Source organism: Equus przewalskii, chromosome 9, assembly GCF_037783145.1.
Source record: "Equus przewalskii isolate Varuska chromosome 9, EquPr2, whole genome shotgun sequence".
In the NCBI taxonomy this organism is placed as follows: domain Eukaryota; kingdom Metazoa; phylum Chordata; class Mammalia; order Perissodactyla; family Equidae; genus Equus; species Equus przewalskii.
Genome location: NC_091839.1, coordinates 64,840,216 through 64,977,577, shown reverse-complemented (window position 1 = coordinate 64,977,577; position 137,362 = coordinate 64,840,216). Strand labels below are relative to the sequence as shown.

Sequence of the window (137,362 nt, the reverse complement as noted above, 5' to 3'; positions counted from 1 at the left end):
TTTATAACCATGTACAAAGAGTTTTGGTGGGAAAACCAGAGTCCAGAGAAGGATTGGCCGCAGACCAGTCTTCTCCTCATAGTAAACATCCTTAGGAATGTTGGAAGAAGAAAGGCCGTACACACACCATATTCCCTGAAGCTCCTTGCCAGGAACACTTATGTATTTCCTCGTCCTTGGTATTACCTTTGTACAGTAACTTTAACTTATCAAAGAAACACTTCTTAGCATTGTTGCCAAATTTTAACTGTGCCTTAGTTTTCTTATGTGAAAAAATGATGATAAAAATGTTTGCCCTGTCTACTATACAAAGTTATTATAAAGATCAAAAGAGATAATGCACATTAAAGTGCTTTGCAAGCTATAAATCATTATTCAAAATATTATTACTAACCTCATCACTGTTATTATTTGTTTTCACAACAATCTTGTGAGATTGGTAACTATTGCTAAGGAGGAAATTAAAGAACAGTAAGATTAAGTGTCTTGCCTAAAGTTGCATATTAATTCGGTGGCCAGTTGATATGAATTCAGACACCCTAAATTGCTACTAGACCATACAAATGCACGTACACTGAAAATCAGGAAGAGAAAAGATTTCCAGAGTTGTATATGAACACTTTTTCTCATGCCTCTGACCTAAAATGTTTTAACTTCAAAAGAGATATATTAAATAATCTTACAGACATCCAAGTCAAAATATGAGGTTAGATTCATAAACCTGTTTCTCCAGTTAATCAACCAAAAACGGATATGGAACAAGAGGAAAGGGTGTGTTCCACAGAGTATTTATCCAATCAGAAAGAGATGGATATTCTCCGACCTTCAAAATATGTTACATTTACTAGTTTAGAACAGCAATTATTATATATTGTAAATGGAAGGATAATTCAGAACAACTTTTTGCAGGTCAATTTGTCAATATCTATCACAATTAAAGGAACAGTCTCTGACTTAGCAATTCCCCTCCTAGGAATTTAAATAAATTTAGAAATAAATTTTCAAGTACTCAGAGATATATTTATTTACAGGACTTTCTTTGCAATCAACCTTATAATAATGAAAAATTTTAAAACTTCAAACAACTTAAACGTACATAAAGAATCTGCTAAATAAATGATGGTACATTTATTCAAAAGAAGACTTTTCAGCCATTTGAAAAAGTGAAGTTAGTTTATAGGAAAAGAAATGAAAAGACCCTGCCATCCATTGTGAATAAGGGAAACCAGCTGCAGAATAGTGTAACTTTTGCCTGTAAAATATATGTAAAGATTGGAAAGACAAGTATCTAACTGATAATACTAGTCTGCCCCAAAGAGCGCATGACTGAGCAGACTTTCACTTTCTAGGTTTCATTACTGTTTGAATTTTCATTACAATGTGCATGTTTTATTTCAGAATAAAATTTAAATAAAAATAATGTCTTAACCAACCTATTTGCTGATTTGGGTGTTATCCCAATGAAAATCATCAGAAGATGTTTTATACAATAAAAATAGAAAAATAAATAGTAAAGAATATTCTAAAAGAGAAAAATAATGATAAAGGTGGGAGAAGCGCCAAGAATCATTGGTCCTTCCAGATAAAGTAACAATAATTAAATGATGCAATACTGACACAAAAACAAACCTAAATAAAGTGGAATTTTAAAACCCATTTATATATTATATTTAAACATTCAATGAAATAAGAACTACACAATTCCAGGAAAGCGAACATTAATAAATAAAGAGGGCTAATTGTAGTGCAATACAGTGGTAATTAGTTTAGATCTAAAACTTACTCCCAAAGAACTCCATGTCAATTATTTGGTTACAAAAATGTGAAGAGAAAAGCATCAGTCACAAAAAATAAAGTTGTGTTAACATTCCCAGAATTTAAATAGTGTATGAAAAAATACGGTAACCTTGTGTACTAAGACATTTGTTTTTTGTTTGAGCTAGTTCCTTAAGTCAATTTCTCAGAGTGAAACTGTTGGTAAACACACAAACACACACATGGTTCTTGACAGGTGTTGGGAATCAAATTCAGAACACGTTTTGATAAATATGGCAGTATTTACAAACAGAATTAAACAAAATATCTGAACAAGCCCCTCTAGAACACCATACATTCTGTAATTAATTACAACAGATAACATTAGAAATAACCTGAGTCCACCATAGAAATAAAATAAATTATGACATGTCTTTAAATATGAAAATGCCACATAAAAAGATAAATACAAAGATTAAGATGCAACACGGAAATGGTTTATGAACTAATAAGTGAAAAATTTTAAATGTTATGGGTACTTTAATTAGAATTCTGTATAAATGTGGATTCTAAGGAAGCATAAAGAAATAGAAAATATTTGTGTTCAGGATGTGAGAATATGGGATCATTTTATATTACCTTTCACCTTATTTTAACAATCCATATTTCAATGACCTAATGGAGGATATTGAAATGTACAGATGATAAGAGTAAGATTGTTGCCACCAACTTGCGACTCTATTGCCACTAGGGAAAAATCAGGCTATAAAGTAAATGTAATAAATGTGGACTGGATGCCCTGGACGCACAATTTTTTTTCTAATAAATAAATACCAGTTTCAATAGTCTGGAGGCCGAGAAAAATCGTGGAAAAGTGCAATGCCTGAAACCACACATATTTTTAGTGGAAAGACTATCACAGAATGTCTATTAGATTTACGTGGGGGGGAGGGGGGAGTGACACTAAGCTCATAATTTGATTCCAGGCACGTCACACATACCCGCTGGGGAGCTCAGGCTCCACACGGGCAAAACGGCTGTAGTAGCCTCACTTTTTTTTCTGACGCTTGAGAATAGTCTCTACTTAGAAGTTTTAACGCCCAAAAGAAAAAGAAAAAAGACAGAAAGTATATCTATTTGAGCTGCAGAATACAGACTGTGAGTTAGCTGAGGCCAGCGACAGAACTCATCCTCTTCATGCTGCCAGTTTAGCGAAGTGCCCCTACTTCGTAGGTGCGCGTTTGTGGAACAATTTGAAATACTGCTGCCACCTGGTGGGCAATTATATATTTTCACTTTTTATTTATGGACAGCAGTATAACTGGAACCAAGACCCTCATGGAACACTTTTAGGACAATTTCATGATAAACAGTAAAATTGATGTTTCCATTTAGTCCAATACTGATGAATACAGGCATTAAACTGAAATATATATTTTGTTAGTTTACTGAACCTAAGTAATTAAGAAATGGTTAAGATATATTCTTAGAAGCAGAGAATCTGCTTTTAAATTGACTCAAAAAAAACACAACTTTTAATTTTGACAGGGCAATAATCCCTCATTTTCAACTTTCAGACATTTCGCTTCTTTGGGGAAAAGCGGTTGTAAAAATTGTCTTTTCTTCCCAAATAGTCTAATCATAATGCATATGAAAAAATTCTTCACTGAAAAATTTTAAACTTTTTCACATTTATTCATTCATTCAACATTTTCCAATGCTTACAATATTCACCCTCAGTGAAAACAATACAAAAAATTATTTCAAAATTTCTAATATGTTCCGTAATTCATGTCCTGGCTCACTGATTGTTACAGTAAACGTTAAATACCATCTGTATTCCCTGCTTAACTCTTTGTGCTAACTCACTTTTCTTTGCTGGTTCTTCCTTTAATCCTTGATCTCTTAATGTTGAAATGTCCCAGGACTCAGTCCTTGGTGCTCCTCTCTATCTCTACTCACTCTCTTGGTGATCTCATCCAACACCTGATTTTTAATACGATGCATATGCTAAAAGCTCTCCCATTCATCTCCCAAACTCTAGACTTGTATATTTATACGTCTATTTCACATCTCTACTTGGTTGTCTAACAGATATCCGTGAGGGTTAATTTTATTTGTCAACTTGGCTCGGCCATGATACCCAGATATTTGGTCAAACACCAGTCTAGATCTCACTATAAAGACATTTTTTAAAAATGAGAATAACTTTTTAATCAGTTGACTTTCAGTAAAGCAGATTACTCTCCATAATTCAGATGAGTCTCATTCAATCAGTTGAAGGTCTTAAGAGAAAAACACTGAGGACCCCCAAAGAAGAGGGAATTCTGCCTCCAGGCTGTCTTTGGACTCAAGGTGCAATATTAACTCTTTCCTGGGTGTCCAGTCTGCTGACTTTACTGCAGATTTTGGACTTGTCAGTTCCCACAATCACATGAGCCATGAGCAATTTCCTTAAAATCAATCATTCTCTCTCTCTTTCATTCTTTCTCTGTCTTTTCTCTTTGTCTCTCTCTCTCTCTCTCTCTGTGTATATATATATATATATATATATATATATATATATTCATACACACACATATACACATACATACACATACATACATACATACATACATACATACATATTCTGTTTCTCTGGAGAACTCTGACTAGTACAACATTTCAAATTCAAAATATCCAAAACTGAACTACAGATCTTGCCCCTCCCCTAAACCCTTTCAACCTACGGTGCTACAGTCTTCCCATTTAATGGCAACTACATCTTTCAGTTTTCTTAATTCCTGAATCCTCCCTTTACCTCATACTCCACCACCATTCCATCCAGAAACCTCGCTGACTGAACATTCAAAATATATCTATCCTATGTAAATCCCAACCTATCCACCCTGTAATCTATCTCCTGTCCTGGCATTCTGAATTCTCCTTAACCTTACATTAAATTTTTTTTTCAGGGCCTGCCTGGTGACGCAGCGGTTAAGTTTGCATGTTCTACTTCTCGGCTGCCCAGGGTTCACCATTTCGGATCCTGGGTGCAGACATGGCACCACTTGGAAAGCCATGCTGTGGTAGGTGTCCCACGTATAAAGTAGAGGAAGATGGGCATGGATGTTAGCTCAGGGCCAGGCTTCCTCAGCAAAAAAGAAGAGGACTGGCAGTAGTTAGCTCAGGGCTAATCTTCCTCAAAATAAAATTTTTTTCATAGTACTTTTAACGTACTAATTTTCCTATTTACAATGTTTATTTTTTTACTGTGTGTCTCCTCCAAATAGACTATGAACTTGAAAAGAGCAGAAATCTTTGTTTTATTCACTGATATTATCACAGTGTTTAGAATTGTTTTGTCGTATAGTAGGAAATCAGTAAATATTTTAAAATAAATAGTAGAGTTGAAAAATAAAGTTGTAAAAATCTCCACAAGGTAAGTTAAACGACAAAGTGATGAAAAATAGTAGAAAGAAAATTAGAAGACTTCTCTAAGAAATCCACATCCAAATAAAATTTCAAGAAATAGGGTACAGAGAAAATAATGAATGGGATTTATCAGATAAATATTTCAAGAAATTACCTATTATTCTCATTACTAAATGATACGATTTGTAGAAAATAGAGTCCAGAAAATGCCAAGTGCTTCGGATGAAAAGAGATCCATGCCGAAGCACCACATTTTGAAATTTCAAATCACTAGAGCTAAAGAGAAGAATCCAAAAGGTTTTTTTTGGAGGAAAAAAAGGGTTCACTGTTCACTTTTAAAGGTTAAGAATGGCATCAGACTTCTCAACAGCAACACTGGATATTAGAGTTTGAGAGGACAATCTTCAAAATTCTGAATTTTTTTTCTATCTTAGAATTCTATGTCCAGCCAAGCTTTTGATTAAGGATGAGGGTCCTTTTAAGAAATCTATTGGCTAAATAAAATTCATCAGTATGTCAAAAACAATATAACATGAAAAGCAGCTTTTAGTCCAAGTATCCAAAGTCTGTTTAATGTAATATCCCCATTTTCTCTCAAAAAATGCAGAATCTCTTTTAATAAGGCAATACTCTTCTGTTATTTAAAAAAGATCCTTGCAAATTAAGAATAGGAGAAACTTTCTTAACCTGATCAAGTCTATCTACTTGTACTAGGTTGAACAGTACCCCTTCCTCCAAATTCGAGTTCACTTGAAACCTATGACTGGGACTTTCTTTGGACATGGGATCCTTGCAGGTTTAATCTAGTTAAGATAGAATCATACTGGGTTAAGGTGGACCCTGAATTCAATATGGCTGGTGTACTTATAAGAAGAAGGAAATTTGGACACAGAGACAAACACACAGGGGAGAAGGCCACGTGAAGATAGAGGCAGAGATTGGAGTGAGGCATCTATAAGCCAAGAATTGCTGGCAACCACCCCAAGCTAGAAGAGGCAAGGAAGGATTCTTACCTGGAAACTTTGGAGAGAGCATGACCCTGCCAAACCCTTGATTTTTAACTTCTCTCCTCCAGAACTGAGAGAGAATAAATTCTTGTTGCTTTAAGGCATTAAGTTGCGGTAATTTGTTATGGTAGCCCTAGGAAGCCAATACATCACCCAAAATTTCAAGCCAATTGTCTTAGCTATTTGGGGTGCTACAGCAATAATACCATAACCTGGGTGGCTCATAAGCAGCAAACATTTGTTTCTCATAGTCCTAAAAGCTGGGAAGTCCAAGATCAAGGTGCTGGCAGATTCCATATTTGGTAAGGGCCCACTTTCTAGACGGCCATCTTTTCACTGTAACTTCACACAGTGGAAGGGACAAGGGAGCTTTCTTGGGCCTCTTTAACAAAGGTAGTAATCCCATTCATGAGGGCTTCACCCTCTTGACCTAGTGACCTCCCAAAGGCCCCACCTCATAATACCACCATGTTGGTAGTTAGGACTTCAACATACGAATTTGCAGGGGACATGAACGTTCAGACCATAGCATCAATGTTAAACTTCATGGTGAAACTTTGAAAGTATTCCCATTAAATTCAGGGACAAAATCCACTATCATGTCTTTTCATAAACATTGTTCTAGAGGTCATAGCCAATGATTACAAAGAGGTATAAAAGTGGGAAAGAAACAAACTTAAATGCCGTAGTTTTTGACAATATAATTATATAAATAGAAAATTCAAGGGTATGTACAAATCAATTAACAGAAAGATAATAAAGTTCATTGGGATTGATGGATACAAGATCAGCACAGAAAATTCAGTAGCATTCCCATACATTGATAATAACCCATCAGAAACTATCATTGAAAAAATATTTATTTCTCAAAATAACAAGAACTATAAGATACCTAGGAATAAGTCAAGTGAAGTGCAGTATTACCTTTATGGGAAAATAACCAAATGTTCCTGAAGGTTATAAAAGAAAGCCTGGATAAATGGAGACTTCTAATCATGGATTAGAAGACTTGCTATCATAGGGATGGTAGGTCTCCACAAAATAATTTCAACACATTTCCAACAAAAATCTCAACGGGACTGACAAACAGATTCTAAGATGCATAGGGAAGAACAAAGAGTTAAGAAACTCTTGAAGAACAAGGTAAGAGGACTTAAGGCGGCGTAACAGTGGTGAAGAGACAGGAAACCTGACCAATGAAACAGAAGCGAAACAGATATATGTGTTGGCCACATTACAAATCAATGCAGAAGTATGAATGGTTCATTGAATGATGGCAGGAAAAATGAGTCTCCTTATTGGAAAAAATAAATTAGGTCCCTAACTCACAACATACACAAAACAATAGATGCTAAATATCCCCATGCCTCAAAGCAAGGCACTGGGCTATCTATGACTACATGAAAAAGAAGTCAGCAAAAAGAACCTTTTGGCTTATAGTGGACATGTGGACATACTCATGGATACCCATTATAAATGCTGCCTTTCCAAGATAAAATAAAAAATAACAACAACATATATTTCACATTCTCCTTGCTGCTGCTGTGTCCCCATATGAGATTTTGGTTTAGCAGTGGCAAATGTGAAGAAACAGCCAGAGGCATTGTGCTCTGGGTCAACAGGCTGCATCAACTGCCCAACAGAACAGAGGCAGGGTGGCTCTAGGGTTGGAGGAGGTAGAGTTCCTGCCAGGCCAATTTGCTGGATGGTTCCAGGAGCAGTTACTGAAAGCTCGGCTGAGAGCCCACTCCTCCAGCCTTCCCATGATACTGGGAGCTTTATAATATGCGTAATAATCCCTTCAATTTAGGCAAATTAGAAAGAATCCTGTCATATGCAAAAGGCATAGGATCATTATCACTTACCTAATATTTAAGATGTTGGAGAAGCCAGGAGAGATGGATGGTTTAAGAGAGAAATTTTTGGAGAAAGGCGTTGAAGTGCTTTGGAATTTCCTTCGCTCCTATTCTGGGGTTGGCAGGAGGTGGGTGGCAGAGGGATTCTTTTCTCTCACCTCAAACCAAGAAACAGAAGTTTTGAAAGAACCACATGGAGAACTTGACACGTGTACCCTGGGGTTTAACGCATGACTGAGAAATTTAAAGGCAAAATATCGTGACTAAAGTCATCTGTCCAGCAGCAGAGAATAGATGTGGCTGCACCAGGAGCAAGCTCTAGTTCCACCAACATGGTGGGAGGTGGGGGAGGATTTTCCTAGAAACCTACAAAAAGCACCCCTCAACCCAAGAACAAGAGTCATCTTCTAACACCCATCAAAGAGAGTGTCAACATCAGATCACAGAAGAATCTGTCTAGTGAGTCCTTTCTTGTCCCTTTCCTCTCCTCCCAGCCCTTCTCCTTTCCAGATTTGAGGGAGCCGAGAGGACCTAGTGAACGGGGTGAGGAGCTAGGGCCAATCAGAGGTTGAAGAGGAGCACAAAGCTTGGAAGTGATACAAAAGAAAGTGACACACTCTCGTCTCCCCATGGCAAGCTTTCATCTTGAAATAGACTTGAGTTTAGTTTAATTTTAAATAAAGGCAGAATATTTATCATTACACTAAACTAGACATTTAATTTCTAAAGTGAGACTCTTCTTAGGACTAAAATGACTAGTGGACTCCAAAAATAATTTACAAAGTTTAGAACCTGCCCAAGATTTCATCCAAGGGGCAAAGAACAAACATTCCCAGGATGGATTTAGAGGGATAGCATGGGGGAGTTCAGAGAATAAAGTTACTTTATTATCGTGCCCTATCAGGTTCAACTTTTTAACCTATAATGGATACAATAAAGATTTTACTTCATGTTGATTCAGAAATTTCACATCTAGGTGAATACCCCAAGATAAACTACTGCGCATGTACCCAATGAGATATGTCAAGAATGTTCATTGCAGCATAGTTTATAATAATGAAACTTGGAAAACAAGAAATTAGGCAAACAATGGATAAAAAACAAACAACTACATAGCAGGTAAAATGAATGAATGACCGATACAGGTAGTAATATAGGTACATTTCCAAGCCTTTAGTTGAGTAATAATAACATTTGTTAGAAGGTTAAGTACTCTATGATCTCACCCCAGGCAAGTTTCCTCAATGATTGGAGAGATTGAGGGTAAAATACTGAATCTGCCTGGCCCAGCTCCTTCTGCTATGAATCTTGCAGGCTGCAGAAGGCACACATTCTGTTCTGTTCCCCTTGTCATACATCTTACAAGGAGGACTCTGGTCAGTAGGGAGGTCTGCAGGTCCAGGTGACCTGGAATTTGATGAGTCCACTTAATTCTAGGATTCAGTATTAGGAAGTCCACGTGGCTACAGATCAATGCCATATCCTCCAATCAATTTAAGAAGAATACAGGTAAAACTTTGGTCTCCTGTCAGCAGGCTCTTTTATTTTTCAACTGGTTTAAAATTGGCAGGAAATCAAGATGTCATTTATTGGGGCTCTCAAATACCCCAATATTCTATAGTTAGAATAGAAGCCATAAGTCTGTGTTTAGGGAGCTCCTACTGATTTTAACTTTTTTAACTTTTTTTTTTTTTTTTTTGCTGAGGAAGATTTAACCTGACCTAACATCTGTGCCAATCTTCCTCTATTTTGTATGTGGATCACCATAACAGCATGACTAGTGAGTGGAGTAGGTCTGTGCCCAGGATCCAAACCCATGAACCCAAGCTGTCAAAGTGGCGTGTACAGAACTTTAACCACTCAGCCACAGGGCCAGGGCCAACTTTTTTCTTTTTGTATTTTATTATATGATTCACATTTTATTCTTTCTCTAAAATTTCATGTTTTTCTCCTTTGTGCATTTTTTGTACATTTTTTGAGCATTTTGTATATTGTGACAGAGATTCATCTTGTGCTTAATTGAAGCCTATTACTATAGGAGGCAGGATATTTTTCATTTATATGTTACTAAATTTATTTTATAAAGCCAATGGAGATAGTATATATAAAAGTGACGTTATGATTCAATTTTTTAATGAAACATTTACATGACTAGCAAATGCTGCAAGCACTTCTTTAATTGCCTGTTGGAGCAGTCTAGCTTTTTACAAACTACCTTTCAAGATTTTAGATGACTACTAGAGGAAGCTAGGAAACATTTCAAACTCAAAATATAATGCTTGTTTCAGAGTGAAGACTATTTAACACTTCCGTACAAGCCTCTCCATCCCCTTTAATCTTTCTTGCATGATCTAAACAGAACTTTCTTATGGAATCAATACACCTCATCCTGTCAGAGTTATAAATTTTTTTGTTTTAGAGTTAGCATTTAGTCAAAGTACACACAAATAGTCCACTAATAATTAAGCATATTTTCAAGGAGACAGTTGGTTTTTATATTTTTAATGTTTGATTTTTGGATAGCCCAGTATGGATATGTAGGGGAGGAGGACATTTCCTCTCCCCAAATGGGGGTTCCTCTGGCGTGGAGAACGAATTGAATTCACATGAGACAGAATAGCAAGAGAAAATTAAACAAAGCTTTATGAGGAACCATGGCCCGGGGCCTTTCTTCCCGAAGGAAGAAAGGGCACCGAAGAAGTGGGGTGCACATAGTGGTTATATACCCCCAAACAGGGTGTTTCACATGTGATTGAAATGTCCCTCCCACAATAGTCACAAGATTGCCCTGTTGGCACAGTGCTTGATGGACACAGCAGGTAGTGGTCTGTTATCTCGGTGGGCGTAGCAGGAGGCAAGTCGCTTGTCTGGAGCTGGGCGGTCACAGGTGAGTGCAGCAATCAGTTCCTAGCCTAAGGAAAGATGCTCAATCCTTAAAGAAATGCCAGCGTTGGGAGGGGGAGGGAAGTCAGTTACAGGAGGTTACCAGACTAGCACAATAAAATGCAGATTTAAGTCCTTGCCTTTGGTATTGATTAAGAGTTTCTAGAGAGAAGGTCATCTCCTTTCTTCTTCCTGGTACAGAGAGGGAGGCACCTTTTACAGATAGAGATTTACCTTACAAATGTAAGTGTATCCTAACAAAGGGCAAGTTCCATTCCTCAGAGCCTCCTTCCCTGTCCCAGTTTATCAAAAGCAATCAGCCTCAAATAATCCTGATGCCAAAGAGACATATCTTGGGGTGGCCAATTCCAGGTCCCCACAGATAACTCTTGGATATTTAGTAAAACTAAGCTTCTGAGAATAGATGTTGAAATCCACACTCTCTGGTTGAATGAAAGTTTGAAGGAATTAATGAACAAATAAAATAGCTGATTTTTAACCTCTATAACATTCTGTCTCTTAGGTTATCCAGTTTCATTCTTAAAAAAATTTCCTTAGATTTTGGTTCTTTAACTCAACCCAGACCTCTTGATAATTTAAATGATTTGTGGTGACAGTGCCCTCCCAATTATCTTTAACAAATTCTGTCGTAAATCTTCATTACCATGATCATAAATAATGATTGTTTCCATTTGTGGGTGGTGGTGTAATCAGATATATGCAACACAAAACAAAACAAAGAAACTCCTTAGTTTTGGTCCTTTTAATTAGCTATGCCTAGATATTTTATATTTCACATTGGAAATTAGAAATCAGCATGAGTAGCCTCAAGTAAAAAGGTTTGAAAGAGAAAATTCTTTTGATAAGTTGACTTTTTATCCCAGAATGGACAAAACATTCAAATAGAGCAATTCCTAATTTCTGAGAAAACTCAACCATATAAGCCAAGAAAGAGACGAGCAGCTGGGAGAAGCTGAAGAATTGTACAAGTGCATGTAGGACAAGAGGTAACATCTTAAGCGAATGTGGGGTGGCATCATTCACATCATGATTATGAAAGAGCAAACTTCTTTAACTGTAACTATATGGGTAAGGTATTATATTGTACATTTATCATGCATATGATTAATTTTGCAAGACCACTTCCCTATATGTGTATGGCGGGGGGGGGGGGGGGAGGGGGAGGGTGCAAGACAGGGAGCTGGAGAAGCATTAGTATGTCATCATAAAATTCTACTGAAGCATTCAGATTTAAACCATGTAAAGTCACCAGCGGGCTTCAAGGGTGAAAAGTCTGTAGCAGATTTAGTTCTTGGGACTGTAAAATGCTAACTTTGTCACACAAGACTGTTACTAGGAACTTTGGAGTTTGAAATTGATCACTGGGGCCTGAGGCTGCTCCACCATAAAGTGATTAGGCAATTGCATACAATCTGACATATATGCCTTAATAGATGTTGAACTAGATTACAAAAATAAGCTTTCAGGCAATGAATGTGAGAGATATGGCTGTTACAGATGCCCCTTCACTGTCCTGGGGGCAGTTTGCATAAATAGTACTTCATAAATATTGCATGCTTTTCAGATGTGCTATTTCTAGGACAAACAAAAGCTACGTATTATTGAAAATATAAAAGGCTTTGAACAGTGCAGGAGCAGTTAATCCAACTTGCTTTCTTCTGAATGTAATTCTAAGACTAACGTTAAGAACAATGGGACAAGAAGCATCTCAACCAGTCAGAACTCAGCCGTGCCCTGATGAGCACTGGTCACACACACAATGATACCCAGCCGTCCAAGCCAGAAATAAACTGTGATGTTAGTTGACAGTTGTTGTGCATCCTCTCAGCACAGAGTAATTTGATATGACCTACCTACCTGTGGTTAGTGACACTTTAAATGTCTAGGAACGTGTCAAGGGCAAAGAATTTGAGTCAGACTATGCAAACCATCAAGCAGGAGACTGAAAGAGTCTTCCCTGCCTCATTATGATTTGTTTTCGGGGTCATTTTTGTAGTCTGTTGATAAGGATGTGGGGTACAGGGTTATGGAGGGAACAGGGAAGAGATTGGCACCATGAAAGTTCTACATGATTACATCTATGTTTTAGGAAACTATCTCTGGAGGCTAGGCAGAGAAAGGATTGGAGAAAGAATTGACCAGAGATGAGGACAATATTTTGAAAGTCATTGTAACAGGATGGTTGAGAGAGAATGAGAGACTGAGTTACAGCAATGAAAATGGGAATTAAGAGGAGTAACGTGAAGATCGGTATGTAGGAGCTCATTAACGGCTTTGAGATCTCATTTAGAGCCTTTGCTGGTATCCTAAGTTCATGCTTGCTACCTAGTGGGTAATCAGGCCCTCGCCTGGACTGCCCACTTGATAAGACTGCCCCATAGCACTGGAGACCACTGTGAGCTGGGTCTGTCACTTTAGAACTTTCCTTACAGAGAGACTACTAGGGGATTGGAAACCAAGTTAGTTAAGGTCCTCCAGCCCCTCCTTTGGGAGTGAGGCATTTCCTTACGAGGGACTATCATCCCAGGCAGACAGGCATCTTCTCAGGGACAGCTCTGCAGCAATCTTTGCATCTCTTCTCTTAGGGCAGTGCTAAGCACACAGCAGGTTTCAATAACAAAAAAATAACTTCACAGTTACCCACACTTTATACTCAGTCTACATTTATTCAAACTGTATTTCTAGTTATAACGGTATATCTTAAGAAGTAACTAAATTAACGGAAGGAAATGGAAACGTAAACCATGCTAATCAAAAACAAGCCTTGAAGGAACAAAACTAAAAACAGTACGTACATAAAATTAGATGAACCATTGAATTGAAAAACAATATAGAACTGAATGGGTAAGCTGAAACCACCATGGGTTCCTAATAAGCTCTGTGGAGGGACAAAGATTTTTGTTTGCTTGCCTGCTGGAACCTCACTGCCTAGCACAGCCCCCGCACATAGGAGGCACTCAATTAATACTTTGAATGTATAAATGAGCTGTCCTGGTTAAAAAAAAAAAAAAGAAAGAAAGGAATGCAATTAGCTTTTTCTTCTATTAGAAGTTGATTTGAGTCTTTTTTTATTTGCTCCACTTTTAGAACTAAAGAAAACATCTCTCATGCAGCTGTAAGTAATCTTTTTAAGTAGACGACTGCCAAACAGTAAGAGCTTAATTCCATCAGGAATAGAGAATAGAATGCAAATTGTTCTTTCTCTCATGACACAAGCCCACATTCTCGTGCCCTGTTGTTCCGGGTTACTAGAGAAGCTTGAGGCAGAAAATCACGTGTGGATGCCTGACATTTGGATCTCTCCAAGGAAATAAACTTATTTAGCTAGTTTAATATTCCTTAGTGAACTATTAATGATGGGTTGTTTCGCAGAGATGTTTTTCTCTAGCTCTACGGATATTTCTTCTCAGTCACGGATATTTCTTCTCAGTCACGTGAAGAAAAAGAAACTTTTAAAAGAAAAAATAACACATTTGAATAATGGGAGAACTTTTCACTCACTTCACCAAGTAATATGTTCTGTAGTTTTTCAGTGTTCTCTTAAACTATCTCAGATAGAGTCTATTTTGTTATTAGAAATTTGCATTTATTTAGTTAACAAATACTTACTAAGTATCTACTAGGTGCCAATTTTTCAGCTACAGCCTGGGGATATGGTGGTGAATAAGACATAATCTTACCCTCAGGGAGTCTATAGCCTCCTACAATTCCCTACAGGAGATTAAATGAATTAAAATACCCTTGTGTTTTGGGACAAAACAAAGAGTGTGAGGAGAAAGAAACAATAACATCTTTTGAAGTGTTACTATGTGCCAGGCACATTTAGAAGGTGTCCCTAACCATCTTTTCTAAATAGCTTCCACTCCACCCTTGCTCACTTTTTTTTTCACCTTGCTTTTTTTATCTTCATCTCCTAATCCCAGCTTGACATTGTTCACTGCTCTATCCCCAGCTCTGAGAAGTGGTTGGCATATAGTAGTTTTTCCTGAAGTCATTGCACGAATGAACTTGAAAGGTAGGCATTCCTGTTTCATAAATGAGACCGAGACTGAAGACTTACATGATTTGCTCATGATTGTGCAACTCTTACATCACAAACCGGGGCTTTACCCCTTGATATGAAAGCAAAGCCCATGTTCTTTCCAAAATCACTCCTCTAAATGCATATTTCTCTAGACATGTTAATCTGACTTCTTTTGGTACACCCATTATATGAAAGACACTCGCAGTTACAGAGAAGTTCTTGCCTTCAAGAACCTGACAGTCTAGTTAGGAAGAAAAGAAATATCTGGAAATCCAACTAAAAATGGCAGTGTCTGGGTATGGAAGAAACCTCAGAGATGGTAGACAGGAGGGGAGGGTGAGCTGGGCCTGTGCTGGGTTCTGAAGAGCACTCTCACTGGCTGAGGTCTCTTGTCCCTGGGATATGAGTACATAGAATAAATGAATTCCTTCAGAGTAGACAGCTTTCCAGAAGCCCTTTCTCAGACACCCTGTTTCCATTTGGATGCCAGAAAATAGCCTATTCTCCCTCCTTTTAGCAGAAAGGAGTTGGTGCAAGGTAGAAGAAGAAAGGCTCATTTTGATAGGAGTGTGGAGAGTGTGTGATATTACTAAGAAACGAAAGAAGTGGAAAAAACCAATTGTAACGGCTAAGGTGGTTTTGCCTAGAAAAGAGAAAAAGCATGGGAGCGGACTGTGGAGTGAGGAGCTAACTTCAAAAACTCGCTGCATGGGAAAATCAGGAGTGTGTTGAATGTCCTTACACTAACTTGGTAAACATTTGAAGTGTCCTGCACTTGAAGGACTGTTGGCTCTTCCTGGAGGAGAGTTTAGATTTATTCCCTTGGGCACCAAACAGGGGAAGCAAAGAGTGAAAGCCTGATGCAAACACGTTTCTAACTCGATACAAAGAAATGCGTTGAAAACGAGCTGCAGAGAAGCTGTCTCAAGAGGTGGTGAGTCTCTGAGTCCGGAGTTTTCAAGCAGAGGCAGTCGCTCCCCGGGCCCCTCAGTCCCTAAGGTCGTGACTCCCTGGTGCGGGGTCGCAGGCCGGGGGCGGGGACCAGGAGCCGAGTCTGCACGCGTCAGAGGCTCCAGCTGCGCCGCCGGGGCTCCCCCGGGAGCGCCGCGGGGCGGAGCTGGGGGAAGGAGCTCGGCTCCGGCTCTGCCCGCCGGCGGTGTGGGCACAGGGCGCAGCATGCTCGTGGCTGTCGGGAGCCTCCTGCGCTTCCGCCCGGGGCGCATCCTCCATTGCGCCCCGGGGACGCCTGGAGATGCGGTGCGGTGGCCGTTCGCGGCTCTTCGGTCCCGGGGTCTCCCCCGCTACTCCAGCGACGGGGCCCCCTGCGGCTCAGGGCCCCAAGGTCCCGGTGAGCCGGGACGGGAATGGCCTGGGAGGGACCGACGGGCGGGCGAGGAGCCGCGGTCTGGGGTCGAGGCGTGAGCGCGCACTGATCCACTGCTGTCGGTCTGTCTGTTCGTCCGTCCATCCTTGTCGCTTTCGCAGCAGGGAAGGTTCACAGAGTCCCCGCCGAGCACAAGCCTTCGCAATTCGACAAGAAAATCCTGCTGTGGACCGGGCGTTTCAAAGCGATGGAGGAGATCCCGCCTCGGGTGCCGTAAGTGTGGCCTGGGCCGCGGCCCGGGTATCGCGCTCTGGGGCGGGTCGGGCCGGGCCCGGAGGGGAGCGGAGTCCATGAACCTCTCCACCTTGGCGCACTCTGGAGCGAAGGCGGCCGCCGTGCCACCAGTTCTTCACAGTGACACACCGCCCCTCCAACCTGAGGAATTTACCTGAGCCCCCCTAGTGCGGTCAAATGTCAGGTTCCTTGTCTGGATAGTGGGAAGCTGAGCCACAGGGAGATTGTTGAAGTGGAGTGGAAACCCAGTTCAGTGGGCACTCCCACCAGCGCCCAGATTCCGGGCCCCAGCGAGCTCGGAGCGGCGACGCAGTGGAGCACTGAGGCCAAACAGGAGGCACGGTCCTCGCGTGCACTCCGGGTGGCTGCGGGGGCGTCAAAGAGGGAGAGGGGCTCTGGCTGGAGGCGGCTCGCTGCTCCACCCAAGGAAGGGGGCCTCTGATGGAGGGTCTCTGGTAAGAAGCCGCATCCATGTGGCCTCCTCTTCTGGGGCTGGATCCGCCTGGTGGACGCGGTTTTGCAGCCCTCTGAGCACCGGGTTTCCTCGGGCTAGGTCCCGCGGGAGCGTCAGCGTCGCAGACCTCTTAACTATCCCAAACCCAAGATGGAGATTCGCTAAGGGGTAAAACCGAAGCTGCGAACTTCATCTCCAGGGTGAAGATACCCTGAAAAAAAAAAAAAAAAAGGAACTGAAACCTGTGAAAACCCATCTTTCTATAGTTTCCATTTATGCCAAGCCCGAAAACCTTCCCAGCACTTTTTTCTTTTAAAGGAAGATTAGCGCTGAGCTAACATCTGCCGCCAATCCTCCTCTTTTTGCTGAGGAAGACTGGCCCTGAGCTAACATCCGTGCCCATCTTCCTCTACTTTATGTGTGGGACGCCTGCCACAGCATGGTTTGCCAAGCGGTGCCATGTCCGCACCCGGGATCTGGGCCAGCGAACCCGGGCCACCGAAGCAGACATGCGAGCTTAACCTCTGGGCCACCAGCCAGGCCCCCTTCTCAGAACTTTTACAAGGGCGTGGGTAAAAAGAGAAGGAAGGAAACTAAGAACAAAATCAATCTACTACTTTTTAAACTGACCTTTTATTTTTTAAAGGGATATTAGAACTATAATATCAAATAAAGATTTCAAATGTTACATATATTATATTTGTACAATGTAATCAATGTCTATTAGAATGGAAACTGGGCCCACATCTTGTTCTGCACTTATTGCCAACACTTTTATTACTTACTAGTTTACTAGTTACCAAAAACCTCTCAAATAAATGGAAAAAAGCACGTGGTGGGAAATGGTCACTCAGTGGCTTCTCAAACATTTTTATTTCTTTCTTAGACCAAATTATTTAATGAGGAATGCACAGGGAATTTGAAATAACATGGAATTTGGAATCTGTTTTTAACATTAATGAGCCACAGAGACATTTTTAAATATTTTAAAAATTATATTATTTTTAATATTATTATTAAATATTAAGACAAATTCTGTTTTCCTTGAGATCTGTAGACTCCGAGCTACAGACTTAGCCCAAAGCAGAAATTAGCCTCAGAAAAGCCTGTATCATCACAAGCTCTGGTTATCAAATTTTAATTGATGCCTGAGGATTTTATACTTTAAATGCAAAATGAAGGAGGAAAGAGAACATAAACAAATGAAAAATAAAACACCACCCTCAGTGTTGGGGGATTTTGAGTTCTAGTGCTGTAACAGAGTAATCAAGAATGCAAGGAACCAGCATTATGATAAATTAATGCTTGTCAAGAGACACTATGCCCAGTATGGCATTAACATAGCTGTCTGTGTGAAGAGACCCATTTTTTTTTTTTTAAAGATTTTATTTTTTCCTTTTTCTCCCCAAAGCCCCCCCCCCCCGTACATAGTTGTATATTCTTCGTTGTGGGTCCTTCTAGTTGTGGCATGTGGGACGCTGCCTCAGTGTGGTTTGATGAGGGGTGCCATGTCCGCTCCCAGGATTCGAACCAACGAAACACTGGGCCGCCTGCAGCGGAGCGCACGAACTTAACCACTCGGCCACGGGGCCAGCCCCTGAAGAGACCCATTTTACAGAAATGATTTCATTTTCCCAGGATCACAGTCAAAAGAAGTAGTATAAACAGGAAAATTTAACTTTGAACAATATGCCTATTGTAGTTTGGGGTTGGAAAGATAAAAGTATTTGAATATGTATCGTTTTATTTTCTTCTTTAATTTTTTTAAAAAATTGCTATTTAAGAGAGCTATGCCTCCTAAGCTGAGTGTTAGACTTACAATGTAAACAGCTTTCATGTTTTTTGTTCTTAATGGACATGTAATTAATAAGTGGCCTATAATTTTTGTACCATACACTAATGATATTTAATAATTACGGTACTTTTTCTTGTTTTTATCAGTGCTAAACTAATTTGGTATAGCAGATCAAAGCCAGATGGATGGGTAAAAAAAAATCAGATCTTTTAAGTTCCATCTGGAACCAAAGTCAACAACAAATATAATCTAATAATGTCTTTATATTCACTTGTTTGCAAGTAACAGTTTAAAACTGACATTAATCTGCCTAAAATCTAGGGAAAACAGACTAGATATTTGGTTTTCTGTGCTCTTTCAACTAGTGAAAAAGTTAAAGGAAAAGTTTTTCACTTGTAAGAGAAATTGCAACTTGTCTTTCTGGAATTTTTTTAGTGTAACTATGTTCTATTTAAACTTCACTTTAGGTAAGAAAGAATGCTGCTGAATACATTTTCGAGAATCAAGTGCTTTAAATGTGTGTATTTATAAACTGCCGCTTCATATTATTGCAAATTGTTTTTGTTTTTTGTTTCTTTTTAAAGATTGACATCTGAGCTAACATCTGTTGCCAATCTTCGTTGTTTTCTTCTTCTTCTCCTCCCCAAAGCCCCCCAGTACACAGTTGTATATTCTAGTTGTAGGTCCTTCTGGTTGTGCTATGTGAGATGCCACCTCAGCATGGCCTGATGAACGGTGCCATGTCTGTGCCCAGGATCTGAACCGGCGAAACCTCGGGCCACCAAAGCCAAGCCCACAAACTTAACCACTGGGCCTCGGGCTGGCCCCCTGTTGCAAATTGTTCAAGTTTATTTCAATGTAAAAGGCCCACAGGCATGATTACTTTTGTAACACTACTTTGTAAGTAGTATTGCTAAAATCATGGACAACTTACAGATAACTTTATTAATAAATAAGATTACCCAGTGTTCAAATAAGCATATAATATTTCAGAATACTAATACCAAGAAAATGAAGATGTCTTTTTCTTTGACGAATTATCATGATTTTGGTCACTTGTTTTGAAAACTTTATGCCAAAACCATGAAGGAAACACTCTTTCTCTAACAGTCATTCTCACAAAATGTAAAATGTATAACAGTATAATGACAGATATTCTCACAAATGTATAATAGTCTCTTTAATTGGGATAGGACTTTAATTGGGATAGGATGAGGGGAGCAAGAAGAGATTGACAGGCCAGTGAAAAAGAGAAAATGATGAAAATGAATTTAAAAAAATAACTTGTTCAGGGGCCAGCCCGGTGGCACAGTGTTTAAGTGCGCATGTTCCACTTCAGCGGAATGGGGTTCGCTGGTTCGGATCTCGGGTGCGGACATGGCACCTCTTGGCACGCCATGCTGTGGTAGGCATCCCACGTATAAAGTAGAGGAAGATGGGCACGGATGTTAGCTCAGGGCCAGTCTCCCTCAGCAAAAAGAGGAGGATTGGCAGCAGATGTTAGCTCAGGGCTAATCTTCCTCAAAAAGAAAAACAAAAAAAACCCCAAAAACAAACAAACAAAAAAACTTGTTGAAAACTGAAAACAAAGTCCACTTAATAACGCTGGGCCAAATGAACACAAATCATAGACATACATATCCTTTAATTCCTTTTTTGTGTGTGTGAGGAAGATTAGCCCTGAGCTAACATCTGTTGCCAGTCTTCGTCTTTTTGCTTGAGGAAGATTGTCACTGAGCTACCATCTGTGCCAATCTTCCTCCCTTTTATTTGGGATGCCACCACAGCGTGGCTTGACAAGCGATGCTAAGTCGGCACTGGGATAGGAACCTGCGAATCCCGGCCTCCAAAGCAGAGCAAACAAACTCAACCACTATGCCATGGGCCAGCCCTGCTTTAAATCTTAGCCTTTACCGCAATCAGTGAGGAAAAAAAAAAACAATGGAGAATTAGGCCATACTCTCCAGTAGTTGTAGTTTGAGCAATTAGAAATTAAATATCCTACACTGTGGCTTCATAGTGGCTAACATTAGTTAAGACCTGAAGAAATACCTGTTAATTTGAAATTGATAAGATAACTGGCTAGCATTTGGAAGTCTTTCACATCTGCAGTTTGCATTCAGGGAAATTTTTGGAATTTTTATGTAACAAATCATTGTCTGTTATCCCAGTCAGAAAATCATCTTACTTTAATATAATTAATAAAATACACGTCTTGGTTTAGGCCGGAAATGATAGACGCGGCAAGAAACAGAGCTCGGGTGAAAGCTTGTTACATAATGATTGGATTCACAATTATCGCCTGCTTTGCAGTGATAGCATCAGCCAAAAGGGTGAGTACCTCTTTAAAATAGAGACTTGTGAATTTCCAGAAATACTATGGGCTTTTTTGTCAGTTCAGGGATTATTGCTGTTCTTTTGAGGTAAGGACAATTTCGTCTTAGACACCTGGAGCCACTCACATGTATCTATCATATTGGAAACAAATTTGTCCATGGAAATTTGAGTCAACAAATTAACTATATGGCCAGGAGGAGCAAAAGCTTGTTTCCACTTATAAGATAAACAAAAACAAAAACAGGAAGTTTACAACCTAGTTAAAATCTGCACAAGGAGAATTTTGTCATGTGAACGTTAGACTCGGTCATTCTCTGTCATGAACTAAGTTAGTCATTGCATAGGATCATGAAATAGAAAGGCAAAAGCTGGAAGTGCTCACCGATGCCGAGTGGTTTGTCTACATCCTGTCTATGAGCCTTTTCCTTGTCATCTCCAATGTGTGGTTTCTGTTTAATACCTCTGGAGAAAAATTAAGAGCTGATGACTCTCTAATTTTGTTTTCTGCTTCCCCAAATCCTTCCATCTGCTGATCATCTTTTACCACAAAGGGTAGGCCCACAAATATTGAGAGACATCTAACACATCCCTAGGAGTCTTCTCTTTTCCACTCTTAATTTCTCTATCCTGAACAACTTCCCTCTATTTTGAGCTCTCCTCTGGACACACTCTAGTTTATCAGCGTTCCTCTTCATTGTGGCACCTGCAACTGAAAACTGACCCTGTTTCAGCTTGGTTATAACTTCCTTGTTTATGATCATTGCGTTGCAGTAGTGCAGCTGGAGGTGAAACTAGATTTTGGCAGCTGCATCACACAGAATAGTTTGCTTGGATCCGTACATCTTCATTCTCTAAGCATATTTAGCTTGTTACTATTCTGCCTAATCCTATGATTCCTTCTTTGCTTAGGTTTGCAAGAGTATTTGAGCCCGATAATTTACATGGCAACTAGAGCCTCTGTGCTCACTGATGTTGTGTACATGTCCATTCATTTCTGTTAGCTTATCAAAAAACTTATGCTTTGAAGTTATTCTCAAGTGGGAAGTTTATTAAATATTTGCTGGGCTGAACACTTAAGCATAGAAATGAAGAAATTCAGTAATCTCTTGTTTTTAACCTACCCTTGATAAAATGACTGCCCACCAAGTTGATGATTCCCGAGCTCTGAAATGACAGATTGCAGCCTGATACTGTCTGGACCCTCCCTGTCTCATACTCTGTTCTTTTTGTTCATTATGCTTCCTCCGCACTAGTTATTTTCTATTTTTTAATACACCAAACCCTTTCTCCTCTCTAGGCCTTCCTTCCTTCCGCTGGTCTTGCCATAGCTGGCTTATTCTCCTTCTCCTCAGATAGAGCTTCCTTGACCACCTCACTTAAAATGGCCTCGCCCAGGTACTCAGTATTTTATCAACTTTCCAGCTGCTCATGAGTAAGTCATCATACATCAGCAATCCTGTTGGCTCCACTTTGAAATATATCCACAACTGGACCACTCACCATCTCTGCTGATATTGCCCTGGTCTAAGATAACCAACATCTGTTGCCTGGTTTATGGCAATATCTTCTAGATGGTCTCGCTGCTGTCCCTCTTGCCTGTCTCCAGTTCACCTTTCATTTTGGATAATTAATGCATTTACCTTAACTAAGAGCATGGCAGATGGAGATGGAGAAAAGGCTAGCAATTTGAGATATATTTGGGCAGGTAGCAAGGATAGAATTTTGTAATCAATTCAGTGTCAGAGGAGGATAGAAAATGGAAGAAAGAAACAAAAAAGCCTGGGTTTTTGCTTGAGTAACAAGATGGGTGTTGGTGTCATTTGTTGAGATCTGTAAGGCTGGGGAAAGAATTGGTAGGCATGACTGGCCAAATATATTGAGTCTTCCATTTTGGATGTATTAAGTGTGAGGTGCATATTAGACATCCATCAAGAGCTATTAAAATTTTATTTATTCTTAAGGACTTTGTATGCCTTCGGTCTGAGGGCTTTAGTTTTCCTCTCTTCTGAAAAAGTCTAAGCTGTTATAACTTCAAATATGGCCCCTTCTCCCCTTCTCTCTATTCTCTCCACCTATTACGAATGTATCTTGGAACTTTTAATTCTATCCTCCATGGCACTTAACTTCTCTTTTTTATTTTTTTGTATCTTTATCTCTGTGCTGCATTTAGATTATTTCCTCAGATCTATTTTCTAGCTAGAGTTCTTACCTCCTAATTATGATGCTGATTATTTTTTCTTTGCACAGGTGATTTTTCCCCAGATAGAGACCTAGTTTCCTTGCCAGTTCCTTGGGCTGGTGAGAGGAGTTTTAGTCATTTCATAAGAGTACCTTTTCCTCATGCCTCCAACTTTCTATTAGTAGCTCAGCTCCAAGCCCAAGATCCAAATCCTGGACTGCCCTGTTGGTGTAGAGATTAAACTCCCAGCCCACAGCTGCTAAACCCAATGTTTTCCCCTAAGGCCCTATGACTGAAACCATTTCCTTCCGTCCTGACTTCAGTCCTTCTCATTTTCCATCAATTCATGCCTTTGGAATTCTTTCCATTTCTGTTACCTGAGGATTTCCCTTTCTTGATTTTGAGCTTAATAAAGTATTTGAAAACACTTTTGTTACTTTTTACCCAACAAACTTCTCTGTGTATGCCAAGAGAGGGTGGGCTCAGATTTCTGACATCAGCTGTCCAGGTGGCTGGAAGTCTAGCAACTTAAGTAATTTTTTTTCTATTACAAAAAACCATTTTTCTTGGCTACTGTTTGTGACAGATGTTTTAAGTTACTTTTATCCTTTCCCCTTCACAGAGTCTGCCCTATGTATGTCTACCTAAAACACAAATCCTTTCCGGAGAGTCACAGTGGTTTGCTTTGGGTTTTTTTGCAGGCTGTAGAACGACATGAATCCTTAACAAGCTGGAACCTGGCAAAGAAAGCTAAGTGGCGTGAAGAAGCTGCGTTGGCTGCACAGGCTAAGGCTAAATGATATTCTAAAGTGTTAATTGGAATATCATCACTGTTATCAGCAACAATAAAAGATAGGCAAAATAGAATGTTTAAGAAAATATTTGCCATGGTTTTCTTTTAGTGACAAGAAGTACAGTCTTTTATGTTTTGACTTTTTAGTAAATTTTTATTGACGTATTACACACATTCAGCAAAGTGCACAAAAGTGTGTACAGCTTGATAGATTTTTACGTAATGAACACACCTGTGTCACCACTGCCCACATCAAGACGTAGACCTTCAACGGCACCTCGGAAGCCTCCTTTCTGCCCTCTATCAGTCATTACCCTTCAGACGTAACCATTGTTCAGAGTTTTATAGACTAGTTTTGCTTGTTTTTGAACTTTATATAAATGGTATTACACAGTATGCAGTTGTGAGTGTGGATTCTTACATTCAACATTATATCATGCGATTCATCCACAAATTATGTGTAGCACGAGTTCATTCATTTTTATTTGGTATAGTATTCCATTGTGTGAATATGCCACAATTTATCTGGATATTTGGTCCAGTTTTTGACCATTACAGATAATGCTAAAACGAGCATTCTCTGCATGTTGTTAAAATGAGGTTGAACTAAATCACTAATGGCTCTTTAAAATCTAAACTAATTTTCAACGAAAGTACTACTGTATTTAGTAATTGGATAGTCCTTCTGGTTAGTCTTTTCATGGTTTGCAACTAGGTGAAATAGGTTTGAAAAGTCTTACAAACCAAGAACTATTAATTTCAAAAGCTATTCTAAAATGATAAAAGTACTAAAACAGTGATTGCAAAAGCAATTTAAAAAGGACAAAAACATTAGAGAAAGAAAAATTGTCTCTCAAAGGTCTTCAAACTTGTTTAAGTAAGCCCCAAAACAACTTTAAAATTATATATCTTCTCACACATTTTTAATTTGGCATCTATAATTTTTTAAATCATAAATGTAAGTAGTTGAAAAGATATAATTTCCAGTTTATTGTATATTAAATGTACTTTAAATGTAATGCCATCATAACCTTGAAGTTGCATAGTTAGTTCATTCAATTTATGGAGGGTATCTGCTTTGTTGTTTTAAGGACAAAGCCGGTCTTCATTGTCAAGCTAATGAGCCAAATCAAACTTATACTTACTTTTTGTTAGAAAACGTCTTACTTTGATTTGAAGATGAGAATATTAATACACGTTCTTGTGACAATAGTTTCACTTCTGAATTCAACTCTAAGATAGATAGAGAGGGCATGAAACATTGTTATGAGTCCATCCCCTGGATGAACCAAGGCACTGACCACCTTAGCATTTTGCACAGAGGTTCTCTTTCCTTTGCCATCTGGAACTCTTCCTCAGGAGCTGTCCATTCTTGAATTACCCATTTGTCACCCAGAAGGATTTTGTACCACAGAGCAAAGCATGAATAAGATTCAGAATGGGTGAGAAGTACTTTTTCTTTTTTTTTGCACAGTAGTACAAAGTTGGTTATGAGGAGAGCTGAGAAAGGAGAACTGGCAGTCCACAGTCTATTCTTGGACAGATCAGTTTTAGGAAAGGATATGTATAGAGTTTAAAGATCTGGAAATCAATCATCTTAAAAATATCTTACTCTGTATACTGTCTTGAAAGTCTTTATATGCATCTTGTTTGAGCACTCCTGGGATACTCTAAATATTATAGAAAAACTCAAAGTGTTTATAAGGATGAATATGATGATTTCCGTTTCTGATTAGATGGAAGACTAGACCTCCAGAGAAGTCATCCAGTATTGAACTAAAAATTCTGGATAAAATATTCTTTAAAACATCTTTAAAAATATTTGACTCAACTGTTGGGAAAAGAAGGAAGGTCCTTGCAATAGACAATAAGAAAGTAAAAGTCCAGAGAGTTAAGCCTATCTTTTGCTGCTATTTTCCATGGGGGCATCTGGCTATCTTAGATGGTCATGTGCCAGGGAGAATAGACAAAAACACGAGACCTGTAAACGTTGAGAAGATGGACATCCATGAGAAGCCAGAATCCCAGAAAGCTTATACTGTCAGAGGATTGAAGTGGGGTTTGGTGATGATGGTAGTGTCTGTATCAGTCAGGGATTGACCAAAGCAACAGAATCAGTAGAAGATTATATATACATACATATATGTGTATATATATATATATAGATAGATAGATATGTAATTATGTATATATAAAGAGATTTATGTAAAGGAATTGGCTTACACGATTTGTAGGGCAGGCCAGCAGACTGGGACCCCTCCACCAGGAGCTGAGGCTACAGTCCAAAGGAAGAATATTTTTTTTCATCAGGGAAACCTCTGTTTTGCTCTGTAGGCCTTCCAGTTGATTGCATGAGACCCACCCAGATTATCAAGGATCATCTCCTTTACTTAAAGTCAACTGACTGCAGATGTTAACCCCATCTACAGAACACCTTCACAGCAACATTTAGGTTAGTGTTTAATTGAATAACTGGGTGCTACAGCCTAGCCAAATTGACACATAAAACTAACTATCACAGTGCCTCAGACAGAGAGGGAAAGAGAGAGGGAGGAAGGGAAGAGAAACTTAACCTACTTATCTTTAGATCTAAACGAAAATTTGGAAACAATCCTCGAGGAATACTTAACCACAAGTTGATCACATAGATTTGAGGCTAGAATTTATGCATCTGTGTTACCTCCACCCCCCCATAAATCTACACTAACTATTTCATTAAAAGTGCTCATAAGAGAACTTATTGAGGTGATGGAAATGTTCTAAAACTGGATTGTCGTAATGTACAACTTTGGAAATTTATGAAAACTCAAACTGTACACTTAAAACGGGTAGATTTTATGATATGTAAATTACACCACAATAAAGCTGCTAAAAAAAAAAGTGCCCTGAACAACATACTGTGCTTCCCAGGTTGTGAGAAGGGAGGTACATATGTTGCTGTTCGAAATGAAAGATAGTATGGCCCCTAAGGAGGGAAATTTGAAAATGTCTAGCAAGAGTGCATATGCATTTATTGAGCCAGAAATTTACAGTGATATTCATTGCCACACTATTTACAATGGCAAAGGCTGAAGACAACTGAATGTCCATCAATAGGGGATTAATTGAATAAATAATGGTATGTCCACACAATGGAGTACAATGCAGGTACAGCAAGGAATGAAGAGCTCTATATTCTGCTATGGAATGAGTGAGAAAAGCACATTGGAGAAAGCATTTGTAGTATGCTGTTGTTTATCCAATAAAGGGAGGAGATACGTAAATGTATTTTTATATTAAAAAATAATGGAAGGATAAACCAAAACAAATTTTTTTTTTTTAAGATTTTATTTTTTTCCTTTTTCTCCCCAAAGCCCCCCAGTACATAGTTGTATATTCTTCGTTGTGGGTCCTTCTAGTTGTGGCATGTGGGATGCCGCCTCAGCGTGGTTTGATGAACAGTGCCATGTCCGCGCCCAGGATTCAAACCAACAAAACACTGGGCCGCCTGCAGCGGAGCGCGCGAACTTAACCACTCGGCCATGGGGCCAGCCCCAACCAAAACAAATTTTTTAATGTTATTTAAAGGAGAAGGGAGGAAATATGTTGGAGGGGACAGTGATAGAAACTAAACTTTTCTGGATATATCTTGTTTTATATATTTGACTTTAGAACAATATAAATGTTTTATATAATTAAAAAACATTGTTATAAAAAAGGCAATCAACTTTTAAAAAGCAAAATTAAATAAATAAACTTGTGTATCAAGTGGGCACTTGGAGAGTAAATATTTCAAGTGATTTTAAAATGTTTCTAGTCAGATATACTTAATCTTTAAAAAGAAGTCCCCTCATTGGAACATCTGGCCATATCATAAAATAAAAGAGCTAGTAAAGCTATGAGCCGATGACCAAAAGATAAGAATAAGAAAAGCAATCTACAATGGAAGATCTAAGGAGCTTCAAAAAGGAATAAATGAGAAAGGAAAAAAAAGTAGCCCCTTGGATGCTAGACTCAGGGCGCCAATTTTCTGCACTTGGATGCATTTTGTCTCCAGCGTCACCTTTGGCCACCCTGTGGTAGAAAGTGTCCAGCTAGGCTTTGACATGCACGTGATAGCATCCAGGCTGGAACAGTGGGTAAAACCAAAGGCTGTAGCAGGAACCCATCAATATAGTTTAATCTCGAGGTTACTGAGAAACCAGGGGCTTTGACCAAAGACATAGTGAGAACGAGATGAAATTGACCTTGCCATCAAACCAGGAACTACAGGTGAGCATTTGGCACCATGGGCTAATCAGATAAAGATAGCCTTGGTTATGACAGTGGGACCTGGGTTTGGAAGGCAGAAATTCATGAACGATGTGATGCCAAAGGTTCACTGGTTGAGGATCCAGTTCCCATCTTTGGACTTAGAGGTTGACTGTGAAGTGGGTCCTGACACTGCCCATAAATGTAGAGTCCTGAGGTAACATGATTGTGTCTGGCAATGTCATTTTGAGGAGTGAAGGTATCGTATCTGTGACCAATGTGTTAAAGAATGTTTGCTCAGAGGCTGCCCAGAAACATTCTCTTGGTTAATGAAATGTCAAAGAGCCCAATGTTTTTGCTCACATTTCTAATTTTAACTAGAAAGCAAGAACGTTGACAACCAAATCATATTGCAGGCGAGGTAATGTTGCTTTTCCGAGCAATTATTCATTCCAACGACTAAAATCTATTTTACAGGATGTTCTGAAAGGTCAGAAATTGATGTATACATTGTGAATATATTTTTAGTGTGGTGAATATTCTGCTTTTACTTGGTGACTTGATTTTTATAAAGAGTAAATATATTGCTTTATTATTAAGGTTATAAACAAAAATTGTCTTAATGACTAAGGAAGGCATATTAGTTACTGTTAGAAAATTATTTTTCCTGCTTTCCTAAAAAGAATTTTGTTGTTTCTCAGAAGTTTTCCAAAACCAAAGGAAGTCCTTAAGTTTTTTCCTGTTTTGTGTCATTTGTGATTTGTCTACATACTTGATTAACGATTAGAATGGAACTTATCTACTTTTCACTTTCGCCTTACACTTGATGCATCAAAACTATTAAAAAATATATGAAGTCCAGGGGTTTTCAAGTAGTCTGTGATCTATTCTAAAATGTAAACATAGGTTTTATCTGTCGGCTTTGTTGGAGGGGCAGGTTATTCAGTGATTTTTTTTCCCCTTTCTTTAACCCACTTACCGTTCTTAAGGACATTAAATAATGCTGTTGCCTTAGTTCTGAGTAGAAAGGGAAAGTAAAGTCTCCGTTTGGAAGTAATATCCAGTTGAATCCTGACTCTGCCCTTTCCAGCTGTTTTACCTTAGCAAAGCACTCAACCTCTGAGCTTTATTAATTTATTAATAAGCTGAATGTAATTATAACAACCTTGCAGGGTTGTGTGGAGGATTAAAAGTGGTAACATTATATTTGTAAAACTTCCACTACCATTCCTAGAACGTAGAAGATGCTCAATACGAAGTAGTTATCGTTACATAAATTTAAGTTTCACAGGTTACAGAGTACTTTGACATAATTTCATTAAATCTGTAAATTGCTCTTATGAGTGTTGGAACAGGTATTTTTGTCCCTAATTTAAAAATGAAGAAACTAAAAGTGAGCAACAAGCCGATACCCTGGAAAGGATATAGTGGACATGGGATTTCTGGTCTGTACTCTTTTTACAAATGGAGCCTTGGGAGGTGGGTTAGGCAAAGCAAGCTACTTTTACTTAACATTGTCTTGTTGCCAATATAACTTTATTCTATAGCAGAACCAGATAGCTGAGAATATTCTAGAACTATAGATCTTTGGCCCCAAGGATATGTATTTTATTATTCCAAGAAAGAACAGGTAGGCTAGTAGATGACAGAGTTAATCTATAAACTAAAAGGTTTATGTGTTCTAAAATATACTTAGAAAACAAATATGTATCGACCCTTTCATTCTTATAATTACTCTTGCCACGTAATAAATCATGGCAAGAAATAACAGGACCAGAGTCATTAAACTTCTCAAGATTTCTATGACCTTTGAGAAATAAGATTTGAAAAATAAAAATGCTAATACTTAAGCGTAAATGGAGCTTGCTTTTTTCCCCTCTAATATGATAAAGTAAAATTTTGATTCTTAATATTTGTTTTTATTTAGGTCTAGGACAGCATTGGGTCATGAGTAAGTTGCATTTTACCCAAATGAGACAACATAGGCATATAGAAAGACCTTTAACTTAAAAATTTATACAGAAGATTATAATATCAGACATGATAGAAAGATTTGAGTTTATTATTGCCTGGACAACTTGGGCTTGTCCAGTTTTTGTTTTCTTTTTCTTTAAAAATAAACATACAGTGAAAATATAAGAGTGCTCCCTTTGGCAGTATGTATACTAAAACTGGAACAATTCAGAGAAGATTAGCATGTCCCATGCACAAGGATGACATGCAAATTCGTGAAGTATTCCATATTTTTTATCACAAGGAACAAACCGTTTTTTCTTTTTCTTTTATTTGTATCTATATGAGATGATGGATGTTAATTAAACTTATTGTGGTAATTAATTCACAATATGTGTAAGTCCAATCATTATGCTAAACATCTTAAACAGTGCTGTATGTCAATTATATCACAATAAAACTGATAAAAATATTGAAAATTGAAAAAAAAATTGAGTCAAACACAAAAGATGCCAAGAAGTCACAGAAGACTGGAAAAACTTTTTAAACAAAGGCACAAGGCAGAAGTTTGTCAATATTGAAATTTGAATTTTTCCCCCTTTAAAGGGACCAGTATAATTTCCAACCCCTAAAAAAAAACTTCACAGACAAGGCCACCGGCCAGGATTGTCAGTTATATAGTACAACTTAAATATCCTTTTTTACGTGAGAAAAGAGTTCATAAAATTGTCTTCAACTTTCACATAGAAAGACTTGTTGGAATAGGCTCAAAAGGAATTTTCCTTAATGTATACTCTTCAGTATCCAATATTGAAGCATCTTTCTATGAGAAATTTTAACTCTAGGATGCAAGTAAGAACAGATGATTTTTAAAAGACAGTAAGCTATAGCAAGGATGACCAAATTAATTAGCCAGAAATACAATATTCTTTTATTTTATACTAATGCATTTTTTCTCTTTCTTGCCCATTTTAAATTGGTATCTTCTCTTCATGAGATACGTCAAATTCTTAGGGCACCCTGGGAGCTAATATAAAGCAGATAAAACCTAAGTTGAGTTTTCAAAGATGTGGTAGTTTTAAAACACACCAGCATTTAACACTATTTTTCTTGTCTTATTCTGTTAGGAGTAAATAGAAAACAGCCTATGGTTAGTCCAACAGAAATCAGTGATTTCCAATAAAGGAGTATTGTGTTATCTGGTATAGGGATTTCCATAAATGACTTCTACATTTGGTTAAACATGTTTAAAAGAAAAAAAAAAAAATAGCTCCCTCTCCATAGTCAAGACTGTTAGGTGTCTATTATCAGTGGAAACCTGTGGTTCTCCATACTGCAGCTTATATTTTATGGGTAATTCATACATGCATTTTCAAACAGAGTGAGTCACTGACAATGTATTTTTTAGACTACATATATAAATTTGTGTGTTTATGTATGTATGCACCTATATTCTATATACACATAGTAATGTGTATTTTAATATATTTCTGAGGCAATTTTAATGAATTATCATATGTATAGAAAAAATAACAGTTTTCATTCGACCCACAGCTGTGCATGTGTGTGTATAATCTCTTAAAAATTATTTACCCACTAATGTGACTTGACATCAAATTGCTGCAGTTACTTTCTTGGTGTTAGTGATTGGCCTGATAAACCCAAGTGACCAGCACTTGTCTGTGGGTGAAAAGCTAGTTACTCCTGTGGTTCAAGAAGGAAAAAAAACAGATTTACCTTGCCTTTTTCATAGACAGCATAAAAGATTAATATATGAAGTACATGTTCTTATTCTGGAGTCATGTGACTAGGGGGAATGGGACATTGAGAACAGGGCTTTTTTTTGTTGTTAATCCTGTTTTCCCTTCAGTTACATCATCTTATTAACCACCCTGTTCCCTGTCATCTATTTTTTTTAACATTAGTAAATCCTAGATGAAAGGTTTTGTACACCGCTCCTCTATCTACTGACTGCTTTTCTTGGATGGTGGCTATTCTCTGGTGCACTGCTACGGAAGATTTCACCTTGGAAAGCTGCGCTTGCCTTTTCAATCTGATCATGTTTTTTATCTTCGCATAATAAAGCTCTAGGGTCTTCAACCTTCAGCAGAAAAGTCCATTGTTCCCACCACAAAGACTGAAAGGGACAACATCTTCACTTAAGTTTCAACTAGTTTGTTTTATTTAAATTGACTTACATAATCTGAAAATGTCAATTTTGTAATAACTATCATTCTGTTCTTTTAGCACATAAATGTACAACCTCTCATTTGAACCTGAAAAATGATATAATAATTCTAAATTTGTATGCACAGAATATGGTAGCATCTAAATACATAAAAAATGGCCAGCACTACAAGGAAGAAATGGACAAACCTACCATCATCTTGGGAAATTTTAACATACCTCTCTTAGAAACTGATGAATTCAGCTGATTAGTAAATATATAAAAGGTGTGAATCAAGTAATACTACACATTCTTTTCTAGCATGCATGGAACATTTCACTACAACTGAGCACATACTAGGCCATAAAGCACATTTCACCAACTTTCAAACTACATTTTGTCATATCAAAACTTAGAAATAGGGGCTGGCCACGTGGCCGAGTGGTTAAGTTCACGCACTCCGCTGCAGGCAGCCCAGTGTTTCGTTGGTTCGAATCCTGGGCGCAGACATGGCACTGCTCATCAAACCACGCTGAGGCAGCGTCCCACACGCCACAACTAGAAGGACCCACAACGAAGAATATACAACTATGTACTGGGGGGCTTTGGGGAGAAAAAGGAAAAAAATAAAATCTTAAAAAAAAAACACTTAGAAATAATGGTTATAATGTTTTTAAAGTTTGAAGATTTAAAAACACATTTCTAAATGACTCATACTTCAAAGACTAAATCATAAAAAACGTTTTAAAATGCTTAGAACTGAATAAGAAAAAGCTATATATCAAAACTTGTGAAATAAAGCTGAAGTGATACTTCAAAGTAAATTGTTAGCCTCAAAAGTGCTTTTTTTAGGAGCCAGCCTGGTGGTGTAGCGGTTAAGTTTCATGCTCCATTGGCGGCCTGGGGTTCGCCAGTGCAGATCCTGGGCTAGGATCTACACACTGCTTATCAAGTCATGTTGTGGCAGGCATCCCACATATAAAGTAGAGGAAGATGGGTATGGACGCTCAGGGCTAATCTTCCTCAAAAAAAAAAAAAAATGCTTTTCTTAGAAAAGAAAAGTCCACAACAAATGTGCTAAACATCTCTAAGCAATCAGAAAAACAAAAAAGAATAAATTCAAAGAGAATAAAAGATTGGGAATTATAAAATTAAGAGCAGAAACTAATGAAGTAAATACAGACACAGAATATAGAAGATCAGTATAACTGAATTTGGCAAGAGTCATTGAGATAAAAGAAAAAAGGCACAAGAAAATAATATTAGAAATAATAAAAGGGATGAAAGGCAATGTACAGCAGAGATTTTAGAACATAATGAATTCATATTCTCATCTTTCACTCTGGCCAAAATGGAATACTAGGGACAAGATTTACTCTCCTGCCTGAAACAAGTAAAAATATCAGACAAAAATATGAAACAACAGTGTCCAGACACTGGTCATCAGGCAATGAAGGACAATGATCTGTGAAATAGAGGAAACAAATTAGTTTGGCCCTACGATTGCTCCACTTTACTCCCTAGAGAGTTTCAAGATTGCAGGGCCTAGAGGGGAAACCAGGTGAAGCATAGAAGTCTCTCTGAGTTGAGGAGAAAGAGTTGAGAAGCCAGGGAAGATAAGACAACCAGATTTCAATGGGTAGAGTACCAAGGAGACAGCGCTATACAGAGAACACTAGAGATCTGCAGCTGAGTACTGATGACCACATGTGACCACTATCTAAGGCCATGAAAAGAACCACCTGAAACAACAAGGAGAAACAATTTTTGGAGCTCACACATGACCAAGAATAGTTTGAGTTCCATCAGCCAAAGCGGAAACCCTCGTATTTGACAGGGTAGCAGAGCACTCAGAAGGGTATTGCCTTAGTAGTAAAATAAAGGCTGCTCTGTGCCTGCCTTAAAAAGTTTAAAAGCAAGCCTGTAAAGGATCAAATTGTCCCCAAGTAACTTAATTGTGTCCCGTAACAAAGCTCAAGATTACATATATAAGAAATCCAATATCTAATAGCCAAGAAAGTAAACTTCATAATTCCCAGTATCCCATGAAAAATTACCAAACATGCAAAGAATGCATGCAAATGGAAAATAAAACCTATAATGAGGAGAAAAATCAATAAAAATAAATAGACCAAGAAACGACACAGATGATAGAATTAGCAGACAAGGACAATACAACAGTTATACTGGCTGTGTTCACCACAGTAAGGTTTGAGCATAATAAGAAGAAACATGGAAGATACAAAATATACCCAAACAGAACTTCTACAGATAAAATATACAAAGTCTGATATGAAAAATACACTAATGGAATTAAGAGCAGATTAGACAGAATAGAAGACAAATTAGTAAACTTGAAGACAAAGCAATGAAAACTATACAAAATGAAAAACAGAGAAAAACAAGTTAAAGAGAAATGAACAGTAAGCTGTATGACTATTTTGAGCAGCCTAATATAAGTCGAAGTGGAGTTGAAAAAATATTTGAAGAAATAATAGTTGAAATGTTTCCAAATTTGATGAAAATTATAAACTCACAGACCCCAAAACCTTAGCTAAATGTAAGAACAAGAAACATGAGAAAAGGCACACCAAGACACATCATAATCAAATTGCTTAAAATCCGTGATAAAGAAAAACATATAAGAGCAGCCAGAGCAAAAACTGACATCACATAGTAAGGAACAAAGAGAAGGATGACAGCACAATTCTTGTCAGAAAGAAGGCAAGTCAGAAGACAGTGGAGCAACATCTTCAAAGAACAAAATGTATTTAGAATTCTACACCCAGTAAAAATACATCTCAAAGATGAAGGCGAAATAAAGACTGACTTAGGCAAACAAAAGCTGACAAAATTCATCACCAGCAAACTTATAATACAAAATTTTTCAAGTCCTTCCTGCAGAAGGAAAATGATATCAGATAGAAATTTAGATCTACACAAAGAATTGAAGAGCACTTGAGATGATAACTATGTGGACAAATATAAAAAATTTTATAATTTTTTAAATGTTTTAAAAATAATTGACTATTTAAAGCGAAACTTTTTAGATGTATTGTGGAGTTTATAACATAGGTAGAAGTAAAATGCAGGACAATAATAGCTTAAAGGCAGTGAGGGAGAAAATGGAAGTATTAAGCTTCTTATACCAGTGCTGTTGAATAGAAAAATAATGCCACATATGTAATTTACAATTTTCTAAGTCATGTTAAAAAGTAAAAATAATCAGTGAAATTAATTTTAATACAACATTTTACTTAATCCAATATGTCCAAAATAATTATTTTAGCAAGTAATCATAATATAAAAATTATTAATAGGATATTTTGCATTCTTTTCTTCTTTATAAATCTTTGAAACCCAATGCAGATTTTACATCTCAACTCAAAGGCTAAATTCTGATTGGAAATACTTGGTCTACATTTAGATTTCAAAAAATTTATAGTGAAAAAGGATTCCCATACCCAAGTTGTTCCAAATATACTAGATTTTCTAATAAGAGTAAGGTTACCAGTTTTTAATTTTAACTTATATTAACTGAAATAAAATATTAAAACTTCAGTTTCTCAGTGGCACTAGCCACATTTCAAGCACTCAGAAGGAAAGTGCACTGTTACATGTGATATGCTTTTATAACTTGAGAGTAGACTAAGTTAAAAATGCCTATTTTAAGCCCAAAGCAGCCAATAAAGAGCAAAAACAAAATTGTAGCTAATAAGCCAACAAAGTAGATAAAATGCAATCATAAAAAATACTTAGTTAATCCAAAACTAGGCAGAAAATGATGAAAAAGAAGACAAAAAAATGGGACAAATAGCAAGAAGGTAGATCTAAACTCATTTGAATCAATAATCACAGTAATTGTTAATGATTTAAACACTTCAGTTAAAATGCAGAGATTGTCAGAATAAGAAAGCAAGACCCCTATGTTGCCTACAAGAAACACACTTTTTAAAGAAGCAGATTGATTAAAAGTACAAGGAAGGAAAAGGCATACCATGCTAAGTAGGAGTGGCTATATTAATCCCAGACAAAGTAGATTCCAGAGCAAAGAATATTACTGAAGATAAACAGGGTCATTTGAAAATGAGGTCAATTCATGGTAGGCAAAATGTGGAAACAACCCGAATGCCCAGCAACTGATGAATGATAAATAAAATGTGTTATATCCCTACATGGAAATATTATTCATAATAAAAAGGAATGAAGTACATTGAAAACATTATGCTAATGAAAGAAGCCAGTCTCAAAATAAAATGTTCTACAGTTGATTGTGGTGAGAGTTAACACATTTCTGTGAATACAGAAACCACTGAAACCACGGAACCGTACACTTGAAGTGGGTGAATTGTATGGTATGTATGTGAATTATATCTCAGTAAATTTTTTTAAAAAAAGAAAGTAGCATGTCTTTCATATCTGAAAGGTCAGTATAAAAATGGAAAATTCTAGGCCAAGCTCATTTATTAACATATGCACCAAGAATCCTAGAAGAAAATTACATTAGCAAACCAAAGACAGCAACATACAAAAAGTATATACATCGTGGGTATGTTGGGTCTATCAGTCAGGATCCAGTCAGAAGACAAAAATGACAGTTATTTGAACCGGGAAAGTTTAATGTAAAAAGATTAGCAAGAAGAGACTGACTACTAAGAGATAAAGAGAAGTCTGATAAACAACAGGAATAGCAAATGGAGGGAACAGCCGCTACCTCTGCAGCAAAATGAGCAGCCAAGGAAGGAGCAAATTGAGAAGAGGGCCCTCTCCTCCAAGGCTGAGCTTCAGACCTCATTGGTGTGTGGCATTGACTGGATGGCGGAAGAGTTCTCTGGTGTGTCCCAGGCCGAGGCTGGCAGGCAGAAAACTGCCTAAGGGGTGCCAACAATACTCACCAGGAAGTTGCTCTTAGGGGTGCTGGAAGGACCCCCTGAACGTTGCCTGCAAGGTGCTGCTTAACTTCACTAAGTTCTCCACTGGGGTGCCTGTGAGGCTCTCCAGAAGCCAGTGAGACTTTCTGGGAAGTCACCAACTGGCTGCCTATGCAACTTGTTAGAAAACCAGATGGGTCACGGAGGTACCTCTCCAGTGAGCAGCCCATGGAAGTGCCACTGAATTTGCTGAGAAGCTGATTGGAGGTGCCGTTGAAACTTACCATGAAGCTGCCTGCAGAGTTGCCACTGAAACTACACTGGAGGTGAGCCCCACTGAGTCTTCTGCACAGTGGCTGAGCATCACGGGAGCAAAACCAGAGAAAGGCACATTAGGAAAAGGTGAAGAAACCTCTTCCTCCTTCAAAGTCCCTCCAATGCCTTCTACTGACAAAGCTTACTATCACACCACCTCACAAAAGAGAAATGCTTACAGGGTCCAGTACCAATATCTCAAAGTATGCTGATGAACAATGCATTTGGGGCTTAAAGGCAATAAAAGGAAAACTGGCACACTGGGTATATCTTAAAATGGGTTCTGTGCTGAAAAGCCTGTCTTTCAACACATTAAAGGTAGAAAACTCTTTGCTTATTCATGATGCAGAAAAAACAATGGATGAATTTGAACTCCATTCAGGTTAAAAACAAAATCAAAATCAAAACGTTATGGTAAGCTGGGAATAAAAGAGTACTTTTTTAATCTGATAAAAGTTATCTACAAAAATACAGTCGATTCTCATTATTCATGGCAGTTATGTTCTATAAAGTTGCTGCAAATGCTGAATTAGCAGATACTGAACGATTACTCCTAGGGAAGATAAAGGGTTAGGTTTCTGTGTGAGCCTCTGGTCACATTTTTGTCAACCAATCAATACATAAGTTGTTTCATGTGTGCTTCTGTTTAGACACCTTATGTATATTTTTGATTCATTAACATTAAACTTAAAGCCTACAGAACTATAACATGCCTAAACGAAGCCTAGCTAACATGTATTTTCGCTGTTAAGAAACATCGCAGCCTTCTTACATTTATGAGCAGTAGACAGCACTTCAGCACTCCACTTGGGGGCCATTATAAACAGCAAAATCACCAACAAAATGCAAAAACCCTGCGGCCCTAAATAGCTCGCAAAAGGGTAGCTGTTAACAGTTATTTCTTGTCGTAAAACAAGAAAGGAAGAGCATTGCCTGTTGAACCTCAGCTGGGAACATGTACACTGGGTGATTCCAATTTTTACCACTCTGCACAATGTTTACAAATAACCATAAAAGTGCCCCAATGACTTTTGGAAGTAGGCAAATTTGATAATACAGAGTCTGCAAATAAGTAAGATCAATTGTACCTACTATATTATATTCAATGGTGAAACATTGAAAGCATTTCTTTTTAAATCAGGAACAAGCATGAAATGCTTGCCATTACTACTTCTAATCAATATTGCACTGGAGATCCTACCTAAAGCAATAAAGAAAAATAAGAATTTGCAATAAATGCCATTATTCAGTTAATATTTACAAAGAAAACCCAAATCATCTACAAATTGAAATTAATTTAGCAAGGCTGTTAGATATGATTAATATACAAAAATCAATTACATTTCTATACCCAAGCAACAATTTGGAAAATTTTAGGTAATAAAAGGTATTGTTATACAATAATAAAAAACATAAGGGTCCTACCTTGGAGTGAATCTAAAAGATGTGAATGACCTTTATGAAAAACATTGTAAAATTGTGTTGAAATACAGTAAGGAAGATCTAAATAAATGGTGAGCTATCACTTGTTTATGGAAAAAGTATCCTTAGGCCCCATAGCCTAGTGGTTAAGTTCAGCACACTCTGCTTTGCTGTCTGAGTTCACAGGTTCAGATCTGGGCACAGACCTATACCACTCATCAGCAATGCTGTGGCACTGACTCACATATTAAAAAAAAAAAAAAAAAAAAAAGAGGAAGATTGGCACAAAGGTTAGCTCAGGGCTAATCTTCCTCAAGCAAAAAAAACCCAAAAAGTTAATTCCTCTGAAATTCTCGTACAGATTAAAGATTATTTCATCCAAAATCCCTATGAGGCTTTTCATGGAATTTGACGAGCGGATTCTACATTTTTATGGAAATGCAAAGAGCTAAGACAGTCTTGAAGAACAGGACAGAAGACCTACCCTATCATATATCACGATGTAGCCACAAAATAGAATAGCATACAACTAAGATGACCCACAGACATATGCATCAATATAAATGTCTCAAAAAATGTTAACATTGAGCTAAAAAAAGCCCACAGAATACATAAATATTCCATTTTACACATTTCAAAAACAGGCAAGTGAAGCTATATATTTTAGGGATACATACACATGAGATAAAACAATGAGGAAAAGCACAGGAATTACTAATAAAATTGAGAGTAATGGTTACCAACAGACTGATAATAATTTATTAAGCTGGGTGGTGAATATTATTCAAATTTTCTTCTTACATATTATTCTTTGTGTATATTTTATAAGACAATTTAAAAGATGGAATGCTCAGAAAATAGTGAGTCATGTTGAAATCCTAAATAGAGAGTATATTAAATTTTGCCATGCTATTTTAGAAAATAGTTCTAAAAAACATGTCAACTGTAACTGAAAGGGAACTGCAAGGATCCTTCAAACCTGAAATTGTCCGCAAGTTTAAAATATTCAATTTTTAAGTAACAGGCACTTTTGGGCATTACACATTAAATTCCCTAAATCGCCTACTGTTTCCAAATTTAAATGTTTGTGGATTAGCTACTCACAATTTCAAGTTCTTTACTTGGTAGGGCTGCCCCCCAACCAACATTTTAATTCTTGTGGTGCTGTACAGTAGTGCTTGTCAGCTGCAATTATTTGAAATAAATCGTTAGATGTGTTAAAAGTGGGGAACTGTGCTCACTGAACTAGTCAATTGTTCAAATATGGAGGAAAGAAAATTAAAGAACATTGAGAAAATTGTGCAAACACACCATTAAAATGTATACTTAGGGATTTCTGGGAAGGGAACTCCACTGCATGTTTAAATCTGTTGTTTGACCTGTACACTCTATTTTCAGGAATTCATTTCCCACTAAGATTGCAGACTGCCTAACTCAGAGCAAGGTACCCCCAAAATAACTGATTCAATACTTTCACTACTATGTGATTAACATAGTTTCAAACACTGAGGGAAATTAACCCAGCCAATGAAAAAAATATTGTAGCAAAAGACGACGAAAAAACAAAAACAAAAACACTACGCTAGGGGGTCTTAGGCTTGGCTACTATGTGACCTTGGGTTCCAGAGTACATGAAGAAAGTTAAATCAGACGTTCCCTCCAATTTCTATTTATTAGGTTTAAAACTTTATTACTTAAATATAAGCATTGTATTGCATTAAAATAACAGAAAAGAAAAAAAATAGTCTCAATTAAACAAGTGACTGTCCACTGATTGCCAAGGCTTGAGATATGAAGATAAGTTAGACATGTTCCCCATTATAGTAGAATATACAAGTTCTAAAACAAAAGAAACATATTCCTTTATCCCATAAGCATAAACCACAAACAAAAATCTTACTGGTTTTAGAAAGTGGATGGAATTTTAATCAATCAGGGCATCTGTTTTTGCTCCATTAGAAATACACAATCACAAGAGAGAACAAATGAAATAGACACATTTATATAAATGCAATTGTAAAATAGTATTTTATTATTTTTAATATAGTGCTGTAACATTTCATAATATTGCATACTGGTCAAATACTGGTTAATTTAATTAGGCAAGAATAGCCACTCCTCACCCCACTTCCCAATCAGAATTTAAAGATGCATTATCCTTTCAGAGCCCTATCATTTTGACTCCTATTATGTCACATTTCATAAACAGTAATACTATGAACTAAAATGAGTAAAGGTTGACAACAATTACTTTGATTTCACAGTTTCACAAAGCAGCCAGTAGATTGCTGAACTCAGAACAGCAACAAAAACCCACTAAGACTTTGTTTTATAGTTACTTTTTCCATAATGCTCCTTCTTAAGAGAAGAAAAAGTAGGAAGGCAAAGGTAATGCTTCTTTTAGTCATTTATCCAACAAATCAACCTTTAACAGCAAACAGGTTTTACAGTTACCAAATGATATGTTATTTCTGTGCCAGCAGATTTTATTACCTGTTTTTTTTGCTTTCTTGTTCTGGTGCTACCAGTAAGTGAACAAAACGACACTAAACATTAAGTTCTAGAACAATCTTTCAAAATAACACAGTAAAAAAACCAGGCCAGTGAGTCAAGTCCTTACAAATATAAAGTAAGTAAGCATAATTGCATAGATTAACTAGTAAAAATTCAAATTCAGACAAAACATCAAATTAAATAAATGAAAAGAACTTTCAAGTATTTTCTTGATTTTTGCATTAATATTGCATGCGTTCCCCTTTACAATGTGATTACATTTTTTTTGGCACATTTACTCTTGGATTTAAATATAGTAAAATCTTAGGAAAGCAAGTTAAAACTTTTTTCTGCAAGGGTCAGTGACGATTAACGAAAATACATTTTGGAGCATTTTAAATAGTACATTTGAAAAGAGTAGTCGTACTTAAAAGAAAAATCTTAAAAACAAAGTATTTGCTAGTCTTGGTTCAATAAAGTCATCACCATACCAACAGGTAGTCCCAACTATTAGATATTGTCCCTTGCAGTGAAGTCTAATCAAATTAATTTCCCAAGTAACAGATCCAAGAAATTAACTATAATTTTATATTTAAATGCTTAAAACATGGTCATATCCTGTACTTAGAGATATAACATTTGTTTTACTGGCAAAAATTTAAAAATTCTCCCCTCAGAAGTCATTCTTTATATGTGTGTGTATGCACACACACATACTTTTCCTTCTCTAAGAACTATTTTGTTTGAAAGACTTGGCTTAGAGATTTATTAATGTGACTACAGGGTCCTCAAAATAAAAGCAGGCACAGCTGGTTAGTTTACGAATTATGCGGCATTATCAAGTTCAATTGATTACAAAGAGTGGAATACCCTGTCACCTGATACTTAGAACCATCTGCACCACAAAAAAGCATTTATCTGATAAATTCACCATCAATTTGGTAATCTTTAATATAACTACCCTGTTCTTTTGAACATACATAATGCAAAAGGAAAATTTTTATAGTAAGCTTCAAAACTTCCACTACAATAAAAAGGGCACAGACACAGTCCTCGACTTAACGATATAAAAGAGGTTTGGCAGATGCAGTCAGCATTATGACACCATTTAAACCTGTATTTTATCGCTGTAGGTTTTAAGTGTCTTGCCAAAAGCTTAGTTTCATGATGTATAATTTACAAAGTGTCACATTATTTAAAAGTATTTCTATATACATTTTCTTTTTGTAACATGCCTCTGATTTCCAGCAGAAACATTATAAATGCTATCATAAATGAAATCTTTCTTTACAGAATAGACTATGAGTCATATCAAAAATGCTTTAGTTCCCATCTTAAAACAGCTGTAAACTAATTTTAAATAATTATTTTACGTATATAATTGGAAATGTAAATAGCCTGCATGTAAGTATAAATGAAAAGACTGAGTTTAACAGTACCATATATGCTTAGAAAACTCTACCAAGTATAGTACTGTGAGAATAACACATAGACACATGCATATACATGTATCTATAAATAAATATATAATTTTTCTATAGAAACTTTTTTTAAAGTTTCACAGTTTGAAGAGGTTTTTGCTGTTAATACATAAAATACACACATTATATTGACCAATCTGATACAAATGTAATTTAATACAGTGATAACAAGCAGCATTATGATCCTCTGAGTATTACCAAAAACAAAAATTCCTAATACAGTCATGCGTCGCTGAATGACAGGAATATGTTCTGAGAACTGTGTCGTTAGGCAATTCTGTCATTGTGCAAACATCATAGAGTGTATTTACACAAACCTATACGGTATAGCCTACTACACACTTAGGCTATATGGTACTAATCTTATGGGACCACCATTGTATACGCAGTCCATCACTGACCAAAATGTTGTTATGTGGACCATGAATGTATAGATCGCAACCATATTAAAGAATCCTTAACAATTTTCATTAATATCATCCTTTAGTGTCCAAACATTAAGTAGATTTAATAAAATTTAACACATAAGATGGTGATTCCTTCAGGATAATTTTGCCATTCAAGTACCTAAGTTCATTACTACAAGAAAGTGAAACTTTTCAACTACTGCTCTGAAAAAATCAGACAAAGAATTACAGTATTTTTTTGCTATGCAGCACTATTTTAGATTCATGATGGCATCTCTATCATGATGCTTTTTAAAATGAAGAGTGAAAAAATAATAAAACTATTTCAAAAATGGTAGCATATTTGGTCGAAATACAAAATATACTAATATAATAGCATTTATATGTTAAAAACACAAATATTTAAATGTTGTGTAATCATTTTAATGTGTTCAACATGAAGAAGAGCTTTCTCTTCACAATTGCCACATTTTAATTGATTATCAGTACAATATTTCTTCTACATTTTATAAATAAGTTTTACAGGTTTTCTGTTGTCATCTTTTTTTTTGGAAAGTATAACCTACAGCACAGTGATTTATAATTTAAGGTAATAAATATGTTCACATTCTAATTTAGCTTTTACACTATTTCATGCTTCTGAAGCTTTTTTGTTTTGTTTTTGCTTCAAGATAGAGGTAGATTTAGTAGAAATTGGGCATGTCAGACTTACTGCCAAAATGCAATTATCAATAGCTGTACTGCTAACGTGCAGTTTCCAAGAACGCTAGAAAAAATTAAGAACAATTGTGTAATACTTAATCAAAGTTCTCCTTTTCAAGCTTAAGATATTAAATAATTTCACATAACGTATTTAATTGCTCACAAATAGATACAAAAAATAGATAAAACGATAAAAGACATAAATATAAGCACATCAAATTAAAAACAAAACTATAATGAAAGGTTGCATCTGAATGAAAACTTTCGCTTTTTAAAAGTGCATCAACTTCCTTCTTTTCTGTTCTACATAAAACACATCAAACATTCCTACTAACATTGCAACAAAGAGAAGATATCTGAAGCTACCCTTTTTAGCTATTAATTTTTCTCCCACCAAGTTAAAGTTGAAACCCTTCCATTGGTGCTTCTTGCTGCTGAAATACAAACTGTTGTTGGTTTTCATCCACCTGAGGTACAATGCTGGGGTCATCTTCTTCTACACCAAAGTAATGTTCGATCAGATCAAAAGCCTTTTGGTAAATTTCCTGATTTTCATGGCTTTGCAGAAATTCAATTTTATCCAGACCTATTATACAAAGCATATAAACAAAATTCTTACTCAAGTTTCAACATATATTTAAATCAAAATAATCAACAGCATCCATGAGTCCATCGGCAATGGGACTGTTAATTTTATCTAACTTTTGCGCATAATGATAGCCTTATACTTCAAGAATGAGACAATGGGGCAGTGTGGTATGAGGAAGTAGCACAGGCCTGGGAGTAAGAAAAACATAGACTGAATCCTGCTAGGTGTGTGATTTTGCCCCAAATAAGTTTGGTTCTTCTGTACTCTAGTTTCTCAATTTTAAAATGAATTTTAGATTATGTAACTTCACAAGTCCTTTCCAGAGTAAATATGCTAACTAAAAATCACAAAAAAGGAAACAAAACAAAAACAAATGAACAAACTAAAATGCAAGCAAACCTACACACACACATTCTCTCACAGAATGAGCCAGAGGGTATCGATATGGAATAAATGAGTATATTTGCAAACCCAATCTAGCTACTCTATAATTTACAAAAAGTACAATCTACAACTCAAACAGAAAAAGCCCATTTTGAAAGGATAGGGAGACTCTATAGCACTCTATTTTACTGCTTACAAGGAAAAAATCTACACAAGTTTGGGTGATACTGAAAATATTTTTCATTTAATTACAGATAAACCTATTCAATTATATTACTGTAGGATAGAAATAGCCTAAACTCTAGTATGGGGTCAAAATAATGACTGTAAGAAGGATATATTCTTAAATCAGTGATTAATATCTTGTATTTATATAATATTTTAACCAGTGACATTAGATAATTTGAAATAAAGGCAAAGTGATATCCCAGGCTTGCTTTAAGAATTATAAATAAAAACCTGAATCAACCATACAATATAATAGGACTTAATAAAGAGAGAAAAGTGAATATTTAATGGAATAAATAAATAGATAAATCCAATTTCCAAACTGGATGTCTTTTCTTTCTTTTCCTTGCCTTATTACTCAGGCTAGGACTTCTAATTCTATGTTGAATAAAAGTGGTGAGAGTGGGCATCATTGTCTTGTTCTTGATCTTCAAGGAAAAGCTTTCAACTTTCTAGGTTGAGTAAGATCTTAGCTGTGGACTTGTCATTATGGTCTTCATTATGTTGAGGTATGCCAATAAAACAATTAATTTTCATCACATCTCTGTGGGGGCAATAACTTTGTAAACTCCGAATGAACAGAAGATTAGATTGAGTCATTTATTAAACATAAATGAACACAGTTTATCTTATTAAAATAAAAACGTAAAAAAGAATGGGAGAAAAGCCATACTAAAATAAACTATAAAATAAAATTAACTCAAACTTTTACAAAAAAGAGTCAAATAGGTAACTGGACAAAGTACAATAAATATTCAATTCAGATGAGGAAATACATTAATACATGGAAAACACACACCACCTTCTACATGAAATAAAACAAGAAACACACAAAAGCAACTTGGTGATCATTTTACATCTTCCGAATTAGCAAAAGAAACAAGACAAGTAAGAGACTGTGTAGTAGATTCATACAATGCCAGTGACACTGTCAAGTAACATGCCATTCGTTGGAAAGCAAAATGAGAAAATATATCAAAAGCTTAAAAAGAAGTTTGTACCCAAGCCTCAGTAGCAGCATTCCTAAAAATTAATATTCAGAAAGATACTTATTTTGGCACATGTAAAGTGCTAAACAAATTAGAAACAAACTAATGGTCAACTACAAGAGTATGGATAAAACTGCACTCATTATGGCTAAAATGGCACTCAATATAACATTATGTGGCTATCATAAATCATAAAAATTATGTAGAAATGTAAAATTTCTCCAAAATGTTAGAAAGTAGAACATAAAACTATACATAAGCTGCAAATATATAAATGTAAAGTATTTGTGCACAAGGATAATGTAAAGAAAGGTAAGTAATGAAAAGAAATTCTTACAGTAATAAAATTAAGAGTAACAAAATTAAATTATTAAAAAGAAAAACATTTTTTTAAATATTATACTGCTTTGACAACAAAAAATTTAATGGAACTGGAGGGGGAAAATGCCAATGGCAGCTATTTAAGAACTGAATATCTCTCAACAAAGTGGGTATAGAGGGAACAGACCTCAGCATAATAAGACCATAATGACAAGCCCACAGCTAACATCATATTCAACCTAGAAAGCTGAAAGCTTTTCCTTTAAGATCAGGAATAAGACAAGGAAAAGAAAAGACATCCAATTTGGAAAAGAAGAGTAAAATTGTCACTATTTGCAGATGACATGATATTACATATAGAAAACCCTAAAGACTCTACCAAAAAACTGTTAGAATTAAAAAAATTCAGTAAAGTTGTAGGATACAAAATCAATACACAAATATCAATTGTGATTCTATACATTAATAAGGAACTATCAGAAAGAGAAATTAAGACAATAATCCCATTTACAATTGCATCAAAAAGAATAAAATACCTAGGAATAAATTTAACCAAGGAGGTGAAAGACATGTACACTGAAAACTATGATGAAAGAAACTGAAGAAGATACAAATAAATGGAAAGATAATCTGTGCTCATGAATTCGAAGAGTTAATACTGTTAAAATGTCCAAACTATCCAAAGCAATCTACAGATTCAATGCAATCTCTATTAAAACTCCAAATGGCATTTTGACATTTGGACAAATGACAGAAATAGAACAATAATCCTAAAATCTGTATGGAACCATAAAAGACCCTAAATAGCCAAGGCTATCTTGAGAAAAAAGAACAAAGCTGCAAGCATCTTGCTCCCTGATTTCAAATTATATTAGAAAGTTAAGTAATCAAAACAGCATGGTATTGGCATAAGAAGAGACGGATAGATTAATGGAAGAGAATAAAGAGTCCAGAAATAAACCTGTGCATATATGGCCAATTAATTTATGACAAATGATCTCAGAATATACAATGGAGAAAGGCTAGTCTCATCAATAAATAGTGTTGGGAAAACTAGACAGCCATATGCAAAAGAATGAAACTGTACCACTATCTTACACTATACACAAAAATCAATTCAAAATGGATTAAAGACTTGAACGTAAGACCTGAAACCACTAAACTCCTAAAGAAAACATAGGCATTAAGTTCCCTGACATTGGTCTTTGCAATAAGTTTTTTGGATATGACATGAAAAGCAAATGCAACAAAAGCAAAAATAAACAAGTGGGACTACGTCAAACTAAAAAACTTCTGTACAGCAAAGGAAACCATCAACAACATGAAAAGGCAACCTACAGAATGAGAGGTTTGCAAATCACGTATCTGAATTAATATCCAAAGTACATAAAGAACTCATACAACACAACAGCAAAAACAAACAGTCCAATTAAAAAACGGGCAGAGGATCTATGAATAGACACTTTCCCAAAGAAGACACAGAAATGGCCAACAGGTATAGGAAAAGGTGCTCAGCATCACTAATCATCAGGAAAATGCAAATCAAAAGCATAATAAGATATCACTTGACACCTGTTAGAATGATGGTTATCAAAAAGACAAGAGATAACAAGTGTTGGTGAGGATGTGGAGAAAAGGGAACTCTTGTGCACTGTTGGTGGAAATGTACATTGATGCAGCCACTATGGTAAACAGTAAGGAGGCTCCCCAAAAAATTAAAAATAGAACTACCATATGATCCAGCAATTCTACTTTTGGGTATATATCTGAAGGAAACAAAGACACTAACTCTGAAAGATATATGCACCACCATGTTCACTGCAGGATTATTTACAATAACCAAGACATGGAAACAACCTAACAGTCTACTGATGAATGAATGGATAAAGAAAATATGGTATATGTATATTATACCATGGAACATTATTCAGCCATAAAAAAGAAGGAAATCCTGCCATTTGTGACATAGATGAGGGAATCATGTACATGAAGTAAGTCAGACAGAGAAAGATAAACACCCTATGATCTCACTTATATGTCAAAAAACCCCCCAAACAAACAAACAAACAAGGGAACAGACTGGTGGTTGCCAGAGGCAGACGTAGGGATGGGCAAAATGAGTGAAGGGGGTCTAAAGGTACAAACTTCCAGTTATAAAATAAGTAAGTCATGACGATGTAACAGAGCATGGTGACTATAGTTAATAATATTGTACTATATATGTGAGAGTTGCTAAGAGAGTAAATCTTAAAAGTTATCACAAGAAAAAAAAGTTTTTAACTATGTAAGTTGATGGATGTTAACTAGACTTATTGGGGGCATCATTTTGCAGTATATACAAATATTGAATCAATACGTTGTAGACCTGAAATCAATATAATGTCATATGTCGATTATATCTCAATAAAAAAATTGACTGTAATTATAAATTTTTAACTGACTGCTTACCATATGCTTCTTCAATGAGAGCACAGTATGGATTAATGCCTATTCCATTCTGCTTAGATTCTTGTTCTCCAAGACGTAAAATATTTTCAAGTCCATTTAAGGCCACTTGGACTATTTTAGAGTCCATAACAGTCAAAAGGTCACAAAGTGGTTTAATGCAGCCTAAGGCTACCAAATACCTTCAGAGTAATTTAAAAAAGGAAAGTGAGGGGGGAAAAACATTTAAAATGACAGATAAATATTTATAGCAATGACATGAAAATATTCTTCATAGTGAAATGTTATATAAACAATTAAGAAAAGTATTCTCATACAAACTCAAACATTAAAAACACTTAAATTTTCACTTACACAGAAACCTGAAAATTTTTTTACTCTGTTGTTCTAATTTAACATAATTAGCCGTAAGTGGTATTACATTTATTACAAAAATATATACACAAGCAAACTGGTACTAGGGCCTGTTTTTGCATGGCATATAAGTAAGCACTGAGAATAGTGGGCTCAAGGTGTCTTCTTTTTTCTTTTTTAAAGGTGAGCCTATGTATACACATAGGGGTCATCTTGGAGTAGACAGAAATAATGAGGGAGAAAGGGCATCTAAATCAAACTTCAGGAAATTCCCCACAAAAATAATCATAGCTAACATTTGAAACATCTGCTGTGTTTCAGAAGCATAGAAAGCATCTAGGAGCAAAGCAGGCCATGTTACAAATAATTTTAATTAATAATGTTCACAAAAATTACTCCAATCATTTCTTAATGTTTTGTCCTTTTCCATTAGCTCTTTTTCCACTCTCTATAATATAAATAAACTGATTTGTTCACTTGGCAAGAAGTCCACATTAAGCATAAAGGTAAAAAACACACTCTGAAGCCAGACTGCGTGGTTCCAAGTCCCAAGTCCACTCCTTTTCAGTTGTGTGACCTTGAGTAACTGCTCTGTGCCTCAGTTTCCCCATCTTAAAATGGGGATAATAACAGTACCAACCTCAGAGGTTGCTGTGAGAATACAGTAGGCATTCAGTAACAGTTAGTTTCCATCCCTCTTTTAAAAAAAACGTACATGCCTTCACTGGAACATTCACTTACCATATACTATACCGTAAGTGATCACATATATTTGTTGAATGAGTAACTATCTCATAGAGTTATGAAGTTAAAGGAGATAAAATACATGAAAGTACCTAATACACTGTTGGTACTCAATAACTGAAATGACCAAGCACAACAACTGGCAATATGAGACATTCAACGAACATTAGCGGTATGCATGCTAAACCTAATCTGAGATCAAGAAGATCTCTTCTCATATAGGTAGAGTTAATGAAATGGTGAAAATGGTTAGAAAAAGAACAATTTCTGTTTGGACACTTGATTCATACTAATAAATTTAAGGAATAATATATGCAAGACATAATGATGAAAATAAATTAAAAAAATACAACTCTTTGTAGGTGAACAAACTGTGGGCCCCAAAGCAGATAAAAATAACATTAGTATTTAAAAAAAACCTGGAACAAAGAAAAGATTTTGTGTTGTTACTGCTTGTACTCATGAAACAAATGAAATGGAAATACTGCTTAAAGAAGAGATGGGGAATGGAAAAAAAAAGCAGAGACAGATGTTACCAACATAGAGAAATATGAATCTGAGAGGGTAAGATAGTACAAATGAAGGCAATAACAGACAATGATCTCACAACAGGTAGATTTCAAAATCCTCTACGTGATTTGTAAAATAGCATAGTAGCCTGACTTCTTGTTTTATAAACTAAGAAATAAATCAAATATTCGTTAGAAATATTCCCTAAATAGTTACTTCAGTAAACCTAAGGATCCTGAATTTCATGGAGGGATCCTCAGAACAAGAAGATTCTGTAGGAACTCAGGCTTTTATAGCAGTGCAAGAAAAAAGCACAAGATGAAAAAGAGACTCAGGAATCAATACTGATAATAAAAATTATGATGATTACAAATAACGGTAACAGCAGCTAATCTTAGTGAGAACTAAATGTTTAGGCACCATACTAAGCACTTTAAATTGTATTTAATTGTCAAGATACTACCATAAGATACTATCCATTACTGAATCCATTTAAAAAATGAAACTGTGGATGAGAAAGGTTGAATGACTTTGTCAAGGTCACACAACTTCTACTGAAGGAGTAGGATTTGAAAGCAGGCTGACTTCAAAGCTCACGTACCTACTATTTATGTTGTTAGTAAAAGAAACAAAGAAATAAATAACAAAAGGCCTAGATTCAAAAAGCTACCATAAAAAAGAAAAAAATACTAGTTTAGAAAAATAAAAGTAAGATACTAACCCACAGGCAAGGCTAACAACCAACTAGGAGAACATCACTACATAAACAAATGTCTATTTTAATTTTATTTTAAGGAGGTGGATATTCAAATTTATTAGTTATTTCTATATAATAAGCTACATTTATGTGATTTTAATGGTCTAAAAATTATTTAATGCCCATGATAGTGTATTTTTCAAACTAACACACTGTTCGTTTTTCAGATTTTTAATCTTTGATTTCTCATAAATAGTCTGCCAAGGAGAATGACATTAATTATACTTTTAAATGAAAAACTAAACCACTGAATGAACGATATAACCAATATAACGAATGCTGTCATTTCACATTAGAAATGCTTATTAAACTGACTTAGACATAATATTCATCAACAAACAAAAAATATGTATTATTGCAAATTTTGTCCCATTTACATTTAAAAAAATTTTTAAAAATCTGTATCACACCTTATTTGTTCTGGAGTGCCTCCTGATGTTGCATTAGTTATAGCCCAAGCTGCTTCTTTTCTGGTGCGAAACTCTGCTTTCTGAAGAACCTCAATCAAAACAGGAAAAATATTTGCATCTATAACGGCCTGAGGAGGAAAAATGATACAGCATAAGCAATGCAAATACTGTTTTAAAAATATTAGTAAGTAGAGGAATCTTGACACCCAATGGCTTTAAAATATCATGCTTTTTGGAAATACCTTTGGAAATATTTTATTTCTAACCTATCAACAAACTTTCACACACTTTGAAGACTGGAGAATATATTAGCAGAATATAAATTTTAAAGCTGATAAAGCACAAGGCTGATGACTGATCAAACTGGATAAGTAAATACCGACTCACAGAGCTTGACAGGACCCTAATAAATCATTATTTAAAAGCTTTGAGAGGAAGATCATTGCCTAACTTATTTAAAACTAATGAAAATCAATCCCCTTTTAGAGACTGACCATTAGGTGTCAGGTACTCCTCTGGGCAGCTATATACATGTAATTGGTATTCCTCACTAGAATACTACAAATAAACGTTATTATTTTAGAGGAGAAAAGGCCATATTCTTTAAAATACTTGTCAAGAATCTTTTTTTAAAAATCTTTTTCAGTAATTCACTAAAAAACATCACTAATAAAATGCTGGCTTTTGCCCAAACTGAATTCTGAGATCTTCCTGTTCTATTCTCAGACCTGAAAGGTATTTACCTGGATCTGAGCTCTATTTCCAGCAGTGATGTTAGAAACAGTCCAGCAGGATTCTTTTCTAACTGACTCCTTTTGGCTACTCAATAAATGTAAGAGACAGGGTAATGCAGAGCAATTCAAAATTACCTAAAACAAAAGTTAGAAATGGAAACAAAGTTTTACAGGAAATAAACTACACAAAAATATACTAATAAATTATTTAGAAATGCAAAAACCACTCTGAAAGACTAAATTTAAGAAACAAGTAATCCCTCTCAAAGTAAAACTTGGGGACTGTACAGAGTTCACTGACCTCCCCACCTTTCAGGGACACTGGGATCCGGCGCCTACGTGAAAGAATGTGTCTGGCCTCGGAGCCGGAGATGGCCACTTTGACCCTGACCCCAAGGCACAAATTAATAAGAAAATGTCCTGCGTCATGTTCCTTGTCTGGGCTGGCCACCCCGATGGGCACCTGACCAGACTAGAGAAACATCCCATGCGTGGGAACAAAAAGATAAAAACATCCCATCCATGGGAACAAGAAGAAATAACTCAAAGTATCTTAAATGTCTGAAACCCTGAGTCAGAATCCAGAAAACCTTAGAATAAAAGGGAGTCACCAGCATAGAACAATTGGGAGTCTCACTGAGGAGAGGACGCTCTGCCTCAGACCCGGACAATTGGCACTCCCGCCCACCGTACAAACTATTGGGACTTCCCGGCTGATTGTGGTGTGGATGTTGTAAGCACCGATCTGTTGTTGTTTGTTTCCCCACTCCTTCTTCTATTCCCCTTTACCAATAAACTGGTTACTTAAACAACCAAGTAGCCTTGGCGGTACCTGTCATTCCTCGCCCTTTGTGGCTGCGGACAACAGGGACTTACTGTCTTCTGCTCTCCCACTTTGCCAAAACTTAGCTAATGTTGGTGTAATGAAGTGCCCTGTTCTCAATCCACTAAAATACAAATAAGCAGGACACTCAGAGGTGTGTCCTTCAAGTTTACAAATGCATTCACAGTTCAACTGATATAACTATTCGAAGAGAGATTTAGTGACTGGTCAGGGTCCAACCTCTAGTTTTGCCAGATGAAAATACATATATATATATATATAACAAATAGTTTAAAGTATCTAATTCCATAACTGTTAAGAAACCTTAATGTGTAGAATAAGTCTATTTGTTTCATCAAATTTTTTTTACTGATTCACTTTTCTTTTGTAAAGAAGTATATTCTGCTTTATTCCTTTACATTCTTTGTTTCATGGCAAGATTAATTATGTCCCTATTTGCAAAACACCCATAATAATTTACATGAAATTTACTTAGTGCAGAATGTATGAAGCAGGGTACCAAAATTCTGCTGAAAACACTGTATTTTAGAAGGGCATTTTCATTTAAAGAGCTATTTTAAGTTAATAACTACCAATTACTAAGAATCAACTGTTTAATAACTAAATAGGACTTTAAAAGACTAAAACTGAAAGAAAATACATAGATTAGAATAAAATGTTTCCTTTATGGTGGCAAACAAAGGATAATCTAATGTGTTACAGAGTTTAAGTTTCTATCTTCAAGGGTGACTGCACCCCAGATCTGAAGTCAATCTTGGCATCACACATTTTTGATATCTCACCATCCTCCAAAAGACAAAGAAGAGAAAGACGCACACATGTAGTTAATTACCAATCCTGCAAATGTTTCCTTGCCAACTTTCCTTCTATTCCCATACTCTAGGTCTTCAATCTACTATAAAAAGCCCTCTCGTTTTCAACCCCACTTCTAACCTTTTTATAATCAATCACCCTTTCACCAACAGTATCTTTTCCAGTCAAGTTTACTGTCTCTAAAACATACCTCACACATATCTGCCCCTGTGCCTGCGGTCACATAAATCTCTTCCAGTCTACTTAAATTCTTCTTTACTTTAAGATCTAGCTTTACTTCCAACTCCTTTATGAAATCTACAAAGATTTCTCAGTACACTGATCTCTTTTTTTAAACTTTTATAGCATTTACTGACCAATCAGCTCACAGCAAACACATACTATCTTGGGTAATATGCTTTGTTTTAATATAGATTTTCTTGCCAATTGAATTATAAATCCCTCAAGAACCAAACTCCTACCCCGTGCTTCTTTACACTGATATAGGTCTAGGGTAGGACTTCCACATAAACATATTTGAGGTTGACACATTATAGATGCTTGTATAATTACGGTAACGCTAAAGTCTCGATTAATATGTAATCAGTGGTATGAAACAGGATAAACTTCTTAAAGTCCATTATGTTAACAACTTATCATATTGAAGTCTGAACTCACCTGTGTTTGAATATCATCACCAGTCACAATATTACCAACTGCTCTTAATGCAGGTGATACAACTTTATAATCATTGTGCCTAAAAATAATAAAAACATGAGCTTACATACTACATAAGAATTTTAAATTTATAGAAAATTCACAAAAATAGTACAAAACACTCCCATCTATTGTTTACCCAGAGATCCAAGTTTCACTAATTATCCCAGTAATATCTTATAAGAATCTAATCAAGGATCAGATGTTGCACCCAGTTCTCAGATCTCTTCAATCTCTCTCAATTCAAGATAGTTCCTTAGTCTTTCTTGATTTTCATGATCTTGACATTTTTGACAATCTCAAATCAGTTATTTGGTTTTGTCCAATTTTTCCTCGTGATTAAAACACAAATTATATACTTTTGGCTGAGATATCACAAATGCTATACTCTTTTCATCTCACAGTATTGGCTAGCATATGGTATGTGTTTTGTCCATAATAGTCACACTGAACTCTGGTCACTTAAGATGGTGTCTGCCAGATTTCTTCACTTTTTAACATTACTGTTTTTCCCTTTATAATTAATATTTTGTGAGGAAATACTTTTAAACTACGTAAAATCCCATTCTTTAACCCACTTTCACTGCATCTTTTGATGTTTCTTGTCTGAATTACTAATATTAGTATTGTTGCCAATGATGATTTTCTAATAATATCATTCCAACTATGTGCCTTATGTAACTACCTCTTGATCGATCTACTTATTTTAGTGTGGACTCATGGATTCTTATTTTATTCAGTAAGTTGTGATATATTACTATAATTTATTTCAATACTCCAATCGTCCCAGGTTTGAACAGTTAGGAGCCCCTTCAAGCCCTTCAAGTGGGTTTTTGTGTCCTTTTGACATTTCTCCATTCTTTGAGCACTCATTACTTTCTGGGTTCATCTTATTTTTTCTCAGTTCCAGTCCTTGAACCAGCCATTTCTCCAGGAGTCCTGGTTTCCTTTAAATGGAGAGTGGTGTTTAAAAACCACAATTTGGGCATTCAGTGTGCTCAGCTTGTTAGTATAGACATGTCACTGCTCCCAGGCCCTTTAAGAAGACACACACACACACACACATTTACATATTTATTTATTTCTCTATCTATTTCTTTATGTTGAAAGCCATGGGTTCACATTGATTCCTCTAATTCTTAACTTAATACTACAAGATTGTTCTGGCTTTCCACACTTCCATATTTATATCTCCATTCTCTGAGAATAAGAAACTGGCTTCTATTATCATAAAATCCCTATAAATGGCCAATCTTCTGATCCAGCTAGGCTGCTAGCCCGTCATATATTGGCTCCAACCCTTTGCTCCAGCCTTCTTGTCTGCTCTGCTCTAGTGGGTGCCATCGTCAAGCTTAGGCCCTGATCCCCTCATTGGACCTGCCTGCCTACCCTCCTCTGATGCTGTTTGCAACTGGGGCCATAACCCCTTATCAGACCTCTCTTCTTTGTGTAAACCATCTTGTTTGGGCCTACCTAACAGCTTTCTGACAAAAGAAGAAAGGAAGAAAATAAATTTTTTTAAACAAGAGGATGAACAAACTATAACATCTTTTTGAAACAAGTTTTCTTACAAGTTTTTAACTTCTTGGTATAGGAAATCTGTTCTTTTTAAGGCAAAAGCAATAATAGCCCAGCAAAGAGAAACACATTCTCTTTAATAAAAGTGAAATACCAAATGATTTTCACTACATGGACTTTCACACAAATTAATTATCATAATGAACAATTAACTGGATTATTGGTTCTGTGAGAGCTTGAACTGCATTCTATATTTCATTAACAATGTCTTGTATAATACTGTAGGTCACAGGCATTCCATAAATACTTTTTGAATTAAGCCCCTCTTGTTCATAAAGAAGTCATAGAAAATTAATGAAATTCATTAACAAAATGATTAGTCCCAACTATAGGATATAAGATACAAATTTAAGGCCCAACTTTTCAGTATTACAGCTATTCTGCAAAGCGGGGCTGGCAGCTTTTAAATCCTTCTTGAAATAGTGACTCTTGAGATGGTTATGAGGCCATTACTCTAACTGCTAAACTTAATACATAATCATACGATTATTAATCACAAATTATACTTACATCAAAAGTTCCACCAATCTTCGACAAACTCCAGAATCAATGACTGCTTGAATTTTATCATTGGGTCCATCGGAGAGATAAGAAAGGGCCCAACACACATCTGCTAATACATCTGGGTCACTGCTAAACAATAATCGTGACAGGACATTTAAGCAGGGTGAAACCTGGAAGGGAAGAGCCAATATTAAAATTTTTTTCTATCTAAAACCAAGTTTTTCTAGGAAAATACAGAACTCATTTTAAAACAAAAAACTTAACGCCACAAAAATACCGAAGAAATTAAAACATTCTATTGTTTTAAAATTATGATGATATATGAACATGACCCTGATTCCTATTAATCTTATATCGAATAAGGTATGTGGTAATTTAATGTTTTTTAAAAAAATAATGGAATATGTATTTGGGATCCCCTGTCTATGTCTAAATCATACACACATATCCCCCAAAAAAGGCATACCAAAACTGAGAGAAGCCAAAATATTTCAGTTAAATGTTTAATATAATGAGTATGGAATATGATCTAACTTAAAAGAATTTCACTTCACTCATTACATGTACCTTACTAGAAACAAACCTAATAATCATTTGAGGAGTGAAGGTGTACAAAATACCAAAAGAAATCTGAAGGGTTTTTAAATGTAAGTCACGAATAAAGTGTACTACTTCTTAATGTACTGCAACTCCAAGTCTTCTATTAAAAAAATACACACATGAAAATAGAGATTTTTACTCTCTCGAGCATTAATACTATAACTAATTAGTTCTAAGGTGAGCAAGTCACTTTATCTCAGACTCAGTTTCCAAATCTGTGAAACAAAGAGGCTGAATTAGATAAATTCTATGGTCCTTCCTGTCTTAAATCAGACAAAATTTAAACACTACTCACTAGCTGAGTGACCTTGGGCAAATTACCTAACATCTCTAAACCCCAGCTTATAATAACCCCATCTGTAAAACAGGGATAATACGGTACTGTTAAATTAGTAAGCATGCATACGGTATCTTAGAATGGTGCCTGGCATATAGAAATCACTTAGATGTTGGCTCTCTTTATTGCTATGATCAATATTGATTCTATATTCCTTAAAGTTTTTTTTTAATTCAGCAACCAAAAGTATCCCTTAGCCTCTCTCCTCAGACAAGAGCCATATGTTAAATGTTAAATGTGCTACAAATAAAAAGCAATGTCTTATGTTCTAACATTTTATTTATTTATTTATTTTGAGGAAGGTTAGCCCTGAGCTAACTACTGCCAATTATCCTCTTTTTGCTGAGGAAGACTGGCCCTGAGCTAACATCCGTGCCCATCTTCCTCTACTTTATACGTGGGATGCCTGCCACAGCATGGCTTGACAAGTGATGTGTAGGTCTGCACCCTGGATCTGAGCCAGCGAACCCTGGGCCACTGAAGCAGAATGTGCTCAGTTAACCGCTGTGCCACTGGGCCGGCCCCTGTTCTAACATTTTAGATGCATTTTCTCTTTACTATTTTAAAGATTGCCATTATATAAACTATAATCTTCTGAAAATACTTATCATCTCTCCTGGGCCCTCCCTGTAAGGATGACCCTAGGGCCCAGGAACATAAATCAGTTCTCTCACGAAGTAGACGTGTTCATCTGTAAGTTAGTAAACAGAATCTGCACAACTAGATCCTTCCCTGACAATCATGCCTCCACCCTTGCCAACCATCTCCTCCTCCTTGAACACGGAAATGTGAGAATCAGTTTTTAAAGCAAATATAAATTTTTCAGTATAAAAAAAAAAAAATCAGTGTAGTTGATATATATCTTTTTACTGATTTAAAAAAATAATGAAATACTACAGACTTCTAGCTTTAAGAGACCAAAATAAAAACATTTCTGGCCCCACTATCTTCTCAGAAACAAGAAAAGAAGAAATAGAAATACAAATCCCATCTTCGAGAACACTAGTAGACATTTATAATCCAGCCTACAACATATGAAGATGAAAGTGAATAAAGGAATGCTGACTTAGGTCATTTATCCTCCAACCATCACCCCAAAGTGCCTTAGGTACCAGGTATTACAGAAGGCAGGGAAGAGGCATGGTGCTAAAACAGAAGGAAAGATTAAAAATTTAAATGAGAAGCAGGTTAGACTCTGGGTCCCTACCGCACAAGCAGGTGTCTCACATTCTTTTTTTTTTTCACTTAAAATTTTTTTTTTTGTTTTAATTTATTATGAGGAAGATTAGCCCTGAGCTAACATCTCCGCCCATCTTCCTCTACTTTATGTGTGGGACGCCTACCATAGCATGGCTTGCCAAGCAGTGCCATGTCCGCACCCATATAGGTCCTCATAATTTTTAAGAGGGGAAACGGGTCCGGAGGCCAAAAATTTTGAGAACCACTGTTCTAGGCAGAAGGAACAACTAGAACAAAGGTAAGAGCGTTCTTTGTGAGTTTGAGAAACAGCAGAGGCCAGTGCAGCTGGAGTGAAAAGAGAAGGAAAATAGTAGGAGACAGGTAAGAGAGAACAAAAGGGCCAGATGACAAAAATTCTCATAGAATATTTAATAATTTTATCTTTCACTCTGAATAAAACATAGATAACCATTGCAGGGTTCTGAACAGAGATGTAGCATGAACCAACATTTTAACAGGATCATCCTGGCTGCTCTGTTGGGAATAGAAAATGATGGGTGGGCAAAGAGAGAAGCGAGATTTGTTAGGAGGCTACTGCAATAACCCAGGTGATAAAGAGATGGTAGCATGGTCCAGGTGGTACGAAGGGAGATGACATATTTCCCTTCTCAGTATACTATTTTTAAAAGTTCAAAACCTATAGAAAATTTGCAAAAAATAAGTACAAGAAATACTCAAATGCTACTCACCTAGACTCATCAGTTAACATTTTGTTACATTTGCTCTCTCTCTCCACATAAAAAAAACTTCTACTGGTTTATTTGAGAACCAACTGCAGACATCCTTATGATACCTCACTCCTAAATACTTTAGCATATATCTCCTAAGAAAAATGGCATTCTTCTAGATTCTTTTATCACAATATAATTACCACAACCAGGGAATTTTACACCAATGTAATTCTATTATCTAAGGTATAAAGCAAATCCAAATTTTTAAAGCTAAAACTTAATACTGAACCATCATCTAATCAATAAACATTGCATTTATTTGTTACGTTTCAGTGTCTTTTAAAAAAATCAGGTTTATCAAGGTATACATTACATACAGTAAAATTAACTTTTTAGATGTAGTTTTAATGAGAGTTTTGACAAACGTATACAGATGCATAGCTACCACCCAATCAAGATACAGACTATTTCTATCACCCTGAAAAGTTCTCTTCTGCCCCTTTGTAATCAACTTTCCCCTCAGGCAATCATCAGTCTGATTTTTTGTTTCTTTAGTTTTGTCTTTTCCAAAATATTGAATCAATGTCTTCGCCAAAAATAGAATCATATGAGGTTCAGCATTTGCATGTGGCTTTTTCACTTAGCTTAATGTTTGTGAGATTCATTCATGTTGTCGCATAGTAGTGTGTTCCTTTTTATTGTTGAGTCATATTCCATCATATAAACGAACCATAATTTGTTTATCCTTACACCAATACACGTACATTTGGGCTGTTTTCAATTTTTAGTGATTATGAATAAAGCTGCCATTAATATTAACATATAGGTCTTTTTATAGACATACTTCATATTTCTTGGGTCAGTACCATATTGCTAGAAAGTATAGTAAGAAACTGCCTGTTAATGTGTCTGTACCACTTTACATTTCCATTAGCACTGTATGAGAGCTTCAGTTGCTCTGTATCTTGTCAGCACTTGGAATTGTTAGTTTTTGGATTTTAACCATTTTATAGGTGTGTGTCTTTACTGCTTGTTAATCTTGAATAGTTCCCAGGCTATCTGTGGCCCTTCACAACACTGATGTTTTTAAAGAGACTGGGAGATTTATTTTGCAGACCATCCCTCGATTTTGATTTGTCTTATTGTTTCCTCATTATTAGGTTCGGTTAAACATTTCTGGCAGGAGTCTTACATAGGTAGTGATATGTTCCTTTTAGTCACACTACATTTGAAGGCACATGTCAGTTTTCCCTTTATTGGTGAATGTCAAGTTTAATCACTAAAGGTTAAGGTAGTTGGTGTCTGCTAGAATTCTCAACAGTAAATATAACTCCCTCCTAACTCCTATGTAATTAATAAATACTCTGTAGGGTGATACTTTCAGATCGTCTGAATATCTGGTTCCCCAACAATCTTTCACCTGAAGGTTTTAGAATTCATTGATGATTCTTGCCTAAATCAATTACTATGGTGGTTGTCTTTTCTAATAGCCCTTTTGCATGTATTAGTTGGCATTCTTCTATAAAAAAGAGCCTTCCTCTTTGTATTCCAATTTTAGTAGTAGCAAAGACTTGTAGATTCTTTTTACTCAATATTTTAAAAATCTCTCCTTTCCTTATTCATTTTGATCCTCAAATAGTACCAAGTTTGGCTGGAGGGACACTTACTTCAATATATTTTAGAAGTAGAGGCAACTGAATTTTCTGATGGAGTGGATGTAGAGTATGAGATAAAAGAAGGCAAAAAATGTTGCAGGTTTTCATCTGAGAAATGGAAGATAGAAATTCCACTAACTGACAAGGGAAATACTGTTGGCAGAGCAGGATTTGGGGAAAAGAGGAGGAGTTAAGTTTTAGATATGTTAAGTTTAAAATGTCTATTAGGTACACAAATAAAGATGTTGAGTTTGGAGCTCAGAAGATTTGAGTCAAACACTGAAATCTGAAAATTACTGGCATGTGGATGATATTTAAAGTTATAAAATGGGTGAAATCAACAAGAAAGTAAGCGCAGATAAAGATGAGAAAAAGCTGAACCACACACTTTGTACTCTCAACTGTAGGAGGCAAAAGACAAGACAAGGAACTAATAAATGAAACTGAAAAGGAGCAATCATTGAGGTAGAAGCAAACCCAAAAGAGTGTAGTGGCCTGAAAACCGAGTGAAAAGAGACTGTACAGGTGGAGGGAGTGATGAGTTGTGTTAAAGCAGGCAAGAGATCAGGTAACGTCAAGACTGAGACATGATACTGTACTTTAGCAAGTTATGTAAGATGAGGTCTAAACATTGACTCCTGGATTTCACAATGTGGAGACATTTGTGTCCTTGATGAAAGTGGTTTCAGAGTAGTGACTGAGGGAAAACCATGACTGGACTGGATTCAAGAAACAATGCAAGGAGAGAAAGTGGACAATGCAAGAATAGATAAATGAGGAACTTTGGTGTAAAAGGGAGCAAAGAAATGGGATGGTGGTTAACAGGGAAACTGATAAGAGCCCCCAGGCATTAAGAAAGATTTAATATGGGAGAAATAATGGCATATTTTTATAGGAGGGAGAAGGATGTAGGAGAGAGGAAAACAATTGCTAATGTTGGAGAGATAAAGGAAATTGCTGCAGTGAAGACCCTGAACAGGGAAGACAGTAAGCTATGCAGTATACAAGCAGATGAATTAACTTTAGAAGAAGCATGGGAGGGGCCAGCCCAGTGGCATAGTAATTAAGTTCACATTCTGCTTTGGTGGTCCAGGGTTTGCAGGTTCAGATCCCACGCATGGACCTACACACTGCTCATCAAGCCATGCTGTGAGGGCACCCCACATACAAAATAGTGGAAGATTGGCAACAGATGTTAGCTCAGGGCCAATCTTCCTCACCAAAAAAAAAAAACAAAAGCAGCAGCAGCAAGGGAAAAATAATGAACAATGATAGAAAGTATGATAGATAGGTAAAAATGATGACAGGATGGCAAATGTGGTGACAATTATCTATGGAAGTTCTCTTCCGAATGCTTCAATTTTCTCAGTGAAGTAGGAACCAAAGTCATAAGCTGACAGTAAGGATGAAGGAGAAGGAAGTAGAGGTAGGAGGACAGAAGTGAAAATAAGAAACATTCTAATTGATAATCTTTCTTTTTGCCAGCTATTAAATAATGTCTATTAGCCAATATTATAAATGTGAATTGGCCCGAAATTCTGATTACAACATGACTTCTCAAGATTTATGTAACGTCTCAAAATCCTTAACATTCCATGAGGTTAATAACTTTAAAAAGGAAGCTTAGAAAAACATGGTTTAGACTATCACATAACTATAAATACATAATTTATAAATTATAAATTTATAAGTTTCAGTATCATTCAAATAATCAAATTCTCCATGAAAAACATATTACATAAATTTCAAAGGTATTATCATCAATATGAGAAAACTTGTAAAAAATGAGTTATTTATATAAGGTGCTTGTTATTACAAAATTTTAAAAATTTTTCACTGCTTGTCTATAGCTAAAGAACTCTTAAAAACCACATAATATAATTAGAACAAAACCATCTAAAAATGTAAATATTTACCGACATTCTAACAACATCTTATTGGTAAGACAATAGAACTAGATTGGGAATTTATTAATAATCCATTCCTCTAGAGCAGAATACTAGTAGATGAGGAAAAAGATATTCTAACAGATAAAAAGTACAATGAGAAAGCACAAGGCACTCCAGAATAGTTACTATTCCAATTTTACAACTAATAATGTATCTGGACGAATTACCTTAATCTTTTTGAGGGCTTCAATTTCCTATAAATGAAAAGAACTAGGCTAGAGGATCATTAAAGTCAACTCTAAGACACATAAACATCTAGTGACAGTGGTTGCCTCTGAGGACAGGAATTCATGGAGAGTGGGGGAAAGGGTAGAAGACAAACTTCCTTTTCACTGTATATCTTTTGATTTTGTATATGTGCAAATATTGTCTAGTCAATCAAGAAAATAATTACAGAAAAAAGAATAAAGTCCCTTCAATCTCTCAAAATCTATTATTAGGAGACAACAGTTTATGTAGACAGATTCCTTAATTTGTGTACTTCACTCATACCTTACTGAAGTTTGGAGGAGGGTTTTTGCCTCTACATAAATTTGAGAGGGCCCACACAGCATTTCTGGTTGTTGTAAGTCTGTTTGAATTTGTTAATAACCTGCCAAGGAAAAAAAGGGAGTTGTCACTTTACATTCATTTTTTCTTTTTAGTTATTTTCTACTATGATATAAAAATTCTCAATATATTTTATAAGGCATTCAAACTGATCTGGTAACATAGGAAAAAAGTTTTTAAAATTCATTATATTTCCAGAAACAAAAATAAACATACCACAGCTCTATTTTTAAAATTTTGATTCTATGAACAGATTCTTAAAAGACATCAAACATGTTCAAAACAAAGGGTGTTATGGGAAATTAACTTACCTATTTCTATATATTTTAAAAAGAGTATTAGATTGCATTTGTTTTGACCATGAAAAGAATATATTAAGAAAGAAGTCAGGGTCAAACTGAACGAAAATAAGATATTGAGAAGGGAAGTTGTTTTGTTTTGAACAGACTGCTTGTCTTAGTATGTTTGACCTGCAACCTGCTAGAAGTAGAGACAACCTAGGTTTAAAAAAAAAAAATCCCAGTTCTGGAGTGATATTGGCAAAAATGGTGGAGAATGGAACTCCAAGGGTCCATCTCTCCCCAGAAACACTGAGAAAACTTGCAAACCCTATGAGAATCAACTTTATTGGAACTCCCAAAGATAGTCAAAAATTTACAGTAACCAAGAAAACTTTTAACCAGGAAAAGTCTGAAACATGGTAGGAGAAATTTAGGCATTTTAACTTACCCTTGCCCAGCCCCCTCTCCAGTCGGCAGCAGACAAAAAGACAACAGCCTGAGTTCCCACTGTGAGCTCCTGGTTCCAAAGGGAGCAAAGGAGACTTTGCTCTAAGGAATTGTGTTTGTCTGTTTTGACCTGCCTGGGAGTTCCCCGAAGGACTGATGCAAGGGGCTTGCCTTTGTTATGCCTAACTGGGAGCTCTCTCAGGGTGGAGAAGTGGCTACATAAAGAATGTTCCTCAAAAACACTGAAAGGCAAATGAACAAGGTGCTGAAATCTAGAGCAAATGATAATAGCTGAGGCAAACATGCTCAAAACCTGAGTGGAAAAGCCGGGGGATGAGATACTTTGAGGAATAGGGATTTGAAAAGTTCTCACACATACCAGACCATTTAGAAGGCCACACACATACCCAGGGCAAATTGGATGCGCAGAAAAAACCTGAGAAGACCTTAAGCTTTCATTCCAGCTGACCTTTAGGCTCAATGCAAGCAGAAAGTGAAGGCTAAGTCATAGTTGTTGATCTTGTTAAGCACTGAAGGAATGACCCAACCCAAAGCCAATATGTAAAGACCTAGAGAGTTTTCTCTCTCTCTCTCTCTTTTTTGGCTCCAGACATTTAAGGCAATCTCTGCCTACAAACCATTAGCTAACCACTAAGTCAAAGGACCAGAGACTTGAGAGACTGCACATGACAAAGAATACAGGCTTTAGAAAATTCATTAAAAAAAGTTTCCAAACAACTACAACAAGCAGCACTAACAAACCATGGAGGGGGGGAGAATCTGGTTTCCAAAGTTGCCATATTACAATAATCAAAAAGTCCAGTTTTCAACAAGAAATTACAAGGCATGCAAAGAAATAATAAAGTATAGCCCATTAATAGTAGAAAATATAAATTAAAAGAAACTGTCTGTGAGGAACCACAGACTTTGCATTTACTACACAAAGACTTTAATTCCACTGCCTTAAATATGCTCAAAAGAGGTAAAGAACTCATTGACAAAGAATGCAAGGAAATTAGAATGATGTATCAGCAACTAAAGAATTATTAATAAAGAAATTGAAATAAAAAGAAACTAAATTATAGAGCTTTAAAGGACAATAACTGAGAGTCTGGCCCTGTGGTGTAATGGCTAAGTTTGGCGTGCTCCACTTCGGCAGTCCGGGGTTCATGGGTTTAGATCCCAAGCGTGGAGCTACACCACTCGTCAGCCATGCTATGGTGGTGACCCACATATAAAGTGGAGGAAGACTGGCATTGACGTTAGCTCAGGGCTAATTTCCCTCAAACCAAAAAAAAAAAACAAAAGAGGAAGACTGGCAACAGATGTTACTCAGAGCTAATCTTCCTTAACAACAACAACAACAACAAAAAGTACACTAAAAAAATTTACTAGAGGGTTCAATAGCAGATTTGAGCAGGGAGAATAAATAATTAGCAAACCTGAAAACAGGTAAATTGAAATTATTCTGTCTGAGGAGCAGAAAGAAAAAGAATGATTAAGAATGAATAGAGTCTAAGAGACTTGTGGGACACCATCAAGCATATCAAATACACTTAATAGGAGCATGAAAAGGAGAAGAGAATAAGGAGCCAAAAGAATATTGGAAGAAATAAAGATTGAAACATCAATTTTGATAAAAGATATGAATCCACAAACTCAAGAAGCTAAATGAAATGCAAGTAGGAGACACTCAAAGACATCCACACCAAGACACATTATAATCAAACTATCAAAAGAAAAAGACCAAGAATCTGAAAGCAGTAAGAGAAGTGACCCATCATGTACAAGGATTCCTCATTCAGATCAACAGCTGATTCCTCATCAAAAACCATGGAGGACAGAAGGCAATGAGATTACATATTTAAAGTGCTGAAAGAAAAAACTGTCAGCCAAGAATTTTATACTGAGCAAAACTATCCTTCAAAAACGAAGAAGGAAGTAAGATTCCCAAAATAACAAAAGCTGAGGAAATCCATCACTAGTAGATCTGTTTTGTAAGAGTAACTAAAAGGAGTGCTTTAGGCTGAATTGAAAGGATAATAAATAATAACTCAAAACTAGATGAAGAAATACAGAACACTGCTAAAGAAAACTACATAGGTAAATATAAAAGGCATTGTTATCATATTTTGGCTTGTAATGTCTCTTTTTTTCTGTATGATTTAAAAGACCAGTGCATAATAAATTATAAATCTATGTTAAAGAGCACACAATGTACAATGATGCAATTTGTGACAACAACTTAAAGGGGGTGGGACAGGGATGTAGAAGAACAGAACATTTGAATAATATTGAAATTAAATTGGTATCATAAATTGGATAATTGGATCACAAAGCAAGTCTGATATATTTAAAAAGATTGAAATCATACACAGTATCTCCTTTGATGAAACTATAAATCACAAATAGAAGAAAAACTGGAAAATTCACAAACATGGAAATTAAGTAACATACTCTTAAACAACCAATGGGTCAAAAAAATCACAAGGAAATTAGAAAATACTTTGAAATAAATGAAAAAGAAAACACAACATACTAAAACTTACAGATTTGCTATATTATAAATTGAAGTGGAATTAAATTAAAAAAACAAAGCTGTCAGTATATATAAAATCTACAGTAGTAAAAGGCTTACATTTACTGAGAATCAAATGATTTAGAACCAATTAAAACTCAATCAAACAGAGTTGATAAAATCATACATTAACAGAAGTTTTATATTTACTTAAGCATTAGCTAAATGTCAACAGCAGATAATCCATAATCTTTATAAGCTAATGACAACTTTTTTCCTTGTGTCCAACTAAAGGGAGAGTATCTGGGAGCTAACTTGACATAACTTTCTTTTTATTATCTGTCTCAATTTTTTAAATGAAACTTTGAAACTTTCATTTTCAATTCTGTAATCTGACTCTTTCCTGATATGTTTATAACTAGCAATACATAGCTGGATACTGTTTTTCTCCACTAGAGTTTTATTTTTCAGTTTGATTTCTTTGGTCATGATTAAAAGCTCCTTAGAAGACTTAAAGAAATTAGACCTAAGAAATGCTTACTTACTATTTCATAAACCATTACCAACTTGAGATATTAACAAATAATATAATGACCTAGAGAAAGAGAAGTAGAAATAAAAAGAGAAACAAAGAGCTCAGTTAATCTACAAACCATATAATCAGGCCAGAAAAATCTCAAATTCAAAATTTAAAAGATGCCTCTAATACTACAAACTTCAAAATGACTCTGATATTGAACTCTAAATCAGTACTTTCTTTCATAGTTCAGTTAAACTCTCAAATACTATTGAAAATTAACTTTGGATAAGCCCAAAGTAAATGGAATTACAGTGAGTGGTTCAGTGGCCTGCACAAAGTAGGTATTCAACGTCAGTGGAATGAAATCATGCTGAGAACTCACTTCTGTCTACAGAAAGCTACTCTCTCTAAAAAAATTAAGTATCTTTTGCAAACTAGCATCTAAAAATTTATTCTTCCTACTCAACTCCTTAGCTTGGAGAGGTTGGAGAATAACACAGAAGTAAGCCTAAATAAAGATCCTCTTGGTGAATGATAGCCAAGGTAGATAAAGAAACTTATCTTTCAAATAATTCTGTCATTTCTGTAAAGGACTTTACATTATAGGGTAATTTCTGAAAAAAAAAAAATGTGTAAAGTATTTGGGGAAAAAAACACTAGATAAGTCATTTTAAGTAAAACTCTAAGTTTGAAAGAAAAATCTCTTATGATCTTGTTCTCTTAGCATTTCAAAATCAAATGTAAAATCCTACCGATATCCTAAATACACCATCTGTTCATGTATTAAAGAGTCTCTGTTTTAGCAATATTTAAATTTTTATTGTATTAAAACTACTATATATCCTTGTTTTGTAGAATAATTATTTTAGCACAGTAACCATCAAGTAAGCACAAGTGATCACTGTGAGTATGGCTTAAGAGGGCATAAATGAGACAGACACGATACAATTTGAAACATTTTTTTTGTTTTACCTACTTTCTAGCTATTGCAGGCATGGTTGAACATAAGCCAAATTTAAAAACATCACTGAAGAACTTAATTGCATATGTAGAAATATAGTGGAGAACATAGTTTTGTTTTCCAAAAGTAGTATTAATTTAATTGTGATAAACTTAAAGTACTTACTCTAAAAGAGGTGGAAGTATGTCACAATTCAAAACAAAATCTCTGCACTCTGCATTGTCACCAGCAATATTACCAAGTGCCCAAACAGCCTTATAAAAATAAGAAAAAAATATGCTCTTATGACATTATCTTTTATAAGATGCTCTATGTTAAGAATGAGATTTTAGTACATAAAGAACAAAGTGATAGTTTTCGAGATGTGAAAAAAAAATGTTAGTAGGACAATAAGAAACAAAAACTTTAAAAATTCCACTTAATATTTTTAATCAAATTGAAAGAAGCCATTTAAAAAATTTTCCTTACATACTAGTGAAATGTTTAATGTGTTTAACAAAGAGCATAGTTTGTCTACACTGAATCTACACGGAGAGGCACAACCTATCTATTCACTGAATTTTCCAATTACCTATACTAGAGGTTTGTTCCTATGCCAAGAAATCACCTAATTGGGAAGGGAAGATCTGGAAAAGAAGGGAAGGAGAGACAAATCATAGAAAAGTAAGGTAAAGCTAATATGAGAATTAGTTTGGACTGATCCTTGAAAATACATTTAGAATTAGTCCAGGTTCATTGTAACTTTTAAAATAAATGGTAGTAAAAGATCAAATTATTCACTTATGAATTCCAATTAGCTGAGAAATTACACAAATTTAAATTATTTTATTATATTCTCATTTCAAATTTTTCATGTATGTACAAAATTAATGTTACTTTTTCAATTGGGAGAATTTTATTTTAATGTTTAAAATATGAGTTAACATTTTTAACATCTACTCTAGACTTGTTAATTTTTTTAAGAAAAATTTTGAAAGTAATGACTTTTTCACCCCTGTGAAGTCTAATATTCTGTTGGTGCGGATATCAATTGGTATAAATTTTGGAGGTCAACTTTGAAATATGTAATAAGAACTTTAAAAAGATTTTATCTTTTGACAAGGTAAAGTCATTTTTCCCTAATGAAATAATAAAGAGGCATATAAAGACTGATATATAATGATGTTCATCATATTATTAATAATACTAATAAGCTAGAAATAAACATAAATTGAGGAATAGATAAATTATGATACATACTTGAATGGATATTGAGTAATCACTAAAATTTTCTTGGAAGAATAATTAATGCGACAAGAAAAGGCTCCTAATATTAGTGCAAGAAAAATTACATAAGACTAAACGGATGAATGGAATGGTAGAAAGATCAACAGATCAATTTGCATAAAAATAATTAAAGAGCAAAATACCAAAACATCTAATTTTTTTTAAATGGTACAAATTATGTGTAATTAAATCTTCCTTCTTACAACAATTATGAAAATTTATTCACAGTTTATTTAAAAATGGTTCTATTTAAAATAATGTGATATTTTTAAAAGAAACAACAAAATAATCTATGCACATGCAAAAAAAAACGAGTCAGACTGGCCCAGGTTTAAAACCTGTTCATTCATTCACTGTGACTTTGAGTAAGTTACTAACTTTTCTGGGTCTCAGTATGCTCTTTTATAAATGGGAACAATAATTTCCATGATAGCTGAGATCACACTTATAGAGAACCCAGGATTATGCAGGAGACAGTTCATTCTTCCTTCTAATTTGATGCTGAATAGAAATGACTGCATTTTAGCAAATACAATGTACAGGCAATTTGCACAAAATGAATTTCAAATCATAATCACAATTGGTACTTTCACAAAAAAATTAAAACCTAGTAAATATAACAGTGCAAATTAGAAACTTACCTGTTCCTGAACATCTTCATGCTCTGAATTAAGAAGTTTGATGAAAATTGGAACAGCTCCAGTTTCGATCACTACCTTAGTATGTAGAAAAGTTCCAGATGCTATATTAGTTAACGCCCATGCAGCTTCAAACTAAGGAAAGATAAAAGTAGAATAAATGAAAGCACCAAAGAAATGTCAGAAAGGGGAAGAAGGGAAGGAGAGAGGGAGTAAAGACTGAGATGGACAAGTATGAAAGAAAGACGGACCTATGATTAGTAAGTTTCAATGTGAAATCAGATTTCACAGATGAAAATCCTTAAAAAAAAGGGATTCTTCAGTCTGGCAAAATAACAACTGAGAAAGAACATAATGAAAATTTACAAAATCATGAATAAAAGAGCACATTAGAATTCATAAGTAACAAAACTCCTAATGTTCACTATTAAAGAGCCAGGTGTTCTAAAGCTAGCAGTTTGAAAATAAATTAGACTACTTAATAGAGGAAAAGTATATTTATGGAACTCAGAATCATAAAAGGTACTTTTGTTTCCCTAGTGATCATCTAGTCCCACCCTCCTCATTTAAGAAACAAGAAAATCAGAAGTCCACAGATTCAGGTGCTTTGTTCAATGTCAAAGAGTTAACCATTAGTAGAGCCAGGAGTAGAACTTGTGGTATTCTTTTAAGCAGCAGAGCCTCTGGCAAGTTATTCATATTAATTCAATCAGAGTTTGAATATACTTATATATGATGAATTTATAACAGAAACAACTGAGAAAATTCAACTTGTGGCTCCCAAACAATAAACCAGAAAATTATTGAAAATGACCAACAAATCCACAGGAAAACAAGTGACTATAGCTTTAAAAATATTTGACATAAATAGCCAACTTTTCACATTAAGGCAGATATCACTATGATTAATAAAATTAAAATTCACCCAAAAGCATTACTGAAAGGCATGAAAAGTACAGTTACTATTATGTATGAGACTAAGAAAAATCTCTAAGGGAAGGATTTATATTAAAAAATAAAAAAGAGATCACATTCCTAATCAATTGCAGATAACGAAATAAACTAAAGGACAAATAAAAAGTTACTCCATAAAGTTATTCCTGGTATCCCCAGGAGAAAGCATTAGTCAAGAGTGGTCAATTCACAAGACTACAGAACAAATAATTAACAGAAAAAGAGGGACAGGAGTAAGTGGGGAACTGTGGCAAACTGGAAGAGCATGGCTATGATTTAAACAAAAAAAGCAAAAAGGAGAAAGGGAAGATAGGCCCCCAGCCTGCGGCCTCTCTATTAGTTAGATCAATGTTTTGAACTAGCGTGTTTCACATGAACTTGGGTAATATGGTATAGCATATTGCTGCCCCAAGACCATAGTGATGAATTTCATTAGGCTTTAATTACAGTTACTAATAAATGATCAAGTTCCCAATGTTCTTCTTCACTTTTTTTTAAGATTTTATTTTTTCCTTTTTCTCCCCAAAGCCCCCTGGTACATAGTTGTATATTCTTCATTGTGGGTCCTTCTAGTTGTGGCGTGTGGGACGCCGCCTCAGCGTGGCTTAGATGAGCAGTGCCATGTCCGCGCCCAGGATTCGAACCAACGAAACACTGGGCCGCCTACAGTGGAGCGCGTGAACTTAACCACTCGGCCACGGGGCCAGCCCCTCAATGTTCTTCTTGAATATACCATGCTCTCTGCACATGCTATTCTCACAACTTGAAATTAATTTTCCTCTTTTCAGCCTGCCAAACTCTAATTCATTCTCAAGACAAGCCATGCAAACTTTGTGTAGTCTTCCTCGACTTCTCCTAAACACATAAGTTGCTACATTCTCTGTGCTCACAAAGCACTTTATAGTTATGTCATAGCATTAAGCATACTATGTTATTGCAGATCTGTTTATGTGTTTGTCTTCCTCAACAAAGAGTGAAGAACTTTTGCAGAGAGTGACAATCTCTTACTCAATATCTTAACTACAATGCCTTACACAACGTATGGCTCAAACTAGCACTCAATTTTATTTACTCATATTCACTCATTTGCTCTTTCATTCATTTAGAATTAAAGAGCCAAATAATAAACTAGGTAACAGGAGGCTTCAATTTTAGTCTGGACACAGAGCTTATATATAAAGCAAAGGGACCAGATGTTATGATCTCTAGTCCTTACAGCACTAACACCTAAAGACTTTGAAAACCAATTGACAGTAAGACTAAAACATTAATGAAGTGGGCTTTTCCTCAGAGACCCTTACTGTGAATATTCCCAACAACTTTTCAGCATAAAAGTCATGATGGGTGACATTCACATGTGGAACAGATTCCTTTGCTTTTACCTAAAATGTGAGGACCTTTCCCAAATTATTCAGGTAAGTGGAACACTATTCTAAGTTGTAATTTCAACAGCTATTACTCGAATATCAGTTAACAGTTATCCATTCTGACTATACCATTGATAATTGAGCTGCAGGTCTCGTGCAATTCCTGATAAACAGATATAATTCCACCCTGCACTCTTACTTAAAATATATATAGCAATGAAAGGCAGGAAGAACAATCTATTTTTTAACAGTAAAATATTTGCAAACTTCAGTAATTTACTGTAATTTACAGTAGCCAATTATTTGGAAGAAATCTTAAAACTGTCTCTATGGTATAATTGAGAAGCAAGGCTCTTTTGGACAAACCTAACTTTCGTAACATTTTTAGTAAATTACACTAATTTGTTTTTTTTGAAAAAAATAAAATATCAATAGATAATAAAAATGTTTTAACAGGTGAAAGAGTTTATACTAAAAAGTTACAACTAGTAAACTACAAGCCAAAATAAATTTAACCATTAAATTAACATTTCAGTTTGAGGTTTTCTAAAGGCTGACAACTACAAAATTTTTATTAAAATTAGGAATGATTTTATATACTTTTCCCACAATTGTTTAATAAAATAATAGTTCCTAGAAGAAACTAACATTGCAACAACCAAGGCAAGACAGCTGGTACTACCTTTTCCTTTAGTTACCAAGTATTTACTGAAGGCTTATAATATATTCAGTTTTGTGGAAGTATGGCTTTTGCTAGAAACTTCAACCATATGTCATTTCTAGAAAGAGATTAAGAAAGAAAACTATACAACTCACTTGTAAAGTACAATTTTCATTTCTTTCAAGAAATTTCACAAATCTCTGTACAACTCCTGGCTTCTGTATAACTTGATCTATTGGTGGATTAGGTTCTAAAAATTAAAAAAGAATGAAGTTATTATACAGACACAAAAAGACAATGATCAGCTCTCTGCGTCAATTAACAGGACACACAAAATAACTCTTTCCTATGTTTTACTGACCAAGTTTATTTAAAACCCTTGGCTGGGTGCAAGTGAAGAAGACAAATGTTCTCATAATTGCAATGCTTACTGCAAAGCAAATTATTTTTAATAATAATGATGAGAAATAATGATAAGAAAATTCTAAAATATTTCCTACACAAATATTTAAATTTTCTAAGTTGAAGGCTATTTAGGAGGTCACCTTCACAACATGAAATTATTTCAGTCCAACACTCAAAACACCAACTGAGGGATAAAGTTCCCACTAATTCTTTATAACACAACCCTCAGTGTCCAAGGGTGTCTCCTTCACTATCAACCATGAATTGCTTGTCTCAGCCAGATGAGGTTTTATTTTGCCAGAGTATTATTTATTATTTAGAGAATGCTATAGGACTATCTCGAACTCTTGATATATTTTCATGAAATGCAGAGGGCTTTTGAAAATCATAAAATCTCTAAGAAACTTTAAAACAAAGATATTCCAGCTACTGGCAATCTAGGGACCAAGAACTCTTTCTTCTCCCTTAGCTTCAGCAAATGTATCCTCTTGTGGGTCTCCAGTAACTTCTCTCTTGTATTCCTTTGGGTGAGTTTCCTTCCCATTATTTATTTTCTTCCTAGAACATTTACCTATTTTGCTAATTCAATTGTCACCTATTATTATCATTTGTGACAATTCACAAACTTAACTTTCATAACTGAATTCTTCTCTCCTAGATTCTAGATTGTATTTTTAACTGCCTATTGGCCACAGTTTTTTTTCACACCTTCTTTAAAATGTAGTATAACAAAGATCAAACTCATCACATCACTATGCTTATTCCTTCACTTTGTCCTGTGCCCACCATTTGAATCCACTGCTGAGTTATCTCTCCACCTACCTAGTCACACAAGAGAAATCTCATTTCCACTTTGACTCACTCTTTCCTTAATTTCTGTTTGAACATGTTACTGATCACAAATAACTCATACATAAATGTTAACATATTGTATTTATTCAGTAGAATGAATAAATGAGTGGTAACCATCAAACATCTGCACAAATCCTGCTTGTTTGATATAAGAAAACCTTATTATTAAGCTTTAAGTAGGCTTAAATCTTAGAAATAATGTTCTCAGTTGTTAAGAAAAGTTTACTTAGGAATGGACTTACTTCTTTCTTTTCTTCTTTTTTCTACAAATTTGCTATCCTAACTTGATCAAAATTAGAGATTTCTGCCAGGTTAGTAAAGGTATACCCATAAAGTTTTATTTGGGTGTTCTAAATGAAATGCCTGGATTCTTCAAAATGCAAATTCCAGAGCCTAGCTTAAACTGTTGTTATAGTTATAAAATACCAACAGGATAAAACAATATGTATTATTAATGCTTTTACTCTCCACCTTTAAAAACATCAAAACAAAATTATAAAGTTGTAGTTACCACCTTCACCTTCTAGTTCTTTCTTTTTCAAAAAGAAAATTCTAAATCTACTATCCTCTTTTTATTTTTAAGGGACAAAAATTTTGTCTTGTTCTTTTTATTTGAGGGGAGAGACAGAAGAGATTGAGAGAAGGAAGTAAATGCAGGATTTTCTGGTTAGAGGATGAGAAGTGGGTAGCGAGACCGTCAGCTGTATCTATAAATGTAGATAGATACATATAGATAGAGATATGATATATACATAGACTTAAGAACGCAAATAAGGTTTCTTCCTGGAGAATTAAGAGCAACACATTTATTGTTACTTCCACCTAAAAGTAAACAATTAAAGTGCATTTAGATCATCAGCTAATCTAACAGGTATCATGAACTATTAACTTTCACATCGGCATTATATTAATTGACAGAATAATAGCCTACATATAATCATATAAAGGTGATAAACTATTACGGAGAAGAGTCAATATGGCAGTGTAATCATAAGTAACATACGGGAATATCTGCTTCAGCACTGAAAACTAAGCAAGAGTCAGCCACAAAAAAAAGATTTGGAGAAATTTCTATAAAACTAGGATTGAAGAAAATGACAACTTGTGATTTACATCCATGAGAGAGGCCATGATAGGGAAGTGAATAAGAGATTCTAGCAGAATGTCACTCTCATGACTGACATCAGAGGAGTTACAGTTCTAGTTCCAGTTCTGATTCTAGCTCCTTTCCCATGTTTCCTATAGTGATGGATCAGGTAAAATTAAAGTCAGTCAAATATTGTTTTTAGGTCTGATGAATCTGGCAGGAACTCACATTAATCAGTAAAAGAAAACATCTATAATGCCTGTTTTATGCCCGCCATGGGCAAGCATAATCCCACTATGAAGAAACAGAAAAAAATCACTGATTTATGAAAAAGATGATACAGTTTAAAAGAAACAGAATACCCTGAGGAATTAAGGCAAATAAGGATAAAATCTTATGACCAAAGAATTTAATAATGGGGAAGCTGTGGTATGAAAACACCAGTGGTAAACTCTAACATTCTTAAATAGAACTAAATCTAAATAAATTCTCCTAATTGGTTATAATATAACGCATGTCAAAAAGAAATCTTGAAAGAGAAGATGATCATGTAAAAAATAATTTAAAAATATTAGTTTGACTCAAAAATAATCCCAATTACAGAAACAAAAGCTGTGGAGCACAGTGAGGAAGAGGAAGCCATTCTTGACTGTGTAAGGATTTCCTAACATTGCTAAGCTACTTTAGCTTGGAAGATAGAGAAACAAAAGTTGTTAGTATTTATGAACAAGTACAATAAGAAAGCAAAGGCAAGAGCCTTGTAATCTCTGCTGACCTGAATACAAGATTTCTTTCATTTCTCATGTGTTACTAAATTCTGTCTCTCTTAGGAAGATAAGGCAGCTGTGCCAAGGCATTTTCAAAACCTCATCATTTCATATATACAGCTCAATATAACTAGAATTACTAACGCTATAAATTCTATACATGAAACACAAGAAATTTTTATCAACTCAATATAAAATTGAACAGGCAATTATGAATTACAAAGATCAATAATTAAAGGAAAATATTCAACCTGAGTATCTAAAAAGTACCACACAATGAGCTATTACCTAAGCATTGTCTTCTTTTTTAAAGATAATTGTTGGTAAGAATATAGTGAAATGAATACTTGTCAAACTGAAGATGGGAGTATAAATTAATACACTGTTTATTCCCTCTGACCCATCATTTCACTTTTATGAATTTATACTAAGGAAATTTTAGGTTGTACAAGGATTTATGTAGCATTGTTTCTGAAAAACAAAAACTGGGAAAAAAACTAAATGTTTGATTATGTTAGATTCATTCTCTAATGTTATGTTGTCATTTAAAAAAATCACGTCTGAAAAATATTTCTACAAGAATTTAAAAATATGTATCTCTAACTTTGTTTCTTGGTAGTGGGACTAATGATTTTTACATTTGCTTTTTAACATTCCTTTTTTTTTCCTTTTGGTGAGGCAGATTGGCCCTTAGCTAACATCTGTTGCCAAGCTCCCTCCTTTTGCTTGAGGAAGATTGGCCCTGAGCTACCGTGTATGCCAATCCTCCTCTATTCTTTTTGTATGTGGTCACCACCATGGCACGGTTTGATGAGTGGTCTAAGTCTGCACCTGAGATCCGGGCCCGTGAACCTAGGATGCTGAAGTGGAGTGCGCCAAACTTAACCACCTGCCACCGGGCTGGCCCTTAAAATTCTTTTATATTTGCACGTATTATACAATCAACACATGTTACTCTGGTAACATAATGTTTAAAAAATAGATATTATTTAAAAATACATTTTAAAGAAAAATTAAGACCTACTGTCAAAGAGAAGTGCCTTAAAATAAAAAATATCTAATAATACTAAGTACAAATACTAAGTACTAAAATATCCAATAAAACTGTACTACAGAATCTTCTATTATCAAATAAGCATGCTAAAATAATTCTTGCCTTTAGAAAGGAGCTTTCTAAATTTCTGTGTTGCTGTTAGTTGTTGTTCAGCATTATTAGAAAAAATCATCTGAACCATATCTGCGGTAATAACTTCTTCCTAAAACACACAAAAGAAAATACAATTTATGATTTAAATATTTCACATGAATAATGCTTGCTGTATCCACTGTCTCTGAAATATTATCGGAGTATAGTCTGAAATACAATTTTGTAATATCTACCTCTGGAACAGGTACAGTGGAACTGATATCTGGATCTTGGATAGGACTTTCTAGCATAGCTTCATCATTTCTGGGCAAAGAGACATTTCTGCGTTTGAACAACTGTAATAAAGAGAAATCACTTTATACATTGAGCTTTCCATAAAACACTGAATTCCCATTAAATTTTAGTTTTCATTTAAGTGAACAAAACAAACTAATAATTTTATCATTTAAAATTCTAAACATTTTAGTAGTTTCCAATCATAGCAAGAAGACTCAAATTATCTATGAGAAGTTAAACTTTTTGGGCTAGGTTAGCTCTTGCCCTGCAGAATGCTTTGGGCCATTCTTATTCTCCATCTTTTACCAATAGCCCGGCCCATAAGTAGAGTACACAATCACATTTTACAGCATTTGAAAGAGTACATATGCTCACACTGGATTATGAGATGTCTAAGAATTTTTCTAAGAAAATCTTAAAAAGCAAATCTGTTCCACGGGCGAGATAACATGTGGTATCTTAACATAGTTAGTATATCAGATTAACAAGGAATAGAGAATACTCTCAGGAAAGATAGCCCTATGCTTATTAATTCAGTAGTGGATAAAAATAAAGAAAAAAACAGACCACAAGAAAAAAAAATTGTAACTACGTGTGGTGACGCATGTTAACTAAACTTACTATGACAATCATTTTGTAATATATACAAACATTGAATCATTATGTTGTACACCTGAAACTAATATGTTATGTGTCAATTATACAGCAATAAAAAAATAGTTTAAACATCAAGTTTTATTTAGCACTATTTATTGAAAAATATAAAACTGAACCAATAGTATAAATAGGGAATTATGAATTACAAAGTTACTTTTTATTGAAAAGTCTGGAGGAAATGTTACAGCTATCTTGTTTCCAACTGATTATTTTTAAAGTAGTTCAGAAAAATCCACTGATAATTTTTTTTTTTTTAAAGATTTTATTTTTTTCCTTTTTCTCCCCAAAGCCCTCCAGTACATAGTTGTATATTCTTCGTTGTGGGTTCTTCCAGTTGTGGCATGTGGGACGCTGCCTCAGCGTGGTTTGATGAGCAGTGCCATGTCTGCGCCCAGGATTCGAACCAACGAAACACTGGGCCGCCTGCAGCAGAGCACGCGAACTTAACCACTCAGCCACTGGGCCAGCCCCTCCACTGATAATTTTTATTGTTTTTGCCATAATTTTAGTGCCTAGTACAGTTCTGAGCACCTAACAGATGCTTAAGAAATAGAAGTTAAATTCATGAACAAATAAATGTTTTGTTTGAAAAAACCAAAAAGGAGGAGGAGAGACATGGTACGGTCACTGACGGAGATTCAGAGGTACATCTTCTAAATCAAAATTGAGGAAAAAAGTCTGGCATCATGTTCTTTTCGATAGATAAATAACTGTTCTTCAATCTGTACACAGTTCTCTTTCTAATCATTCATTCAACATTTTTTTTTTCTGAGTACCTACTATAATATAGCAAGGACTGTGCTAGATACTACAGATAGGGAGACGACAAATCACAATCATATTTCTAAAACAGGTCTTTCTCTGCTTTCTTAATTGCTAGTCCTTTTCACATATTAGATTTAATTTGTGTGAGGACCACACCCTCCTATTTATAAATACTTCTAAATTTAAGTATATTCTGGAAGGAAAAATGTTGAGATGCAATCTTTTAAATGATTCTTCTATTCCTTACGTCACATATGCAAAGTTCACACAGAGAAGGCTGAGATCTAGATGACGACACTATAGGAGGAACAGTGTAAGGAGCACAGGAAGATGCCTATAACTAATTAGGAGCAAGAGCTACGAAACAGAAAGCAACAAATGAATATAAGCAACATTTTTTAGGGGGCAAATTTTACAAGGACAAATGGAAGTTATCTAAATAGGCTCAAGAGTAAAAATTTCTTAGCAGTGGGGTAGAAATATAAATAACATAAAACGTTTACTAATGAAACAGCAAAGCCATTCCTGTCAGTGATTAAAAAAAATAGCACAGGATTCTGATTCATGAATTTGCTGTTATTCCTGGAGTCTAATAAACTAAAAGAATAGATTTATGTATATTCAATTTCCTAAAACACTTTTTCATTTAGAATTATCCAAAAATTAACAATAAGAAAACTTTTAATATCTGTACATAATGCTTTGTGTTAAACAGAATATTTAAAAACACCTACCTGTTCTTCCCGCTTCTGTTTTCGAAGCTGTATTCCTTCTTCTTCTCTTCGTCTACGCATCTCTTGAGGATTTAGAGCTTTATTCTTATAACTTTTCATTCTGTAGTTATCTTTCCCTGGACTAGCCATGGCATCTTAAGGTTAGGAGAGAAGAAAACAGATACTGGTAACTCCTAAGACTACACGAAATATTTACTCTAGGGTAACTAAATTCAGGGAACTAGATTCAGGCTCACCAATTAAATAGACCAACAAAATCCACGCTGGAAATTATGCACAAAGAATATCCTCTCACTCCCATATAAAATTGGAACAAAATGACCAAGTATTTTAGGAATGAACTACCAAACAAATAGATTTTCTAAATACAGACAAAGTCATTACTCTAATTTCACTGATTCTAAGATGCACTCTGCCATTCCTGGCATTTTCATCTTTCTGAAGTGGAATGCATCTTAAAATCACCGTCAGCTAGGAAATAATCCTGAGATCGTTGGGTAAAAATCTTCTAAATTACAGTTTCAGGCAAGATCAGGAAACAGCCATCACTGAAGCATTTTATCTTCAGTCGAATATGGTATTAGGCTTCAATAAGTACACCTCAAATATTTACTGAGTGTGCCTGAACAAGAGGATGCACGGCAGAAGGGACAGAACATAAAGCTAGAAAGGTAGATAAGATCACATACAGGTCCCGCAATCTGGTTGAGAAATTTAGACTTGACCCTAAGGAATAGAATTAAAGAAATTAAAGACACAGTTGTTTCAAATGTTGATGATGAAGCCCTGAACTAAATTAGTAGTTGCATTGGAAATACAGAAGATAGACTGGATTCCAAAAACACTTCTGAAATTAGTTCAATAAGAATTAGAGGCCAAATGAATATAAGACATAGTGGTGAAGAAGAAAATGGAGTTGAGGATGACTCCATGGTTTTTCATCTTCAGCTATTATTTCAGTATGATGCCAAATAACCCAAGGCAAGGAATACAGATGGAGGATCAGAGTGGTGGTTTTGTTTGCTTGCCTGCTTGTTTTTGAGACAAGAATAATGAATTAAATTGTTTTATTTTTTAATTTACACACAGTAAAAATCACTCTTTTGGTATACAGGCATATAACCATCACAATCAAGACACAGAACAGTTCCATCATCCCCAAGACTTCCTCATGCTGCTCCCATTAGCCCTCTCCCACCCTTAATACCTGGCAACCAAAGATTTGTTTTCCATCTCTATAGTTCTGCCTTTTCCTGAATTTCAAAGAATGGAATAATACAGCATGTAGTCTTCAGCTGGCTTCTTCCATTTAGTATAATGTATCTGTGAGTCATCCATGTTGTGGCATTCATCAATAGTTTCTTCCTTATTGTTGAGTAGTAGTCTATTGTATGGATATACCACAGTTTACCCATTGATTAGTTGAAAGGCATTTACGTTGTTTCTAGTTTTAGGCAGGAATAAGTCTGCTATAAACATTCATGTACAGGTTTGCGTGTACATGTAAGTTTTCACTTCTCTTGGAAATATCTAGGCGTAGAACTGATGGGTAATATGGCAAGGACATGGTTCACATTTCACAAGAAATTGGCAAACTTCTTTGAAAATTCCACCTGTGCCCCCAACCAACATACACACTAGACTACTTCTAAGACCATTAATCTAGGTGACTGCATTAAAACCTTTCAACATAAATACATTAACCAAATAAATCTAGCCCCCAAAACGCAATTAACATGTGTTCCTTATCTTCTATGGTACTAACTTCTTGCCTGTTATTTAACACCTGCATCCTCACCGCAGTTGCTTTAAAGGGGATGTGTTGAGTCCAACGAAAAAGATCTCTAAGGGTGCCTCACCCAATGAGATTGTTTCATTCTCTGGAAAATAACGTTAAAGACTGTACTTCAAAGGCTGCTGTCTCATACAGCTTATTTTAAATATAGGAAATGCTATTCAGACACTTTAAAGTTGTAGAAGAGAGGAAACTTTTTTCATAAGCTTATTTTTCACCCAACTCTTTGAAAAACTGAGTTGAGGTTAGGCACATAACTGGAATCTGAACTTTTCCTAATATCTATTAATGGAATTTCTTGTGCCCCTAAAGCCTCCCTTTCTACGGCTTTGGGTGCCTATTAGTAAAATTACAAGACCATACAAAAGGGGAAATAACGCCGACTAGAACCCTTGCAACCAAACAAGCAGGACTTACAGATCTAAAGGACAGAGCTGTTTCTTGTTTATCAAGAAAGAAAATCACTTTCCTACAAAATACGAATCATTGAGTGTTGTAATTAAGAGGCATCAAGTCAGAAGCTTTTTTTTTAATGTGTTCAAAAAGCCAAAGAGTAAATGCCAATGTCTGTATTCTTCTGAAGTATCATCATCCCGTTTCACAGCTTTCAAATGCTTTAATCTCTTATGCATTATCGAGGAAACACTATTAACTATTCATCTTGGAAGGGAGGTGACGGACTAAGTCTCACCCCGCTTGCCGGCGTCGGGACTGAGCTCTCCGAGGCACCTGCCTCCCGGGGGAGGGCAGGCCCCGGGGCCGAACCTGCCTAATTCTGGCCACCGTGCAACTTCTAATAAGCGGCCGGCCGCGGACAGACGCTGACTCCCAGGAGCGAGCGGCAGCGTTTGGCAAGACCATGTACCGAGAGAAGGAGAAACGGTGAAGCAGGGCGGCTGGAGGATGAGACCGGCTGCAAAACTCCTTCCGAGGACCAGCCTGCCTGTCCGAGCATCTGGACTCCCCGCGCCTTCGCGTCCGCAAGGGAAAGGTCCGGCTGCCACGCCCCCATCACCGCCGTCGCCCTGAGGCGAACCTAAGAAAACCACGGCCACGGCCTGCTCCTGAACCCTTTGCAAGGAAGGGGGTGAATAAAAACAGTGGCCCCAGGAGCCAGTAGCTCCCCCAGGGACCAAACCCGAGGCCCACCCAACCTGGGGTGTGTCACTCCCACTTACCCATTAATGTGGCACTAACCCGGGCCCCGACTTCCCAGCCCCCGACTGAGGCGTCTGCTGCAGGTAACAGGGGCGTCGCCACTCCCGCCCCTAGCGTGGAGAACAGCGACCAGGTTCGCAATTCAAGATGGCGGCCACCTGCGCCCCTTCCCCGAGACCCCGAGGTTCCTCTCCCAGAAGCCCTTGCACGCGGCGACGGCGGCGGCAGCGGCAGGGGCACAGATCGGCGGAGGGGCGGAGAGAAGCCCGCGCCCTAGCCCCACCCACCGAAGGAGGAGCCGGCGCCTGCACCGACTCCGGTGTTTTAACCCGGCGCAGGCGCTGTGGCAGGAGCGTGTCCTACCGTCTTAGTCCTCCGTGGAGTTCTCATTCACTCATCGTTCGTTCGTTCGTTCATTCATTCATTCTACAACCTAGTATTGATTGAGGGCCTAATCTGTGCCAGGCACTGTTTTAGGTATTGGAGCTACAACATTGTACACAACGGATAAAAATCCCAACCTCGTCGAATTTTACCGAGGCTCTTTCCCTTTTCATCTTCATTAACTTTTTCCCATATGCTCTGCTCCTTTGTTTCAAGCTTTTCACTTTGCCGTTTATTTATAATATTGGATTCTATATGAAATCTGTGGATTTCGGACAAAAAAGTAGTCACTGATACATGGAAGGAATAACTCCAGATAAAGTGCTGTAAATTACAACACACGTATAACCTTGTAATTCACCCTGGAGTTCAACAAACAGTATTGAAAACAGACTGTTTTCCAGATGCAATGCGAGGCACAGAAAATACAAGGTTGACACGTGACTCCTGTCCCGAAGAAGCTCCTATTTTCCATCTCTTGTTCTTTTTGTTCTCTTTTCTGAGAAATTTCTTGAGTTATCTTTCAGCTCTCTATTGATATATATACATATATATATATACGTAAATCAACTGGTATATATAAAATGTATTTTAATCTTGCTGTTGTATTTTCTAATCTCAAGAGCTATTTCCTATTTTTAATTCAGGATTAAATATCTTTTCTTCTCTCTCTGAGGATATTGATTGTAGTTTCCTTGAAGTTTTTCTTCCTCTTTCATTCATTGTCTATTTCTTCAGAGTTCTTTTTTTTTTTCTTTTTGATCATTTTGGTTTTCACCTTTCCTGCCACAGGCTGTACTCAAATGCCTGGTGATCACTGAGTATGCATTCGTATTTAAGACTGAGACACTACAGAAACCTATTGTAAGCCTGTGGATCCGTGGGGTTTGTTTACTCGCCATCAGTCGTTGACCTCCCTACGGGCTGAAAACATGGGATCTTGGCTTTTTCACTGGAGGACTTTCTAAAAGTCATTATTTGTAGGTCTTTTCTCTTGAACCAATGGTTTTCCCTAGAGAAGAATTTTCCAATATCCTGCCTTCCAATCACACTCAGATATCAGAATGTGTTGGGGGAAAATGGCTAGGGGCCTCATAATTCCCAATTTAGTTCTCACTGTTGCCCATTTTCAGTGCAACACCTTGACCCCCACACTTAGTTGTGCATTTCTGACTTGACAGCCTCTCCAGTTCATTTTCTTCATACACTAAAACTGTAGCCTTCCATCTAGGAGGGAAAAATGAGTCACTTAGCAACCTTGTGATGGAGGAAATACGTGGGTATAGTTCTAACTGCTTCTTATTCACACTTTCAGCAAAATGTTCCTCATTTCAAGCCCAAATTTAATATCTTTTTCAGAAGTATCTAGTCTTTAATTTCTGAACATTTCCGGAGTTTTCATGCATGAATTAGCTTGTTTTTTGTTGACTACTGTTGTTAGCTAAGTTAGTTACTTCTCATCCATCCTTTTTCTAGTTTTCAAAATCTGTTAGTCTCATTAATGTTTATTATTATATTTGTTCATCATTTTAGTAGATTTTGAAAGGCGAGGAATATAAATACATGTTCCATCTGCCCTGTTTAACCACTCAGCCCCCAGAGTGATTTTCTTTTTTTATTTTTTGCTGAGGAAGATTTGCCCTGAGCTAACATCTGTTGCCAATCTTCCTTTTTTTTTTTTGTATGTAAGCTGCTGCCACAGCATGGCCACTAATGAGCAGTATAGGTCCGCTCCTGGGAACCAAACCCAGGCTGCTGGAGCAGAGTGCTCCAAACTTAACCACCAGGCCACCAGTGCTGGTCCCAGGATGATTTTTAAAAATATACTGTACATCATTAGATGATGCCACTTTCCTAGTTAAATACTCCAGTAGCTTTCTACAAAGCCCTACATGATTTGGCCCCTATCTACAACTCTGACTGCATATTAACCACTCTTTCTTTTAGAACATTATACTCAGGTCGCAAATGTTCTTTTTACTCCAGCCTTAGAGCCTTTGTTCTTATTTTCTCTTCTTGGAACGTTCTTCCTCCATTTGGTGCAAGGTTTGTTCATTAGTACACTCACCACCTCAGAGAGACCTTTTCTAACTACATTAGTCCTCTCTATAAATAACCCAGTTTTATGTCCTTCATAGCACTTATCATGATCAATTTATTTACTTGTTTATTTTTTCTCTGCCTCACTAGAATGTAAGTTTCAAACGGCCCACTTATTTTGATTACTGCTGCAACCCCAGTTCCCAGCAGAATGCCTTTCTAATAGACACTCATTAGATATTCATTGAATGAAATAAGGGCTGAACCTTATAAGGTACATGTGATCTTGTAACTTTGAGGCAAGAACCTGGCTTGGTTATCCTCCATCTGCAGAGCATAGTTTGGAGTTTGACACCAAGGGGCATTATAAGCCCTTTAGTGATAATAGGATAGAATGCTACTTGGTCAGGCCCTAGACAAACGGTAATGTGGACTCGTGTAATGCCCTAGGACTAGCCCTAGGAATTCATTCAGAAAGACCACAGAGCCTAGCGTCTCTCCTAGTAAATCAGGAGTCAGAACCCTGATGGGAGGCTGCAAAAATGACTACGAGTCCCAGAATGCACTACAACCCAGACCGGGGTGGAGCGAGGCATGCTGGGAGTCCTTCGCTTCCTCTGGAGAGAGGAAGAGCTTTTTTGAATGTAATAACCGGAAGCTGAGGGTTTTTTTAGGGTCGCTGGTTCTTTTCCTAAATCTCTGGGTATAGAGAGGGCCTATTCCAGTGTTTCAGGCCGGGAAAGGTAATCGACGCTGCGCACGTGCTCCTCTGCCGGCGAGCCAGACGGCGGCAGCGGCGGGACCCGCAGAGGAAGCTAAGCGGAGGGCAGTGTGGCCGCGGCCGGACCTCCGGGCCGGTAAGAACTGACAGCCCCAGTCCTCATTCCTCAGGCCCACGGCTTTCCCCAGTTAGTGTCTGGCCTGCTTTCAGGTCGTGGCTCGGGACCTTGGCGCGGAGCTTCGGGCAGCCTCGGCCTTGCGGCATTCCGGCCCTATCGCCGCATCCTTACATCTCTCACCCACTTGTTCTGATCAAAGTGTTCGGGAGTTCAAGTATATCCTTCTCTGTCTAGCCGTGCCCTGGCCCCGGGAACAGACGAAACTCTCTGGGTGTGACGTTCTGTCCGCTGAGGGTTTGGGAGAACTTCCTTTTAAAATCAGAGACTATTTTCACTTGTCTCAAGGGAAAGAGAAAAATAAGGACAACGTGGGGAGTTCTTGTAAAGCTAAATTTATTTAAATGATGGGAATAGTTCTCTTATTTTTCTTTTCCTGTTTGTTTTTAGCTAGTCCTTAGCCGAGGGATGGTCTGTAGCAGGAATTAGGAAGATTGCCGTGGTGATTGCTTTTTAAAAATTGTTTCTTAGCAAAATCACCTTTTTGTCGGTAGCCAGTACTTTATAGGTCCATAAAACCCAAAATGACTGCTGATTTAGTACATCTCATTTTATAGACCCAACCTCGAAGAGGTGCGCTGTCTTACCTAAAATTATGAAACCTGAGATTATAACCCTGTTCTCCTGACTCTGGAATTGGTGCTGTTTTTTACTATGCTCACTCTGCTTTTATTCTTTGGGTTGAGAGTACGGCCTCTGGAGCCTGACTGGGTTAGCATTTTGGCTAACCGTTTTCTGGCTGTGGTGACATATCGGAGCCAGGGCTTCTGCTATATAGAATGATAGTAATGGTACTTAAGTTAGTTTGGTATATGTATAGCTCTTTAACTGGTAACTGCTATTATTAAGATGTGTTTATTTACCCTCCCCATTCTTACCAACTTGAAGGTTCTGTACTTAGATACATCAGTTGATAAAGTTTTCTTTGTTTTCTCTTACCTGACTTACCTTACTTGGGCAATTTTGTGAATGTTATTTTATCTCTACCTCAAACCAGACACACTTTTTGAAATATTTTAAAAATTAGTTATTTTATTTTGCATTGTTATTGCCTTTGTTTTGTTGAAACTATAAACTTGAAATATGGTAGTGAATGGTTGAGATTTCTAAATAGATTTGTATAATTGAGGAACAGTAAATGCATTGAAAATTTTTTCATCTAAATAATCCGGTTTTAAATAATAAGTATAATTGTTCCAAATCATTTTATAAAATGCATTTTTTATTCAACTCTTACTTTCCAACTTAAAATGAAATACTGTGTTTTTTTCTAGCTACCTGATGTACCATGCTTTCTTGTGATATTTGTGGTGAAACAGTAACCTCAGAACCAGACATGAAGACTCACCTCCTAATTGTTCACATGGAAAATGAAGTTATATGTCCATTTTGCAAGTTGTCAGGTGTGAATTATGATGAAATGTGTTTTCATATTGAAACTGCTCATTGTGAGCAAAATGAACTAGAAAGAAACTTTGAGAGGATCAATGCAATACAGTATGGAACTTCAGATAACAGGAAGGACAACACCCTACAGTGTAGAACGGAAGTTAATTCAGGTATTCTTTCAGCTTGTGCATCTAATCATCCGAAAATTTCAGCTCAAAGCCTGCCAAAGGATGGTACTTTAAAACATAAAGCTTTTTATTCAGAGAACTTAACTGAATCTAGAAAATTCCTGAAAAGTAAGGAAGAACAGTGTGACCTATCCAAAATAAAAGGATCAATTTATGAAACAATGTATAGTCCTCCCGAATGTCCATTCTGTGGAAAAATAGAAGATTGTAGTCAAGATATGGAAGCTCATGTGAAAACAAAGCATGCCAATCTTTTAGACACTCCGTTAGAAGGTAAAGTGTTCATTTTGTATAAGTAACAGTAGTCTCAGTTTAGTATGTGTTCTTCTCAAAGTTGGTTTGTAAATCAGGTTACTAAAGTGTGTTTTTAAGTTCAGTTTATATCTATAATGTTGTTCATTTGCCATTATTATAATATGAAAATACAATTATGGAAAAGAATTTTGATGCAGATAATAAACGTTTCAGCTACATTCAGAGTAAGCTTAGAACCTTTCTGCAGAGAAATACACTCAGAGTCCAGTTTCAGTGGCATGTTCTTTTGTTTACCACCAGCCCAGTGGCACCTGGATTGTCTTGTACTCTGATTTTGTTAATGAGTTCTGTGTTATTGAAGTCACACTCTGATTTCTGTTCTTTTTTTTTTTTTTGGAGTATTTTTTGTGTATGTGTGAGGAAGATTGGCTCTGAGCTAACATCTGTTGCCAATCTTTCTCTTTTTTTTCCTCCCTAAAGCCCCGGTATGTAGTTGTATATCCTAGTTGTAAGTCATTCCAACTCTTCTATGTGGGATGCTGCCATAGCATGGCTTGATGAGCAGTGGGTAGGTCTGCACCCAGGATTCAAACCGGTGAACCCCAGGCTGCTGAAGCGGAGCGCGAGAACTTAAATACTCAGTCACGGAGCTGGCCCCTGATTTCTCTTAAGTTCGTTAAAGTTAGTTTTATGGCCTAAGAAAAGATGTATGGTCTATCTTGGTATATGTTCATAGACACTTGGAAAAAAAATGTATTCTCTTATCATTAGGTGGAGTGTTCAATATTTCCCAATTAGATTGCGTTTGAGTGTGTTCAGATCTTCTGTGTCCTTGCTGATTTCCTGTCTAGAAGTTCTACCAGTTTTTGAAAGGAGATTGTTGAAGTCCCCAATTATAACTGTATATTTGTCTGTTTTTTCCTTCAGCTCCGTCATGTTTTGTTTTGTGTATTTTGAGGCTCTGTTGTTGGTGCATACACATTTAGAATCATGTGTCTTGTTCTTACTGTTGAGTTTTAAGGTAATTTGTATATTTTGGATACAAGTACTTTATTAAATATGTGTTTTGCAAGTGTTTTCTCCCTGTCTGGGGCTTGTCTTTTCCTTCTCTTAACAGTGTCTTTGCAGATCAGAAGTTTTTACTTTGTTGTTGTTGTTGTGTTACTTGAGGAAGATTGGTCTTGAGCTAACATCTGTTGCCAATCTTCCTCTTTTTTTTTTGCTTGCAGAAGATTTGCCTTGTGCTAACATCTGTGCCAGTCTTCTCTATTTTGTATGTGGGCTGCTGCCACAGCATGGCCACCATTGAGTGGTGTAGGTCCATGTCTGGGGAACTGAGCCTGGACCACCAAAGTGGGGCGGGCTGAACTTAACCAGTGGGCCACAGAAGTTTTTACTTTTAATTAAGTGCAAATTATTTGATTTCTTCTTTCATGGATTGTGTTTTTGGTGTTGTATCTAAAAACTCATTGCCAAATTCAAGGTCACTTTTCCTATGTTATCTTCTAAAAGTTGTATAGTTTCAAAGTTTACATTCAAGTCTGATTCATTTGAGTTAATGTTTGTAAAACGTGTAAGGAGAGTGTCTAAATTCTTTTTTTTTTAATTAATAAATGTTATTTTTTTAGAGCAGTTTCAAGTTCACATCAAAATTAAGCAGAAAGTACAGAGAATACCCCCTGTCTCTATATACATACAACCTCCTCTACTATGGGCATCCTATACCAAGGGATGCGTTTGTTACTATCAGTGAATCTACATTGACACATCATTATCACCCAAAGTCCATAGTTTCCATTAGGGTTCACTCTTGGTGTTGTGTATTCTACAGGTTTTGACAAATGGATAATGACATGTACCCACCATTGTATCATACAGAATAGTTTCACTGTACTAAAAATCCTCTGTGCTGCAGCTATTCATCCCTTCCTCCCCTCAACCCCTGGCAACCACTATCTTTTTACTGTCCCCATAGTTTGCCTTTTCCAGAATGTCATATAGTTGGAATTATAGAGTATATAGCTTTTACAGATTGGTTTCTTTCACTTAGTAATATGCATTTAAGTTTCCTCCATGTCTTTTTATGGCTTGCTAGCTTATTTCTTTTTAGTGCTGAGTAATACTCCATTGTCTTGATGTACCACAGTTTATCCATTCACCTGCTTGATTGCTTCCAAGTTTTGGCAGTTATGAGTAGAACTGCTATAAACATCTGTGTGCAGGTTTTTGTGTGGACGGAAGTTTTCAGTTCATTTGAGTAAATACCAAATTACCAGATCACTACCAGATCATATGGTAGCGGTGTGTTTAGTTTTATAATAAACTGCCAAACTCATCCAAATTAGCTGTACCATTTTGCATTCACACCAGCAATGAATGAAAGTTCCTGTTGCTCCACATCCTTGCCAGCAGTTGATGTTCCAGATTTTGGCCATTCTAATATGAGTATAGTGGTCTCTCATTTTAATCTGCAATTCCCTAGTAACTTATGATGAACATCTTTTCATATACTTACCATCTTTACATCTTCTTTGGTGAGGTGTCTGTGAAGGTGTATAGCCCAAATTTTAATCTGGTTTTTGGTTTCTTACTGTTGATTTTTAAGTGTTCTTTGTATATGTTGGATAATCGATCTTTGTCACATGTGTCTTTTGCAAATATTTTCTCCCATTTTGTGGCTTCTCTTCTCATTTTGTTGACATTGTCTTTTGCAGAGCAGAAATTTTTTATTTTAGTGAAGTTCACTTTATTAATCATTTCATACATTAATCATGCCTTTGGTGTTGTATCTTAAAACTCATTGCCATACCAAGGTCATCTAAGTTTTCTCCTATGCTATCTTTTAGGAACTTTATAAATTTGCAATTGTCCATCTAGGTCTGTGATCCATTTTCAAGTTAATTTTTGTGGAGGATGTAAGATCTGTTTCTAGATTCATTTTCTTTTCATGTTGATGTCTAGATGTTCCAGCACCATTTGTTGAAAGACCGTCTTTGCTCCATTGTACTACCTTTACGTCTTTGTCGAAAGTCAGTTGACTATATTTATATCAGTCCATTTCTGGGCTCTCTATTCTGTTCCACCGATCCATTTAGCTCCTCTTTTTCCAGTACCACACCGTCTTGATGCCGTTGCTTTATAGTAAGTCTTGAAGTTGGATAGTGTCAGTCTTCCAACTTTGTTCTTTAATATTGTGTTGGCTATTGTGGATCTTTTGCTTCTCCATATAAACTTTAGAGTCACTTTGTTGATATCCACAAAATACCTTGCTGGGGTTTTGGTTGGCATTGCCTTGGGTCTATAGATCAAGTTGGAAAGAACTAACATCTTGACAATATAGACACTTCCTATCCTGAACAAGAAATCTGTATTTATTTAGTTGTTCTTTGATTTCCTTCGTTAGAATTTTGTATTTTTTTCTCATGTTTTCTCATCATTAAGTATGATGTTAGCTGTAGGTTTTTGCAGATATTCTTTATCAAGTTGAGGAAGTTCCCCACCATTTCTAGTTTGCTGAAAGTTTTATCACGAATATGTGTTGGGTTTTGTCAAATGCTTTTTCTGCATCCATTGATGTGACCATGTGATTTTTCTTTTTTAGCCTGTTGATGTGATGAATTACATTTGTGACTTTTGAATGTTGGATTAGTCTTGCATACTTGGGATAAATCCCACTTGATCATTGTGTATAATTCTTTTTATGCATTATTGGATTCAATTTGCTGACATTTTATTGAGGATTTTGCATCTCTGTTAATGATAGAGATTGATCTGTAGTTTTCTTTTCTTGATTATCTTTGTCTGGTTTTGGTATTAAGGTAATGCTGGCCTCATAGCATGCATTAAGAAATCTCGTTGCTGCTATTTTCTGGAAGAGACTGTAGGAATTGGTATGATTTCCTCCTTAAATATTTGGTAGAATTCACCAGTTAACCCATCTGCACCTGGTGCCCAGGAATGTTATTAATTATTACTTCAATTTCTCTAATATATAACTTTATTCAGATTGTCTCTTTCTTGTGAGTTTTGCCTGATTGTGGCTTTCAAGAAATTAGTCCATTTCATCTAGGTTATTAAATGTGTGGGCATAGTTGTTGAAAATATTCCTTTATAATACTTTTAATGTTCATGGGACATGTAGTGATGCCCCTCTTTTATTTCTGGTATTAGTAATTTGTGTTCTCTCTTTTTCATAGCTTGGCTAGAGGCTTATTGATTTTATTGATCTTTTTATAGAAACAGCTTTTGTTCTCATTGGTATTCTCTATTGATTTTCTCTTTTTAATTTCATTGATATCTGCTCTGATTTTTATTATTTCTTTTATTCTGCTTACCTTGGATTCAATTGGTTCTTTTTTTTTTTTTAAAAGATTTTATTTTTTCCTTTCTCTCCCCAAAGCCCCCCGGTACATAGTTGTGTATTCTTCGTTGTGGGTTCCTCCAGTTGGGGCATGTGGGACGCTGCCTCAGCGTGGTCCGATGAGCAGTGCCATGTCCGCGCCCAGGATTCGAACCAACGAAACACTGGGCCGCCTGCAGCGGAGCGCGCGAACTTAACCACTCGGCCACGGGGCCAGCCCCTCAATTGGTTCTTTTTCTAGTTTCCTGAAGTGGAAGCTTAGATGATTGATTTTGGATTTTTCTTCTTTTCCGATATATGCATTCACTGTTATCAGTTTCCTTCTAAGCAGTGCTTTTGCTGCATTGCACAAATTTTTAGTTGTATTTTAATTTTCATTTAGTTCAAAATATTTTTAATTTCCCTTGAGATTTCTTCTTTGATGCATTGTTATTTAGATGTGTGTTGTTTAATCTGCAAGTGTTTTGTAATTTTCCAGCTATCTTTTTGTTAATTGATTTCTAGTTTAATTCCATTGTGGTCTGAGAGCAGACATTGTATGATTTCTATTCTTTAAATTTCTTAAGGCTTTATGGCCTAGAATGTGTTTTATGGCCCAGAATGTGGTCTGTCTTGGTGAGTGTTTTATGTGAGCTTGAGCAGAATGTGTATTCTGTTGTTGGATGAAGTTGTGTAGAGGGGTTAACTATATCTGCTTGCTGGATCTTTCCACTTCTAATAGAGGAGTGTTACAAATCCTCTAACTGTGTAATAGCTGATTCTTCTGTTTCTTTGCCATTCTGTCAGTTTTTACATCACATATTTTTACACTCTGTTGTTAAGCACTTACACGTTAAGGATTGATATGTCTTCTTGGAGTATTGAAGCCTTTATCATTATGTAATGCCACAATTTATCCCTGATAACATTCCTTATTCTGAAATCTACTCTCTGAAATTAATATAGCTATTCCTGCTTCTTTTTTTTGATTAGTGTCATCATGGTGTATCTTTCTCCATCCCTTTCCTTTTTATCTATGTATGTATTTATATTTAAAGTAGGTATCTTCTAGATAACATATAGGTCAGTCTTGTTTTTTGATCCACTCTGACAATCTCTGTCTTTTAATTGGTGCATTTAGACTGTTGACATTTAAAGTGATTATTCCTGTTGTTGGATTAATAGCTACTATAGTTGTTACTGTTTTCTATTTGTTGCCCTTGTTCTATATTCCTTTTTTTTGTCTACCACTCTTTTTCTGCCTTTTGTGGTTTTAATTGAGCATTTTATATGATTCCATTTTCTTCTGTTGGGAAAGACAGTTTGTGCATGCAGTCTTTAGACCCTACTTGGCCACATAAGAATAGGCCTTGGGCCTAGAACACTTCCTTTTCAAGATAGAAGGAGTTCTCATAGCCTGTGCTGGACTCATCCCTTTGTGTGGAAATGTCTTTCCCTGTTTCAGACAATGATGTGCATCTGCCCTACCTTACTGCTATATGTGTCTGTCTCCTGTGGGAAGGGGATGAAGTCCTTCATTCTGTGGCACAAGAGGGATGTGTGGAGACCAGTTGCTCTGCGTTGGCTTCTGGGAGGGACCCACTGGGCATGGCAGACCAATGTTTAGTACTGAAGTTGATCTTGTTCTGTCTCTTCTCTATGTGTTTTTCTATCTTTATTATGAGTAAAGCATTGTTGCATCCAGTGCTTGACTGCATTAGGTCTTCCTTGGCAATTCTGATACCAGGATGCAGTGTTTGTATTTCTACTCCAGATAATAGGTAACAGATGCCACTTGCTCAACACTCTCCTTTCTTAACATATCAATTATACTTCTATGCTTACTTTTTTTAATGGTTGACCTAGAGTTTGCAGCATATGGTAACAATTAATCCAAGTCTCCTTTCAAATAACTTTATACTACAGCATGGCTTCTGCAAGTACCCTATCATGACAAAATATTCCTAATTCCTCCCCCTTCCCTTGTATCATTGCTGTCATTCATTTCACAGAAACAACCATATATACACACATACATAATTGAATACATTGTTGCTATGTTTATTTTGAATAAATTTATCTGTTACATCAGTTAAGAATAAATAAAAGTTTTTATTTTACCTTCCCTCATTTCTTCTCTGTTGCTCTTCCTTTATGTATATCCATGTTTCTGGCCTATATCATTTTCCTTCTCTCTAAAGAACTTCTTTTAACATCTCTTGTGAGGCAACAAATTCCCTTAATTTTTGTTTGTCTGAGAAATTCTTTATTTCTCCTTTACTTTTGAGGGGTAATTTTGAAGGGTACAGAATTCTAGGTTTGGTGGGGTCTTTTTCCTCTGGCCATTTTAACTATTTCACTCCTCTTACTGCTTACCTGGTTTCTAAGAAGAAGTCGGATGTAATTCTTTGTTCTTCTATAGGTAACGTGTTTTTTTCCTTTGGCTTCTTTCAAGGCATTTTTATCTTTGATTTTCTGAAGTTCGAATATGATATGCCTAGGTATAGTTTTTTTTGACATTTATCCCTGGTGTTTTCTGAGCTTCCTAGAGCTGTGATTTGATGTCTGACATTAATTTTGGGACATTCTCAGTCATTGTTGCTTCAGGTATTACTTCATTTCCTTTTTTTCTTCTCCTGGTAGTCCCATTATGTGTATGTTATACCTTTTGTAGTTCTCCCACAGTTTTTGGATATTTTGTTCTTTTTTTTTTCCCGGTGTTTTTCTCTTTATTCTTTAGTTTGAGAAGTATCTCTTGTCATACCCTCAAGCTGGGAGATTCTTTCTTCAGCCATATCCAACAAGCTAATGAGCACTAACTTCTGTTAGTGTTTTTTATCTCTAGCATTTCTATTTTTTTTATGATGTCACTTCTGTTAACTTTTGAAGGTTTGCAGCACTTAAAGTATTTTTGCTTATAAGTATGAAAGTTAAAAATCATTTTTTTCATAAAATATAAGATCAACCAATTTCACCATCAAATAAAAGTAAAAACTGGATTTCTTTTTAAACTTAGTCCAAAGTGGCATTTAGGACCTTAGTTGTAGGCTGTTGTGCTGACACCATGACAAACCAAAGTATAGGGTTGGGTCTGGTGTTCTTTTCAGTATCTGATGCTCGTGGATTAAGTTCTAGAAATGGTACAATTATAAGGCAGGGATTCCTCGACAGGTTTGCTCCTTGGGTTGAGTGCTCTAGGTTAAGGCACATTTTGAGGGACCCATGTCAACTACCTATTAGTCATCAAGGTCAAAAAATTTATTGTCTCCCCCTTGGTATTCCGTTCCCTGGAAATCGACTTAGTACTGAAAGACACCTCCAATTCCACCAAATCCTTTCACAAACTGGGATCCTTCTTGTGACGTATCCATGGCAGTTTCCAGTATAGCTCCAAATTTTTTATAATTGTTAGCAAACCATTTCAGCAGGGGTGTTTCTGAATCAACTCATGTTCCTGTCTTGTCAGTGAAATGAGATTTATCCTTCTCTTGTTCTGCAGTTAGAGAATTTTTTCCTCTACTGTGCCTTGGCAGTGAAGAACACATCTCAGTATGTTCAGATTTTCATCAACTATTGGAATCTCTATAGCTCCCATTTCCAAAGCCATTAGTGTATCTTCAGCTCCAAAACAGTACTTGTCTGTGTCCTAGCTGATTTCATCAAAGTATCATTGAGTTAATTTCTTCTTTTGAATGAATTTCATCTTAGAGAGGAAGCAGTAGGTAACTCAATAGCTTAGTTTTCAGTTTCACCACCACAGGATGTGTCAACTAAGTTTAAAACTTTTGATTGCAACCTCTGGTCAAACATATCAGATTGACTTAGTTCAGTTTTGAAGTCAGCTGATCCAGCTAAAATGAAACCAGTCTTACTTACTTTGCAGAAATAAACAGCTGCACAGAAGTCTCAGCTACTTTCTGAACATGGTTCTTTCACTTCCAAACCAGGCCTTACATGTATGACTTGCTCAGTACTTCACTCTGCACGTCTGGGTCCCTCTGCTGTGCCCAGTATGACCCAGGTCTTGGGCTTGCAGAGGTACTGCTGCTTCTGTCCTGGGCAAGCTACACCTATCTGCCTGCAGTGCCGGTTGATGGATGCAGCTCTTTGATCTGCTCCCAACTACACAGTATGATCCCAATTCCCAGCTTAATGCTGAATGCTTGAATTCTGTACCTAGTTTGGAGGGTGCTGAGAGTTTAGCTCCTAAAGTCCATGTCTAGACTGGCCCCTACTTACCGTTTTCATTTTCCTTTCTACTTTTCTTGTTTTGACTACAGATCTGAATATTTATTATTAATATTTTCTTTTATTGTAGTGGTAAGAGAGGTTTGTGTTTATGCTCAGTCTTCCATCTTGACCCTATAAGTAGAAAAATAGCTTTAACTCCAACTACAAAAGAGCTTTTATTTATTTAATAGGGTTGGTGGATAGTAGGCAGTCTTTGACTTGGTATGAAATCTAACAGTTTTAAAGATAAAATCAATTGAATTATGTCTCTAATACAGACTGTGATCAACCACTGTATGACTGCCCTATGTGTGGGCTCATCTGTACAAATTACCGTATTCTCCAAGAACATGTTGACTTGCATTTGGAAGAAAGTAACTTCGGACAAGGTACGTTTATATGTTTAAAAATAAGAATATTATGATTTAATTTCCACTTCCTAGGACACATGTCTAATTTTTACATCAATGACATAGAGAAAACAAAGCATATTGGTTAAAAATAAATCTGTTCCTTTAAAGAATTCTAACCTAGCTTCAACTTTGGTTTTAGAAGTTGTTTCACAGCAAAGTAATAAAGGATGAACTGTCGTGACCTACAGCTGACGAGGGGTATACATCCAGGGTTTTGTCCCAGAACACTGTTATTTAGAAGACAATGAAATATTGGTCAATTTAAAAAATCTGTTTGGTTTATAAGTTGAGGCTATTCTTTCAGCAGCGAGGAGTAACTGAATTTAGCATCTGGTCAGCAAAAATTGCTGATGAATAGGAAGCTGCCATATGGCACATATAATTTTAAAAAAGAATGTGAACTATGTGACTTAAAAGATTTTCAAGTGCATTTCCAGCTGCTTGCCCAGCTTCTTATATTACAACTTACTAGTTTTATAAGTGACTGTACAAAAGTTTTCCTCTGTCCCCTATCTTTTTAATAGTGGCATTGGTTAAGTAATCATTGTGGTGCCTTAGAAGTGGAAGGATCCTGTATGAGTTTCACAATCCCACTGAAACAAAATATAAAATAGACCCTAAGAGAAACCAGTTGTGTTCTACTGGATTTCAGTTTCTTAAGGTACATAGGTATCACCTGTTAATGCAAGGGACTTTAATGTCTGGTATTAGTGATGCTAGTACCAGTCACTGATCTCTGTGGACAGCATTGCCCAATCACTCAGCCTAATCCCAAGATGAGAATTCCTGGAGCAAAGATGGAGTAGTCCTCTACTCTGGTGGTTCTCTACTAACTACTGTGGAAGAATAACCCTCTGAAGCTGAATGTCAGATAATTCTTACTTTGTTTTTGATAAGCTTCGTGTGGGTACATAAATTATTCTGTAAGCCTATGGTGGGTAATGAGAGAAAGATATGGTCTGAGTAAATCACTGTAGATAGTCTCAGAAGTATGTGAAAAATCAGTTGTGGATTGCATATCTGCAACAAAGGAAGTGGGGACCAAATGGGGAGATGCAATAGAGGCTGAGAGATTTGTAAGGAAAGAAAGAATGTTCAAATACATAATTAAACCATCAAATTGGGAGATTAAGAGACAAGATGCTGACCAGAAGCCACTGACTAATGGATCTGCAGGACGCTGGGTAGAGAGGAAACAGGCCAAGATGTTGCAAAGTTGTACTGTTTGTTTGGGGCCAGACTGTAATTAAGTTATTATCTAATACCTGTACTTTGCAGACATATAATCTTATGCTCTTTATTATTTCCTTTCCCCCCGTTGGATTTCTTTGAGAAACCAATCTGCCTTATTTGTGTTAATAAGGAACACCAATGAAGGGTGCTATTTAATTTCTCTAAGTTCTGGTTTCCTCAGTAGATAATAATACCTAACTTACTAAGGTTGTTATGGAGGATCAAATGACATAATTAGTGAAAAGTGCTTGTCACAGCCTAAACACTCAGTGAATATTAGTGATTTAGGTGGAGGTTACACCCTTACAGATGCAGTTCGAGTTCTGCTAGATTCGTACTCAGTGTTTCCATGACATCATAGTCATGAATAAATGACAAAATAGCATTTGCTCCATTTAGAAAATATGTATTAACATGCAATAAGTAAGCTTTTGTTTTAATAGTTATTTTGTTCTAAAGATTAAAAATATCTAACAGGCATGGATAGAATCCAGTGTTCTAGAGATCTAGAATTGGCTCACCAGCTTCAACAAGAAGAAGACAGAAAGAGAAGATCTGAAGAATCAAGACAAGAAATGGAAGAATTTCAGAAGCTGCGGGTACAAAGATGAATAACAATTATAGTATTTTGGTTTAGTAGCATTCTTATTTTTCATTGGTGTTGTCAAGACTTCAGCCTATTATTTTTGTCCTTGTTATCATACAAAATTTTTTTTACATATATATTTTATAGTTCATAAGAGCCACCATTTATAAGTACTTATTCCAGTCATGTCCTGGGGTAAGCACTTCCTATATAGCATCCTCAAAATCTTCACAACTCCATGAAGAAGCTATTTTAGACTTTCATTTTTTTACAGATGAAGAAATGGAGACAAAGCATGCATAAGTAGCTTACTTACTCAGAATCAGGCAGTGTTATATGGTAAAGCCTAGATTCAAACCTGTGGTATGTTGATGGGGCAAATTAGGAAACCGAGACTCAGAATTTGTGTTTGTATAGATACTGAAAAGAGAAACTTAGAATTATTGTCTCCTGTCTGAGTCTTAAATTCTTTTAATGATTGCAGTTCATGCATTTAGAAAGAAACATTTTTAATGGAAAATACTTTTTGATGATATTTGAGACTTCATTTATGTTAAGTAGGTGATGGTATCTGTTGAACTAAATTGGCAGTATCTATTATATTTTTAATGCCTTTATATATTTTTGTGTGTGTGAGGAAGATTGGCCCTGAGCTAACGTCTATTACCAATCTTCCTCTTTTTGCTTGAGGAACATTGTCCTTGAGCTAACATCTATGCCAGTCTTCCTCTATTTTTATATGTAAGATGCCACCACAACATGGCTGGATGAGTCGTGTGTAGGTCCGCCCTGCGATCTGAACCTGTGAACCCTGGACCACTGAAGCGGAGTACATGAACTTAACCACTACGCCACCAGGCTGGCCCCAATGCATTTATATTTTTAATGGATTTTTCTACTTTTTCAGTCCTAATTTGCTGTGGACTATGATGTCATCTGTGCTGATAATGCTCATAGAGTTTTCAAATGTTCTTTTTCCATGTATTAATAGGATAATATGTGAATAAAAAGAGTTTATAATTGAATAGGTTTGAAAGTGTTCATACATGTGGCTGTGTGTGAGAATATCTAATTCTCTCTTTGGAATATCTAATTCAGGCTATTTTTGCAAAATATTTTCCCACCAGTATTCAGAGGAGAAAAGAAAGTTAGCTTTTCTTAAATCTTTTTTGCCTTATGTAATTTTGAACATTATCAATACAAAAAGTTTTCAGTATTTAAGGGAGTTTGTTGTATAACTTTGGAAGTTAGTTGTTTAGATCTCAGAAACTTTTTCCATAAAGTCTGTTTTATACATATTATTTGAGATTCTTTGTCCAGTGTGCAAAACCATAGTTCGTTTACTGTGTAGAGTGATCGCCCAAATGAATTATGAATTAAGTAGGCCTTTATAGGCTAACCCAGGAACCAAGTAACAAGTACTGACAAGTTTTCTTGAAAAAATCAGCAGTATGTTCAGAGTTCATCTGCCTAAGTACGTTTAGTAGGAGGACAGGATTCTCTACTTTCCCTTCGACAAGGAAAGCAAGTCTTTTGGTGGTGCTTTATAGAAAAGGCTATTATTTACTCAAAGTTTTTTTGCGTGTGATTTATTTTTCATGAAAGTCTTTAAGTTGACTTGTATAAAAGTCTGTAATTCATAATGTTTCAAAATACATTTCCAAATAAATAAAATTGTGGTTAAGTTTCCATCATTGAGGTAAAGGGACATAAAAATTGTCATTTTTTTTATGTTCAATAGAGACAGTATGGTTTAGATAATTCTGGAGGGTACAAACAACAGCAACTACGAAATATGGAGATAGAAGTAAATAGAGGAAGAATGCATCCATCTGAATTTCATAGAAGAAAAGCTGATATGATGGAATCACTAGCTATTGGTATTGATGATGGAAAGACAAAAACTTCTGGTGAGTACATCAGAATCATGTTTTTGATGTCCATACATCACTGAAGTTGTAATCAGAATTATTTGAATTTTGCTTAATTTTCATGATCCATGGTTTATGTAGTTTTAGGTGAGACTGTATGTTCTAATAATTTTGAAAAATGTGTTGTTTTGAAACTTCTAAATCTCAATTTTTACAGTAAACAATTCACTTAAAAATTCACTTTTATATTGTGTTAATTTCCTTGAGATTTTAAAATGAACCTTTTAGAAAAGATGGGCACCGGAGCTAACATCTGTTGCCAACCTTCTTTTTTCTTCTTCTTCTCCCTAAAGCTCCCCAGTATATAGTTATATATCCTAGTTGTAGGTCCTTCTGGTTGTGCTATGTGGGATGTCACCTCAGCATGGCTTGATGAATGATACCATGTCTGTGCCCAGAATCTGAACTGGCAAAACCCTGGGCCACCAAAGTGAAATGTGCGAACTTAACCACTTGGCCGTAGGGCTGGCCCCCTAGAAAAGTTTTTGTTGAGGGCTTATCATGTTCTAGACCAATGCTGTCAAACAGAAATATAAGTGATCCACATATATCATTTTAAATTTCTAATAGTCACATTAGCAAAAGTAAAACAGACCAGATGAAATTACTTTTAATATTTTAAACTCCGTGTGTCCATAACGTTATTATTTCAACATGTAATCAATATTAAAACTAAATAATAAGTAAATAATAATGAGATATTTTGCAATCTGTACATTCTTCAAAATCCAGTGTGTATTTTATACTTTACAGAACATCTCAATTGGGCGAGCCACATTTCAAGTGCTTAATAGCCACGTGTAGATAGTGGCTACCATATTGTTCGGTATAGTTTTAGACAGTAAGACTTTTATACATATTGTATCATTTAATTCTCAAAACAAACATTCTCTTGTGTACGGTTACATTTTTTCTGGATAAGGTAATTGTGACTTAGAGATGTTTACTTACTTTCCCAAGGTAAGGTTAAATAGCTAGTTATTGGCCTAGCTAGTACTCACAATCAATCAGATGTGCCTTGCTCCAAAGAATGCGTTTTTTCCTGTTTGTATATTTTTAAAAAATATATCTGTTCGTGTAGTAAAAAAAAAATTGTATGGAAACACCTTTGTTCTTACCCCCCAGCTTTTATGAATCTTAATGTTTTAAAGCTGTAAAATCTTTTATATGTATTTTAAACCACTTGTATACCCCTTTCTGATTCTATTTCCTCCTCTTCACAAAGGGAACCATTATCCTGAATTTGGTATTTATCAGTCTTATATATGTTTTAATACTTTTGCCAAAAGTAATATATAATATTCTTTGTGTTTAAACTACATGTAAATTGGTATATACTATATATTCTCTAATTTGATTTGCTCAAATATGTTGATTCTTATAGCTGTAGTTCATTCATGTTGATTGCTGTATGTTGTTCCTTGTATGAATTGTGTACGTTATTTATCTGTTTTCATGTTTACAGACATTTAGGTTGTTTCTAGTTTTTTACTTTCACAAATTATGAACAGATCTCCTTCAAGAGTTTCTCTACTATTACATTCAGAACTGGAAATACTAGGTTAAAGAGCATTTGCCTCTTTAACTTTGTTAAGGTTATTGTGGAATTGTTTTCCAAAATGGCCGTCATCTACATTTGCATCACTGTATTCTCACTCACACTTTGTGTGGTGACACTTTTTAATTTTTGCCATTTATTAGGGCATGATATAATATATATCTTAATTTACATTTCCCTGGCTACTCCTGAGTTAGTTTCTTGGAATCTATTCCCTTTCTTCATTCTCTGTTGGATATTTGTCTTTTTCTTATTGATTTGGGAGTCCTTTAAGTATTCAGGATACTAATTTTTTGTTGATTATATGAGATGCAAATATAGTTTCTTCAAGTCTATAATTTACCTTTAAATTTTGTATATGATATCTTTAATTAGAGTTTTAAGTTTGAATATAATCAAATTTCTTAATCTTTCCCTTTATTTGTAGCCTGTCTTGTTTAAGAAACTCCCCCATCTTTGAGATGATTAACATATTCCTTTATATTTTCTTTCAATGTTTATGTTTGCTTTTCGTTTTTTGACTTTTAATCCACTTGGAATTTATTTGTGCACATGTGTGTGTGAGAAAGAAAGGGAGAGAAAGATAAAGAAGGCATGGATCTATTTTTCCCCCTTAATTATAACAATGCTTCTTGTTAAGTTCTTATTGCTTATTTATCTCAGTACCATTTAGTGAATCTGTGCTTTTCTCATTTATTTGTAATACCATATGTTATATATTTTTATATATCCGTGGGTCTGTTTCTGAAGGCTGCCTTTATAATTCTTTTATGGTCTCCACATAAAAAGGTTTCTATGTTGGGTAGGACATGTCAGCAGATGTGTACTATAATTTATTCAGTATACAGGAAGAAAGTAGAATGTCTATTTTTTTTAATTTATGTCATCCTTTAATTTCTATTTGTGCATATATTTTAGAGTTACTATAGAATACAGTAGTGTATATATAATTTAAAATAAATATATCTTAAAGAACTCTACCCTATAATATACTATGTCTTTTTTATGAGCTGCCTTGAAATTTAGAAGTGTTGGTTTGGTGGCAAAGATTTTTATTTTTGATAATTATGCAACTGTTAATTGAAGCAGCTGTTATTTAAAGAGTCTCTTGTTATAATTTTAACAATAAAATTTAATTTAGCAAAAGATAAATTCATCTTGTAAAATATCTAAAGAGATTTAGATCTAAGGAATAAAAAACTTTATTATCAGTAATATATTGTATGTCAGTTACACCTCAGTTGAGAAAAAACCTGTAAACTTTATTATGAGGAACTTTCCCACTGAGGCAATTATATGATGTGGTTGCTAGGATAGTGTTACCTAGACAGTGCGGCACCCTTGTCTTAGTAATAAGTATGCCAAAGTATACTAGAATGTACATTACTTTCTTTTCTATTTTCTTGGAGGTTTTCCCCCTCGTTCTTAAGAGTCTCTCTCAGATCTTGACATCTTCATGAAAATTTGTGATACTGAAGCCCACAGTTATTTTCTCTGAATTCCTAGAGTACCCATTCCATACTACAACATTTGGTACTCAGTCCTGTAAATTTAAATTGTTCTTTTTCTTTATTATAAGTCTTATCTTTCTAAGTTCCTTGGAAATAGTTATAAAGATCTATATTGCTGTCTATAATGGTGCTAGGCACAGCTCTAACTCTTGGTTTGTTTAATTGTTTTGGTTTATTGACTCTACCTTGTTAAAGACAAAAACCCATTTTCCTATAGTATACCCGTCATTCAAGTGAAAAGCATTCAGTGATTGTCTTTTTGGTGCCACATGCTGTATGAGAAAGTATGTGCTATCCAAATAAGACATCTCTGCCTAAAAGCTTCACAGTCTGTAGAGTAAGTAAAGTATACACAAAGAACTGTAGTATTCGCCCATGAAGAATATGGCTAGTGCCTGGGAAGCACAACACATAAATGTAGTGAGTGTTCAGAGAAAGAGGACCTTTTTGTTTAGGGTTTTGGAATCAGGAAAAAGGTCTATGAAGACAGTAGCATTTGATCCTTGGAGTATCTGTAGGATGTGGAAACATAAGGAGAGTGTACTAGAAGGAGGAAAGGGACAGAGTCAGATGTACCCTGTCCTAACACCTTGTTTATCCATTTTATAGCATTTATTATAGTCTGGATCCCTGAGATTTCAAGGAATATTGTCATATTCATCTTTTGTATCCTTAGTGTTAGCATAGCTGTAGGTATATAAAAAGTGCTTAGCAAATGAAATGAAAACTCCATGGGCAAATTAATGTGTCCAGTTAGGCCACAGCCAAAATTAAGGCAAGAAGAGTGGTTTGAAATACAGGTGAGTTAGAGAATATCTTGCTGTGGGCTTCATATGCCATAGATTAAAACTATTCCATAGGTAATAGAAAGCTATTGAGGTTTTTTAATTGGGAGCAGATTAGGACCGAGCTTCAGAAGACAGTGATGTCCAGCAGTATGTATAATAAGATGGAGAGACAAGAGGAACTTTTATCCAACAGTACTTTTATGTGCTGGGCCCTGCAGATGCAGAGATGCAAGATGCAAACAATTTCAATTCAGTGTAGTAAGTAATATGCTAGTGTTGGGAAACTTGCATGGTAGTAACAAGAGGCCATAAATTAATGTTATATCAGTAAAAAGATAAAGAAGGATTCAGATGTGGTGCTCGAGGGAGAGAGTGATATTGAGAAATATATGAAACATCCATAGAAAGATGATAACTAATCCTAAATCTTCTCTCTCTCTTTTCTGCTTTAGGAATTATTGAAGCACTTTGTAGGTACTATCAGAATGCTGCCACAGATGTGAAGCGTGTGTGGTTTTCTGCAGTGGTGGATCACTTTCATTCATCTTTTGGTGACAAAGGTTGGGGATGTGGTTACAGAAATTTCCAAATGCTACTTTCATCATTATTACAAAATGATGTTTATGATGGTTGCTTGAAAGGTATGTGAAATATAATACTCAGAACTTATCATCTCATAAAGTGCATATGATATGGAATGAATTAATATATAGTAGGCACAATTAATAGCTTTAATGAAGAAGTATTTTAGTAGATATTTACATTAAAAATCTGAATTTTGGTTGAAGGAACAGAAAATGATACGATAGAAGATGTCAGGAATGACCGTCTTAAAAACTGTGTTGTAGGATCCTCCAGAGTATATGGCATACTGCTAAATGATACCATTTAGTACTTTAGTAACTGTCCTGTGACATATTTGCTTTATAATTTTAGGTATGTCAGTTCCTTGCATTCCAAAAATTCAGTCTATGATTGAAGATGCGTGGAAGGAAGGTTTTGATCCTCAGGGTGCCTCTCAACTTAATAACAGGTTACAGGGAACAAAGGCCTGGATCGGAGCATGTGAAGTATATACACTTCTGACCTCCCTAAGGGTAAAGTATGTACCTAAAAACTCAAGTTCATGTTATTGTCATATCTGGAAGGTTTTGTTGTTTTTGTCAGAGACAGTTGAAAACTAAGATTTAAGTAGCACTGAAAGGATTATAATGACAACCGGCAATTCATCCCCTATCTCATGCCCCTCTCTATTTTAAAGTCCTGTTTCTCAGACACGCTGTCACTTCCATTGCTTTTAAATAATCTGCTTTCATAGCTTTTTCTTGGTTTATTAGTTTGAGACATCGTCTATTGCATTACCCTTATACCTCCTACCTGTTCACCCTCAATTCTTCTAATACAATTAAATCTCAGGTTTTATTAAGTTAAAGTCAGAGTTTACATCATGACTGTGTAAATGTTATTTATTGCTGATTTTATTTCCTCTCCTGAAAAGCTTTTTAGAATTTCCCTCGAGTTAAGAATTACCTTTCCTTTTCCCGTTTACTGTTTGACTGCATCATGGTCTCAACTCTTTTTCAGATACTCCCTTGCCATGTAATCTGAGATATTCCGTATCCCTGGACACCTCCTTCTTGAAGCCATCTGCCCTTTTTGCTCCAGTCTGGATTATTTCTAGGTCTCCTCCACAGCTGTAATCACATAGCATTTCTTCACTGTTTTTTTGAATTGGAGCCTGGAGTTTTCCTGCATTCTATGTTTTTTCTCTTTTTTTGGATTACTCTATTTTGCTTCAAAAAACTTCTTTCATTAGCTTCCTAAGAAAGGATGCCTAGTCCTTACTACTTAAATGATAGTTTAGGTGGCTATCTTATTCTAAATTCAAAATCATTTTCAGATCAAATTAAGTTTTTACTCTGTTGACTTGTAGCAATTAGTATTACTTCTGAGAAGGTTAAGATGCCATATGATTTTCATTCCTTTATGTGTAACTTGTTTATTTTCTCTGGAAGTTTTTTGTATCTTTTCTAGCCCTGATATTATGAGATTTCACTGTGGGATGTCGGGCTTTGATTCACTGTGTTTGGCATTTGTTTTTCCTTTCAAATTTGAAATTGTGAGTTGTCAGGTCTTGGTATAGTAGTTAAGAGCTTGGACTTTGGAGTCAGACTGCCTGCAGTTGGTCCTAGCTTTTCTGCTAGCTCTGCAACTTACCTTGTCTATGTCCTAGTTCCACCGTTGGTAACAGAACCTGTAGGTAGTAACTGCTTCAGAGAGTTATAGTGATAATTAAATGAGATAATAAAGTGCTTAGAACCATGACTGGCATGTAGTAAGAGCCCAGAGGTAAAACTGTTGTTGTCTGGTAGTCATGATCCCTCCATTTTCTTTATTTTTTCTTTCTGGAACTCCTGTTACTTGGCCATTGGACTTCTTTGACTTTATAAGTTTATTGGTCCTGTCTCATTTTTTATCTTTGCTTTTTGTTTGCCTGCCTAGATTTACTCAACTTTATCTCCCAACTACTCTATTGAAATTTTTATTTTAGCAGTTGTGTTTTTATTTTAAGGTGTAATTTCATAACATCACAGTCTTTTATGGTTGCAAAGTTTTTTTCCAACGTTTTGTTTCTTTCTATTCTTGTGTTTTTCCGTTTCCTCCATGTTAATTTGTTCTCATGTCTATTTATTTTAGTCTTTTCCATTTTGAAGGCTTTCTTCTAAATTCTGTGCATCCTTAGTTGTCTTTTCCTAGAGTGAGGAATGAGCTACCAAAAAGCAGATTGGAGGTCCTGTAGGATTGGATCTCATGGAGCTTACGGGTTAGCACACTTCATTTAAGGAGTCTTAGGTGGAAGCTGGCTATTTGACTGGGGACTCTGAAATATCAGTATAGAGAGAGCTTTTCTCAGAGACCATTCAGAGGAGTTCTCCACTCACCTGCCTACAGCTCCTGCATTGGTGGAGGGGGCATTGAAGGAGTGGTTTGCCTTCTTTATGCAAACTTTCCATTAATCTCATATTTTTAGCTCTACTGCTACTCCTCCCAGTACCTACCTCTAAGCTTCCAACCTCTCTTGGGGTGCAAGACAGTTGTCTCCGTTTCTTTGCATTCGCTTTTGTTTCCTCTCTCTTGCTTTCCATTTTCAAAAAATGTGTGGCCATTTCTTGTCTGCCCTCGTTCTCTTTGTCCTTGGGTGTTTAAATCATTTTCATCTTTAGTATTTTACATCATTTCTACCATATTAATTGATTAGATTCAGAGGTAAAATACTTCTTAAATTTTAAGTTGAAAAACTAAGGTGTATATAGTAAATTTCTTGATTATTTAAATTGAAAGGACTATTTTAATGCCCTCTAAATTTCTTTCTTCTTTTTGCAATCTGTTCACACCTTTAGATTATATGTACTATATCATGTTCTGAGCTTTTAAATAATTTTTAATTAAGGAAAATTTTCGTCTAAAATACCTGATATATCCAGTTTTTTTCCTGATACTTGAAATTTAGTCTTTTAGTAAACCTTTTTTATTATTATACCCTGAATGTGTTTACTAGTTAAGTATCTTCCTTTCACTCTCTATGAATTATTCTCTGTAGGGTGCTATTCAGATTCTAAATCTAAACATGCAGTCAACTGCTAACCGAAAAACACTGTTCCTGCTTTTTAACAATTTATCCAGAAGTTCATTTCAACACTTAAAACTCATTAATAACTCATTAATAAGTTGAAAGTTATCAACATTAAACTTGCTGAGGCTAAAGATAGCAACCATTACAATTTGGGTGTATTTGGAGATTTTATTGCCAAGAGAGACAAAGACAGGATATCTGTGGTATATTTTAAAGTGAAAATAAAGTTTTTAATTGCTTTGCTTATACTTGACCTTTTAAAAATAGTTGTTCAGAAGTGTAAAGAATGCTTCTGATTAAAAGAATTTTGTTTATTCAACATTGACTTCCACTTGAGGAAAGAGTACCACCATGGTCTGGTGCCAAATAGGGGATAGATGTATGTGTAGATAGAGGTACATACAGGTTTTTCTATGATCTTTACAGGTATTCTTTTCTTGTCTGTTAGTGGAATTTGAGACAGCTGACAGGGAAAATGTGCAGGATATTTTTGATAGACTTGAATGGCTGTTGAGGAATTAAAAATAGAAGCTGGCTTCTAATTGATCATCAGGTTTAGACAACTTAGAATAAAGGTGTGTCTCAGTTTATATGTAGATGACTTTTAAAAATCAAGTATGGTCTTCATTTACTGTTGATGGAGATACTATTTTTATTTATTTATTTATTTATTTTGTGAGGAAGATTTGCCCTGAGCTAACATCTGTTGCCAATCTTCTTTTTGCTTGGGGAAGATTGTGACTGAGCTAACATCTGTGCCAACCTTCCTCTATTTTATGTGGGATGACCCCACAGCATGGCTTGATGAGCGGTGCTAGGTCTATGCCAGGATCCAAACCTGTGAACCCCAGGCCACTGAAGCGGAGTACACGAACTAAACCACTGTGCCACTGGGCCAGCCCCTTATGCAGATTTTATATGTCAGAAAATGTTGTAAGTAAGTTTGAGATCAGTCATCAGCTATATTGTGAAGTTATTTAAATAATTATTTCCTCATAAAATGTCAATTTTCCAGATAAATAATAAAATTATTTTGTTTTCTTTCTTCTTAGGAAAATAATGATGAGATGGAACGAGTTCTAAACTTAGAATTTTTTGTATTTGATAACTTCATTGATGAAAGTATTTTTAAAAATATTCTCTCATCTATTTTGTCAATTTTTTATAGGTGCCACATTGTTGATTTTCATAAGGCAACTGGTCCTTTGGGTACACACCCTCGCTTATTTGAATGGATATTGAACTATTATTCTTCAGAGAGGGAAGGGGGTCCAAAAGTCGTGTGTACATCTAAGCCTCCTATCTATCTTCAGCATCAAGGTTAGTGTGACTCATAGATGCTCGGTGTAACTTCGAAGACAGCTAATTGGCTTTAGCTTTAGGACAGGTTAAGATTCTGATAATGGGGAGCTGGGAAGTATTGTGACATTAGTTTGTCTGATGTTCAAACCTATATTGTCATTATAGCACGTTCTTGGGTAATGAAGGATGATAATCCCTGGCATCTTCAAGGCTGCCTGATCCACTCTTCCTTTATTATTCATCCCTTACTTTTTTCAGGTCTTTACCCATATGTCACTTCAGCAAGGCCTTCCCTGACCACTTTATTTAAAATCTCATCTCATTATCCCACCCTCCACCACTGGCATTTTCTATCCCTCTTCCCTGCTTTATTTTTCTTTATCTAACATAATGTATACTTCGCTTACTTACCAGCAAGTATTTCTTCCCATTCAAATATAAGCTCTGTGAAGGCAGGAATGTTTGTTTATTTTGCTTCTGTATCACTAACAGCCTGTAATAGTGCCTGGCACATGGATATTTGATAAATTTTGTTGAATGGGTGATTTGGATTGACAGGAATAAGGACAAGTATATGTTAGGAATATCATTGTTTAGGAAGATAAACTATAAAGGTTAAGAGCTCCCAATTGAAATTTTAGTATATGTAAATTTAATTTTGTTTACCTTTTGGAACCATGAGAGTTTTTGTTCTACAGTAGGTGAATTTCAAATCCTTTCATTTGAGATAATTTGTTTAAGAAGGATCAAGGTATTAGGAAAGAAAAACTAAAATATATGGCACACTAGAAGTAAAATTTTTTGTAATGAAGACTTTAGAAAACTAAAATTGAACAAAAGGGAACTGAAGGTTAGGAAGTAGAACTAAACTCTTGTGTCTTAGGGGTGAGAGAGCTCAGGTGCCTACATGTCAGAAGGACTGACTCTGTTTATATTCTGAACACACATATGCACATACACTATATACAAAGAGAGAGTAGATAGTGTGTATATGTGTGTATATATATACTAACTTACATCTGTATGTATAGCTATAGATAGATGTATATGACACACACATATATATATATACAGCTGTTATTTTTTTGATAGGTCATAGTCGAACAGTTGTTGGAATTGAAGAGAGGAAAAACCGAACATTATGTTTACTGATATTTGATCCTGGATGTCCTTCTCGAGAAATGCAGAAACTATTAAAGCAAGACATGGAGGCTAGCAGTCTCAAGCAACTTCGGAAATTTGTGGGCAATTTAAAACATAAGCAATACCAGATAGTGGCAGTAGAGGGTGTTCTTTCTTCAGAGGAGAAAGTTGTAAGTATCTAAATCTATCATGTGAAGCTTGAGCAGGTTGAACTTCAGAGTTGAAAACTTTTAGTTAAAATTGATGTTATCCCTTTGTATCTCCTAATACCTCATTCAATATCACTAAGTAGGCAAAGATACTTTGTTTTTGATGCCATTTAATTTCTGGAATAGACATCTTTGAATTTCAAATGGTACCTGATGACTTTCAACTACTTTACTCAGAGCTTCATAGAAATATTTAATTCCATATAATTTAATTTTTAATATCAGGTGAGTGATGAAAAATGGTAACATAGAAGGTAAGAAAACTTAGCTTAATCCAAGGAGACCTAACTCCTACTGGTTTTGTAATTATTGTTTATTAAATGTGATTCTTGTGATTCCTGAAACTCTATATTATGCGCTTGGGCTTATTGGATAAATACAGTTCTAGAATTTAACTTCAGTACAGTTGTCTCTTTATCCTTTGCAGTTAAGTGATGAGTGGTACATTATAGAAAAATTTCTAGGAGTTGAAAACCCTCACTTGGTATAAACTGAAGCTGTGTGGTGGCATATCAAGTCTAGAAAATGCACAGTTCTCAGAATATTAGAGAAAAAGTCGCTATTACAGTACTTCACATTGATTTGTTTCTGTATAAAGAGAAGAGATGGAAGACTAGAGAGGAGCATTTGTGAAGAATATCAGGATCATGGGAGAAAGGACTAAAATTGTTTGAAATGAGAAATTAGAGCAAGAGTAATCTTTTCAGCCTCACAATGTGAGATATAAAGGCAAACATTGTTTACAAGTTTCTTCAATTTATTATGATACCCTAAAAAATTTCTTTGGAATGACTTAAATACCAAAATTACATTCATCTTTTTTCATCCTATCATTAATTTAGTTGGATAAAGTTAGAGGTTAATTTTAATTATTATAAAATACCAAGATGCTTATTCACGAACATACAGATAACTTTTGAGAGCGTAAGTGGGGTTAAATATTGTCATGGAGTGTACCTGAAACATTTTAGTTAGCTCTGCTTTCTAGTTTTGGAAACTGAGAACTTGATGGTGTTAGAATACTAAAAATGTGCATTTGCTACTGTTCTGGGTTTTTTTGAGTCATGGAGAGTAGTTGTGTCTTTAACCATAAGAATCAGAACTTGGCTGACAATGTACAATACTGCCAGATAGAGAAGGCATAATAATAATAATAAATGATTTGTAATTGTAATATTAATAAAAGTAACACTTGTATAATGCTTACTTTATCCTAGGTTCTATCCTAAGCACTTTACATATTGTTAACTAATTTAATCTATACAACTGCCCTGTGAGGTAGGCACTGTTATTCCCTTTTTACAGACAAAGATGCCTAGACTCAGAGAAGTTGTTGTATTCTTAAAGTCACACAGCTACTAAGTAACAGAGTTAGGATTCCGATTCAGGCAATTTATATCCAGAGCCCTGCCCTGTATTGCTTCTTTTGTGAAGATACAAAGTCTCATAGTTTCATGTTTGCTAAGCTTTTGTGTGAACAATATCACATTTATTGTTGAAAATATATTATTGTAAAAATGAAGAAAATTAATCTTAACCAATTTAACATAGCATTGTTTTTGCATATTGCTTTCAAGCCTTTTGTTTTGCCTTTTTTTTATCATCTGTGTCTTATAGTTACTCTGTCCTTCTCAATAGTCCTTTGTTATACATTGAAGGAATTCAGCAAATATTGTTGTACTGATTGATCTGCATATGGTCGGATAGAAATCTGAAGCTTTAAACAAGGGCAAAATAATGATTTTACTTTTATTTCATGTTTGTTTTTATAGCTCATATTTAAAATGTCTTTTTCTTACTAAGTTATGACTACAATTTAATTGTAGGCATTTCGGAACAAGTTTGGTCTTTTCAAGTATCTCAAAATATAGATATTTATAACTGCAGTTTACATTTCGTTCTTCATAATTTTTATTTATTTATTTATTTATTTTAATTTTTTTTTTTTTAAGATTTTATTTTTTCCTTTTTCTCCCCAAAGACCCCCAGTACATAGTTGTATATTCTTCGTTGTGGGTCCTTCTAGTCGTGGCATGTGGGATGCTGCCTCAGCGTGGCTTGATGAGCAGTGCCATGTCCACGCCCAGGATTCGAACCAACGAAACACTGGGCCGCTTGTAGCGGAGCGTGCGAACTTAACCACTCGGCCATGGGGCCAGCCCCTATTTATTTATTTTTTTGGTGAGGAAGATTGGCCCTGAGCTAACATCTGTTGCCAGTCTTTCTCTTTTTGCTTCAGGAAGATTATTGCTGAGCTGACATCTGTGCCAGTCTTCGTCTGTTTTGTATGTGAGATGCCGCCACCACAGGGCTTGATGAGCAGTGTGTAGGTCCATGCCCAGGATCAGAACTGGCGAACCGTGGGCCGCCAAAGTGGAGCACATGAACTTAACCATTATGCTGCTAGGCTAGCTCTTGTTCTTCATATTTGAACTTAAAATTAATTATAATATTTTAATTATCGTGCTTCTGTTATTCAAGGAGAGCAATCAATTTTCAAAAAAAATTTTTTTTATCCTTACGATTGTCTTATAATTACTCTAAGACGTTTCTGCCATAAATATATTTTGAGTGTCTAATTCCACACTCTGTTTTAGATGCTGGAACACTTGTTTAGGTGAAAGGATTTATTTTACAAAATATCTCCTAAATAATAAATATAAATCTATTTAATGGCCCTGTTCCTCAATTCTTTTCACATATTGATATGTGGCAGTTAAATTACATAACTGCATCCTTTGTTTTCCGTTGGGTAATCCTTGTACTCTTAACTTTGTCTTAACTTAGCTTGGTATAATATGCCTTGATTTGTAACTCAAGTTGTGGAAATGTCACAACATTTAAAAGATTTTTTTTTTTTTTTTTTTAAAGATTTTATTTTTTCCTTTTTCTCCCCAAAGCCCCCTGGTACATAGTTGTATATTCTTCATTGTGGGTCCTTCTAGTTGTGGCATGTGGGACGCTGCCTCAGCGTGGCTTGATGAGCAGTGCCATGTCCGCGCCCAGGATTCGAACCAACGAAACACTGGGCCGCCTGCAGCGGAGCGCGCGAACTTAACCACTCAGCCACGGGGCCAGCCCCTAAAAGATTTTTAAAGTGATATTTTTAAGGCCATAATGAAGGAGATAATTCTCTTAAAGATTCTCTGCTCATAGCTCTATGTCTGTCTGTCTCTGCTTCCCTCTGTTTTTAGCTAGCTATCTCTGACTTTGAGCCGGCATTTTTACTTTTGACTCTTTATTTCATAAAAAGTGACATTTTTCTTTTTACTTTTTTCTATGTTGTCCTTATTTGGAATTTTCTTTTAATTTTATAGTGACTTGGCTTTAAAAATGTTTAATCCTAATTTCCTAAATTAGAAGTTGTAGTTTTCCTTAAGGAATGTTCATCATCTTGAAAAAACTTCCAGATTTTAGTTAATAGAAGAATGATAATTAATACTTATTTTAATTAATTGACTTCTCACTTACAATTAACAGTTTTTTAAAATTCCTTTTAAAGGCCAGGAGACAAGCATCTCAAGTCTTTACAGCCGAGAAGATTCCTTGAAGAATTAAGCATTTCAGTGATTGTGGAATTTTACTGTATATTCTAAATTCAGATATTAAACTCCTTAATACAACTCATGAAGCCGTGGATTCTCTAAAATTCTCTAAATACTCAACTTGTAATTTAATTTCTAAAATGTCTAAATTATACTTTTACTACTCCATTGTTTAGTAATAATTTCAATAAAATATCTTGTTTACATTGTGAGTTCTCTTTTTCTTATCCACGTTTCAGAAACTGCTTTTGTATTATAGTCATATGTAATATTTATTGGGCCCTTGCTTGTGTTAGATATTCTTAGTGCTTTTCATGTATCAGTTAGTTTAATCTTCAAAATAGTTCTGTGAGACAAGTACTAAATTAGCCCTGTGAGAAAGCTGAAGCTCTGTGAGATTAGTAATTTGCCCAAGAAAATGATCGTAACCCAGGGTATGAACCCAGGCTGTCTCACTTCTAAGCTCTTACTGTTACAGCGTTCTGCTTTCTTCTGCTGTAAAACATGTAAAATTATCTCTTTACCACTTAGAAATAACCTTGATATTTAACAGGCATAGCTCTAAAAAGAGAGATTTGTTTTTGTTGAATATTTACACACTTACCTATATTGTGATTCAGAGTCTTATGTTTAATGTGTCCTGTAGAAAAGAAACTTTCAGAGTCCTATTGGATGTGCCATGTAAGGCTGCAAGCAAGAATCCTACTCTAGCCAATTTAAGCAGAAGGGAATTCATTGAAAGATTATCAGAACCTCACAGAATCCACAGGTAAAAGGGAACTATGCTAGAACCAAGGCAAGTCTAGAGGTTAGAATATGGTCTAATTTATAGCAGGAACAGTCAGGTTAGGAGCTGAGGTAAAACGTCTGTTCAAAGTTCAGATGCCAGAGAAGGCACATCTGATTGGCATGAGACTGTATGCCATGGGACAGAGACAGTTTATCTCAAAAAGAAATCAGAGTAGATGAGGAGCTGGATATTAAACAACAAAAGAGAAAAGCAACAAATGTTCACTGCACCATGAAAAAAATGAACAAGAATGTACTTGAATGAAGTTCTAGAAATGTTAGAATACTGAAAGTACTGAAAATATCAAAATACTGAAAGTTGTACTCCAAGAATGAATAATATTGCCAATTGGAAAATTCTAGAAACCATCCTAATATTCTGTCCTTCAAACTGGTAATCAGGTTTCTACTTTATATCCCCATGTAGTTAGCCTGTTTCATGCCACCATTATCTCTTACCTAGATAATGTGATAACCTCCTAACTTGTCTCCCTGTATTGATCCTCTGTCAGTCCGCTTTCCACACTGGAGCCAAGACATTCAATACAAATAAGATTTTGTGACTTCCTAGTTGAGTCCTCTTCATCACTCATGGATAAAATCCAAACATCCCACACAATCTGGGCCCTCCTTGCCTCTCCAGGCTCATCTCTCACCATTCTTAAAGTTTCACTCCTTTCAGACTGAAGCCCTTTGCCAAAATAGAGCAGGGTTGCCTAGAACCCTGTTCCCTTTAGTTCTCCATTTCTTAGGAGGTCTTCCTCTCAGAAGTACTTCCTGAACTGCTCAAGCCTAGATTAAATGTACCTTCTAAGTGTTTGATAAGCAGTGTTTCTCAGAGTGTAGATTGGTGATCTGCAAACTGCCAGTCTGTGACAAGATAATTACAGAAAGTAGAATTGCTGAGACATTATTTTATTTTGCCAAAATAATAGCAATGGATTAGAAATTATTATTATTTTTTTGGTGAGGAAGATTGGCCCTGAGCTAACATCTGTGCCAATCTTCCTCTGTTTTGTATGTGGGATGCCACCACAGCATGGCTTGATGAGCAGTGTAGGTCTGTGGCCAGGATCCGAAAGGGCAAACCCTGGACCGCCAAAGTGGAGTGTGCAAACTCAACCACTATGCCAATGGGCCACCCCCTACTTTTTAAAATTGGTCCTTCACCACCTAGTTTGAAAAACACTGTTCTCTGGTACTCTAATATTTTTATCAAGATACCTGCTGAGTTGCAATCTATTCTAATTTTCTATTACCTTTTTATATTCCCTCCTTTGATTGTAAGCTTGGAAATTTCAGAAACAATGACAAGTTTTTAATGGGAGCCTCAGAGTGCATGGCACATGTAGGCCTTAAAAATACTTTTTTAGTGAATGAAAACTAGTTTTAGAGAAGCAGTGGTAGAAAATATCAGTTTGAAGTCTCTGGATATTCCAGCTAGCCATCTCGGCGCAAATCATTTTTCCCCAGTCAGATCAAACCATTTCTACAGGATCAAAGAAGAGATTGAGGAAGTTCTTTAAGGAGTAAAAAGAAAAGTGTTAAAAATTTGAGTTGTTCCTACAGTCTTTGAACAGGTGATGGAATTATAAACCTCCTCAGCAAAACAAAAAAAGCACAGTATTTATACACAATATCACAGACTGGTTAAGAATCCATGCTCTAATTTAGTGATTTCAATACTTTTGGTCTCAGTACCCCTTGACACTCAAAAAATATTGAAGTCCCCAAGAAACTTTCGTGGGTTATATATTTTCCATGTTTGGAAATGTCCATGTTTTATTAGAAATTAAACCTTTTTTAAGTCTAGAAAAAAAATACAGAGGCACATCCTCCATTAGCTGTAGCCATCAGAACAATGATGTAAGAACATGTCATTTAGCCTCTGGAAAATCTGTTGAGAATCTTTCTATAAGTACATCGTAGTAGTTCCACATTTGAAATTCCAAATTTGAAATTTTCAAGGAATGACATTTTGCAAATGAATGGTTGCCAATTTATATATATATATATATATATACACTTTATACATATATTTTATATATATAAAAATTTAGATGTATATATTTATAGAATTAGTCCCACATAAGGAGTATGTATATATCACTCACATAAGACTGGGCTAATTTTATTTTTATTAGTCATACTCATCTTCCTCATCTTCATCTTCCTCAGTTTCTTCATTTTCCTCAGCTGCAAGTTCAGCTGCTGCTTGTGCAGCCCTGAAAGCCTGCTCCTCTTCCACACTAGGGTCATCCATTTCTGTAATTTCTGGTCCGCTGGGATATTCTTGATAAACTGGTGGTGGAACTGGAGGTGTGTAGCTGTCTGGACTATATTTATGACCCCAGCCTATGTAGAAGTTTTCAAACTTTCTGTAGGTTAAAAAAAATGTAGATGATCATTATATAATTTTTCAGTAAGACAAGTTGATCCTCCTTTTCTGTAATGATAGAGTAGTTAAGAATATCATAGTCCCATAATTTTAAAACAGTACATTTAAAATGTGTTAGAGATGAAACATCCCTAAATGATCCTCCCACAGGGGATTACTATGATCCAAACTGCTTAAGCGGATTAAGAAAACCGTGGGGCCAGACCCTGACAAAATGTACCATATACCTAGACTGTAGCCTTTCATCATTTAATTATTTTCAGCAAAACAAAATAACTAAGTTAAAAAGTTACTACCTTCCTTAGAGTTAGAATTAAAAAGTTGCCAGCCTAGCAAATGCTTGGTCAGGTGAAGTCTTGCTTGTGGTTAAAAAGCTATGTATGACTTTTCAGGTCCAACCATGGGTGATTACAAAGGCTTTACCTGGCAGGCCTCACCGGAAAATGCCCTCCCTCCACCCCAGACTTGGTGCCCAGCCAATGCACTGCAGTCTTCAAGGGCAGTTGCAGTCAAGGACTCGGGCGTCTTTGGCCTGTCATGCTCTTCACATGTTTGTGTTCCTAACCGTAGTGCCTTCGTTCCTAGATCTCTTGATCTGAGGCCTTCCCCAGAGGTCTTCAGGCACCTCTGCCAAGCCCTCCTTATGGGGGCTGGGAGACGGAAACGAGAAACCTTAAAGAGACTTTTTCCCACTCTGACTCAGTACCCACTACTTTTCCCTAGCCCTCCCTGCCTTCCTCTCACCCCCAGGTCCATAAAACTGCAAGAACCTTACGCCTGGGACTCCCTCGTCAGTGAGATGACCCCCACGTCTTCACCAATCCACCTGACCTTCCATGGGTGTGTCATTCCACGGGGAAAATGGAATGGAGGAATCAGTGCTTTCTTTTCCTTATACCATCAAGTGAGTGATTAAAAGCCTAATGCTTTCATATTTGGCTTGTTGCATTAATGGCTACTCTGACATTTGGCAGCTCACTTCCTCTTCAGCTCAGCTGAGCTTCTGATACTGAGCTATTAGATAAGAAATGGAAGCATAAGACAAATGGAACTGTATGCTCTGGGTGAGTGATAAAAGGATATTTAGTATCCTCTTGATCCTAGTTCTGTTGAAAGTTATAGCCTAAATAGTACATATTTTTAATTATCTTTTATCAAGATGTCCAACAAAAATGATGTGACATTTAAGCTAATTTAAACACTGCTTAGAATTACCTCCATTAAATGAATAAGTCAATTACTCAAGTAATCATAGAGGAAAAACCATATTTTACCTCCATTAATTGGATAATTCAGATGAACAGGCAAAAGTCCGAATTAATCTTCTAAATTTGATGCTTTACTGTGTAATACAGATGTTGTTTGAGTAAATTTTATGCCACACACACTTGGCATGCCAAAGATGAGTTAAAACAATAGTAGTGTAACATTCCAATAATAACTTAAAATTTCCAGAACTTAGTGATCACAATAATAGCTTCGTAAGTTGTCAGATACTTACTTGCCATTGGAAAAGGCATATGCTCCAGGCCAAAGATTGGATCTAAGGACAGCAATAGCATATTGAGGAATGAGGTTGGAGGATAGCCGTGTTGTCCAAGGCGGTATATTCTGGATCTCTGTCAACCAAAGAGAAATCCAAAAGCTTACCTCCTAAAAAGGCACGGATATACTGTGTAACAGAGAAGTTATTTTTATAAATCTTAAAACACACACTTGACATAGAAAAGTTAAAACATCAACAGCTTAACATAAAATGAGGACATATTTTATGAACATTGTGGAACAATGCAATTTGAATATTTGTATACTATGACTATGTCATGTGTTTATGGTCTGAAGACTGACACGACAAGAGTGATACACACGATAACTGTCAGCATTTCCAGTAATAGCTGCAGCCAACTTACGTTTCCCCCCTGCATCACACTGCAACCTGTCAGAGAAAGTTGGTGGTGTGGCCAGCTATGTTCTTTACTCCCCACCATATACTACAAGTGTGTGTGTGTGTGTGTGTGTGTATGTATATCACATACATATATGTATGTATATAATGTGTATATAATATACTACATATAATATAGTGTACATTACATATAACATGCCTATATGTGTATAGTATATAGTTGTGTAAAATTACCTAAATCTTCAGAGATTGGTGTCAAGAGAGGAGGCCCTACTTCCTGTCCTATGTAGTCAGGCTCTTCTCCTTTTTCTTCTTCTTCTTTTTCTTCGTCTTCTTCTTCTTCTTCCTCTTCATTTTTTTGTACGGGGTTGAACCAATTACAGCGACCCTGGGTAGGAATATTGCAAGATTTTGTAGTTTAATGAGTACCTTAAAGTATCAGGATATTCATTTGGATTGACGCAATTTTCTGCACTAGGTCCTACTGCGTGGGAATTCAATCATTCATTCAACATACATTTGCCAAGTGCTATTGATCTATGTTATTTCAAGCAAAAAACTGTACTATTTATTTCAAGAATTTTCCCACTTCTTGAAGTTATAGAACATTTATATTTTACAATGAACAGAAGCTTAGTGAAAAAGGTGATAATGCATTTTACTAACTTGTGGTAAGATACAAAAGAGGTAAGATGCTATTGTTATTATTAATAACAAAAATTAAAATGTATTAAGATTAGGTATGGAGTTTGGGGTTATAATTTCTCATTTAATTAACTCTGATCTAGCATTATGTAAGAATATCTCTTAAGTAGATCAAAGTGTAATGAAGATTTTCTACCTGCAGATGAGGCAGTATAGCAGAATGATTCAGAGGATGGACTCCGGATCCATTCTGCCCACTCAGATCTGACCCTGTTGCTTATTAGCTATATCCCCTTTGTCACATTTCCTAAACTCTCTGCCTCAATTTCCTCATCTGTAAAATAAGGAGAATATTAGCCTTTCATACAGTTGTGAGGATTAAATGAGATAGTACATATAAAGTGGTATTAAGAACCTGGCAGAATAGGTGCTATATAACTGCTACATAGCACCATTTGCTTGTTTTTGTTTTTGTTGTAATCTTGTATTGTTCTTGGCGTATAAGCTCTACGTATTGTAGAAATAGAATAAGAAAATGTTCCAAAATTAATAAGCCCATCTATAGTCAACATATAAAAAATAATTTCACAACACACATAAATCTAAATGCTTACATAACTTGTCAAATACTCCATGGAAATATTTTGTTTCTGTTTGGAAATAAAAATCTGTTTGAAGATCTCAGGTCTATACTACTTGCAATTATATAGTACTCTGTGTTTTTACTTGATTTTTTAATGGTCTCTTTCTCTGTCTAGAGTCTGAAGGCCTTCATTTTGTATACATGTGTGCATTGTAGACAGAATTCAATAAATATTTGCTGATTGACTGATAGATTGAGAATTGCAAAGCCCCTACCTGAGGGAGAATATGTTGTACATGATGAACCCAATTGGATAGGGATTCCACTAGATCAGTCACTTGAATGCCTTCAAAGTCAGGGTTTTCTTCAAAGCTCTCTCTCCCGCCTTCCACCTCTTCCTCCTCCTCTCCTTCCTCTTCACCGAACTGATAGAAGCCTAGAGGGCTGACATGGGTCCCTGCTGAAATTCTGGCAATTTGTGCTCGCAGGTAATTGCTCTCATTTCCTGGGAAAGGTGGGTAGCTTATGATGGGAGTATCCAATCGCCCTGTGAAAAATTTCTTGATTTTTCTTGCAATAACAATTTGTGCAGGTGTAACCGATGGCAACTTCACCCACGGCCCTCCTGGTTCATTGCAAACAAAATAGACATATTTGTTGGCACCCGTTCTACTTTCTTCTTTTGGAATAGCCTGTGGGGCCTTGTATAAGGACTTTGGTAATTCATCTTCATCATCTTCATCAGCTTCACTGTCTCCATTGTCTCTCTCTTCGGTTACATCTTCCTCTTCCATCTCCTCTTCATCTTCTCCCTCACGGAATTCCACTTCAGCTACAATATAATTCATTTCCAGACCCAAGATCTTGCCCCAGAAACGGCATCTTTGGATTGGGTGGGCGTCAGTAAGCTGCTTGAGGGCAAGAAATATGCGATAAGTCTCATCTGTGCCCAAACCAACTCCAGCTTGTTCAAAATAAAAAGCTGACTCCATTACATTTGGGAGAGAGTTTTCTGCCTGGGAATACAAATGCTGTGGTTAACATTTTATCTATAAGAGAACTGCTTGCTTCCCTTTTCCTTTGTAAGCATCTTATTAGCTCTACTTTCTCCATCACTTCTTTGACATTTCTTTCAAGATTTAGATCAAAACTCTGATAATAACTGAATTTCAATTCTTCTCTCATTGCTTATAAATGTAGCTTCTAGTATTGTCTTGTACTCATCAATATATTATAATAGTTATCTTGTATGTGTGCATGTTAGGCACAAATAATTTAATACTCACTGTGAATAATAAAAATTCAACATCCCCTTTTTATAAATATTTAAATGGCCCCTTTACTATCCTGAAATAATAAAATATACATAACCTACAGACACATATATAGTTAGAAAAATGTTTATATATATTACTATATTTTTTCTAAATAATAAATATTTCTTATGTACATATGGTAGTTTGTAGGGTGAATAAAAATCAATATGGTACCCTATATATAGGGTGATATATAGGACAAATAAAAGGAATATATAATAAAATAGTGCTCAGGCATGACTGTATGTGAAGACATAATTTAGTCAGATATTTGCCTTGACTTATAATAACTTTGGATTTAAAATAAGGAAGAAAATCAGAAATAATTCCATAAAACATACAGAAAAATGAAAAAGCAGAGTCTTAAATGGACTCTAGAAAAACATTTGTGAGAAAGTAGAAAATAACCTTATCTGAGGTAGGGATCACTTGCAAATTTTAGACCTTCAAGATGGAGAAATTGAGAGCACTTTGCTATTCTTACAAATGATCTGCTCTTATTTATATTGTAATTTTAGTGTCAAATAAGGATAGTGACTTTTTTCAATCCTCATCTCTTTGATGTAGGACTGTAAGACTCTTTCCATGGCATCTATTATGCCACTCCCTCTTGATCCTACTCTGTAACAATTTCTTCTTGGTTTCTAATTGGTTCCTTTTTCTTAACTGAGCCCTAAATATTGGTGTCCTGAAAATTTCCGTCATCTCATCACTCAGTACTTCAGAAGCTTTCTTCCAGACCACCTCAAGTGATAAAGTGGTTGTTTCAAATTCACCTCTCACTCTGATTTTTCTCCCATGTTCCACATCCATATTTCTAGCCACCTATGAGAAATTTCAGTCTGAATAGTCTACATATATGTCAAGTTAAGACTGAATTCATATTTCTCTCATAGTCTTCTCTTTTTTTCTACATACCCTATCTTCACCAATGACATCACCATCCACTCAGTTTCTCGGACTGGAAAATTCAGTTATCCTTGCTTCTTCTGACTCTCTTGACTTTCATATTTAATTAGAGTCCTATTGATTCTACCACCTAAAAAGCTGTTGGCATTATCCCTTCCTCTTTAACTCATTTCCACCATACTGGTCTCCACTCTGACTACTTGTCCTGTCACAGGAATCTTCTAATGCTCTCCTCCTTGCCTCTGATCTAACCTTTCTTCTTTCATTCTCCTCAATGCCACTACCAGAGTTATCTTTCTAAACCAAAAGTCAGACCGTGCTATTCTCTATTAAAAGCTTCTACTGACTTTCCATGGTATACAAGGAGGAAATTTCTTGTCAGTGCACAAAGAGCAGGCTGCCTTTAAGCACCTTATTTGCTTCATTTCCATTACTCCATCCCTCAAACCCATACTTTCCCAAACATTAAATAATGTTTTTCGACTTTTTATTGTTCTTTTTGCCCAGAATTTTATTCCTTATAATCTTTACCTGGTGAACTTCTACTTATTTTTCATGACGCAAATGAAACACCTCCACTACAAAGCCTTACCCAATTCCCAATAGCAGAGGTAGTTGCTCCATTCTGTCTCATAGGTTGTCAAAACAATATAATAAGAATTGCTACTATTCATTAAGTTCCTAGTATGTATCAGACCCTTGATATATAGTACTTCCACGCCTTAAGTTGTTGCCATGTGATTATCTCTGAGGCTTGGAAAGGTTTACTCACTTAAAGTCACACAGCGAGTAAGTGATTGAGCTAGGATTCTGGTTTTTCACCAAGGGAGGCTATCTATTATTGTGCTAATCAAATAACTTTACAGTCTGTTTTGCCTCTTTGACTAGACTGTGAGCAACGTAAAGTCAGAAAATTCTGCTTCATGTGTATATCTCAGTACCTGGCATGCAGTAAGTAGTCACAATGTTTGTGAATTAATGAGTGAATGAATAAATGAATGCTAAGACTAAGAACAGGAATTCTGGTGTGGCCAAAGACAGGAATACAAACATGAACATTCCATATATACATATGAGTCTGAGACAGAGTCAGTTACATAGGTCATATTTCAATGCTTCCAACACCTGCCTGTCTTCCTGTTCCTGCATCTTTCTACTCTCTGAAGTGTAGCTTTTAATCTTCATCTGATAATTCAGCTCTTCCTGGCTCTAAAATCAATCCTAGGAAGAATTTATGGAATTTGGTTAAGGGGCCCAGATTCCAGGATCAAAACACCTCATTTATTTATTTGTGTTCTCACCCCACACCCTAGTTTTAGGATGCAGATCCCTACCTTGTAATAGTATGCCTATAGATAGTCCAATGCCCCATTCTTATACTGGAGTCTGGCTTTTCTATGAAAACTCCTCCATGAGAGTGTCTGCTTGACCCCCACATGCTGATTGTCCCAGATTCGTCATCACTGTATGTGGCTATATAACCAAATGTTTGGAGAAAGATATTTTCAGAAAAGGGCAGTTGATGTCGACCCCTTGACATTTATCACCTGTTCCTTCTGAGTACTCTGGATCCCACTGCGCCAGGTTGGGTCTCCCCACAAAGGTGCCCAAGCCCTACAAGATGTACCGACTGTCTAGATTCCTACGCCTTCTATCTTTTCCCTGACTGAACTCTCCTCCTTTTTCTGAAAATACCTTATTCCAAATATCCAATATGCAAGTACATGGACAGATTTTAAATAGTCTAGTGTTAGCAGAACATGGCAGCTCAGTAGATGTATGGTATAAATTTCTCAGTAGTATAAATTACAAGCAACAGGCACTTAGGAAACAATACTGGATACTATTTTGAAATATTTGGGGCTAAAATTTCTGTGATACAACTAATTTTATTCTTCTAATGATATCTTTTGATCTCTGTCACCAAATTTCTCTGTAAATATTTTAAACAATTTGTCTATAAGTTTAAACAATTTAATCTATAGAGATTAAAAGAAATATTTTATCCCTCTCTTCTTGTATTATTTCCTATTGACATATTATGCATAATTTTGATAGAGGAAGTTGCCTTGGAAGAGAATGCAAATGACATTAGAGGTCTTCTAATTTTTCTAGTAAATTAAAGGGAAAAATATGCAACTTGTTTTAAAGCCTAATTTTTAATTACCTGACATTAATTCATTCATTCAACAAATATTTAATAAGAAATGGCCATGGGCCAGATCTGTACCTGGCACTTTGGAGAATATAAAAGATGAGGAAGTCATTCTCTCTGATATCAAGAAGCTCAACCTCACACACATATAACAAACAGCTAAGTCTGTGAAATATTAAAGCACAATGTGAAAAAATAAGAAATTCTAAACAAGGAAATGTGTGGTATGAAATGAGGTTGTAAATACTATTTAGGAAGCTATAAAGGACAGTTGGTATGAATTTAAAGCCACACCTCATTCACCCCAAATAAAAACCTAAGACTGAACTATTCAAATTTATAGAAGGGACTTACTATTTCATCTTCTAGTTCTTGGTCGGCTCCTTCCAAATTTCCTTGGAGAAAAAGAGCCTTTTGCTTCTCTGCTGTTTCGTATATCGGAAGCATCTCATATTCATTTTGGAGTGTATCTAATTTTTTACTAAAATGTGCCATCTTCACGTCTTGGCTAATATTTTCAATGATGTCCACAGCATTTTCAGGACGCTCATCTAAGATCTTGGTCAGCATATTAGAAAGATGATCATATCTACCCAAAAAGAGAAAATTCCAGATAATAGCCATGTCAAAAGCATTTAAAGAAACATTTCATGCAAACTCAGTTAGTTGGCTTTTATGAAACTTTAACAACTCAAAGCCTTCAGAAATTTTAAGTGGATAAACATGGGTACTTCCACTACTACCAGAAAGAATCTATCCTAGAGTTTTCCTTAGGAAATGCCTCCAATATAAATATTTAACTTACTAAAGAAAAACATATTACAGCAAGATACATATTCCACATCAGGTACACTTTCCCATTTTATTTGAGATTGAAATCTCTTGGTTACATATTTAAAGGTGATTAACCTTTTTATTCTTTTGCCCTAACTTCTATTCCATCCCCTTGCCCTCCCATCACCAAATCCAATTTTATTGCTAAATCCTGTTGACTCTTTTAAGATATGTTCTTTTCCTTTTCATTTCCTAGGCCAGTTATCTACTTCAGAGTTTTTTAGACCCATAAGAAATACATTTCATGTTGCAACCCCACCCGCACACAACTGAAAGAAAAGTGTCATCAAATATTACTCACCTTGATTAAAATGTGATGCCCTCTAATATTTTTGTTCTATTCTATTTAAAACACTGCCCCTTGCTTTTTATTTCGTAACTGAATTAGTGAAACTGCTTCTGACTTCTCGTTAATTCATTACATTTTATACATAATTGCTAGGGTGTGCTTTTTCAAATACTAGATTTACAGCATGAACTTACTATTTTAGAGCCAAAAGTGTCTATCAAAGTGCTCTTAGGTTAAATAGAAGCTCCTCTGTCCAGTGTGGAAACTTGCAACAATTTCCTCTCTGGTGGGTAAACATTGTTTCTCTCCAATTTCATCTCTAATAGTCAGTTCAGTCTGAACTTCTGCCCCAGTGAGATAAATCTATTAAAAATCACTGTCATATAGTTGCTAAGTCCTACCTGAGAGCCTTTGCTTGCTGTGTCCCATGTACATCATTTCTCTCAAGAAATAATTTAAAATGCGCTTGGTCCTCAAAGCCTTTCACTCAAGTCATTCCTGCATTCTTCCTCAGTTTAGAAAGGGCTTTTCTGAGATCAATGAGACACTGCTATGTAATTGTGTGCGTTATATATTTCCCATTCAGCAGCTGCGTTACGTTCTTATATGGCCCAAATTAGGTTTTTGTTTTTGTTTGTTTGTTGTTATTATAATATATCTCTTCCCATTATTATAGTGAAACAAAAAAGATGCTCAATAATTGCCTACTTTTTGTTAATTAACCCTAGCCATTATTTTTTGTTTTTTTCTTTAATATCTGGATTTATCTAATGGATCTTAAGAATGTCAGAGAAAAATATCTAGATTACATGGGCAACCAATGTGAAAGGCAGTTTAAAAATATTATAGACAAAGAATATTTCCTTATTTCCCAAAATACTGCTATTCCTGTAAATGAGAAGAAATGTTAGGACTAGGAGTTTGTTTAAAACTTCATCAAGCTTCCTTAATATTCGTTTAGTATTGAAACTCGTGGAGAAGTCTTCAGACTAAAAATATTCTTTCTTATTAGGCACCAGCTGGGGTTGTAACTGGAGTCTTTGATTTGCTCCAATAGGGGCAGTGTATGCCATGAAATCAAGAACTCTAAGTCCAAATTTTTATTTTATTTTTCAGGTTTTAATATAATGTCTATACATGCTTTCTTCATGTTTGTTCAAGCAAGATATTGCATCAGTGTTTTTCAGACATCCACACCTGAAAATGCCTTTGTGTCCAATTATGAAATATGTTTATTAGATTTTAATTCACAATGATAGCTTTTTCAATTTGGAGTATTAATAACTTGTTTTAATAGCATGGCAGAAAAGGAGGAAGTGTTTCTTTTCTCTAGGCTATTTATTCAACAGTGTAAAAACCAATATCAGATCTTGTATTTTAATCAAAGATTGTTTTAATTGCAACAACAAAAAAGTAGCTTTCATGGCTGTCCAATAAGATCTGCACATAAGAGATGGAGCTAAAGTTATTCTTTACAAAGCAGTTTTTAACTGCAGGCTCTAAAGTACTTAGAAGATAATAATGAATATGACAGTAGATATTCATTATTACCTCAGAGACTCAGCATTTGGAAATAAAATTTAGATATTTAAGTAATATCAGTTATAAAATAATTCAGTAAAGAACATTTTCCCATTTTTATGTTTTTGTATTCAGTTTTAAATTGTTAGTGAACTTTCACATATTTCTAATGAGCTCTTTTGGAATTTTAACAAAGTTTGTGAGTTCATGCTTGTCATTTAACACAGGGCATTATGACAAGAAGTTTATATCAGAATTCAAGTAGAAGCCACTACTGAGTAGCATATCAAGTCCTCGAAGCTTAAGTAAGTTGTAGTTTAAAACAGTAACTTAGAAATAATATTTTAAATTGTCAATCTCAGGTTTTGTGAAAGATTTCTCATATTAAATGTTGTTTTCAGTCTTCAAGCCTTAAAATTATAGGGACCAATTCTCCTGGTTTGCCCAGGACTGAGGGGTGTCTCAGCATACAGAACGTTCAGTGTCCAAATCCAGACAGGGAAATTACTGTAATAGTTTGTCTTGCCAGCACTGGCCTGGGTGGGACCTCAAAGCCAAGCCATACAAGGTCTAGAATGCTGGATGAGAGCCGTGTGCTCCCGTCACTGGTAGGCAATTGCTTTTTACAAGCATCTTAAAGAAATACTTAGACTTCACTATCTTTATGGTCTCTTTCAAAACCAAGATTCCATAATTCCTAGCTCTTATTTCTGTGTGCTAAGGGTCTTTAAAGAAGCTAGCAGAATCCCCACCAGTGATCTAGTTTGAGTCCTGTGATGAAAAGTTATTAAATCACAGACTTTTCATATATATTTCCATTCACCCAAAGAAACACACTCTCACACAGATACTCACACCCTCTTTTCTTTGCCAAACTTTTCTCCCTCTCTCTTTTTTTTTCCTTCAAAACTTACAGATTCAAGCCCGACTTGCTACTGGTCTTTAGTAGGTAAGCCTTAGCATTCTGAATGGCAATCTCAAGCATGTTGGGGGTCACTTCAGAGGTCCCAGGTTCAGGGTGATCCAGATCATAGTTGCTGTTTGAGTCTTCCTCCTGAAAAATGTCAAGTCTCAGCTCTTTTAGTTTAGAGTTGTTATGGCTCGCATCTTTTGGTTCATGAAGGTGATGTTTGGTTTGCTGAGACTGTTGGAAGGTGTTTCCCTCTGATTGACACTTTTGATGAGGAGCTGATTCTCCTTTATCAGATGATTGTTCCAAATGGTTGGAATGAGCTGTCCGAGCTTCAGGAATCACACTAGTGGTCTTGTCTGACTTCCATGGGGACCAAAGGTCCTGTCTGGCCAGAGCCAGGGTAGAAGGAGTGGAAGTGGGTTCCTGAGGAAAGGAAGGTGGAGATGATGCACCTAGTCCTGTGAGGTCATTCAGAGGCGTGCTGGTTCGAGACTGGGAGCTCTGAGGAGGGCTGCTCCCGGGCTGGAGTCCAGTTTCTGGCCCCTGCTCTGACTCCAGGGGCTCAGGTAGCCCAGGCACAGGATCTTGGGAAGAAGCTGCTGTTATTTCTTCCCATGGCTGCTCTGCTTCCTCAGGTTCTTGATTGTCTTCCTGCTTCAAGGAGGTCAAGTCTTCCATGGAAGTAATCAAGAAAAAAACAAAGTTCTGGATGAAGGGGGAGTGCCGAAATGGAAGGAGGCAACGCAGTGCAGTCGCTTTGCTGAGAGCTGCTAAGGGATTTCTGCGTCTTAGTTGCTCTGCAAGTTGCAGCGTCCTATCTCCATAGCAACCCCAGGCAAGTTTCCTCTGAGAGAAACTAGGCACAAGGGTCACCAGGATTCTAGGGAGGAGACAAGAAAGATGAAAATCCTAGATTTGTGATTTGGTGGAGGCTCTGCTCCTCTTCCTGGCTCAGCCAATCTGACCTGCAGTTGATCAGTCCTTGTTGGAAACCTGAGAACTTGTCAGTGCGCGAGCACAAAGGAGGAGGAGCTGCGACTCTGCACCGGAGGATCTGATAGTTTGATTCAGATTACACTGTGAGGGGCGAATTGCGCATGAGTGGAGAGACAAAGCATTTACAGAATGTGTGTGTGACTGAGTGAAAGGGACAGGGAGAGGGAGGGAGGGAGAGAGGGAGGGAAAGACCTGAGGAATCTTGAGGTGCAGATGACAATGAGACTCCAGTGTGCAGACCAGGAGAGTCCAAGACTCACATTTAGAGAGCAAAGATGTCTTATCTGCATCAACCAAACTCGGGAGACTTTTGGAGAATAAACAAGGAAGTCCTGATTTTCGCTTTTTCCTCTCATATAGAATCTGCTGGATGAGTAGGCAGAATATTACCTTCAAGGAGAAGGCAGTGCAAAAGGTTACCCAATATTGACAGTTCGTGTGTTACCTGTTTTCTAATAATTGAAATTCAAATTAATGCTAAAACTACATTGGCATAATATAACCTTTTTTTGATAATGTAAATGTGAATTCATAATTTTCCAGTATTTAAGGTCATGGCTATGACTATTAACTCATAGTATTCAGTCTCCACAATGAAGAAGATACAGAGGATGGGACCATATCTGACCTTGACTATAAACTATAAATTAGTGGAGATCTTTAATGTTAATTTGTTCTGTATCTTTCTTTTTTTAAATAAACCAACTAATACGTGGTATTTGGCACTTTACATTGATACAACTTCCAATTAGCAAGACGTTGGTCATATATTCTAACTTCATGGAAGAACATAGCACATACCTCCCCTCACCCCCAATTTGGTAGGAGAATCACAGAGCCCTTAAATAATTTGACAAAAGCTGTGAATGAACCTTTACCCTTCCCAAAATGCACGTGTGTACACACAAAATGTTGCATACAATTTCTGCTGGTTCAGGGGCTCCTTGAAGTCAGATTCCCCAGATTAGAACTCTTGGAATAGATTCAAAAACTAAATGAAAGTTGAACTAGAATTATCAATTGGGTTTTGTTGTAGTTGGTGCAAGGGTTGAAGGGGTTAGCATATTTTCCCCTATATAGTTCTTTTCCTCCCTCCCTTGCAGCTGGCATGATATGATGGAGGGTTTTTCTTGGACAGACAAGCCAAAGAAGGGTGGTAGGGCCAGGAGAAAAGAAGAATGAAGGAACAGCCTTAGTGCTTGCTTATCTCTCCTCTTTAGGAGAGAAGCGCAACTGAAAGGAACAACGTAAGAAAATGTCCATTATTATTCCTGCTTCATTTCCAGCCCAAAGCTCTATCTAGAATTTGACTTAGTAATCTTAAAGTTGCTTCTCATTGTTTGTAGAATAACAACCGGAGCTCTTAGCCTACTTACCTTCCCAACTTCACCTTCAGCCATTCTCCCCTGTCTTTCTGCAATCTAGTCATCCTGATTTTTCTGTCATTTACTGGAATATTCCATGTGTCTTCCTACCTTAGACCAATTGCACATTTCCTCTGCCTTAAATGTTTCTTCCAATTCTTTCACTTAGTTCTTTTCCTTAGGAAAACCTTCCCTGGTCCCACAGACAATCTCAGTTTCCCTTATTATGTACTGTCATAATACTCTGCACTTTTCATTCTTAGTGTTGATCACAATTTGTCATTACAGCGGACTCTGAGTTTTACCTCCAGAAGCCCCACTAGACTCTCACTATGAAGATCAGAGAAAAAACGTCTCCTGCTTCTGGCAGGTGGAGGAGTAAAAGTAACCATTTAAAACAACTCCCAGAGCTCTCTGTTCTCCGTAACAGGGCCTGCCCTTAAGGGAAACTATTTTACCAGAGCCTAACCAAGTTTTACTAAAGTTGGTTTATGGTATTACTGAAGCCTAACTGACCTGAGGAGAGATACCAAAATGTCGCCCCCTTTAACCTTCCTGTATCACCTAAGGCTGGGGAAGGCAAAGGAAGCTGAGAAGCCCTTGTGAAGGTTACACCCCAGGAACACAGACAAAAGACTGAGATCTAATGACAGGACTATGGAATGTTCTCCCCACCACCACACCTTACCACAACATCAACAGGACTCCTGTATAGTAACAGGGGATTATGGGGACTGGCTGTGTGGCCTAGTGGTTGAGTTCCGCGTGCTCTGCTTCATTGGTCTGGGTTCGGTTCCCGGGTGTGGACCTACACCACGCATCAGTGGCCATACTATGACAGTGACCCACACACAAAATAGAGGAAGATTGACAGCAGATGTTAGCTCAGAGTGAATCTTCTGTAAGCTGAGAAAGGCACAAAGATGTGGAGACTACACAATATGCTACTGTACAAGCAATGGATCATTGAAGAAATTAAAGAAGAAATCAAAAAATACCTGGAAACAAATGAAAATGATAACATGCCATACCAACTCATATGGGATACAGCAAAAGCTGTATTAAGAGGAAAATTCGTCGCAATACAGGCACATCTTAACAAACAAGAAAAACCCCAAATAAGCAGTCTCAAAGTACGTCTACATGAACTAGAGAAAGAAGAACAAACAAAGCCCAAAGTCAGCAGAAGGAGAGAAATAATAAAAATCAGAGCAGAAATAAATACTACTGAAACGAAAAAGGTGGTAGAAAGGATCAATGAAACAAAGAGCTGGTTCTTTGAGAAGATAAATAAAATTGACAAACCCCTAGCCAGACTTACAAAGAAAAAAAGGGAGAAAGCTCAAATAAACAAATTCAGAAATGAAAGAGGAGAAATAACAACAGATTCTGCAGGAATACAACGGATTATAAGAGAATACTACGAAAAGCTATATGCCAACAAAATGGATAACCTAGAGGAAATGGATAAAATCTTGGACTCCTACAATCTCCCAAAGCTCACCCAAGAAGAAGCAGACAATTTGAACAGACCAATCACAAGGAAAGAGATTGAAACAGCAATCAAAAACATCCCAAAGAATAAAACCCCAGGACTAGATGGCTTTCCTGGGGAATTCTACCAAACTTTCAGAGAGGATTTAATACCTATCCTTTTCAAGCTATTCCGAAAAATTAGGGAGGATGGAACACTTCCTAACACATTCTATGAGGCCAACATCACGCTGATACCAAAGCCTGACAAGGACACCATGAAAAAAGAGAACTACAGGCTAATATCACTGATGAATGTAGATGCAAAAATTCTAAACCAAATTTTGGCAAACATAATTCAGAAATTCATCAAAAGGATCATACATCATGATCGGTTGGGATTCATACCAGGGACACAGGGATGGTTCAACATCCGCAAATCAATCAACGTGATACACCACATCAACAAATTGAGGAATAAAAACCACATGATCATCTCAATAGATGCAGAGAAAGCATTTGACAAGATCCAACAGCCATTTATGATAAAAACTCTGAACAAAATGGGCATAGAAGGAGACTACCTCAACATAACAAAGGCCGTATATGACAAACCCACAGACAACATCATACTCAATGGGCAAAAACTGAGCGCCATGCCCCTGAAAATAGGAATGAGACAAGGATGCCCTCTATCACCACTCTTATTTAACACAGTACTGGAGGTCCCAGCCAGAGCAATCAGGCAAGAAAAAGGAATAAAAGGAATCCAAATAGGGAGGGAAGAAGTGAAACTCTCGCTGTTTGCAGATGACATGATCTTATATATAGAAAACCCCAAAGAATCCATTTGAAAACTCTTAGAAGTAATCAACAACTACAGCAAAGTTGCAGGGTATAAAATCAATTTGCATAAATCAGTAGCATTTCTATATTCTAATAACGAACTAACAGAAAAAGAACTCAAGAACACAATACCATTCACAATTGCAACAAAAAGAATAAAATGCCTTGGGGTAAATTTAACTAAGGAAGTAAGGACCTATATAATGAAAATTACAAGGCCTTTCTGAGAGAATTGGACGATGACATAAGGAGATGCAAAGACATTCCATGTACATGGATTGGAAGAATAAACATAGTTAAAATGTCCATTCTACCTAAAGTAATCTACAGATTCAACGCTATCCCAATCAGAATCCCAATGACATTCTTTACAGAATTAGAACAAAGAATCCTAAATTTCATAAGGGACAACAAAAGACCCCGAGTTGCTAAAGCAATCCTGAGAAAAAAGAACAAAACAGGAGACATCACAATCCCTGACTTCAAAACATACTACAAAGCTACAGTAATCAAAACGGCATGGTACTGGTACAAAAACAGGTGTGCAGATCAATGGAACAGAATTGAAAGCCCAGAAATAAAACCACTCATGTATGGACAGCTTATCTTCAACAAAGGAGCTGAGGGCATACAATGGAGAAAAGAAAGTCTTTTCAACAAATGGTGCTGGGAAAACTGGAAAGCCACATGGAAAAGAATGACAATCGACCATTCTTTTTCACCATTCACCAAAATAAACTCAAAATGGATCAAAGACCTAAAGATGAGACCTGAAACCATAAGGCTTCTAGAAGAAAATGTAGGCAGTACCCTCTTTGACATCAGTATTAAAAGCATCTTTTCGGACACATTGCCTTCTCAGAGAGGGAAACAATAGAAAGAATAAACAAATGGGACTTCATCAGACTAAAGAGCTTCTTCAAGGCAAATGAAAACAGGATTGAAATGAAAAAATAACCCACCAACTGGGAAAAAATATTTGGAAGTCATATATCTGACAAAGGCTTAATATCCATAATATATAAAAAACTCTCACAACTCAACAACGAAAAATCAAACAACCCGATCAAAAAATGGGCTGGAGACGTGAACAGACATTTCTCCAGAGAAGATATACGGATGGCCAATAGGCACATGAAAAGATGCTCATCATCGCTGATCATCAGGGAAATGCAAATCAAAACTACACTAAGATATCACCTTACACCCATTAGAATGACAAAAATATCTAAAACTAATAGTAACAAATGTTGGAGAGGTTGTGGAGAAAAAGGAACCCTCATACACTGCTGGTGGGAGTGCAAACTGGTGCAGCCACTATGGAAAACAGTATGGAGATTCCTCAAAAAATTAAAAATAGAGCTATCATACAATCCAGCCATTGCACTACTGTGTATCTATCCAAAGAGCTTGAAGTCAGCAATTCCAAAAGTCCTATGCACCCCAATGTTCATTGCAGCATTATTTACAATAGCCAAGACGTGGAAGCAACCTAAGTGCCCATCAACAGAAGAATGGATAAAGAAGATGTGGTGTATACATACAATGGAATACTAAGTTGTAAAACAGAACAAAATCATTCCATTTGCAATAACGTGGGTGGACCTTGAGGGAATGATGTTAAGTGAAATAAGCCAGTTAGAGAAGGATAATCTGTGTATGACTCCACTCATATGAGGAATTTAAAAATGTGGTCAAAGAGAACAGATTAGTGGCTACCAGGGGAAAGGTGGGGTGGGGGGTGGGCACAAAGGGTGAAGTGGTGCACCTACAACACGAATGACAAACATTAATGTACAACTGAAATTTCACAAGATTGTAAACTATCATTAACTCAGTAAAAAAAAGAATTACACAAATATGTAAAACCAATGCAGAGGAATTTTTGATTCTTTTTGCCCTGCATTTGCTTATTTTAAACTTTGAATAATGCATAAGCACATTTCTTTCCTTAACTTGATTGTGTAAATTTTGGGTTTGGTTATTTAGAGAAGACAAATTTCCTGCTCCTTAACTTACAGACTATTTTTTAATTCCCAGCTCCCTATTTACCAAGAGAGAAAAGCCATGTAAATATGGGACTGGTGGAAAGATTATTTCCATAGCACCCTTTCATGAACATAGTCCCTCAGGTTGCAGCTCAGTCTGTCCCTGATAGAATGCTTCACAATGGTTCTCTTTATTTGCTTTGAGGAGAGAAGAAGAATTGTTGTGACAATGAAGTAACACCAGGATCCATCACCCACTTATGTTTACCATCCTTCCAAAGGCCTCCAATACCAGGATCTATCTTTATTTCCTCATAGCATTTTTTTTCCTTCTCTTTTATCATAATAGCTCTATAATAAGCTGGCTAAACAGGAGCCACTTTGGTTATTTCTTCTTTGTGGAAAAGCTTGAATTAAATGACAGGGTTGCTGGATCATCTGACTTGGACTTGGTTGAGTTATTCATCCATGTATAGTTGGATCAACAGAATTAAGTTGTTTGCAATAGTAAATCCTCCCATACCCCACCACACACACACTTTACTGACCCTACTCCAGGCTAGGACACAATTTAAAGCTAGATTCTTCTACCATCTAGAACAAAAATTATTCTGCAGAGAACAAGATCAGAGAGAGAGAATTGATCCAACGTTGTCCAAGATTTGGAGGAAATTATCTGTTTAATGGGATGCTTCTTATTTAGGAATAATTGCTCTGAAGACGATAGATGATTCTGTACATCAGTAATTTTGTGGGAATTATTTGGATTTTAAAACTTTAACACTATTCTTTGTTTGTACACATATACGCTCTTCATAGTCTGCTGTTCACTTGGAAATCCGTTCCTAATTTTTAAACTGATAGTGGCAATATTACTATTTTCTTCTTTTTAAAAGAAGTAGTTGCATTAACTGATAGGCTCCTGGGTTTCTTCACTTCCATAACCATTTTCCTTTCATCCTAGACTCCTCAGGGGACTTTCCTGCATACTGTTCTCAAGTCAAGCTTTTCCGTTGGTATCTATCTTTCACTGTCCACACACTGACCTCTAAGCACACTGAACTGCTTGGCAATTCAGGAAAGCAACCTGCTCTCCTTCCTCATCTTGTAAGTTCTCACAATCCTAATTGTTTTCCCAGGAAGAATTTTTCTTCTTTGTCTGCCTAGTTACTTTTATTTCTCCTTTAAGACTTCAGTCATTGAACAAATATTTATTTCATGATTTCTGTGTATCAGGCCCTGTCATAGAATAGTAAATAGTCAAAGTCCCTTTTCTCATAGATCATTTAGTCTCAGCACGAGTGTGGAGAGAGGAGAGATTTTAAGTAAAAACATGAGTAAATATAGAACTTTAGACTACAATAAATATAAAAAGATAAATGAATCAATAACACTGTAACTAGGTGACGTAGCCTAGGTTAAGAAATCAGGGAAAGCTTCCTGCAGAGAATATGGAGCTGGGTGAAAGGCCTGTAAATCAGGAGTATTGTGGCACCGTGGGAATTGACAGGTGCAAGGTGGCTGTAGAAC

The 137,362-nt window shown here is 36.1% G+C and overlaps 4 protein-coding genes, 1 non-coding gene and 2 pseudogenes across 10 annotated transcripts; 4 read left to right on the top strand and 3 right to left on the bottom strand.

Annotated features, from left to right (window-relative positions):
- The first annotated feature begins 15,905 nt into the window (after positions 1–15,905).
- FAM162B (family with sequence similarity 162 member B) lies at positions 15,906–24,532 on the top strand. Of its 2 annotated transcripts, none has more exons than XM_008517985.2 (4): positions 15,906–16,308; positions 16,446–16,557; positions 21,052–21,160; positions 24,045–24,532. In XM_008517985.2, exons 1-4 carry the CDS (start codon positions 16,137–16,139, stop codon positions 24,141–24,143), a joined length of 492 nt encoding a protein of 163 aa, XP_008516207.2. In that variant the 5' UTR covers positions 15,906–16,136; the 3' UTR covers positions 24,144–24,532. The 2 variants fall into 2 exon arrangements, with proteins under 2 accessions (XP_008516207.2, XP_008516217.2); XM_008517995.2 differs by having other exon boundaries at positions 15,990–16,308; positions 16,449–16,557.
- A 3,479-nt stretch (positions 24,533–28,011) lies between these two features.
- On the top strand, positions 28,012–28,845 carry LOC103549785 (ribulose-phosphate 3-epimerase pseudogene; annotated as a pseudogene).
- Positions 28,846–30,507: 1,662 nt separating this feature from the next.
- LOC139073748 (U6 spliceosomal RNA) lies at positions 30,508–30,614 on the top strand. The gene has a single exon (XR_011522736.1). It is a non-coding gene; the product is annotated as a U6 spliceosomal RNA (small nuclear RNA).
- Positions 30,615–41,099: 10,485 nt separating this feature from the next.
- KPNA5 (karyopherin subunit alpha 5) lies at positions 41,100–83,729 on the bottom strand. Of its 2 annotated transcripts, XM_070556893.1 has the most exons (15): positions 83,354–83,571; positions 81,588–81,764; positions 80,381–80,514; positions 78,182–78,283; positions 77,958–78,057; positions 73,846–73,940; positions 70,712–70,843; positions 68,970–69,058; positions 64,021–64,120; positions 57,084–57,247; positions 54,957–55,035; positions 52,652–52,777; positions 51,909–52,036; positions 49,137–49,315; positions 41,100–44,763 (listed from the first exon to the last, which is right to left on the bottom strand). In XM_070556893.1, exons 3-15 carry the CDS (start codon positions 80,507–80,509, stop codon positions 44,576–44,578), a joined length of 1,611 nt encoding a protein of 536 aa, XP_070412994.1. In that variant the 5' UTR covers positions 80,510–80,514; positions 81,588–81,764; positions 83,354–83,571; the 3' UTR covers positions 41,100–44,575. The 2 variants fall into 2 exon arrangements, with proteins under 2 accessions (XP_070412994.1, XP_008516227.2); XM_008518005.2 differs by lacking the exon at positions 81,588–81,764 and having other exon boundaries at positions 83,354–83,729.
- On the top strand, positions 83,624–115,113 carry ZUP1 (zinc finger containing ubiquitin peptidase 1). Of its 3 annotated transcripts, none has more exons than XM_008518025.2 (10): positions 83,624–86,614; positions 87,928–88,503; positions 97,333–97,443; positions 99,178–99,299; positions 101,028–101,196; positions 105,527–105,715; positions 106,011–106,176; positions 109,877–110,028; positions 111,103–111,323; positions 114,865–115,113. In XM_008518025.2, exons 2-10 carry the CDS (start codon positions 87,942–87,944, stop codon positions 114,910–114,912), a joined length of 1,740 nt encoding a protein of 579 aa, XP_008516247.2. In that variant the 5' UTR covers positions 83,624–86,614; positions 87,928–87,941; the 3' UTR covers positions 114,913–115,113. The 3 variants fall into 3 exon arrangements, with proteins under 3 accessions (XP_008516247.2, XP_070412992.1, XP_070412991.1); XM_070556891.1 differs by having other exon boundaries at positions 86,357–86,614; positions 87,928–88,056; XM_070556890.1 differs by having other exon boundaries at positions 86,368–86,614; positions 87,928–88,212.
- LOC103549750 (eukaryotic peptide chain release factor subunit 1 pseudogene) lies at positions 96,010–97,072 on the bottom strand (annotated as a pseudogene).
- Positions 115,114–117,434: 2,321 nt separating the features above from the next.
- On the bottom strand, positions 117,435–130,229 carry RSPH4A (radial spoke head component 4A). Of its 2 annotated transcripts, none has more exons than XM_008518036.2 (6): positions 129,167–130,229; positions 125,963–126,197; positions 121,504–122,244; positions 120,235–120,388; positions 119,596–119,713; positions 117,435–118,074 (listed from the first exon to the last, which is right to left on the bottom strand). In XM_008518036.2, exons 1-6 carry the CDS (start codon positions 129,841–129,843, stop codon positions 117,837–117,839), a joined length of 2,163 nt encoding a protein of 720 aa, XP_008516258.2. In that variant the 5' UTR covers positions 129,844–130,229; the 3' UTR covers positions 117,435–117,836. The 2 variants fall into 2 exon arrangements, with proteins under 2 accessions (XP_008516258.2, XP_070412990.1); XM_070556889.1 differs by having other exon boundaries at positions 121,504–122,136; positions 129,167–130,159.
- Between the last annotated feature and the right edge of the window lie 7,133 nt (positions 130,230–137,362).

Bases quoted from the DNA above. Each gene is read 5' to 3' on its own strand.
- RSPH4A (XM_008518036.2), bottom strand. From the start codon at position 129,843: ATGGAAGACTTGACCTCCTTGAAGCAGGAAGACAATCAAGAACCTGAG. The intron at 126,198-129,166 runs GTAAGTTTTGAA...CTTTTTGGGTAG, and splicing joins AGCAAGTCGGGCTTGAATCT to ATATGATCATCTTTCTAATA. The intron at 119,714-120,234 runs GTAATTTTACAC...TTTGGTTGACAG, and splicing joins ACCAATCTCTGAAGATTTAG to AGATCCAGAATATACCGCCT.
- ZUP1 (XM_008518025.2), top strand. From the start codon at position 87,942: ATGCTTTCTTGTGATATTTGTGGTGAAACAGTAACCTCAGAACCAGAC. The intron at 101,197-105,526 runs GTGAGTACATCA...TTTCTGCTTTAG, and splicing joins TGGAAAGACAAAAACTTCTG to GAATTATTGAAGCACTTTGT. The intron at 105,716-106,010 runs GTATGTGAAATA...TTATAATTTTAG, and splicing joins TTATGATGGTTGCTTGAAAG to GTATGTCAGTTCCTTGCATT.
- KPNA5 (XM_008518005.2), bottom strand. The intron at 78,284-80,380 runs GTAGGTGTTTTT...TCTTTATTACAG, and splicing joins AACAGAAGCGGGAAGAACAG to TTGTTCAAACGCAGAAATGT. The intron at 52,778-54,956 runs GTGAGTTCAGAC...CTTTTGTTTTAG, and splicing joins GTGATGATATTCAAACACAG to GTAATTTTGAATTGCTCTGC.
- FAM162B (XM_008517985.2), top strand. From the start codon at position 16,137: ATGCTCGTGGCTGTCGGGAGCCTCCTGCGCTTCCGCCCGGGGCGCATC. The intron at 16,309-16,445 runs GTGAGCCGGGAC...TCGCTTTCGCAG, and splicing joins CTCAGGGCCCCAAGGTCCCG to CAGGGAAGGTTCACAGAGTC. The intron at 21,161-24,044 runs GTGAGTACCTCT...GTTTTTTTGCAG, and splicing joins TGATAGCATCAGCCAAAAGG to GCTGTAGAACGACATGAATC.